This window comes from Choloepus didactylus, chromosome 17 (genome assembly GCF_015220235.1).
Source record: "Choloepus didactylus isolate mChoDid1 chromosome 17, mChoDid1.pri, whole genome shotgun sequence".
NCBI lineage: Eukaryota > Metazoa > Chordata > Mammalia > Pilosa > Megalonychidae > Choloepus > Choloepus didactylus.
In genome coordinates, this window is record NC_051323.1 from 60,898,871 (window position 1) to 61,040,924 (window position 142,054).

Genomic DNA, 142,054 nt, shown 5'->3' on the forward strand with positions numbered 1-142,054 from the left:
TGACAGTTGTAAACCAACCCAACAAAATGTTAAATCAAAATGTTCTATGCTCCTCACTTGACAAAGGCAACTTCTTAACCACCTTGAGGGCCAGGTTTAATTTAGAATTTTCAGACTCTTCAAAGAACCATCTCCCCACCCCTGGGCTGTCCACTTTCACTCTCTCCAGCCCTTTACTTCCCAGCCCCTGCCCTATCCCATCTGAGAAGGACCTCTCTCAAGCACAGGAGAAGATCACTTAGACTTCAGGGCCAAGCTCTGTCCACTCCCCCCAACAGTCACCCCAGGAGGCCTATGGACGCACACCTGGGATCCAAGGAGTGGTCATGTGTGCCAGGAGCACAGTTTTCCCTTGGAGGACAGACCAAGGGCAATGGCCAGGCCAGGCCTTGGAAATGACCTTGGGGCTGTCAAGCAGAGTCCCTGGTACATGGGGCATGCTATAAAAGGGAGTGACATGGGCTCTGGGTGGGCACTTTCTTTGGCCCAACAGACTTCTCACCCAGCGGGAGGGCATTGGGCATAACCAAAAGGAGGTGAGGGCATGGCCTTCCAAAGAGCAGGCCCAAGGCAAAGCCACCTCTTGCTGGGGCCTCAGGGTGGGGCTGTGATAAGCCACCTTCTATCCTTGGTGGTTCTTACTTTCTGGGTTATGTGGCTTAGTTTACGGGAGCACCAGACGTCACCAGTGGGAAGACGTCTTGTCACCTCCACCTTCTAATGGGTTTCCTGCAGTTGAGTCCACTATACCTTTAGGTGACAAGAATGTCAGGCTGACAACATATTTTGTAATGTCACAAAAATATTATGAAAATTTTAGAGGCTTACAAAAGAGAGATTACTCAAGGATACTCTTCTATATGAGGAAATACTGGTCCAAACAGTTTACGTGAAAGTGACAAGCATAACACAGATCAGAACACTTCCATGATCAATATTATGCTGTTTTCACACTCCAGCTACACTAATGCTGGATATGACTTGCACAGAGATGGGTGAGGCTCAGAGGGTCTGAATGAAAAGGGCCACCGTGCATGTGGGCAGACTGCCACTGGAAAAAAGGATGCCAAAAAAAAAAAAATGCCCTAGTACTATCCAACTCCATTATATCCTGGAATGTCAGAGCTGGAAGGATCCTGGAAGTTTCACAAATGGAAAGGGGCTTACTGAAGGTGACAGAAAGAAGATTAGATCCTTTCGCTGACACTGGAGTCTCTTGTTTACTAGACCGAGACTCTTTCCGTGACTTCATCTCAACCCAATGCTTGGCTGCCAAAATTTTCTAGGCCAGTTTAACAGGGCTTCTGTTAACAAACATATGGGGAGGTTGGCAAGCTTTGGCCTAGGAGGAAAGTATCCTCTTTTTTCTTTTCTTTTTTTTAACCACTTGCGAGCTCCGCTCACAGACGTACCATTGAAACACCCCCATTTAGCCTCCGGGCAAGGTGCTTTATGAATTTCCCTGGGGCTGCTGCTTCCTTGACCCCCCAGATGTGGCTCTTGGGGCTGTGTGACTCATTGACAAGTAGCCAGCACCCAGATTCTTGACTTCCCAGTTCCTGCTTCTCCATGGAATTCTCAGAATAATGGTGATAATAAGATAGAGATGATGACTAGGGGAGTTTAATATAATGAAAATACTGATGGTGATCAAGACTAGAAGATTATAGTTGCCAGGTCACTAAAGACTAGTAACTCTTCTGGCTGGTTACTCCACTGGAGACAGAAGACAGAAGGAAGCAAGGCATAGGCCACCTGACTAAGGCCATGAAGGGTCCCTGCGGTGACCATGGCTGCCCCTCTCCACTCACCATCCTGGGGGCCCACTCTACTCCTACTACTTCCTCCTGTCTTCCGTTACCTTCTCCCCTACTTATGTCCTGTGTCTACCAAGGCCTCTGGTCAGAGAGCACCCACAACTCTTATGTATGGAGGCAAAGCCTTTCCCTTCCAGGCTCGCTTTCCCTCCATGTGCTGGGAAGCATCCAAATCACCAAAGGGCACCACCACTTCCCAGAGGCCTCCTGGTCCTCCTGAGGGAAGAGGGACCAGATCCAACCATCGGTCGGAGTGTACGAGAGAGCTCTTGCCCTTGCCCTGCACATCCTGGGCCTGGGGTCCTGGGGGATCGGCGGAAGTGGTTGGCAGTTTCCCTCCATCTGCTTGTCCTGGCAGAGTGAGGCTGGGACCTGGTACCCTCGTCTAGGCCCCCGAGGAGCCAAGTTGTCAGATGGGGGGCAGCCAAGATTGCATTGACTTTACACCATCTGGTTCTTCTCTTTCCCTGTGATGTTTTTACACCCTACGTTTTAATTTGGATTCACGGAATTTCCCAAGATTCCTGCAGCCAGCAATCTCCAGGATGCTAGATTTCTGTTCACTGGGTGATTTGCATCCCCATAGCACTTTATTATGACTGGAAGGGTAAAAGTAGAGACAAAACTCTATCCGTGTGTTTTTTAAGAAGGCAGACTTGAAGGATTCAGAGCCTGTTTCTGCCATTCTATGTGCCAGTCTTCTGGCTGTTTTCATCCTCTGCTCCTTCACTCTGATTCTCTCAAGGCCAAAGTTCTTCACTGCTGCTGCCTCTTCAGTGTGGGTGAGGCCTCTGGCAGTAGAGTGTCTCTCCTCTGCCCCCACCTCCTGGAACAGGTAAAAGGACCATTCTGGTGGCATCTAGCTAGGAAAGCCTAGCCTCTGCTTTTGACTGCTGTCAGAAGATTCTAGAACTGGAGGGACTTGGTTTCCAATCCTGGCTCTGCCCCTTATCAGCCTTGAACTTGTGTGAGTTATTTAACCATTCTGAGCCTGTCTACATAATAAGAAATTCTGTCTATCTCAAAGTGATTTTGTGGCTGGTAAGTGAGAGCCCTGTAGAAGAGCTGGCCTGGGATCTGGCATGTATCAGCAGCTTGTAAAGCTCTGTCCTCTTCAAAATGTCTCCTCTGTGACTGTGACTGTGATTTAGCCTTGACCAGTGGACTTGTCTTGGGACTGGATGCTTCCTGTTAGAGCATTTATAGCAAGAACTATATACTCACCTGAAAGAGCTTAAAGCCACTTCCTAGATCAGTAAGGAGATACGAATGTCTCCATTTCACCAGCCCTCCATAAAATTAAGGCAACAATATAAGCAACCCCCTTGAAGTCCTCAATGAGAATTGCTCGGTGAACAAAGGGACCTGAGATGCAGACACGGGGTGTCAACTGACCTCACTCCCGAGCTAAGTGACTTATTGTTACATGCAGCATCTTTGCTCACAAGATTCAAACCCAGGCTTCAGAAAAATGATGAATATTGTATCATGAATCTTTGGAGTTACTCATGAAGAGCCAACACCTCAGTATTAACCCACACATTGCCAAGGATCACCTGGCCTCCAAGGTTCTGGAAAGAAGGGCACAGACTTCCTTCAAAAGTATGACAAAGGTTGGAAAGGAAGGTCCCATCAGCAGGGGACGGCACCAGCCAGGCATGGATCAGAGCACCAGTGGATTGGCTCGTGGTAGAGAAGACGCCACCGCAGAGGTTGCCTCCAGTTTCCTTTTCCTCTCCTGGAGTGTTGGAAAAACTGAACGAACGTGCTTTAGAGAACAGCTCTGAAGTAGGCAGCTTCTTCCCTTCCCCTGATTGCTTTAGGGACCACGATCCCTCTTGGGCTGTTTGTCTGGGCCTGCACAGTGGTTTAACAGACCTGTTTTTGCAGGAGAAGGGGTTCCTTTCTTTTTAAAGGAAAAACAAAGCAAATAACAACATCAGCAACGTTGAGTGGAGAGCCAGGCTGTGCTCCCCTTGCCTTTAACTAAAACCGGGTTTCTCTCATTGCTGACATTCTCTCTCATTTACTCATTCTTCAACGAATATCTCTTGTATAAATATTATGTCTCTTATTTCCAGGCAGTGTTCTATGTCTTGGGGGATATAGCATTGAAAACAGCAGATAAAAATCTCTGCTTTTGTGGTACTTATTGCATTAGTCAATGTAACACCAGATGCTGTGACTGACGAACTGAGAACCTCAGTAAGCGAATACAATAGAAGTGTATTTCTTGTTGCGGTAAAGCAAATTAGGTGACTTGGATGGAGGAGGGGCTGCTTGGCTCATTGTGTCCGTTCGAGACCTGGTCTGAGTGGGACCTTCCACGGTCACCCTGGGCATTGACATCCAGCTGTCAGACCGTGGAAGAGAGTGAGTGCTGTAAGTTGTATACAACCAGAACTTAATGTTATATGGCTTCCCTGCACAAAAGGGTGCTGGGAAATGAAGCTCCTGGCTGGGAAGTGGCTTCTCAGCAGAAAACTGTACATTAGAGAAGGAGAGCATGAATATTTGGTGGGCAGATAGACATCTCTATCTCTGCTGCATTTACATTCTGCTAGGTGCAGGGAGACAGACAATAAACATACAAATAGGTACATTATATAGTATTTCAGATAATAAGAAAAATAAATCAGTGGAGGAGAATAGGGAGTACAGACAATTGTATAGTAATTTTCGTGAACGATTACTCATGGGGCAGTATTGTCTCCAGAGCATGAGTCAATCCTTTGAGTGAGTGAAGAAGTAAGTCTCTTTCTTTAATTGTGCTGGAGCAGCTTGGTTTGGAAAGTGGAACTCTGTTTCGTGTCTGGCAAGCCAACAGGCCCAGATGGTCAACATAGCAAATGATCCTGGGGGTTTGGAGTTTATTGAGTGCAAAAGACATTATTGAAAAAGATGAGCATGATACGGACAGATCAAAGTGGATTTAAATACATTTCTAGGTCTTTTCTATTCCTTTAGCTTTTGTGTGCCTGCAGTACAGATCCAGGCTGAAGTTCACGTGCTTCTAGATTTGACCCTGTCTCCATGTTCTAAATCTGCTTTTGGATGATCCTAGCTTCCTGATTTTAAGAGGATCTACTTCCCAGATGTATGTTAGAAATAAAGGCTTGGTTTCCTCAATGGTAAAAGCGTAATGCAGCCTTTATACTGAGGAACAACAGTGGGGTACCTGATATTGATGATAGAAGGCTAACTGGAAAGGAGCTAGGGAGGGAAGACAAACGGTGCTAAGAATATATGGAACAATGGGAGAAATTTCCACCTTTGGCAAAAGGCAGAGGCATAGATATTCTTGAAAACTCAACTCCTTTCTTGCATTGTGGGCTCAACTGAACAAGTGTTGACCATTCCTTACAGACCTGGGGCCAGGCTGATCTCTGGCGACATAGCAACAAACATGGGTCTCCTCCTGAGCTCAGGAGCTGCCCTCTAGCTGTGAGAGAGGATGCTTCTCCCACCAGAAGGCTGGATTTCAGCCAGACTGAGATGCTCCACTAACAATTCTGGGTTTTATGTCCTGTAGCTAGTGAAGAATCATCGAAAAGATAATTTCTCTTCTGGGGAGTGGGTGACAGATTTAGAAACTGGCGCTCACCAGCTGTGTGACAGTTGGCACGTTAACCTCTCCAACCCTCATTTTCTTTGTCTGGAAAGGGAGGATAATAATAACTTCCCTGCCCACCTCTAGGGCTGTTAGCAGGATCAGATGAAATCATGTTATGAGAAAGAAAAGCTCTTCAGTTGTCAAGAACTATTATTAGGGCTGGTTAGTAATATAGATGTCTGGGTGAACAGGGGAGGACTTGGGTGCTGGGCAGGGAGACTCTGATAATACAGCAAATATTTTCATCCAGAGTAGAGTGTCGTGGCATTTATAGGAGGGAAACCAGTCTTTGTCGAAAAGTAGACTGAACAATGGAATATTTTGGAAGAAAAGTGATTTTTTTTTCTTTTCAAGTACAGTTTGCTGTAAGTCAAGCAAATGAACTGGGGATGCCTTTAGGTTTCAGACCAGAGAGCACCTATGAGTGCAGGGGTGGGGGTGGGGAGCAGACCTGAGTGGCTCCTGCAGAGGCTGGCCTGGGGCTGCCGAGAGGTTCTGGGAGGGAGCCGGGGACACAGCCCTGGGTGGAGGAGCTCAAAAGCAATCAAAGCTCCACAGCAGCTGCCCACCCTGATCTGGCCTTCAAGTGAAGGCTCCAAAAGCTTTCCCGAATGGGCCCTTGCTCCAGGGAGTGCCTGGCCCTCAGGAAGCTTCCTCTTCCAGAAATAAAGAGGTTGCTCTTGGGCATTTTCACTCTTCTTATCTCGTGACTTCCAGAAAGACCTGTTCTAAGAAGGAAGACTTGTTCCCAGTTGGACTCAGAGCTCATCTGCTTTTACGTAGCTTTTGGGACCTCACATGCTAACAGAGGGCATACTATAAACCCAGAAATTAATGCAACGGGATATAAATTAGAGTTGGCCTGATCCCAGTCCCTGAAATATCAATCATTCATCCCAAACTGGAGAATTTGTTGCAATGTAGAAAGCATATAAAGCATATTGAAGTCTTCTGTTTTGGAAAAGTGCCCATTTTAGAGTGTTTTTTCCTTATGTATAATACCTTGAAAAATCACAGGGAAAGAAATGATCCAAATATTTTGCTGAAGAAGTAATCATGCCAAGTCAAAGTTTTTGTCAAATATCAGTATTTGCGGTCCCAACTAGTTATTACAGAAATAGTTTCTGAATGACAACACGGGCCCTTACTGAAAATTTCTATCACTTTCAGTTTTCAAAGCTCCACGGTAACAGGGAGGAATATTCACTTCCAGATAAGAAAAGGGGGCTGAAGACTGGCTGAGCCAGAAGAAGCAAACCAACATGTGTCATATTGGAGCATCTCCTGTGGGCCACGCTGTCACCTATTTCTCGCTGACTGCTCTCAGGGACTGTGTATCTGTGTGCTCACCTGTGAGTGAGTTAGCATGTTCCGGCCAAGCGTTGGTGTTCAGCTCTGTGTTGACCCTGCCTCTGCTTATGTGAACGTGCCTTTTAATTTATTTGGTGCTTTGAAATATTTTTATTATGAGACACTCTGACCACTTGTGGAGGGCATTTTCCTAAGAGAAACCAATAAAAGAAAAACTTCAAAAATGGGTTGCTCTCAGGATTATTTTGGAGATGTTTGTTGAGAATATATTTACAAATAATAACAAATATTTTGGTTCTATGTATTTTAAAAAAATATTTGGTTCTATGTATATAGAAAGCAATTTCCAAACCTATCATTTGTCCCTCAGCCCCATTTACAGGATGAAAAAAGAAATGAGCTCCGAAGGTGAAAAGTAACTTGCTGAGGTCAAACCCCAGGTTTCGAGTCCTTGGGGTCCCATCTCATGACGTCTGCGCTCCACCAGGCTTGAGAGAATGAGTCTGAGTTGTGAGAGTCTGGGCTGCTGTAACCTGAGCGCTAAAATGACGTGTGGACGTAGTGTGACTCAGCGCTGTGGGCAGGGACTCTGGCGAGGGCCCTCCCCTGCCCTGACCGGCAGCGGGTGGGAGGGTGACGCTAGCTGCTGGAGGCAGGGGTGAAGCCCCACAGTCTCCAGGCACTGCCTGGCTGAGATCTGGACGCACTTTCCTCTGCGCTCTTTGACAGAGTTGTGGGGCTTGTGACCTGCTGTGTGTGGTTGTTTGCGTTTTCCTTGGTTATGTAAACTGGTGGCTTTTGCCAAGAACTCTCAGTTCCCGGAAGCTCCAAGCTGGTTTTTCTCCCGTTAGCCGACGTTTCTCCATTTTATTAAGAGGCATAGCTCTCGGGTTACAGAGCAGTGAAAAATGCCAGTGTTTTTTGGGAGTGAGACACCTGAAGTTCAAGGACTTCGACCGATGAAAACGACAGCAGACGAGTTGGTTTTCTTTGTGAATGGCAAGAAGGTAAGCAGGAGCTGGCCTTGGTTTTAGCTCCCCCTCTCCCTGGGTGTTGCTGTGTGTTCTCCGGAAGGTTCTTATTCTCTTTTGTGTTCTCTTTTCCTCATTCTCCTTTCTTTCTCTTTCTCTCTCTTCAAATGTATGCTGCATTTTTTGGTAACATTGGGAAAACTTCTCAGGGTTAGAACACAGGTAGGGTGCTCTAGGGGCAAAGGAGTAAGGGATGAGAAAGCAACAAGACAGGGATCCGTGAGCTCAGAGCCGTTGCTCTGCAAGAGGTGGACACACTGGCACTGGGGCCCGAGCAAGGGAGGCGGGGTTCTAGGTGTTTATTCCTGCCGCTTTTGCTGCTTTCTTGCTAATATCAGGATAGAACACGTACACAGCCTTTGATTCTGATCAAGCCTGTGTGTGTGTGTGTAGCAGCCAGCCTGGATTTACTGTGTGAGGATGTATGCTGACACCTTGTGGCAAACCATACTTTTTTCCCCATAAAGGGCAGTTTTCTTCCTACTTAGTTCTGCATCTAAATATTGCACATTTCTCACCTTGATCAAAGTCACCCACTTGAATTAACTTCACTGATGCACAGGACCCAAGGGTAGGTGGAGGGGGGTGGGGGAATATGTCGTGGGCACCAGTCCTCGGGACACCACAAGGATGAGGATCTTCACAAATTTTAATGCAGGTGTAGGTTTCCAGCCTCCACCACCCTCCCTGCATTACTGGTGAGGTGCTGTTACCTGCTGCAGCAGCCCTTGGGAATGAAAGATCTAGTAAGAACGAAGCCGTAGTTGTGCACGCAAGGAGGGACACGTCCTAACCTTGTAATTGATCGCAGTGTGCCTGGTTGATTACCTGTTTTACTATATTGGCATTTTCTGGAGAATGAGGCAACTTTTGAGGAAATTTTTAAGAACTAAAATTGCTTTGCAGGGCTTCTAGACTTCATTGTCAGGATGTGTTTGAATGGCTAGCAAGGAATTTCCTGCAATGTCAACATCAGTTCTCCAAAGGCTGTTTGGTTCTGTTTGGGTGGTGTCACCAGGGGGAACTGGGAAGTGGGCTTGGCGTTTTCCTCCAAGCTGCTTCTTTTTCAAGCTGACATCTGACCCCAAACTAAGAGACAGGACAGAGCTAAGACTTTTGCTTGCAATATTTCAATTTTTTTATACCCAGCAATTATATTGTAGAGATTCTAGAAATTGTTGCTGAATTGGCTTTCTAGAAGTGTTACTTAAACAAAGTCTACTTCTGTAGAAATTTTATAAGCTGGATAAGATGACTTTCAAGGCCTTGTCCAAATCTAAGGTTTTATAATTTATTAAGCTATGGATTCGTGTGTGACAGTGTAAGTTCCTGCTCTTTTCTAAGAATGACTGGCTGTTCTGCACGGGATCTAGAAAAAGGAATTTTGAGATAAATCTGGGTTGGTGAAATTTTTTTTCCCTTAAGTTTTATTTTTACTACAGGGAAGCATTTTTTAAGTTTTTAGATGGTTTCATCACATCAAATGCTGCCATCCGTGGCAGCTTCCACTACTGTCAGTTTCTGTGATGAATATCCATGTTTGTAATTTATAAAGATGGGCCTCTTGAGAAATTGCTGGAAAGGGAGAGAGGCAATGCAAGGAGTAACGAGGTGAAAGCAGTGCTATGAAAACAAGACCAAGCAAGGAAATTCCTGGTTTAAAAAGGCAGCTATGAGTAACTTTGTTCCCATCTCTATTCCCAAGTGGCTCCAGACCCTTTATTACAAGATATTCTATGAGAAGTTTCCAAAGAAGTTACCTAGAGCTTGGTGACTCATTCCTGACTGGGAGCTTCCAACTCTCCTTGTTTCACACCACTCTCTAGGATACTTTCTCCACTACCTGTGGTCCTGGAGAATGTGTAAGATGCAAAAAAGCAAATACCTATCAGATGTATTTGGTGGCAGTGTTAGGCCTCAGAGACTTTTGTTTTCACAACTTCTTCTGTCCTAGTGCCGGAGTCAAAGGGGAAGGGCTGCTCAGAATTTCATCATCATTGTAACGTTAGTCATTTCAGAGGGCAGGACTCTTGCTTTTTTGAGCACCCACTCTGTTGAGTGGAGATTGTGGCACCCGGAGGAGTCTGGGAAGACTTGGCAGGCAGGTGCAGCCTAAGGGGCCGGGTGGTGATCCCAGGTGTGAGGTACAGAGAGACTCAGAGTGTCTTTCACTCACTCACTCACTCGTGTGAATGGTCAACATCCAGCAAACTCCTTCCGGGGCCTGGGGCAATGGGACATGCAAAGGAGAAATAAGGTATCTAACACCAGGCACTTGCCTTCAGGAGCTTAGGAACCACTGGAAGTGGTGGATTATGATTAAGCAAAGAAATATGTTCCAAAATGTATTTCACAGAAAGCTAGCCCATGAGTTACTCTTCTTGGATATTCTTTAACCACTTGGCACAGTGCTTGGCATGTTGAGGCTCAATTAATGTGGCTGGAATGAATGGATGACTATTAAAAGTCCTGAATTAAAGAAATCTAGTTTTTAAACTTTGTGCTTTAAAATAATTTTAAACTTGTGGAAAAGTTGCAGGATGAATTTACTCACATTTACCAATTGTTCACATTTCACATTTGATTGATCATCCTCTCTCAATACTCACACACACATATACATAAACAAAAATAGATCTATATTTATTTATGTATATAATTAATATAAATACACAAATAAGGTATGAACATTTCTTTCTGAACTATTTGAGAGTAAATTGAAGACATCATGTCCTTTTAACCCTCAATACTTCAGTTTGTATTTCCTAAGAAAAAGGATATTCACTTACAGAACCACAGTCCATTTATAAAAATTAGGAAATTTAACATTAGTCCAAAATTGTCATCTAGTCTATAGACCTTACACAAATGTTTTCAAATTTCCCAATAATGTCAATTATAACCTTTCCCCCCGATCCCAGGACCTAGATCATACGTTGAATTTCATTGTCATGTCTCTTTTCTCTTTCAATCTGGAATAGCTCCTCAGCTTTTCTTTGTGTTTTGTGACACTGACATTTCTAAAGAGACTAGGCCCAGTTATTTTTCACAATGTCCTCCATTTCAAATTTGTCTCATACTTTCTTAAAGTAGTTTCAGATCGAGTCTGCATTCCAGGCAGGCATATTAGGAAGTGCTGGCTCTTTCTTGCTGTGTTGTATCGGGAGGCACAGGCTGCCAGCTTTTCCCAACATTATTGATGCGAACTGGGGTCACTTGGTTAAAGTGGTGTCTGCCAGGTTTCTTCACAAATTACTCTTTTTTCACTTGTAATTAATAAATAATCTGTGAGAAGATACTTTGAGATCATACAAACGTCTTGTTCTTCATGAAACTTACACCCACTAGTCTCATCATCCACTGATGATTCTTGACTTGGTCAATTATTGTTTTGATTATAAGATGGCCAAGTATATTTAAAGTATATTTTTCTGTAAGGAAGAACTCTCCCTCCTCCCCTATTTGTTTGTTAATTTATTATCAGTTTGGACTAATAGGTTTTTATCATATTTAATGCGTTATACATCCATTACTCCATTATTTGTTTTGATGCTCAAGTTTTCCCAGAAGAAATCTGTTTAGCCCAATATTTCCTAAGCCCACTTCACCTCTAAGCGGTTTTCCCTTGGCATGCCCATTGGCATCCTGCTTAGGGAGTGCTACATGGATTACACCATGGGAAGCCCTGCAGCCAAGCTGTGAGAGAGGCGTGGGAGTTCTCTGCAGGAATTCAAGGATAGAAAAAGACTTGTAACTGGGATGATCTGGGAAGGCTTTGCAAGGGAAGTGTTTGGGTCTTTTGATAAATCAAGGTGCAGGTGGAAGGGGAGTGGAGTGGCCAAAAGCTCCTTCTGCCATCTAAAAGAAAAGTGCTAAAGATCTTTATTTTGGGCATGTCTGGTTTCTTCTCTGGGAGAAAGGACATGTCTCTCTGTGTGATCTTTGTAATTAGGGTATTGATTACAACCACCTGGACTCATGGAGTGTAATCATTAAAGAAAATGGATTTTATTCTCACTGTCCCTTTAAACGTTATTCAAGGAGCACATTTTAGCAGTTTCGTGACTTTTTTGATTACTTTTGGTCAATAAAAAATCCTATGGGCATTTTCAGTTGCCAAACAGTCTCAATTCAGGAGGGAGAGGTGAGGGTAGCAATCAAGTTCTTATTGAATGGCCACTGTTGGAAGATGGCTTCCTGCTTTCTGGGCCCATCAGGGGTTTGGAGTTGACTCTTCCTCTTCTGATTTCCTTCAAGGGTTCATCAGCGACCACCATGGGAACATCCTATCGCATGTTTCATGCACGAGTGATGCATTGTCCTCAGGCTGGCTGCTCTCCCCCAGCCTCCAGGTTTGGGGGTCCACTTCACCTAGACTCTGTCAGAGGTTCCACTGCCCCCTCTATGAATTAAAAACCCACAGTCCAGCACTCTCTCTCTCCCTCTCTTTCCCTCTCTCATGCATGGACTGGGCTAGGTGCTTGGTAAATGCTTTCACGTCCATTGCTCTACAAACTCTAGGAGTGCACAGTAATCCCAGCTCTGTCACCACTTCTTCCCCTCCTCTATCTAGTCTTTCTCTAGCCGTTTAGAAATGACAGACCACCATGTACCCCATGCTGCAAGGTGGCGTGCCAGCTTTATATGTAGAGCTGTGGAAGGCCCCTCACCAGGTTTGCAGAGAGGGGCAGATACCTCTTCCCCTCCCCCTTCAGAAGATGAGAGGCTCATAGTACAATTCTCACTAAAGAAACCCTTATCACAGAGTCTCTCCCCTTAATTAACCTGACAACTCAAACCCTTGTACCCTTGATAATGCTTGAGGGCTCTAAGAGTAGCTAAACAGGTTTTCATAGATTTCCTTTGACAATTTACATCTGGGACTGGCACCTCACTTTGTAGACAACCTTTTTCTACCTTTATTAAGCCTTTGGTTTGAGTTTTCTCCTCCATTTCTGATGGTTAACATCGTTGACTGTGATACCCCATCACATACAACACTTCGTTGTGAGTTCAAGCTAGCAGACTGACTTTTTGCAGCCCCATAGTCGGTCAGCGCACAAATGCTCAAGGAGGGAAGCCAGGGTGCTGCATGCGAGGCTGCCAGCAGTCCCTGGCACTCCCACATGTGCTCCCATGGCTGGAAAGGGGAGGACACATTTGATATGAAGGTGGCTTTGGCTTGGTCAGCCCAGCATGGCGGATGCAACTCCTGAGTGTTCTGTGGTAGACCCCGGCCTGGCACTATTGCAAAATTTTAGAGTTTAAGGCTCTGAGCCTGTGCATAGACTGACTTGTGTTTAACTTGCTCATTTTATGGAATTGTCAAAAGCTCTTAGTTTTCATGATATATGCAGAATGTCCCTATTATCTCTACTAATTCTTGGGTGAGACATAGAAGGGAGAAATAAATTACAGAAGGATGGCTAAGTGCGCCTATGATATATTTTTCTTTCATTTCTTTTCTTGCAGGTGGTAGATAAAAATGTTGATCCAGAAACAACACTCTTGGCCTACCTGAGAAGAAAATGTATCCTGACTTTGAGGTGGGAGTGAGGGAGATGGGCTGACACGAAGTCATCCTCTGGGCCTTACATCATTTTCTAGCAACCAGCTGGGAGGCAGTGAGGTGCAGAGGAGAGAGCACCGGATCAAGGTCTGAGTGTGGGTGTTTTAGCTGTGGTTCGGTCTCTCAGTAGCTGTGTGACCCTGGGCAGTCATATGAGCTCTCTGGTTCTTAAATTTTCAGCTATCAAATGAGGGGATTGTTCTTGATGTTCTTTAAGTTCTCTTCCAGTAAAGACTCTCGTGGTGCCAAAGTTTAAATTCTGGATCTGTAAAAATAAAATATTCTGAAAGGCCCTCATAAGGCCTAGAGAGCTTCGGGATCATTCCCCCTTGGGAGGAGAGGGTTCCTTCCTTAGGTGACCTTTGCTTAATAAATAAATGGGCTCCTTGGCAAGCAATTCCAGCTCTGCTTGAGTGGAGGGAAAGATGAGGGGAAGGGGGTCTATTGGGAAAGTGATACCCAAGATGGGAATTTGTGCAGAAGCGTGACTCATTGTGGGAACGGTAGATCCTGGAGGCACCAGGAGCGGGTGACCTGTAGAGCGGCTTTGGATGAGGCTCATCCCTCAGCGTGGAGAGGGGTTCTGTAAGATCCCCTGTACGTTTTGTTCTTTCCAAGCATGAAAGTATTCTGAGACCTTGGAATAAAAACAAAACCAAAAATTGGTCATTGGAGTTACCATGTAGTGAGCCCTTCCTGTATACAGGCAGAGCTCTGAATGCATTGCCTGGGTCATTTCACATAATCCCCCCGCAATCCTGCGGAAGGATGACGCTCCCTTCCCGCAGATGAGGCCGTGCATTCTGGGCAACCAGTTGCAGAGCCTGGGCCGAAACCTAGAGCCGCGGTCTCCACCTCTCACCTGTGCTGGAGACTCTCCGGGACTGTGCTCCGCCTGCCCTCTGTGAAGGGGCCCCTCGCCCCCCAGAGGGATGTGAGGCAGGGGGCCCAGGAGACCCATTCCAGTGACACATCCGGGGACAACAAAGGATTGCTTTGACACGCACAGAAGCGAGCCAGAATCCATGGCCTTTGCTGTGGTTCCCCACCCCCTATCAGGCAGTCAATGACGATGATGCATTTTTCCAGGAATTTCGAGCTGGCGTGGGCAGCTCCAATCTAGTCAGGACTGTTAGCTTTTTGGTAGTGGAGGAATCCCTTGGTAGGATCTGGAGGCTGTGGGGAACGCCAGGTAGCCTGTCTACCTGGGACGTCTGGGAACAGACTCTCATTCTTAGAGATTGTGGATATCATTTTAATTTTTTTAAGTATATTTTTGAAGACCTGAGAGCTTCAGAAATGCCTTATCATAACAATTCACTGGTTAAAGGTCAATCTGAAGATGTGAAAGGAAATCCAAAACTGAAAGTTAGCATGCAAACATGAAGTCCCCGCAGCTTGCTGCTGTTTGTGCAATTCCTGGGAGTCCTGGGCAAGAGAGAAGGACTTCTTTCTTCCAGAAAGACCCCAGGCTAGAGGAAGACCTTGCTGGGCTTTGGGCTGTCATGCCTGTCCTCACATGCCCCTAGAGTTTGTGCAGTTGTACATACATCCTGATTAGTGAAAAGAATAACTTAAGACAGCTAACCCTTCCCCCAACATGATTCGAAAGAGGCTGCGTGAAAGCCATTATTGCTTTTCTTTAGAACAGCCTTTTAGGCATTTTGAACTGTAAAGTGTCAGTTACCTATTTCCTCAAGTACATGTAAGAGATGGTTCCAATTTTGATCTATGACCTTAAAAGTCTCCTTCATTTTAATTTTTATTCATATATCGTTTGGGCTGGATATTCAAAAGCACCTGTGCAGCCCTAATTTTTGGGATTTCATCAGCCCAGAAGGTTCTGGGTGAAACGCTGGGATTGAGCACGTCCCAGAACAGGTGGGACCGAGTGTTTTCACTGCGTGCCCAGCTGGCGTGATGGCTGCCCACCCACTCAGTGTTTGGGTCACGTGATTTACCTGCCTGGTGAGCCATGGGGTTGAGGGCATATGGGACCATGCCTGGAAGATCCCAGCCCCGAGGGAAGTCTCCAGGACCCTAGAACTCAAGACCTGGGGATGATCCCTGGGTGTGTCCGATGGGACCCTGACACCTTTCCTCTTCTGTGCAGTGGAACTACCCCATTCCCGGGGCCCCTCTGAATGAGGAGGGGGTGGGCCTGGTGCCTCCCCAGGTCGAGGGGCCTGAGCCCGTGTAGCTGTGGGTGACCACATGTGCAGCATTGCTCAGGCGAAGACCCCAACCCCCTTCCCTTGAGCCTGTGTTCCTTAACCTGACCACACAGTGGGGCTGTGCGGGACCAAGCTTGGCTGTGGAGAAGGGGGCTGCGGAGCTTGCACCGTGATGCTTTCCAAATACGATCGACTCCAGAACAAGATAGTGTATCTTTTGCTTGTGGTTGATTTCCCATGAGTTGACTCTGGTGCAGGGATTAGCTCATGAGTGGGTGTGTGAGTTGTGTTGAGCATGAGTGTGTGTGTGTGTCTGAGTGCATGTGTGTGCATGCATGAGTGGGAGCGTGTGTGCATACACGAGACCCTCATGGCTCTGGGCAGGACCTGATCCTGGCAGGGGAGCTGTGGAATTGTGCCTTAGGAAACACCTTCCTGGCTCGTGCCCATCGGTAAGACCAAACTGCTGCTCTTCAAAATCCAGATCCATATCACTCCTCATAAAGCCCTTCAAGAGCTCTCCCTTGCCCCCAGGATAAAGTCCAAGCTCTTTGCTTAGCAGGCGAGGCCCTTCATGATATGCCCCAGTTTTCCTCTCTAGTTTTGCCCAACACTCTGTTCATGCTGAGACAATTGTGAACTACCAAAGCACCCAAGTTTGGAATGTTCTTTCTTCGAGGTCTCTGGTCTCCACCTGGCTAACTCTTACTAGCTCATTAGGACTGGGCCAACATATCGCCTCCTCCAGGAAGCCTTCCTTGACCTCTCAAGCCTGGGTTAGGTGCCCTTTGTCGGCACTGTTTCCATAGTGCCCTGTGTGCATCCCTCCAGAAGCACTTACCATAACTCATTTAAATTGCCTCTCACACTCGCTTCTGTCTTGCCAGCCTGAGTGCAAGCTATTGAAGGACATGGATTTTGTCATATTTACCTTTATATCCTCAGTCCTCAGCAGAGCCTGCCGTATGCTTGGTACTCAACAAATGGTGATGATGGTATAAATGAATGAGTGATAAACAAAGGAGCAAATGAAAGAATGCTCCATCTAAGGAGCTGGTGTCTTACGTTGCCCAGGAAATTTCCCTCCCCTTCAATCCACAGAGGAATGGGAGAGATAGAGAAATAGAGGTAGGTGAAAGCAGGGATGCAAAAGTGACTGGAGGTTTTGAAACAGAGGATGCTAAGGAGGGGCTCTGCAGAGAAAGGGGTGCACTTCTGTGCTGGGGTCTGCCAGGACCTCCTCTCGAGTGGCCTCCAGATGAGGGCTGAGTGGGAAGGGGCTGCCAGTGACCCTGCCTCCCTCACCCCAGCTCAGCCTGGGGTGCACTTGGTGGTGTCTGACCCCACAGGACTTTGCGGGGCTTAAGGCCCCGAGTCTTGGGTGCATAAGAAACCCGAGCATAATGTAGCATGAAGAGAAGTCGCGTGAAGCTTCACGAAGCCTCCCAGGTCCTGCACTGGGACCTGCTCTGATGACCTGACTGGGGAATGGAGTGGCCTTAATCTGGACTTCCAGACACTTTTCTGTCAATGCCTGCCTGGCCCCCGTCTGCTCCTTGCACCACGTTGCCGTGACGACTGTGGAAGGAATAGGAAGCACCAAGACGAGGCTGCATCCTGTGCAGGTAACCAGACGAAAGGGAGTGGTGCTCTTGAGGTGCGGCCATTCTGCAGAGCCTCACGCCAAGGCCTCAGGTTCGCGCCCGGGATCCCTCCCCACCTCCCCCGGTGCTAGGCGGCGCCTGAGCCTGACGCTCCCTTGGGTGGCCCGGGGGAGTGGAGCCTTGTATGACCGGGAGAGGACCGAGAGGTCCAGTGACTCTGGCGGCCAGGGAGGTCCAGCTGCTCCGGGACTGGAAGGAGGAGGGCAGAGGAGACTTTGCTCACCTTGTGCCAGCTGTGTGCTTAGGAAACCCCTGCCTTCCTAGATGCCAGATTCCAAATTCTCGGGGCACTCCCTGCTCTCTGGAATGGCATCCCAGTTGCACCCCATCCCCTCACACCCACAGATGACACAAATGTGGACTGCAGGCCACCACCCTCCTTAAAATGGAGGTTAGCACGTGCTAACTCAGGTACTGAAGCCCTACGAGGGTCTGGCCGAGGCTTTCTCCTTGGTGCTATCAGGCTCCCTGGGAAGAGATTGGAATCAGGAGCTCTCTGGGGAAGAGTGGGCAGTAACCTGAGAGGTCTTGTGAGGAGAAGCAGGAGGCTCTTAGGCAAAGTGGAAACCCAAAGGGTGAAGGGGTAGCTGAGCACCGTGGGCAGGGACACCACTGCTCCTAGTGCTTTCTGTTTGGGGAAACTGAGGCAGTGGCTCTTTGGTATACTACAGTCACAGAAGATACCAGAGCCATGTGCAGGTCTGAAGACCCCTTGTCCATTTGAGGAGATGTCATTCAAATCAGACCTTCTTTGAGCACCTACGTGACATCCTAGAGCCAGGGCCTTCCGGTTGAGCAAGCTGGCTCGATTCCTCAGGAGAGTGTTGGGTCAGTTGTGCGAGTCGAGGCAGGGTGGAGATGGCATTGCCTCACCTCCTTAGCTTCATTTCTTAGGCAGGGGAGGGAGAAATCATTAAACTTTAACCTGCAGGGGATGCAACAGGGTTAACTTGTAAATTTCTTTGCAAAAAGTAGATGAATGAAGGAATCAATAGTTGAAATATAGGGATTGTATCCATATATTCTGGCTAAAACTCTCCCTTTCCAATGGTACAGATCCTGATGCTCTATTTTGGCTGCAAATTAGCTATAGAGCATCTCCTTGTTTGTTTATTTTGTTTTTCTCTTAGTTTCTGACATTATGCTTTCCTGATTTTCCTCCTATCTCCAGCTGAGCATTTTGTGCTGGCACTTCCTCTGTTCAACCCCTACTAGTTGGAGTGCCACACCCCTTCTTTGTCTTTACCCTCTCCCTGGGTGAGTTTCTTACCAGCTACCTGCCAATAGCATTCACATTTATATCTGCAGCTTTGACCTTTCCTCAGAAATTAGACTTATATTTCCAACTGCCTATTTGACATCACTGGATGGATGTTTGATCTCAAACTTAACAACTCTTTATTTTTGCCTCGAACTCCTTCCTTCCCCACTCTTCCTCCATCTGAGTCAATGGTAAAGCCATTTACACAGTTGCTCAAAACAAAAATGCAGGTGTCACCTTAGATTCTTCACTTTCCCTCCTACCCCACACCCGCTGCCTCAACAGGTGCTGCCCCTCTACCTCCAAGACACACAACAAAACTGTCATTTGCTTTCCGTTTCCTGTTACTCTGTCTAAGCCACAAGCACCCTTGCCTGGAGCTCTGCTTCCACTCTTGTGCTCTACAACCACTTCTCTGTGCAGTAGCTGGAGTGATTCTCTAAAAACATGCATCCTGTCACACCACTTCCTGCTTAAAATCCTGCCATGGCTTCCCAGTGCACCTGGGATAAAAGGCCAAGCGCCTGCCCTGGCTTACGAAGGGCTGTGTGACCCGGCGCCCATGGCCCGGCCCCTGCCTGCACCTGACCTCTCCAGCCATGCAGGCCCCTCAGCTCCTCTAGCTCACAGGGCTCGTCCCATACCCAGGGCATTTGCACGTGCTGCTCCTGCTCCCCAGACCAAATCATGCTATTAAATTCCTCTGAAAGGTCCTTTTTCCTGACCACTGAGTGGCCATTAGTTACTCTGTCATCCTGTACATTCTCTGCATAGCAGAGGTTCCCACCTGGACTTTCCTTCTTTGTTTGCTTTGTCAGTACTTCTCCTACTAGGGTGTGAGCTTCATGAGATCAGGGACTTTGTCTCTCTTCTTTGCCACTGTCCCCAGTACCTCTACCATCCCTGCCACGTAAAAGGTTCTCAGTAAATCTAAAGTGAACAAATCTGTATTTTAGGCCCTGAGGGCACACTAGCAATTTACCTGATAGAAATACCTAGAAGGGCCCCCAAGAGACAAAAACAAACAAACACTGTGAATGAGTGACTTGCGTACTAAAACTATTCCAGGTTTAAATGAAAAGTCTGTGACATTCAAAGCATAAAGTAAATTCTCAATTCTTTTGTCCCCAATGGGCCTCAAGGGTTGCCTTCACTTAAGAACACAGCAGGGTTCTAGTTTGGAATAAAATGTATTCAGTTCATTCTTAATGAAGATCGGTTGAGTTGGATCGCAGAACAAAACCAGGCTCTTCTGTTCACCAGCCGTGTGATTTTGTATTAATCTCTAAAATTCTCTGGGCTGGCTTCCTCTTCTATAAAATAAAGGGAATGGAGGGCAGGAAGACCCCTTCCAGATCCAAGAGTTGTTATTCTTTGAAGGGCCCATTCTGCTAATGACTAGCATTGATTGGCACCCGCTGTATGCCAGGTATAATTCTGAGAATTTTATGTGCAGCATCTCATTTAATCCTTACCACAGCTCTAGAGGCAGGTACTAGAATTGTCCTCATTTTATGGATGAGGAGCCCATGGCTCAGGGAGGCATAATAATCTTAATAATCTGGCCAAGCTCACAGTGGCTAGGTGGGGCCCTGGGACTTGGCTTCGGGCAGTGACTGCTACCCCAACAGCCTCCCACCGAGTGTTGATTCAGCTGAGTCGCACAGGGAGCCTGGGAGGGGTTCTGCCAACACTGACGGCTTTGTCATCTGCCCCTTTTAGGAGAGAATCGCCAAAAGCCACGGCTCCCAATGTGGGTTCTGCACCCCCGGCATCGTCATGAGCATGTACACACTGCTCCGGAACCAGCCTGAGCCCACCATCGAGGAGATCGAGGATGCCTTCCAAGGTACAGGTCTCCAGGGACAGCCTAGGAGATGATGGGATGGAGACTGGGGCCCTGCAGGGGCCAGGGCAGGGCCTGTGAGACAGCCAGCTTGTGAGACGGGCTTGGAGGCACTGCCCTTTGGAGGACAGATGCAGCCCACCCCAGTGTGGCAGCTAAGATCTGCTAGGAAGTTAGCCCTTTCTTAGTTTGGAAAACACTTGGGTGGTTTGGAGGCTTCCTGGGGTCTCCTGCTTGTGTACTCAGCTCCCTGAGGTGTCTTCCTGCCCTCCCCCAGGGCTGGGATGGGGTTGCAATGGGAGGCCACCAGGGGCCATTTGGGGAGCTCCACAGGGACTAGCAATCTGACTTCCTTTCCTCTCAGCTTCCCCTAGAACAGGATTCTGCAGGGCAAAGCTCGCATGTGATGAAGGGGGCTACGAATCTGAGCCATGGGAAGGCATGGGCTTTCCTTTGTGCCTCCTGCCAATGTACCATGTGTCTGTTCCTGTAAAAGGTTCCCCATTCACTTGCCATTTCAATGTTTCACCTATTTCAACCAGTTTCATTCAGTCCTGTCACATCCAGGCGCTGTACAAGGTACAAAGACACAGGTGTGAAAGACACAGTTGCCTCTCTCTCCAGGAGTTTGCACTTGGATGGGGAAAAGAGTTTCTAATATAGTCTGGTAAACTCACTGATAGTTATGACGAGGCACTGTGAGGGCATTGAGAAGGGGCACCTGACTCCGTCTGAGCGTTCTAGGAAGGCTTCCCGAAGGAAGTGATGATAGGTATTTTGAAATCAGAGCTACAAGGAGGAGCAGGCAGTGGAAATAGAATATGCAAGGGCAGGCTGGTAAAAGAGAGCATCACACTGAGCCCTGAGCCAAGCCACAGACTCCTAACCCACCCCGGGGGCCTGCACTAACATCCCAGCTCTTTTCTTGACCCCACAGGGAACCTGTGCCGCTGTACAGGCTACAGACCCATCCTGCAGGGCTTCCGGACCTTTGCTAGGGTAAGTGGGGCCCCAGAGCAGACCCACTCAAGGATCTCAGTTGGGAGGGATGCCAAAAACCTCTGGACTACACGAGAATTAAGAGATAAAATGGACAGTTGGTGGTCCTGGAACTGGACACCTGTAGCATTGGGAGAGTCCTCTGCCAGTCTTACTCAGGGAGGGTAATTACTGATAGTGCAGGAAGCTGGTTCCTGGAGGAGGCTCGCTGCCCAAGCGCTAACTTCCTCCAGGGCCTTCAGGCCTGGCAGCTTCCCCTGGGCACTCAGCCCATGGAGCAGGTACTGAAAGTGGCATTTAATAACAACACAGCCTGGCTCAGCACTTGCCTCCTGCCCGCCTCTTGGCTGCGTCCTGCAGTTGGCACACTGCCGGGCTCATGAAGCTGATAATTAGCTCTCCAGGCAGTTTGCGAACCCCTGCGGTTTTCATGTGACTCAGTAAACCACAGCCAGGGCAGGCAGGTGATACACAAACCCAGACCCACACCTGCCGTCTTGCAGGGAGGGCACAGGGCTGGCCTCTCCTCTCATGGCTTCATCTCCCAAACTTTGTCCTGACCCCCTGGCTGGGTCAAGTTGATCCTGAGTCCAATCAAAACAATTTATCTCGAGTTGATTCTGGGTGGAGGCGAGAGTTACAAGCATTTTCTGCCGTTCCTCAGGGTTAGCAGATCATGAGAGGGTGCCCTGTATCCATATCACCCCAAAATGGGGGGAGCTGGAGCTGGGGCTCCGTAAAGACGGAAAGCACCACATCCCGGTGAGTGCTGTTGATGGTGAAGCACAAGGAGGTGCGGATTTAAACTAAGATGATGGCGAGCACAGATGTGAGGTCTGCACCCCTGGGCTCCAGTCCCATTGCAGCGCGTAATAGATGCACGACCTTGAGCAAGTTTTCTGGTTGCTCAAATGGGGATTATAACAATACCTACTTTTAGTGTTTGTAAAAATTAAGTACTTCTTGTAAAGCCCATAGAACAAGGCCTAGAACACCTTAAGCGGTCAGTAAATGGCAACTATAAATGATGATGTGGATACATTTCTTCCATTAATCACTATTTGATCTTCAAAAATCACTCAGGCTTCCCTGACAATCAGGGGTGGTTAATCTTTCCCCTCTACTTACTTCATAAGAGGCGCCCCAAAGAGCTACAATCCAGCCAGCCCTCCTACTTTCTCAAAAGAGAGGGGCTTTTGAGTGTAGCAGACAATTAATCTCCTTCCCCTCTCTGACTTTTATCACCACTGAAATAGTTCCTGATCTCACTGCACCCAGCTGCCAGGCTGCCTGGAGCAGAGCTGAGCGGCCTGAAAGCCTGGCACAGACCGTGCTCAGAAGCTCGTGCCTGCTACTCATTGGAGGCCCCTCGGCCCTCATTTGGAGCCTTTTCACTCTTATTTTAGACACAGTTCTAACAAACTTGGTTCCCTGGTTTCCCTGTCCATGGCTCCCTAGAAAAGGGTGAGAAGGGTCTGCTAGAGACAAGCACACTGTTCACAGCCAGAAATGACAGCCTCTTTCCGGCAGCCAGGAAGGAAACCCTAGGGACAGGCATGAGCCCAGTGGTCTCAGCCGAGTGAGCAAAGTGGGAATTTTTCTGGGGGAAAAATCTGCCTTCTCCAACTGCGGTAGCCTTTGAGGGCAGTGATGTGATACTGTCCTGAGCATTAATCCATGCCAGAAGCACTTCAGTGACTTATGAAGAAAAAAGATTAAGTGATAATGCACTGGCACATTCATTATCAGGAAAATAACGTGCTTCCTTGAAATATGTCCTTCCCCACGAGGGCCAGCTGAGAGAGCCTGGTACTTCCTCGGCATCACTCCTTCTCTAAGAAAAAAGGGGATTTTCATGCTGTTGAGACAAGGCGCTTACGACCCTCTCTGTCTTTCTTCCTTTCTAAACATAAAGAGGGAGGGCAAGGGGACAGGGGCAGATCTGAAACAGAGAGAGCAGCCCTGGCAGAGCGTGGAGACGAGGGAGGGCTTCTGTCTCGATGCCATCGCCCGACAGTGACCACACGTTCCCAAAGGCTGCAGCTCTGGCCTCCGTGACCCTCCCAGAGCTTTCTTGGGGATGCTGGTGGGTTGTGACACATCCTTTGGGAAATGCCAGCCTGGCATGGTGTCTCCCGTGGCTCCGTGCTGAAGGGCTGCCCCCAGCCTGCTCCTCCAGGAAGCCGCTGTCCTGGAAACGTGCCTGTGAGCTCTCCCCACGCTTGCCCTGCAGCACAGCTCCATGATTCAGAAGCGTCTCCTGAGCTGTGCCTCCTGCCTTCTTGGGGGCAGATGGGTCAGACCTGGCCAGGTGAACATGTCCCTTCCCCTCCCTGCAATGCCTCGCGTCTGGGATTGAGTCCCTGCTCTGCAGCTGGCGTCCTGAGAGGGCCTAGGCAAGCCCCTCTCCCGTAGGTGACGGTGATCAGATGGTACCCCAGCTCCAGGAGGAGTGAGGGGTGTTTAGCTTTCTAGGAACAAGCACCTGCATTGCCTGCACACAGCTGGGCCCCAGCATGGGTCTTGAAACATCCTTGGCAAGAGCCTTGCAGAAAGCCCAGCCCAGGAGGTACCCGGCCAGGCCCAGAGAACTTGTCCGATGTAGAAGTAGAGGCCCCTGAGGCCTGGTGGGAATTTCTGTCATGGAGGCTTCCCAAGAAAGCAGCACAGAAGAAAGAAAATGTGAATTAACATAGGTTTTGATAAAGTAGGACCTACTCTTCATGGGGAAATTTTCTTGAAATTGCTTCTGGAGGAGGTCCTACTTGTTTATCCGGGAGTTATTTAATTCACGTCAGCCAAGCAAGGGAGAATGTGGCAGAGGCCTCAGCGCCCTTCAGGGAGGCGAGTCGAATGGAACAGGGGTCTTGGCTTCCCTGATGGCTGTCGGGAGGTATCAGAGCTGCATTTCACCGGATATTCATCACCCTGGATCTTTAGCGTCTGTGCAAACTCTTTGTGTGAATGTTGTTATCTCTCTAGGATGGTGGATGCTGTGGAGGGAAAGGGGAAAATCCAAACTGCTGCATGAACCAGAAGGAAGACCACACAGTAAGTAAGCCGCTCTCTCCCCGGCAGCTGGGAACGAGCCCCGGATTGGAGATTGGGGGGAGGAGCCTGTTATGCCCAGATTACAGGCGTGGGGAGCACACCTGAGCCCTGGATCATCTGGCCAGACCTTCCTTCCCTGGTTGCAGCCGGGGCCTCTAGCTGCCCAAGGGGAACTGGGGACAAGCTCACGTGGGGAAAGGGCTGATCGGGCCTCCTGGACATCTGAAAAGGGGAAGTTCTCTAACACCCTGCCTTGTCTTTCCCAGCATCTCACTCTCTCTCCAGCGCTATTCAACCCAGAGGGGTTCATGCCCCTGGACGCCACCCAGGAGCCCATCTTCCCCCCGGAGCTACTGGTAGGTTCAGCGCCCAGGAGAGGTTCAGCCAGGTTCTGCGAGCCCCTGCAGACCTGCTCTGTTTCCATACCTGGTGGGAACTGGGTGTATTTGTCCCATAGGTTTCAGCCTAAATTTCCCTTCCTTTTTCCAGCACCCCTGCTAGGCAAGCCCCTCCGTACTACACTCCCACAGCGCCCTGTGCTTCTCTCCTTCCACTGATGCCATGCTTCTAGTGATGGATTTGATGTGTTCTTTGCTAGATTATAAGCACCGTGAGGACAGGGCCTGGTTCTCTCTGGCACACTGTCTAGCAATAGCAGGGGCCCTAGAAGTGTTTGTTGACCTCCGGCTGAATCTAATGTGTAAACCCCTCCAGGCAGCCTGTTCTCTCTGGAAGCAGTCCATTTCTTTTTCTAAAAAGCCATGCTGAGACTTGCTACTCTGTTTTGAGGACACCCTTAAACCCACTGCCCCACTTTGGTTGATTTCTCTCCTCCACCCTGACATGAATGGGAGGGAGCAATCAAGCCACTCCCAGCTGGCTTCTCACGAGCAGATTTCTCAGGGGTGTTGAGCAGATGAAAACTGCCTGGGGCAGTTCAACAATCCAGAAAGAATGGCTTTGGGGCAGGCAGCCAAGAACATCTTCTCCCGATTTGCAAAACCCTGGAAAAACCACCAGTGTGACTTAGGGGCTTTCATTCCCAGCCCAGAGTTACCCCTCGAGCGCTCGAGTCAGCTGGCCTGAGCTTTCCACTCTGGTTCCCCATCCTTGGCCCCCTTCACCCCCTCACCCTGAACACTGAGCCTCTCGGGGGCAGCGGGGGGCCCTGCAAGGAACCTGGGCTTTCCGCCAGGGCGGCCCACAGCTGGGTGGACCTTGGCAGGCCCCACAACCCCCCTGGGCCCTGGGTTCCTCCTTTGCCTATAAAACAGGAACTTGCAGGCTTCCTTCACTGGGGGTCATGTGGAGACTGAATGTGACAGCGTGCAGACAGCTGCCCCAGAGAAGGTTCTGTCTCAGCATGATTAGTTCCTTCCTTCCCCCTTGACCTGTGTTTTCTTTCTTTTTTTTTTAATTTAAAATCACTTTATCAAACAAAAAAAATTTCCAAACAAAACAGAGCAAAGCAATGGGTTACGCACCCATACTCTGGTGCAGATGGTCCGAATTCATATCCCAGCTCTACCACTTACCCATTGTGTGGCCTGGGGTGATTTCTTTCTTTTTTTTTTTAATTTAAAATTACTTTATTTATCAAATAAAAAAAATTTCCAAACAAACAAAGCAAAGCAATGGGAAAAACAAATATCCTGAAATAACTTCATTCCTTCCAACATACTCCTTCCAGACCAAAAGAAAATTAATGAACCATAGTCTCACCTAAGCATAATATTTACATTCTTAACTCCATATTAAACCAGCCAGTGGAAGAGTTGATCCCATTGCAGACTTAAAACCATTTGTCCGGGGAATGGCAGTAAGAAGGAGACAGTGCAGTAAAGAAAACTGCATGTTTCCCAGAGGCTGAAAGACACTCCTCAGAAGCAGCTGCGTTTTGAAGGGGAGCGTGTGACGTGGATCCAGGCCGCCACCCTGAAGGAGCTGCTGGACCTCAAGGCCCAGCACCCCAACGTCAAGCTGGTGGTGGGGAACACGGAGATCGGTGAGGCCTGGGAGGGTTCTGGGTCCCCACCCCACCAGCCTGCCCTGGAGACCCACCGAGGAGCCCTGGGCCCGTGGGTTCCTGGCTGTAGGGTCACACAGGCTGGTTCTACCCCTTGCTGGCTGAGAATCCTCAGAAAAGTTCTTTCTCCTTCTTTACCTTTGTTTTCCCATTTCTTATGTGGGGACAATAACACCTCCTGCAGAGTTGTTTTATGTAGTAAATGAGGTCCTTTCCCACTTGTTTGCTTTCCTCCATAAACATTCATGCAGTGCTAACTCTGAGCCTGGTACTCTGGGGAGCAGGGGGCTGGGGATGTGGAGATGAATTGGGCCTTGTCCTGTCACTAAGGCTCTCCCAGTGCTAGGCAGGAGGAGTAAATATAGCTGAGGCGTCAAGGCTAGCACCTGGCAGGTGCTAGGAGTTCCATAAATGTCACTCTCATGACTCCCCCATTTCCTGGGGTATGCTGCGGAGAGGATATGCCCGAGTGTGACCTGTGTGTGCTCCCACCCAGGGCGTGGGTGCCACAGCATGCAAACAGGCTGGCCTAGTTCAGAGAGACTAGGACAGACAGCTCTCTGCCCTGGGGCTTAGAAGAGACTGGGAGACATGGTGGAGGCACCCAGTCCCTGCTAGTCTCCATCCCTTTCACCTGCCTTGGTCCGTTTCCCCTTTGCTGGGTCCCGAGCCCAGCGAGGATCATGGCCCAGCTGAGGCTGGCTCTGAGGACCTCTGGTTTTAGGGGCATGGCAGGCCTTTAACGGAAGCAGCCAAATCTACCTTGTGGGAGACTTCTGGCTCTGGTTCTGGAAGGATCTGCAGACCTCTGTGTTCTGGTTGGATTCTCAGACACAAGGAGAAGGGTCTGGCTTGGCTGAGAGCCGAGGAGCACAAAGTTGGCCCGCTGCTGAGCACAGGCCCCGTCGCGGGTTCCCAGCCGTGCTGCCCCACATTGGGGCGACAGCTGGGCTGTGTGGTGGGCTGCAAGTGAGGCGGCCCCAGGGGCAACAGACACTAGGGTGGAGAGTGACGGGTGGAAGACTCTTAGGGGAGCTTTTGATGCATGACATGTTCCTTGCCATGAACCCCACAGTGTTCTGGACCCAGAGAGTCTCCAAGGAAAAGGATTCCTGAAGACTTTATAAGTGCCACAGTTAGAAATAAGTTCTGGACATCAGCATGTCGGGGGATGTGGGGAAGAGAGAGCCTCAGTCTGCGTCATTGGTCCTGACAGCTGGTATTCAAACAAACTGAACTCTGCACAGCCGGGGCCACCCTTCGGAAATCCGAAACAGCACATGGGGGTGCGAGGGGAGGGGGTGCACAGACCTTACTTTCTTAACCTGTCCCGTTGGCAGGGGGAGAAGTGCTGTGCTAAGTGAGTCTGAGGGACAGAGGTGTGTCAGTTTATGAGAAGTTTCCACCTTGATTAGCCGGGAAGGACAGACAACAGAGACGCATGGCCTCGCAAAGACCCTAGGGACTGGGAGGCAGGTGGGAAGTTTCCTTTCTGAGTCAATTTTCTTTATAGTTTAAGGTTAGCCTTTCTTATTATTATTTCTATAATACCCCAACAGCTAACAGCTAAAGTACTGAAATTTACCTATTTTTAGGTGTAAACTGGGCAGGAAACTTAACCTCTCTGTGCCTCAGTTTCTTCATCTGTAAACAGGGATAATCACAGCACCTACTTCATAGCATGGTTCTGAGGATTAAATGAGTTAAAATATGGAAAGTGCCAAGAAGAATTCCTGAACTACGTTAACACCCTGTGTTTTCTAATATTGTTATGCATACACATATCAGATACACACACATACACATTAGCGTGAATTCAAGTCCATCCCACTTGAATTCTGAGAGGTTTTCTTTTTAAAAAACTTTAAAAATTCTTTTATAAGACTTTTTTATTGAAATATAATTCAAAAGCCCTGCAATTTGCCCATTTCCTGTGTATAATTCAGTGGTTTTTAGTATATTCTCGGATGTGTAAAACTATCACCACAGGCAATTTTAGATTATTTTCATTGCCTCAAAAAGAAACCCTGTACCTTTAGCTCCCACCACTCTATCCCCTCCACCCCCAGCCCCAAGCAACCATGAATCTACTTACTTTCTCTATAGATTTCCCTGTTCTGGAGTTTTTCTATGAATGGTATCCTACAATATGTGGACTTCAGTGTTTGGCTTCTTTCACTTAGCATAATGGTTTCGAGGTTCATCCAAATTGTAGCATGCATTAGTCCTTCACTCTTTTTATGGCTGAATTACATTCCATCCACCACAATATTTTATCCATTCCTCCCTACTGGTTTTCCTGAGAGGGAGAGAAAGACAGTTTTAGGGCTGACAGTTTTAGGGGTAACTGCACCTAAAGCCAGGACATCCCTGGAGCTTGTTATATTTGTGACGATATCAAACATCCCGCCATAATGTTAGAAAACACTGTGTGTCATGATATGGGCCTGTAACTTGAGGCTTCTCATTTCCCTCAAGGCATTGAGATGAAGTTCAAGAACAAGCTGTTTCCTGTGATTGTCTGCCCAGCCTGGATCCCTGAGCTGAACGCAGTGGAACACAGACAGGAGGGTAAGGGAGGGCTTGCACAAGGGGCTGTGGTGCTGGGCTGTGTCACGGGTGGAGGGCAGCCGTTCCCATGGCTCTTGCTGCCACCTGCTTCTTGCTGCCCACCCTGTGGGGGAGAAGGCGGGATGCAGGGGGCAGGAGGCACCCTTCTCTACCTTTCCTATTCCTAGCATCCGTGGTGGGCTGCCACCAGGCAAGAGACTGCAAGCCCTTTAATAACTCAGTCTGGTTGCACGATAGGATCATTCACAGGTGTGAAGAGAGAGGCGGAGTGCTTGGGAGTCTTTTTTTAAATTGCCAGGTTTGGAGAAAAGAGCACTGATTGTACGACCAAGAGAACTGAGGTTGTGTCCTGGCACTTAATAGCTGTGTGGCATTGGGCAAGTCACTTAACCTCTCTGGGCCTTGGTTTCCTCATTCCTATAAAGATGTGACTCGCCGGGTTGCTGGGGGCTGCATATGAAGGTAAAGGGGACTGCTGTTACTCTGTGCACCTGTTCCCAGGCATCTGCTTTGGCGCCGCCTGCCCCCTGATTTCTGTGGAAAAGACCCTGGCCGAGGCAGTCGATAAGCTTCCGACCCACAAAACAGAGGTGTTCCGAGGTGTCCTGGAGCAGCTGCGCTGGTTTGCCGGGAAGCAGGTCAAGTCTGTGGCGGTGAGTCTCTGTCCAGTGGCCCATGCCAGCCAGGGGATGGGGCCCCTCATCTGCAGGCAGGGCCTGTGCCACCCAGGGGATGGGGCCCCTCATCCACAGCCAGGGGGCCTGTGCCACCCAGGGGACAGGGCCCCTCGTCCACAGCCGGAGGCCTGTGCCACCCAGGGGATGGGGCCCCTCGTCCACAGCCAGGGGCCTGTGCCACCCAGGGGACGGGGCCCCTCGTGCACAGCCAGGGGGCCGGTCTAGCCTCTGCTTGCTTTAGCCCAGGGGACCCAAACTTCAGTGTGCTTAGCATTGCGGGAATGCGAGTTAAAAGGCAGTTTCCTGGGCCCCGCCCCAGAGATTCTGACTCAGTAGGTCTGAGATGGAGCCCAGGAATCAGAGGTGTAGCTGGTGGTCTGTGGGCCCAAGAAACGCTCGCTCTGTGACTCAGTCTTCACTGCTCGGTTACCCCCAGCCTGAGCTCGGCCGAGGCTGTCACTAGGTGAAAGAGAGCAAGGTTAGGGGGAAACCAAATGGCAGGGGGTGGGGGGTGGTTTCCTGCAGATTTGGGGGTGGGAGAACCAGTTGTGGTAGCTGTTCACTGTCTGTCTTCAAGTTAGCCCCAGACTTCCCAGTTTGCAGTGTTCACACACCTTGTGCCATGTGAGGGTTGCAAAAACCTGTGGCTTTGGGAAGAAAGTGATTCCTTCCATTCTGTTCTTCAATTTTTTGTTTGTTTGTTTAGTTTTTGGGAAAACAAACACCCTCTCTCATTCCCCTCCCCTCCACCTAAGCACCTGTCACTTCTGAATATAGATGAGGAAACATAAACCCAGAAAGTTATACTGAGTTCCCTAGTTCTGCTAGAATCTACTTCCAGGAAAGCTTTTATTTTCATTTGAAACCAGATTTCTTCCTCTTTTCTAACAATGAGAACCTTGTACTTGTTTCTCCCACCTTTGCCAAGTTGCCAGGAAGCTCAGATCCAAACAGAACAAATTGTTCATCCTTGGGCTTCCTTTTCCTTGATCTTTATCTTCCGTTTCTATTTTACTAGCTCTCTATGACTTCTCCAATAAACTGCCTCAATTTTTTCAGTAAAAGATGGGATGAAATCCAACAAAAACTGGTAAACTTAGGAGCCCGAATCAGACCCAAGTGCTCTGATTTCAAGTTTTGCTTATTTTTCCAAATGCCCAAGTACTTACTGTGCCTGTCCCGTATCTCTGGGGGTGCAGGTCCCCAGGGCTCTCCCTCAGCAGGTGGCACCCACCTGCCCTGTGCTCAGGGGGAGCTGTGGGAGGAAACCCCGGAGTGGCCTCTCACTTCCCGCTCTGTGCTTGTCCTAGTCCCTTGGAGGAAACATCATCACTGCCAGTCCCATCTCTGACCTCAACCCTGTGTTCATGGCCTGTGGGGCCAAAATGACCCTCGTGTCCCAAGGTGAGTTGCCTGATGCAGAGGTTGGGACAGAGGGACTTAGAGGAGAAAAGTCTCAGAAGATCAGTCACTTTCTGCAGAAACAGAGTCCCAAGTTCAGGGACCCAGCCATCCCAAGGTTTGGACTCATGAAAGCAGCAAGAGGGGAGGGGTGGTGCACCCAGGCTGTGGGCCAGGAGAGCTGCTCCACCTCCGTATGAAGCGTTCTCAGTGGCACCTGCTGCTGCCTAGTGGTGTGTGGGATTGGTTTGCCTCGGCTCATTATAGCCAATTGTTGGATTTTCAGGAATTCTACAAATTGGTTGTTAAACATTTAATTAAAAATTAATTTATATAAACACAATGAAATAAGTTGTATTAAAAACAAAGATAATAAGTATTCTACAGTGATCACCTCCCAATTACCTTACTGCACTTTACTAATATCTATGCTTTTGAGGCTATTTACATATGTTGCTTTGGAATGGTGGAAATACTATACAGTGGTGTGTTACTGCACAGCTCTTCCTGTATTGGAGAGTCCCCAAGACACCCCTGGTTTTGGTGATTTGGGAAGACTCCAAGGACTCAGTATAGAGTCTTACTCCTGGCTAAGATTTACTCTAGTGAAAGGAAGCAAAGCAAAATCAGCAAAGGGAAAAGGCACAGGTGGCAACATCCAGAGGAAACCAGGCACCTGCTTCCAGAATTCTTTCCTGCTGGAGTTGCACGGGGTGTGCTCAATGCCCCCAGAAACTAGTTATGACAAAATGTGTGAGATGTTGTCTACAGGGAAGCCTGTTAGAGACCCAGTGCCCAGGGTTTTCATTAGTTGGGGGTCACGTGGCACATGCTTAAAGTCCAGCCTTCCAGAAAGACAACAGGTGTTCTGCATAAACCGTATTGTTTGTACAAACACAGTAGGCACAGTGAGTCATTCTTATCGAAATGGTGGGAACCCTCCGAAAATCCAATTTCCCAGGTGCGGGCTAAGAATCAGCCTTGCTAGCAGGCCTTCCTAGGGATCGAGATCGGGGCTGCTCAGTTAACTCTTCTTTTAGCTCCACATTCAATGACATCACTTTGATAGCTTGAAATTGGCTATCGTGGGAATATTTACACCAAGAAACTGGCAAATGCTACAAATCGGCGTGTTTTGTTCGTACAAAGAGCCGCTATAAAACATTTACCAGCACCCGTGGCTTCAGGCTTCCAGATGGAGGGCCCTGGTTGCCCCCTCTGACAGCAGGCATCCGAGCCAGGGGGAGGAACCCCGGGAGGGGCGGTCCTAGGCTCCCAGCGTGGTTCCCGCCTGTCCCTCCCATGAAGCCCTCATTTTGCCTCCTCACAGGTACCAAGAGAACCGTTCGGATGGACCACACATTCTTCCCTGCCTACAGAAAGACCCTGCTGAAGCCAGAGGAGATTCTGCTTTCCGTGGAGATCCCCTACAGCAGGGAGGTGAGGTACTGTCAGGGGCTGGCCCGGGGCTGTGTCCGAGTCTACTCCTGCCCCTGCTGGGCTCCAGGCAAGGACACCGGAGCCTGCCTTGGGACCCACTTTGGTGTCTTTGCCCTTGGCCTCTAAAGAACCAAACAGTCCTCTCTGCACAGTGACAAGTCTCCTGGTAGGGTGAAAAAGGGCTTTGGAAACAGACAGATAGATGCACAATCCTAAGCCATTTAACATTTCTGAGCCCCACTTCCCTCACCTGTCACATGGGAGCCACGGCACCTACTGTGCAGATAATTGTGAGGACTGAAAACAAACAGTGCCTGGGAGCCAGCTAGCAACACAACTCCAAGAACGAACTCGGCTGTTGGGGATTCCTGCCTGTGTCACGGGGGACTCGTTTTCATTTGGTGAACATGTGGGGTTCACACGCTGCATGGAGAAGTGCCCCGTGAGTCACAGCCACACATCATGACCTCAGGCTTGACGAGAAGTTTATTCCCTGACCTTGCTTTGATTTGGCTGGGATGGGTTCCTCTCTCCTGGGCAGGTGTCCTGGCCTGTGTGGACAGGTATGGGCACCTCTGGCCACTTTGCTCTTGTTCTTTGGGGCCCGTGGTGGCTTGGCCTGGTGGTTCTCTCCTCTCTCAGCAGCTACCAGCTCAAGACACAGTTCTGTGATGGGCCTTTTCAGAGAAATGATCTGTGAGAGGCTAGGAACCAGCTATAAAACGGGGTTATAGTTGAGTGTTTCTATATTCCACAGCTTGTGCTTTAGCGAGTGTTACAAGTTGTGTTTGCCCTTGCGAATATTGACCTCCTTAATGAGAATGCCATTTAAAATCAGAATAATTTTGTCCCTGAGGTGGTTTCTTAATGATTTTCTAGCTGGTCCTCACATTCCATTTTGAGCAATGGTGCCCCGAGTTTTGGATTTCACACATCAGCGCCGTCCTTGGAGCGGGCCGCTGAGAAACTTTTCTGCAGAACCAAGTCCGGACTCTGGGCTCATTGTCCCAGGGCCACGTGGACACCAGGAATCTGCACTATCTTTATCACTGGGAGGGGTCAGGATGAATTCTTCAAAGAGCCATGGGCCATTCTGAGGCCTCAACAGTGAGCCCCATTGTACTTTCTCCAGTAGAGCTCCTTTCCCTAAGCCTCCTGCCTTTGGTTTTAATCAGAATTTGCAATGTCAGGGTGAGTTCACACCTCAAGAGGAACCCAACAGGGAAGGGGCTTGACGGCTTGATTCAGTGTTTCTTACCTGGAGAGTAACTGACCCCCACCCCTACCCGCTGACAGACCCTGGCTTGGCCCCAGGGGGAAGGTTGCTCAGAGCATCGTTTCCAGAATCAGGACTTCTAAATGCAGCCAACAGACTAGTGGGAAGACACGTCAGGGGAGCTCCTGTGTGTGTTTTCAAACACCCCATCGTCTCTGCTCAAGAGGCAGGCGGGCAGCAGGGGTTTGCCACACCCCACCTTCCCCTCCCCACCCCCGGCCCCAAGTCATCAGTGCAGACTCTGCTGGGCACCAGGCCCCGGGAGGGGAAGACGCGGGCGTTCCCAGGAGGAGCCTTTGTCGAGGCGCCTTTCCTCCCCACTGCTTGTGGGGCGGAGGTCTTCCAGCTCCACTTTCAGCTTTCCTGACCAATAGGGAGCAATTCGGAGCCTCTCTCAGCTTCTGAGAATGTTATCTGGAACTTCTGAAAATGCGATAGTCGGGTACACCTCCATCTCTGATTCCTAACTCTCGCTCCTCCGCTGATTTGCAATGGTGTCCTCACCTCTCCCTCCCTCCTACCCTGTGATCAGCTTTGCCGACTGCGGCCCTTGCAAAACCAGGTGGAAAGCACAGGCCCCTTTCTGTCCTTTGACAGGGCGAGTACTTCTCAGCCTTCAAGCAGGCCTCCCGGAGGGAAGATGACATCGCCAAGGTCACCTGCGGCATGAGAGTCCTGTTCAAGTCAGGGAGCACGGAGGTGGAGGAGCTGGCCGTCTGCTTCGGTGGCATGGCCGACCGCACCGTCTCAGCCCTCGGGACCACGCAGAGGCAGCTGTCCAAGTGAGAGCCCACGGGAAAGAAAAGCTGCTGCGAAAGCTGGCGACACTACTGCCACCATTGCTACCACTACTAGTATTACTGCTGCCTCTACTACTACTGTCATCACTGCTCCTACTGCTGCTCTACTACTCCCGGTACCGCTGCTGCTGCTGCTGTTACTACTGCTACCACTCCGACTGCTATTACTACTACTACTGCTACTACTATTCCTACTGCTATTCCTAATGCTACTACTCCTACTGCTATCACTGCTGCTTCTACTACTCCTGGTACCGCTGCTGCTGCTGCTGTTACTACTGCTACCACTCCGACTGCTAGTACTACTACTACTGCTACTACTATTCCTACTGCTATTCCTACTGCTACCACTCCTACTGCTATCACTGCTGCTTCTACTACTCCTGGTACCACTGCTACTGCTTCTGTTACTACTGCTACCACTCCGACTGCTATTACTACTACTACTGCTACTACTATTCCTACTGCTATTACTACTGCTACCACACCTACTGCTATCACTGCTGCTTCTACTACTCCCGGTACCGCTGCTGCTGCTGCTGTTACTACTGCTACCACTCCGACTGCTATTACTACTACTACTGCTACTACTATTCCTACTGCTATTACTACTGCTACCACACCTACTGCTATCACTGCTGCTTCTACTACTCCCGGTACCGCTGCTGCTGCTGCTGTTACTACTGCTACCACTCCGACTGCTATTACTACTACTACTGCTACTACTATTCCTACTGCTATTACTACTGCTACCACTCCTACTGCTATCACTGCTGCTTCTACTACTCCCGGTACCGCTGCTGCTGCTGCTGTTACTACTGCTACCACTCCGACTGCTATTACTACTACTACTGCTACTACTATTCCTACTGCTATTACTACTGCTACTACTCCTACTGCTATCACTGCTGCTTCTACTACTCCTGGTACCACTGCTACTGCTTCTGTTACTACTGCTACCACTCTACTACTGTTACTACTACTGCTACTATTATTACAACTGCTTCCACTCCTACTACTGTTACTACTGCTACCACTCCTACTTCTATTACTACTACTGCTAGTATTATTACTACTGCTACCACTCCTACTGCTATCACTGCCGCTTCTGCTACTCCTAATACCACTGCTACTACTACTACTGCTACCACTCCTACTGCTATTAGTACTACTACTGCTGCTGCTGCTACTACTATTACTACTGCTACTACTCCTAGTACCACTGCTACTGCTACTGTTACTACTGCAACCACCCCTATTGCTATTACTACTGTGTTTTAGTTTGCTAATGCTGCTGGAATGCAAAACACCAGAGATGGATTGGCTTTTATGAAAGGGGGTTTATTTGGTTACACGGTTGCAGTCTTAAGGCCATAAGGTGCCCAAGGTAACACATCAGCAGTCGGGTACCTTCACTGGAGGATGGCCAATGGTGTCTGGAAAACCTCTGTTAGCTGGGAAGGCATGTGGCTGGCATCTGCTCCAAAGTTCTGGTTTCAAAATGGCTTTCTCCCAGGATGTTCCTCTCTAGGCTGCAGTTCCTCAAAAATGTCACTCTTAGTTGCACTTGGGGTATCTGTCCTCTCTCAGCTTCTCCAGAGCACGAGTCTGCTTTCAATGGCCATCTTCAAACTGTCTCTCATCTGCAGCTCCTGTGCTTTCTTCAAAGTATCCCTCTTGGCTACTGGTCCTCTTCAAAACATCACTCACAGCTGCACTGAGTTCCCTCTTTCCCTCAGCTCTTTTATATGGCTCCACTGATCAAGGCCCACCCTGAATGGGTGGGGCCACACCTCCATGGAAATTATCTCATCAGAGTTATCACCTACAGTTGGGTGGGGCACATCTCCATGGAAACAATCAAAGAATCACAATCTAATCAAAACTGATACATCCGCCCACACAAGATTACATCAAAGATAATGGTGTTTGGGGAGACATACTACATTCAAACTGGCACATTCCACCCCCTGGACCCCAAAATGACATTATCTTTCCATATACAAAATACATTCACAACAATATCACAGAAACTTAAATCATTTCAATAACAATAGTTGAGTACAAAATCCTGTCAAAATAATTATAGGCATGGTCAGTCCTAAGGCATACTGCTACTACTCCTACTGCTGCTTCTACTACTCCTAGTACCACTGCTACTGCTACTATTACTACTGCTTCCGCTCCTACTGCTATTACTACTGCTACTGCTCCTACTGCTATCACTGCTGCTTCTACTACTCCTAGTACCACTGCTACTGCTGCTATTACTACTGCTACTACTCCTACTGCTATTACTGCTGCTGCTACTACTACTACTCTTACTACCACTGTTACGACTGTTACTGCTATGATTACTATGGTTACTCTATGCTAGGTACTGTATCAAACACTTCACTGGCTTATCCTATGTAATTCTTACAATAACCATTGTTTTAGTTTACTAAAGTTGATGAAATGCAATATGCCAGAACTGGGTTGGCTTTTACAATAGGGATTTATTAACTTACAGGCTTATGGTTCTGAGGCATCATCAGATGGTGTCTGGACTCCTCTGTCAGCTGGCAAGGCACATCCTGTCTGCTGGTCTCTCCCTTCTCCTCCAGGGCTCGTTGCTTCCAGCTTCTGGCTTCAGTGGCTTCCTCTCTGTTTTTCTGTGGCTTTCTCTCTCAGCTTGTGTGTGTCCTTCTCCCTCAGCTTCTGTATCTTTTCCTCTGTCAGCTTCTGGCTTTATCTTTCTGTGTCTCTCCCCTTATAAAGGATTTTAGTAAGAGGATTAAGACCCACCTGGGTCATGCCTCAACTGAAATAACCTAATCAAAAGGCCCCATCCACAATAGGTCCACACCCACAGGAATGGATTAGCTTTAAGAACATGACCTTTTTTGGGGTACCTACAGCTTCAAACTGTCAGCACCATATAGGATAGATAAAGCATAGCTTTGGAATTTGTCTCCTTGGGTCTAATTCCTGGCTCCCACACTTATCAGAGGGTAACATAAGTCAACTTTGGTAAGCTCCCCATGCCTCAGTTTACCTATGGGTAAAATGGACATAAGAATAGTGTTTACTATGATAATGTAAGTGAAGATTCATATGAAGCACTCAGGACATAGCTTAGTGCATTGTAAGGATGCGACAGATTTAACTATTATTGTTTTTGTGGTCTTCTTTACTGCATCTATTTTTAAGGGTGAGTGAACTGAGGCTTGAGAAGGTTAAGTAACTTGCTTAAAGCCACATAGCTATGAGTATCTAAGCCAAATTTTGAGCTGAGGTTTGTAGGCCTTCGAGGCCCTGTGCACCACTGCTCCACTCAGCATGGATGCTTTGGGCTGGGGGGTGCACCCTCCCACGGCCTGCTCTCTGCAGGGTGTGGAATGAGGAGCTGCTGCAGGACGTGTCTGCAAGCCTGGCGAAGGAGATGTGCCTGGCCCCAGACGCCCCTGGCGGCATGGTGGAGTTCCGGCGCACCCTCACCCTCAGCTTCTTCTTCAAATTCTACCTGACGGTGCTTCAGAAGCTGGGCAAAGCGGACCTAGAGGACGTGAGTGTGGGACCTGGGAGAGGCTCAGGTTCTCCCCAGCACGACTGCTGGGGGATTTAGGGAGCTAGTCTGGGCCAGAGAGCACTGTGGATTGAGCCGATCAACCTGCTCTTCTCCCTAGGAAGTCCAAAGGTAGGAGGGCAGGGACCAGGGACAAGCCCAGGGAGCCACGTGGAGATGGGAGCCACCTGGCCAGTTGAAGGGCAGGGCCCCGGGCTGGGAGGCAGGGACACGGGTTCTTGTGCTGGCTGTCATTACTCCATCAGCTCTAAGGTCACGGCTCTAAGTCTCAGCTGTAAAATTTGCAAAAGAGGGTGGGGGGTGGGCAGGCCAGATGAATGCTTGTATCCCTTCTAGAAATACGGTTCATTTGACTGTGGTTAGAATGGGAATGGAGAGTGCGATGGGGAGGCAGGGGCTGCTACAGCCGGGAGGCAATGTGGTCCCCGTGAGAACGTGCCTCCAGGACAGGATGCTGGCAGAGGTGCAGCCCAGCTCCTGGGATTTGATGAGCATGGCTCACCAGTCTGCATTTGCTTTGCACCTATTATATGCGCTCAGTGATGGCGAGGCATGCTGGTGCCAGGAGAGGCCATGCAAAGGCCCCCAGAGGGCCAGGGCCGGGAGGGGATCCTGGAGGCAGTTCTGCCTGGGGCCGTGGGGTCAGAGAAGGGTTCACAGATGCCGGGACAGGAGAACTAAGTCTGTCTTTTAAAAACATTAATAATATCTATTTTTTTTCCTGATTATAAATGTAATATGGGCTTACTGTGGAAAACTTTAAAAATCAAGTCATAATAGAGCAAAAATAAATAAATACACTTAGATCCCAGAGAAAGAGACTGCTAATGTTTTGGTTTATTCCTCTGATCTTTTTTTCTACATTTATCTGTGTTGTTCTGTTTGTTTGTCTGCTGTGTAGATAGATAAGATAGATCAATCAATAGAATTTTGTCCTTCCGTCCTTCTAGCAATACCTCTATCTTCCTATCTATTGATCTGATATATGAATTTTTAAACTGATGTGGGATCATGTTGCATAGTTTTGTACCCCCCTTGCTTCAGTCGGGATGATATTGTGAACATTTCCATATCATTAAGTATTTCCTGCAGAATTGAGGAGGCCAGGGAAGGCTTTTCCAGGAGGACTGGGGGAAAAGGGTGTTCCCCAGGGAAAGAGCAGGATACATAAATGCAGTAAGGAGAGAAGCAGCTTGGTATGTTGGAGAAAGTACAAACCATCCATCCATTATGTGGGGTGAAGGGGCGGTGGGGGGAGATGCTGAACATATTATTAACCACCTGACTCCAGAGCTCAGTTCTGGATGTTGAGGCAGGGGTATCAGATGAAGAGATGAGGGAAATAGTCATCACTTTTATCACTTGGGGACAACCAAGGAAGGGATCAAAGATGGAAATAAAGTCGTGGTCTCCTCTGCTATCTTGCCTCCACAGAAATGTGCTAAACTGGACCCCACCTACGCCAGTGCCACCTTACTCTTCCACAAAGACCCTCCGGCCAACGTCCAGTTCTTCCAAGTGAGTGGCAGGTGGTGGGTGGCTGCTGTCAGGGGCCTCGACGGGCCACATTTTCCTGACTGTCAGGTGACGCTGACCATCGGTGATGGACCCACTTGTGGGTACATAAAGCCCCTTCGTGTTAGGCTTAAATACTCAGTGAAGAAAATGGGAATGACACAGCTGTCAGTATAGCTGTCCCCTGCTCTGGACACCTAAATTTCTTTTTTGGGATTAGACTCACATCTTCACCTGTTCCTTAAGGAAAATTTTTTTAACCTTTTTTTTTCCTGGCCCCACTTTGGGGCTAATGTGCAAAGCCAGAAGTTCTCTGAGCACTTGAAATACATCTTTCTATCAACAGCAACTTTTGGAGAGACAACAGAATGACAGGTCAGCGAAGTTTTCCTGTAAAAGACCAGTTGGTAAGCATTTTAGGTTTCTTGGGCCATACAGTCTCTGCTATAATTATACAACTGTGCTATTGTCATGCAAAAGCAGTCAGAGACAATATGTAAACAAATGAGTGTGGCTTGTTCCAATAAAACTTTATTTACAGAAAGTAGCCGTGGGCCATAATTTGCCAACACCTGCTCTGGGGTGCAGTGGTTAAAAGCTTGAACTCTCTGCCCTGTCTTTGGAGCCTTGAACAATTACTTACCGTCTCTGTGCCTCTTGGGCAAGTTAATTATCTCACCTGCAAACGGGGATAATGAGAGTACCTGTCTCATGGGATGGTTTTAAGGATTAAGTGAATTACTGAAAGTAAATTGCTCAGAATAGTTCCTGGCACACAGTAAACACTCAAACAATATTAGCTATTTTTATTATCACTTTGAAAAACAAAACAGAATTTTGTTATAAAATTAGTATGTTTAGAATTTTTTTGGAAAAAAGCAAAAAATAAGAATCACTCAAAATTCCACTTCCAAGGAAAAATCATTATTATATTTTTGTTTACTTCTTTCCACTTCTTCCTGTGCATATATGGACATGTATACACTATATAATATATTTTCTTTATTTTGCAGAATTAGAGTCATTAACATACACCTACGATGTTTTATGTATTGTGTTTACACTTGAAATGGGATTCTTTTTCTCTAGTTAAAATTCTTTAGACATAGGCTTTAATTGTTGCCTACGAGTCCATCATATGAGTAGCATAATTTATTTATCCAATCCCTGACCCATGGATGTTAGTTTCCTCTCCTTTCTTTTCTTTTGGACAATGATACTACGACCGCCCTTGTCAGCTGCTCCTTCCACGCCCGCTGTTTCCCTCCACCCTGGACCCTCCTGCCCGCCCCATTCTCCCTGCTCAGCTTTGCCATCGCCTGATGCTCTCCAGGCTCCCCCCGGGCCTCTAACTGGTGGCCATGTTGTTTCAGGAGGTGCCCAGCGGTCAGTCCGAGGAGGACATGGTGGGCCGGCCCCTAGTCCACCTATCGGCGACCATGCAGGCCTCCGGGGAGGCCGTGTACTGTGATGACATGCCTCGCCACGAGAACGAGCTGTCTCTCCGGCTGGTCACCAGCACCAAGGCTCACGCCAGGATCAAGTGAGTGCGGCTGCCACGGAGGGTCCCGTGGCCCTCGGGGAGGAGGGTGCTGGGAGCACTATCAGGGCTTCACACACCTGCCGGGCGCTGGAGATGCAAGGAAAGGAGGAAGGCTGCTCCAGGACCCCCATTCTAGGGAGGAAGGAAGACAGGGCAATCATCTTAAACCACAGTCTGGAAAGGAGCAGGAGCGTCAGGGCCTCGGTGGCGCCTGGGGAAGGCCCGCTCCGGGGAGAATGAGGGGCATGAGCTGCAGAGGTAGGTGGGGGCCAGAGGAGGAAAGCCTGGGGGCGCTGAACCCAGAGATCACCCTTGGCCCAGAAAGCAGTAGAAGAGCTACAGAAAGACTTCTAGCAGAACAAGGTTAGATTTGCATTTTGGATATTGGGCTAAACTTAAATGCAAAATATCAGGAGACCTGAGTCAGCGCTAAAGGAAAGAAATGGCCTTAGAGCCTCACAGAACTGGGAATGGAATCCCGGCTCCAGCGCTTCGTAGCTGTGCCTTGACCCATGTATTTCGGCTCTCCGTTTCCCCATCTGCAATAGGGCTGCGGGGAGGATTAGCGACTGTGTGTGCAGAGCTCACAGGAGAGTCCCTCGTTCATATTTGTGGAACTTTGAGAGCCTGAGTGGCAACAATTGCCATCTCTACAATTGTAAAATCTAACACTCCTGTGGCACTAACATTTGCTACACCCTGGCGTAAAGCATTTTCCATATATTGGCTCATTTATTCCTCATGACAACCCTATAGGTGGGTCCTATTAATATTGCCAGGTTCTGGGTGAGGAACTGAACCACAAGCAGGCTAACTCACTTGCCCAGGTCACCTAGCTGGTGTTTGAACATGGGTAGTTTCAGTAATGGTGCTACCTCCAGATGTTCAAGCCGGGGGGATGCGAGCGTGGTTTCCTGGTGGGCATTCAACACACCCCACTGAGTAAAGCAGCTAGGAAAAGCCCTGCACGGATTAGGGATCAGGGCTCCTTTTTGGTCCTTTCTCTGCCTGTTGCCCCTGGCCTGGACACGGGCTCCATGAATGGCGAACCAGACACAGGTAAAACCTAGCAGATAAGTAAACTCCTCCAGGTCCCCAAAAGGACAAAGATGCTTGTTTAAGTTGCCATGGTTGCCAGCTATGCAGTAAATTCATTTGGCTCTGTGCTGGCCTTGAGCCCACGTTCACAGCATCACAACCCTCTGTCTACACTCAATCAATGCCTGCACTGATGCAGGAGATTGGGGTGGGGAGGTGGGGGTTGCAGCAATTGCAGCCATGTGGGCTGGCACGGGCTGCGTGTGCTTGGAGGGGAGTGTGGTAGAGCAGAAATGGCACTGACTTTGCCACTCCTTGTAACTTAAGCTGAGCTCCAATCCCAGCTGTGCTCCCTCCTGGCTGAGTGACTTGGGACGAGCTACTTAACTTCCCCTCCCACCCCCGCTTGATTTTCCTCAATGTAAAGTGGGGATAACGATAACTAATTTTTTGGGTTCTTGTGAGGACTAGCTGTTGGAAGATGGTTGGTACTTCATAGCAGTTCCCACACCTTTCTCCAGGGTGCCTTTACCCCATTTCCCTGTGGGGCACGGGTCAGAGTAATCAGGGCATAGTTTAGACTGTTAGACTTGAGAAAGTCTACAAGCATCCTCCCCTTGAGGTCGGGACTGCCTAATTATGCCATTAATGTGGGAAGGGAAATTTGGCTGTATGAGATGTTCAGGGCCATTGGATCTGTGGTACAGCAAGGCCCCCGTATGCTGATTCTGGATGGGTGTTAGCTAGCTGGGTGGGTTTCAGCCAGAGCTTTGCAGAGTAAATGTGATGAGTTGGTTCCCTTGTACCTGGAAACCAGTACAAGGCAGAGTATAAACTCCCTGGGGGCACATCTTATTCATTGAATATCCCAGCAGCATTGGGCCAAGTCTCCTGCAGAATCTTCATTTGCAGAATCAAATCAACTGGAACAGAATGGAACAGAACAGAACAGAATACAGTAGAAGGTGGAGAAAGGAGGAATTAGGGTGAAGGAAACTCATCAAGAAGAGCACAGTGTGATTCAATCAGGCGATGGGGCTTCTGCTTCATTCTCTTGCCTGGCCTCTTCACAGTGCTCATTCTTGCAGGTCCATAGATACTTCAGAAGCTCAGAGGGTCCCAGGGTTTGTTTGCTTTGTCTCGGCTGATGATATTCCTGGGAGTAACGTAACTGGAATTTTTAACGATGAAACGGTCTTTGCAAAGGATGAGGTATGTCTTGCATTTGATTTTCTCCATGTATTGTAGTGACATGAGTACTTAAGTTTTAATTTTTGCTTATTCCTCCAAATCTCCAATCTTAAATATCAGGCATTTTCATATATTGCAGCAATCATCCAATTGGCCAGTATTCAGGACAATCAGTAAAGGGATAAACTATGCCTGGCAGCATTTTCATTTTAACTGAATGTTTTCTTGTTTAATTGAGGGCCCCTGTTTGTACACAGTAGGATGACTCCACACCAAAGTGGCATTTTAAAAAGGTTGGCAATGATACCTGAATTTAAAATTGGGTTTTGAAGGCTACAATAGGAAGCTCCTTTATATATACAGAGTCAGAATACATTAAACAAACTAACCAGAAAAGAAATCACAATACCACCACCATGTGTGTTGAATTGATAATTCACATATTTGAAAGTTCATATGTTGATCTCAACTATGTGGGATTCTGCAAAAAAAAAAAAAAGTTCTCAATTATTCAAGACAGCTGCTACAAAAATCCATATGCTTGACCCTTAGGATAATCCTAGACTACCTTCTCTAGAGGAAGCCTTTCAAATGAAAGGTGTTGCGTATGGGTAAATTCTCCTCCTCATGGATGGAAAAGTAAAGGAGAGTCTGAAAAACTATAAACACAGCACCTAAGAGCTCCGAAAGGAGAGCATCTAATGGAAGAACAAAGACAGCCCTGGAGCCTCACTAGCATGATGTGAGTCAGCCGGGGTCAAGAACCACTGCACTTACCAGGAGTAAATCCATGAGCTCCCCAAGAGGCATTTGCCATGTGGTCTCTCCATACAATGGAATATTTTTCAGCCATCAAAAGGAATGAAGTCCTGATGCAAGCGACAACATGGATGAACCTTGAAGACACATGTTGAGTGAAATAAGCAAGACACAGAAGGACAACTATTGTATATGATCTCACTGATAAGAAATAATTAGAATAAGCAAATTCCCAAAGTTAGAATCTAGAATATAAGTTGCCAGGAGATGGGGTGGGGGTAGGGAATGGGGAGTTAATACTTAAATTGTACATTTTCTGTTTGGGTTGATCATAAAGTTTTGGTAATTGATGGTGGTGATGGTAGCACAACATTGTGAACATAATTAACAGCACTGAATTATATACATGAATGTGGTTAAAAGGGGAAATTTTAGGTTGTATATATGTTACTAGAATAAAAATTTAAAGAACACAGGATTTTGCAATGCAAACAGTGAATCTTATTCTAAATAATGGACTATAGTTAGTGGTGCAATTATAAAGATATCCTTGCATGAATTGTAACAAAGGTACCACACTAATGCAAGTTATTAATATTGGGGTGGTATACTGGGACTGTATTTTTTTTTTTAATTAAATTCAGTTTTATTGAAATATATTCACACACCATACAATCATCCATGGTATACAATCCACTGTCCACAGTATGATAACATAGTTATGCGTTCATCACTACAATCTCTCTCTGAACATTTTCCTTACATCAGAAAGAACCAGAACAAGAATAAAAAATAAAAGTGAAAAAAGAACACCCAAATCATCCCCCCATCCCACCCCATTTGTCCTTTAGTTTTTTTGTTTGTTTGTTTGTTTGTTTTTTTAATCATCATTTTATTGAGATATATTCACATACCACGCAGTGGGACTGTATTTTATGCGTAATTTTTCTGTAAACCTACAACTTCTCTACCAGGAAAAAAGGACATTTATCAGAGACTTGCATGCAAAGTACTGGTTCCTTGTGTCAAACACCTCATATTCCAAAGTGATGAGTTGGACAATATTTTTGTTTGTTTTTGGGGGGATGTTGGAAGAAAATTATTCCTGAAGAAGATCCATGAAGCTTTTATGGAACCAAATGGTTAAAAGGAAAGACAACAACAATTATTATTCTATAAATCTAGCAAAAATGAAAAATTGTTTATGGAACATCAAGTCTGAGAACGAGCATTTGAAAGCTACTGCTTTGGGGCATCTAGATGAAGTATAAGATATGATTGCTGCCATTGAGACACTTTTGGTATAAATCTAGGAAATAGAAATAAAAGAGTTGCACAGTGGAAAGAAAATGAAAACTGGGAATCGGGTCCTAATATCTAGACGTGATCCGAGAACAAGAACTAGCCAATTGTGACCTTGCTGTTTGTCTCCACGTCTTCATAAGAAGAGCAAGAGGGTTGGAGTCGATACAAATTGCCAAATACACTTCATGGTGTTATAGCTCCCATTCTGCTCATGGCAGACATTGCTAATCAATCACCGCACTCAGCCCCTCAACACTCAGTGCTAAATAATCAGAATGGGCTCTTGAGATGAAATCAATTTGCTAACCTGATACTAGTGATCTCCAAGCCCTATTCCTGTTCTATTGATTCGACACACTTATGAAGATGCACTTAACTCCAATTAGTAGGATAAGGAACCAAAAGGTCTCAGGGCATTCCCAATAGGCGATTGTGGGGTCAGGGGCTTTTGTTTCCTTTTTGAACAATCCAAGGTTATTTGCCTCACGAGGAGCTGAGGTATGTTCCTTACCAGTCTAGCTCTGCTCCTAGGTGACATGTATTGGGCACATCATTGGCGCGGTGGTCACCGACACTCCGGAACATGCACAGAGAGCAGCTCAAGCAGTAAAAATCACCTATGAGGAACTTCCAGCCATAATCACGATCGAGGTAACTGAGAATGGGCTGCCGGTGTAGGGGAGTGAGCTCCCTGTCTCTGGAAGCACATTTACTAGGATACTCTAGAAGAGATTTGAGCAACAGGTAGAGATTTGACTAGATGGATTTTAAAATTCCTTCCTGCAGTAGGATTTTGTGGTCCTATGAAAACTTCCTCAAGGGCCAGGTTGAGTTTCTCCTTCCCCAGATTTTCATCTCTCATTGGTTCCCTCAGGTCTTCCTCAGGATCTAGGGTTGTTTAGCTATATCTGAGGAAATGGGGGAGTATGGTCCTCTGGGCTACAATAGAGCTTACTTTCAGTCTGCATATGGAGCTTATAGAGATTTGTAGATGAGAAGAGACAATTCAGAGAGCCTGTCTTCCTCCAGGCAGACACTGTCTCCCTTCCCTGAAAGCCAAGTTACTGAGACTTCTTTTTGATCCTCAGGATGCTATAAAGAACCAGTCATTTCATGGGTCTGAGCTGAAGATTGAGAAAGGAAACCTCAAGGAGGGTTTTGCCGAGGCTGATAATATCATTTCAGGTACAGCTGCACCCCTCCGCCATGAGGATAGGGGCAGCCCTGGTTAGGGCATTTGAAATCCAAGACGTATACACTGAGCTCTAGAGAAGGGAGGTGATTTCCTAACATAGAAGAGAAAAACTCCCTCTGCCATATGCAACAAAATGGTGGACAGTAGGCTGGTAAGATCTTCAGTTGTCTGATCTCCATTCTCTTCTCTCTAGTCTAGATAACTCTTACAGTGTATTCCAATAGTGGTGTACTCTGATCTAGAAGACTGGGGAAGGTAACAGCCCTGGGTCGGCCAGACATCTAACTCCAGACTCTTCCCCCTCACTGTGGGCTTGCTTGCAGTCCTCCCCCACCTCAGCTAGTGCTCTCTTCCCCTCCTCTCTTCCTCCCCTCCCCTCTCCCTTCTTCTCCTCCCTCATTCTCTCTCTCTGACTCTATGACACCAGGTCCTTAGCTCTCAACCCGGCACAAGGCTGCTGACTAGTCCCCCTTTGAAACTCTTTTCTAGGTTGGCTGTTGTAGGATTGCTAAGTCAACTGTAAGACAACTTTCTAACAGGCCCGATAGCTTCAGTTCTTGAAATTGCCCTTATTCTCAGCCTTTTAAATCATATCTGTGAATTCCTTCTTCACCTTTTTCAAATTTTCACATTAGTAGTTTTAAAATGCTTGCTTCCTGCTGGCTGCAGTGAGAAAAGAGCTCAGCACCAGATGCATTTTGTTTCTTTGGGGGAAGTCTCAGCTTCCAGGTGGCCAAGTTTCTTTTCCACCCCAGCCAGGGAGCTGTTGGTTCCGGCCCGAGGCCCTTGGCAGTGTGCACTCTCTCCTTCAGCAGACTTGCCCCCTTCTGTGGTGGTGGGTTCACTGCGGGGTGTCTCGTTGCTTTCCCAGGTGAGGTGTACATCGGCGGCCAAGACCACTTCTACCTGGAGACGCACTGCACCATTGCCATCCCGAAAGGCGAGGCAGGGGAGATGGAGCTCTTTGTGTCCACCCAAAACACCATGAAGACCCAGGTGGGTGTTCTGCGGGTAGTGCAAGGTGCTGAAAAGGGCACCAGGGAGCTCCTGGCAGACAGGAGAGGCAGTATGGGAAAACGGGAAGAGGGGGATCTGGGCCGGTGCCAGCCAGGGATTTCATCCTCCAGTGATGAGGGAGGAGCCCTGCAGCCAGACCCTGTCACCAGCAAACTGGCGCCACTGAGCTTGTTAGCGAACCTTTCCTGGTCTCACTTTCCTCATCGGTTAAATGGGGCCTAGCAGGGTTGTGGTAGGGGTTGGACGGGATATGATAGTTGGACTAGAGCCTGGTAAGTGCTCACTATTATCATTCCAGGGCCACATGACCTTGGTCAAGTCATACCCTGCTTTGGTTTCCTCATCTGTAAAAAGAAGGGATTGGGCTAAGTGATGGCCACAGGGACCATCAGATTATCTGCAATAGCTCAAATTTTCCCCATCTCCCTACTGTATGTAGTAGGATAGCGGTTGCCAGCATTTCTGGGTCTACCCTCATGACCCTCCAGTCCCTGGTCAAATGGAACGAGTTTTAGGTCTGAAAATGTGCTAGCCCCTCTGGTTAAAAACAAGGGACTGATTTCAGTCTGCAGTGATCGATGCATATCGGACCCCAGCACCACTAACCCAAAGGCTACCCCATGGTATGGTGGGAGAGGGAGGGATCGAGGAATTTCAGAATTCCCAGGAGTAAGTAGGCCCCTGCTCATACGGCAGGGTTGGGCCTGAAATAAATCCAGTGGATGCATTCAATGGGAGTCCTGTTTCTTTTGCCCACAGAGCTTCGTTGCAAAAATGCTGGGGGTTCCAGAAAACCGGATTTTGGTCCGAGTGAAGAGAATGGGAGGCGGCTTTGGCGGGAAGGAGACCCGAAGTACCCTGTTGTCCACAGCAGTGGCCTTAGCGGCACACAAGTGAGTTCCAAGGCCTACTTCTTCCAGAAGGCCCAGAACAAGGCTGCCTGGGCTGGGAAGTCCACCTGGATTTCCCCCTTTGGGAAGTGGTTTCCCCTGCTTTGAATTCTCACAGCGCTCTACTTTCAGAACTCTTGGGCACTGGGGTGAGGTACCATCTTTGTGTTCCGACACTGTGTCCACGTCTTGTCTCCCCTACCTGGCTGTGAGGGTGAGGACATGCCTCTTTTCCTTACTCATCTGCTGGGTGTAGCACCGTGCCTTGACACAGAAGCTGCCCTAAACTCGTCTGTTCACTGTGAGAGGTGGGAGAAGAAGGCTTCCTTGCTGTTTCCTTTTCTGACTTATGGGGCTGGGCTTTCGTGGAACATCCCAAGGTTTCTAACCCCTCTGAACCCTCTCAGGACTGGCCGCCCTGTTCGCTGCATGCTGGATCGTGACGAGGACATGTTGATAACTGGTGGCAGGCATCCCTTCTTGGCCCGATACAAGGTTCTGGATGGTGGGGGCTCTGCCAGGGTGGGCAGTGCCATCTGAAGGACCTGGGGATGAAGATCCAGGGATCCTGGGCTATACTCTTTTTTTTTTTTCATAACTACCTGCTGAAGTTCAAAGAAGAAATAGCAATGAGAGAAATTCAAATTTCTATTTGAATGTTACTGGGGGAGGCTAGGGTAGGGGGTAGTTTCCAAGAAATATTACAGGGTGGCATTCGCGACTTCTCGTGAATTTGCCATGGTACAAATTTGGTCTTTTGCCTACAGGCTCAGAAACATGATTTGAAGCAGACCTGGAGTAAATCCCTCATTCTGGGTGGGCTAGTTTACATGTTCACAGTCTGATGTAAAAATCAGAATCACTCGGTTGATTTACAATGACAAATAACACTTCCCAGGGGCCTAGATAAGCACAGGTTGTTACCCACCCTACTCTTAGACCATTCAGGCTGGGAACTGCCCAAGGTCCCTCTGGGACAATCCCTTTTCCAGGCTTCTGTGGATGGCCAGTACCTGTTCTGACCAGTCCATCCTTTCCCCCGACACTTTAACTTAGACTTACAGGCCATGGTCTAGCTCTACCAACCAGGGAGATCTCACTCTCCATTAGCTGGCTTTGGACATCTCCCCTTGACTTACTGAGTTTGTTTCATGATTTAACTCCCAGAAGAGGATTATATTTCTCTTATTCTCAAATTCTTATAGGCTCACGGAGAAAACTTGACCTTTTGGGGTCCCGGTCTCCTCATTGGTGACCCTTATGAAAAGTTTTGATGGTTACATAAGGGCATGGATGTGAAAGCACGTTTATATGTGTGTGAAGTATAACTTTACATACTGGAGACTCCAGTATCTTTCCTAGCTTCTCTTTTCAACCCATTCCCATATCTCCTTCCCATATTCTCCTTTCTACCTCCCCATGCCATCCCCTCCTTTAGAACCAGAAGTTGGTCCTAGGCAAAAGGGAGGAGCAGTGTTGGAGAAGGTGTGTGTAGGGTTGGACAGCCAAGGGTGCATCAACAGGGAGCTGTTAGTTCCTCTCTTCACCTATTAAGTTCTGGTGATTTCTTAAGTTCACCTTTTTTTCTTGATAAATGAAATCCAGGGTGTAATTCCTTGTTCTTTCTCTTTCCCCTAGTTAGCGTAAGTGGGAGGACAGGGGTCAGAAATAGACAGAAGGGGAGAGCTCACTCTGCTTTCCATCAGGTTGGCTTCATGAACACTGGGAAGGTTGTGGCTCTGGAGGTGGATCACTACAGCAATGCAGGGAACTCCCAGGATCTCTCTCAGGCGGTAAGTCGGACCTGCCTCCTGCGTTCCAGGGGAAGTCAGGACCTGCCCAGCCACCTGGTCGCACACACACAGTCTCCACCGCCGCACAGCAAGACCCTCCTCAAGTCTTCCTCTTCCTGTTGTAATAGCCTCCTAACTGGTCCCACCCTCGGATCCTCCATCCTTGGCTACTCTCTAAAGCACAAGATGGCCATATAACTTCTCTGACTAGAAACCCATCCTTCTTGTCCAAGGTATTTTGCCAAGCAAGCAAAGCGAGTCCAAAGGTCTATGTATAGTATGGTGACATTGTGTGTGTGCACACAGACACATAACAACAGCAGCGTTGCCTAAATGTTTTTGTTAGATTTATACCTATTTCATTTCTTTTTAATAATTACATATTGGTGCCCATGTATTTGTTGCATGTATATAGAAATACAATTGACTTTTGTATTTTTTTTTTTATATCCTGTGAATTGCTTAATGAACATATTAGTTTTAGGAGTTTTTTCATTTTTCTTTTTAGATTCCTTGGGATTATCTGTAGACAATCATTCCTTCTGCAAATAAGGACAGTTATTATTTCTTCCTTTCCAAACTGCATAATTTTATTTCCTTTTCTTACCTTACTGAAATGCTAGAACTTCCAGCTCTATATTGAATAATAGTGGTGAAAGCAGTCATCCTTGCCTTATTTCTAATCTTAGGGGGAAAGCATTCATCTTTCACCATTAAATCTAATGTTAATTGTAGTTGTTTTGTAGATGATCTTTATCAAGATGAGGAAGTTCTCCTCTATTCCTATTTTTCTCAGAATTTTGTTACTTGATTTTTATACATCGATTGATATGATCATATGATTTTTCTCCTTTAGCCCATGTTTTAGATTCCTAGCAGCTAAGAAAAACACCATACAATGGATTAGCTTAAAAACAGGGGTCTGTTGGCTCATGGTTTTGAGTTAGAAGAAGTCCAAAACTGAAGCGTCAGCAAGGTGAAGTTTTTCTCCCTGAGGACTGTGGCCTTTTGGAACTGGCTGTCAGTGATCTTGTCTTTGGCTTTTCTGTCACATGGCAACTCCACCTGGAAGTGTCTTCTCCTATCTCCTCTGGGTTCCCTTGACTTCCAGCTTCTGTCTGTTCCCGTGGCTTCTCCTTCCATGCCCAACTTCCTTTGCTTGTAAGGACTTCAGCCACATTGGATTAAGTCCTCCCTCTTTCCATTTGGGCACCTTAACAAATATCATCGTCAAAGGTTCTGTTTATAAATGGGCTCACAACTAGGGGTTGGGACCTGAACATGCCTTTTGTAGGGGTATATTGGTGAATTCTTTATGCTAATACTTGGCTAAAGATTTTGGCATTTTTGTTCATGAGAGATAGTTCTCTGAGTTTTTTTTTTTTATTGTACTATCTATGTCTGGTTTTGGTATCAAGATAAGACTAGCTTCGCAGAATAAATTGGGAAGTGTTTGTTTTCTGGAATGAATTGCGTAGAATCAGTGTTAGTTCTTCTTTAGATGTTTGGTAGAATTTTCCAGGAAAACCACCTGGAACTGAAGATTTCTTTTTCATGAGTTTTTAAATTATGGATTCAGTTTCCTATTAGTTATTGGGCTATTCAAATTATCTATGTCATAATTCGGTGAGTTGTGGTAGTTTGTGTATTTTGAGGCACTGGTCCATTTGGTATAAATATATTGAGAGGGCTTTTTATAGCAATCTCTTATTATCCTTTTTATGTCTTCAGTGTCTGTAGTGATAATCCCTGTTTCATTCCTGATATTGGTAATTTATGCTTTCTCTCTATTGTTCTCTCTCAGTCTTATTAGAGATTTATCAATTTTATTGTTTTTTTCCCAAGAACCAGCTTTTTGTCTCATTGATTTTTTCCTATTGATTTTGTTTTCAATTTCAATGAATTCTGCTCTTGTCTTTATTACTTTCTTTCTTCTGTTTGCTTTAGATTTATTTTTCTCTTCTTTCTCTAGGGTTTCTTGAGGTAGTAGCCTAGATTATTGATTGGAGACTTTTCCGCTTGCTAATGAGTGCTATGAATTTCCCTGTCAGCACTACAGTAATAGTGTACTGTGGTGTTTTGGTATTTTCATTTTCATTCAGTTCCAGGCAATTTTTTATTTCTCTTGAGACTTTTTCTCTGCCCCATGGATTATTTAGAAGTGTGATTTGGTTTCCAAGTGCTTGGAGATATTCCCACTATCATTCTGGTAAGGATTTCTAGTTTGATTCCATTTTAGTAGAAAAACATACTCTGAGTAATTTCAATTGCTTTAAACTTGTTGAGGTTTATTTTATAGCCCAGGATATGGTCTCTCTTGGTACATTCCATGGGTACTTAGACAGAATGTGTATTTTGCTGTTGTTGGGTGATGTATTAGTTTCCTGTAGCTGTCATAACAAATTACCCCCAACTGGGGGGCTTAAAACAACAGAAATTTATTTTATCACAGTTCTCAAGGCCAGAAGTCTGACAACAAGTTGAACACAAGATCAGCAGGACTGTCCTCCCTCACTATCACTTCTAGCAGTTTTTGCTTCATGCATTTTTTCAGTTCTGTTTGGAACATACCCGGTTTGGATTGCCCTGTCTTCCTGGGGTTGACCCTTCTATCATCATGTAATGTCCCTCTTGGTCTTTGGGAGCTCCAGGGAAGAAGACATTTCTTTCCTCCTCCAACCTGGCTGTGACCCATCCCTCCAGGCTCCACCCCTGTCCTCCCGTCACCTCCCTTCTGTGTGTCTGAGCCTCACCTCCCTCTGCGTCTCACAGGGCCATACGTGGTTACATCTGGGGCCCACCTGGATAATCTGGGGTAGGTTCCTTCTCTCAAAGGCTTCAACTTAGTTGCATTTTGCCATAAAAAGGTCACAGTCACAGGTTTTGGGGATGAGGGATTGACTGTACCTCTGGAGGATCATTTTTTTTTCTGCCTGCTGCAGGTGGAGTGTTCTATGAATGTCAATTCTATTCTGTTGGTTGATGGTGGTGTTGAGTTCTTCTATAGCCTTCTGGATTTTCTGGCTGCTTTTTATTCAGTTGTTGAAATTACCTATTCTAAAAAACATAGAAAAAATAGACTGAAGGAAATCAAACAAACCTTATAGGACTAAAAGTAATGCTCTAACATTTGTGTCTGTGGAATCTTGAAAGGAGAGGAAAGAGCAGGGCTAAAAAAGCCATTATTTGGCTGCAAACTCCCCAAATTCGGCAAGACATGTAAACCTAAAGACTCAAGATGTTTAATGATCCCTAAACAGCATAAACCCAAAGAAATCCATTCCACATAATAATTGATTTCTGCAAACTGGAGACAAAGAAAAAAATCTTTAAGCAGTACAACTTTATGAGACTAAAAACTAATTTTAAAATGAAGTGATAAACTTTTTTTTTTAAGAGTCAGGTGATCAGTTCTAATTAGTGAGACTGTACAGGAGCTGGGTAAGGATTTTAATAGGTGCATAAATTGAGGGGGGACTATTTTAGGTGAGAGATTAACATGTAGTCAGAGATGAGGCTAAAAAGATAGGTAGGAGAAAGACCATTAAGTGCCTTGAATTCCATGCTTAAAGATAGATGGATTTTACTCTGGAGATCATAAGTGCCATTTTTAAACAAGTGCTTGACCTGACGTGGCCTTATATTTTAGTGTAAGGCATGGGTTAGAGAGAAAAGAAACTGAAAGCCATGAGTGCAGTGAGGAGGCTGTCGCAACATTCCAAGGAAGAAGTCATTTGCTCCTGCAGAGGCACAGGGGCAGTGGGGTTGGGAAGGGCAGGGGCAGGTACAGCCTTTGAAGCTCCTTTTCGATGGAGACAATTTAATCCGTGCACCGTTCTCTCCCATTTTGGTTTTCTCTGCTTCAGATAATGGAACGAGCTCTATTCCACATGGACAACTGCTACAAAATTCCCAACATCCGGGGCACCGGGCGGCTGTGCAAGACCAACGTGTCTTCCAACACGGCCTTCCGGGGCTTCGGGGGGCCCCAGGGGATGCTCATCGCTGAGTACTGGATGAGTGAGGTTGCTGTGACCTGCGGGCTGCCTGCAGAGGAAGTGAGCTGGGAACCCAACCCGGGGCACCGGGCAGAGCGGGTCAGCCTACTCCGCGGAGAGTGGCTTGTATTAGGGACATCACCCATGGGGTCAGAGGAGGGACAGGCGCTGTGTGGGGCCCGTAGCTTAACTTTAGGTTACGCCCTCTGGTCTCCTGCCACCAGCAAGCCCCCGGGCCTCTCTCCTTGGGAAGGTGCGGAGGCAGAACATGTACGAAGAAGGAGACCTGACGCACTTCAACCAGAAGCTGGAGGGGTTTACCTTGACCCGGTGCTGGGAGGAATGCCTGGCAAGCTCGCAGTATGAAGCTCGGAGGAAGGAGGTCGAGAAGTTCAACAAGTAGGCGCTGGGGAGGGGCGGGGGGCTCTCTTGGGTTCCCTCTTCTACAGCCCTTTTGCTGAAACCCCAAATAGGAAGCTAATCTTTTAATGGAGAAATTATTAGGTGTGGAGTTTTCCAACATATTCATTGCCACGTCTTGAAGATGCTGTAATGATTTTCCGCCCGGGGGCAAATATGCTCCCGGCCTAGATGCAGACTCATAGCCCACGGGTTGTGGTTTACCTTACAGATCTGTGCGCCTTCTGGGCACACTGTATTGTAAGGAGCCCTAGCCAGGACTAAGAGCAGCACAGCTCTGTGCGTGGCCTGCCACGAATCTATAAATGGGAACTTGGCAGCCGCCCCTTCTCCCTGGGCCTCAGTTTCATCCTCTGTAAAATGGGGGAGGTATGCCGGCTCTGCCTTCCTCACAGAGTTACTCTGATAAGGAAACATACGTAAAGCACAGAGAAGGCATCACCATCATCAGCAAGCCACGGCCCCTCCCTGGGATGCTGACAGCTGGAGGATGGCCAGGGCGCTCTAGCTCAGTCCGAATTCTCCTGGGAAGAGGAAGTACTGATCTTTAACATCATCGCTCTCAGAGTGGACCCTGCCTGGCTGCCCTGGAGGACCGGAACCCAAATTCCCGCTTTTTCCAGTTTTGCCTACAAAACTGGGGCACAACTCTGTTGTGACAGTGACTGTAGGGAGATGGCTCTATGGATTCCCCCATTCTGATTTGATACAAAGATGTTGACGTAAAATACATCCAATCTGACTTGAATGTGGTGGAGAAGATTCTATGAGAATGTTCCTTTTTTTTCCAGGGAGAACTGTTGGAAAAAGAGAGGATTGTGCATCATTCCCACCAAGTTTGGAATAAGCTTCACTGTTCCTTTTCTGAATCAGGTAATTGCTTTATATGATTTTGTCCATCTCCACTGGACTGGGGCCCCATTTTCCCCATTTATAGTCTTGGAAGGAAAGTCCTATCAGCACTGGAAATAGGGAGCTCTTTGCTGTTTCAATGAAAGTTGAGCTTGCATGCCTCTATTTCCCCAAATTACCAAGGGCAGTGAAAACAGCAGGAGGCTTGGAGATCTGGGGCCAACCCCTAGTTCTTACCTTCCTGGTTGTGGGCCTAGGGACAGCGACTGCCTTTCTGACCCTGTTTCTACAGAGTAAGAACAAAGATACTTGACTTGCATTCCTCTGAGGATGAGAAATGGAGAGAGAGGGAAAGAGAGCTGTGCAAGCACTTTGCAAAGTACTGAAGGGCCTATAATTAAATCACAAGTGTTCTGCTGCTATAATTCTTGTCTGGGGCTTATATCCAAAACGTTGCTCCTGGTTTCCTATTTCCCAGTTCCAGTAACCTTGGTCCCGAGCTTCATGCTGCGCTGGACTTGCTGACTCTTGGTCTGGCTTCCTCTCCCGCAGGCAGGAGCCCTGGTGCACGTGTACACGGATGGCTCTGTGCTCCTGACCCACGGAGGCACCGAGATGGGCCAGGGCCTCCACACAAAGATGATCCAGGTGAGCGTCCTGAGCTCCCAAGGGGGCCAGGGGCTGCGGGGGGCCTCTTGGGCACTGGGGCCTTTACCGTAAGGGAAGATGCTGCGAGAAACTGAGCTGTGGGGTATTCAGAAGCAGAAACAGGCCTGGCCTCTGGGCTCGCTCCTCCCCATCTTGGCCTTGGGCTCCTTATCTGTACAAAGAGGTGGACCAGGAGTTCTCTGAGGTCACATCCACTAACAGCATTCTAAGCCTCTGTGGCTCTGTGAGGGTGAGTACGTCCCAGATGTAAAGGAAGCCAGTTCACCACCCACTAAGAGGCTGCACAGCCGAGCTGGGGTGATGGACCAGGAGGAGCTAGTGCAACTCTCTGGCCCCATGGGGACCGGCCAAATGGATTTTAAATAAAGGCTAGGGTGAGCTTACAAATCATCACTAGGTTTATGAATTTTTTATCCAACCAATCCACTGCATAAAGTGCTGCTTCAATTCAGCCAGATGTGAGAACTTCCCAGTCTCAATAGAATTCCAGCTTACCAAATTGTTTCCTTGCCTGTAACAGTAAATGTAAATCCGTCCTGGGGGAGAAGGCAGCCAGGCCGGCCAACAACACATTCCCCAGAGGACCGTGTCTCCCCTTTTGCAGGTGGCCAGCAGAGCACTGAACATCTCCACCTCTAAGATTCACATCAGTGAGACCAGCACCAACACCGTGCCCAACACCTCCCCGACGGCTGCCTCCGTCAGCACTGACATCAACGGGCAGGCTGTCTACGTAAGGAGCCCGTGGGAGCCGGCCCGGGGCTCTGAGCCTACAGGACCCCCTGGCGGCAGCTGGGAGGGTGCTGACAGGCTCCTTGGCCACGGCCATCCCTTTGGCTCTCGTATCCAGAAGACGCTGTTCCTGCAAACTCCAAGTGGAAAGAGAGGCCCCAAGAACCATAAACCCTTCTGTTAAAGCCAGGAAGGATGAGTGCAGGAGGGTGGAGGAGAAAGCTGGAGTGTTAGAGGGAAAGTGGGAAGGTTTCTGGGAAGACAGACTCCCTGGGCTTAGAACTGGCCACAAGAAAGTGCACAGAAATTGGTATTTGATTGTGGTATCTGCCAGGGCAAAAGGGATTTTGATGGGAGGAGGCACCTCCCTGGGGGCCCCGCAAATATTTTGCCCTTTGTCAGCCAAAGAATGGGGTCAGGATGCCCTCTCCAAGCAGGGGCCAGTGGTGGGTACTTTGACAGGGCCCTATGGCTTCCACCCTAAACTGTGGTCAGTCGGGGGAGGGTGCCAAGAGTGTTTGCGTAGCACCCTAGGCACAGCACTCCTGGGATGCAGAGGATTGATTGGGGGTGGGGGGGGTGTTTTTTAGGAGGCTTGCCAGACCATCCTGAAAAGGCTGGAGCCCTTCAAGAAGAAGAAGCCGAGTGGCTCCTGGGAAGACTGGGTAAGTCTGAGCTTAGCCAAGTCACCTTTGAAAAATAGAGGGAAATTTAAAGCAGAGCCTCTGTCCTGCAGCGATTGGACAGTTGATGAGTAAACGTGCAACCTTGCAGGGCTTTCTTCTCTATGGGTTCATAGCTGAGGGAAGTCACTGGAGGAAAAGTTTTGATCTGGGATCCGACAATCCCACAGAGATTGTAGTTTGGGCTGCGCTGAGCCTGGGAGAATGGGGGTGATGGCTGAGAGTGCCTCATTGTAAAATGTTGGCTCCCTCAGGCCTGGTCCCAGGCCCCACAGTCTGGCAGCCTCCATGGACCTGGTTTCCTTCAAGCCTCCATCTCTCTGGGGGCTGCCCCCTGCAGCCTCTCTCCTTCCCTGGCTCTCGAGTCTGGGTCCACTGAGACTGCTTCTGTGAGGGAGCAGGAAAAGACATTAGCCGGGAGCTTGTGTCACTCCAGTGATTTTAGGAGTGACAGCACACACACTCTTCATAAGAAACAGCCCAGTTCTCTGATCTGAGGCTGCACGTCAGAAACCCTCGGAGGAAAGCTGCAAGGAATTCTGTCTGAGCTGGAGGCTTCAGCTCCTCTAGCAAGCAGAAATCTCAGTGGCGGCCCTGCTCCTCCATCCCCAGCTGCTGGAATGGGGGAACTGGGTCCAGTTGTGATGCACAAAAGATGTCAGAACATGAGCCAGCTCAGACAGCACAAGTCTCCCTCAAAAGAGCCAAGGAAAATAAACTGTTTCTCTGAGACCTACTCATCCCGACACGCCTCGCGTGACCTCGACTTCACTCCCCACACTCCTGAATACGACAACCAAATACCACAAGTGGTGTGGGTTTTAGCATGGAATTGTCAGGCAATGTTAATATTTCAACAACAGCCTTTACAATCCTCTACTGGAGGCTGCTCTGATGGCCTGAGCTTTGTCGTCAACTACCTGCCGTGCAGTCCAGTGTTCCTTGTAAGCAGGTGATGCAGCAAAGGCTGTTATCCTAACGGTGTGACCAGGAGACTAGAGGCATCCACCGACACACACACACAGATATAGATAAGTATGGATATTATTTATATGTAAAGAGAGATTATTTTTGTAAGCCTTAATTTATCTCTGAAATGGGGATAATAATCGTACCAATCTTATAAGGTTGTAGTGATAATGTATGTGAGGTGCTCAGTACATCTGGTGCATCGCCAATGTATTTGACATTGCTAATGATGTGAATTATCTCAATCACAGATTAAATCTTAGCATTGAGCTAGTTCTGGGCATGCCAGAAATGCCTAAAGAAAGAATGGATGGATGGATGGATGGATGGATGGCTTTATTAATAGGAAAATATAAATAAAAACACAAGGTTAATGTGTTAAGTATCAAGGAAACAATTTAGAGAGTTGCTTTTATAATGACCAGGGTTTGGAGTAATCACCACGGAGAGGCAACTGGGGAGGCAAGCTTGAGCTGGTCTTTGAGGAAGAAAAGGATTTGGACAGATGAGAGGGAATGGGCCCATTCCAGTCAGGTGGAATCACACAGATGAAGGTGCAGAGGTGCAGGGGTCTGGATGGGGTGGGAGAGAATGAACGCCCTGGTTTGGCTGGCAGGCGGTGGTGTGCTAGAAAAAGCCAGAGAGAAGACGGGGATCCTTACCATCAGGCATTTGCTCTATAGGCAGTGGGAGTCATCGAACACTCTAGAGTAGGGGGTGACGTGGGCTCTGTGGTGTGTTGATGATCTCTCTGGCTGCAGGGTGGGTTATAAGGCGGGGTGGAGGACTACTTGAAGCAGGAAGGCCAGGTAAGAGGGTCCTGTCTGACTCCAGGCTTCAGATGATGAGGGTCTGGTGCCAGGTGCAGCAGTGAGAGTGGGAGGCAAAGTGTAGAAGTGAGAGTCATTAGTAAAAACCTGGATGGGCTTCCAGATGAGGCGGATGAGCTCATCTTGGAGTGGTGGGTCAAGGTTTCTGGAAGCCCTGCTCTCTGTGACCTCAGCACCTTCCTGATAGTGTTTCCTCTCCTCAGGTCACAGATGCCTACCTGGGTGCAGTGAGCTTGTCTGCCACTGGATTTTACAGGTAAGTGCATTGCCGTGCTCACAGCTCTCACCCAGAGTCAGGGGACACGTGTGGTCGTGTTAACCTCTGAGGTCCCCTCCAGTTCTCAGGAAGAGCAGTTCTGCCAAAACTCTTTTCTTCAAGGGACTTCCGCTGACTTCAGTTTAACGATGCTCTAAGTTACGGGGGCTTACCAAACTACATGCCAAGGAGGCAGAAGCATGCGATGCCTTATCAGAGGACCAGCGTTCTGGTGTGGTCTTCAAGTGCACTCTCTCACCCGGGGAAAGCAGTGCTTCTCTCTGAACTGGTGTCCTCATTGTGACCTATGGGGGCAGTCACCCTCCCCCCTCAGAGCACCCCTGCGAGAACTGGGGGTCCTGTGTTCTGGGCCAGACATTGCTGTCACCCAAGCATGTTCCTTATGTATTATGCGTTAGGTTTCTTTATGGAGGCTTTCCTTCCAAAGGATGAGGACGATTTAGGGCATGTGGTCTTATTACAAAATGCAGAACTTAGCGAAGCTTTTAAAATTCAGTAGCAGCGGCCACAGGCAGAGATCCTGTGCAGCTGACTTAGCAGTTATAAAAAGATACGATCATATTTAGTCAATATTGATGTTTTAACATTCTCTGCTAAGTTTAACTAGGCACTTTTCTTTCCCAAATCACTAGATTTGGAAAATAGTTCAGTGTTTGCTTTAAAAGATCTTGTGTAAATGCATGAATGTATGTATATATTTTAAGCAAAGAAATGTTTTGCTAGTGCTTCCTGGGCTATGTAGTATTTGACACACGTAAACTAATGCAGAATTTTGCACAAATTCCTCTTACATTTTTGGTGTTAATAAAACTGGGGTTATGCCAAGGTGAGGCCCCAATGCACATCGTGACTTTAGAGGCCAAAGGAAGTGGTGGCCCCTTATGGGAGAAGCCCTTCCCCTCCGCCCCATATTGGTTTTGAATTCATGCAGATTCTGGCCACATCAGCTAATGTTATTTCTGTGTAACACATAGAATAACATAGATACAGTGTACCATGAGCTCTGGGTATGTGAATACACATGTACACACATGTGCAGACCTGCATAGGACTCATGAAAAGTTGGCATTGAAATAGAACAAATACTTGAGAGGATCTGCTTCTATTAATGGCATTTTCCTCAAGTCACCTGTTGAGATTTCAAAGGGGCAGTAGGTGGGGAGCCACGCAGGCAAGTGGCTGCTGAGGATGAGCCAGGCTGGCAGGAGGTGCTGCTCTTGCCAACCTTCCCCCTGAGAAAGCTGAGCGGCCCTGGGCCAGGCGAATTTGTGCGAACAACCCAGGAGCCATAACAAGCAGGACCTCTGGTTCTGAAGACCTGGGATTCGGATTCAGTGGATTCTTTACAGTGTGACTTTCATGTCTTCGGTGAGCTCGGGCTAATCAGTCGCCTCTGTCCTACTCTGTGGGATTGGGACGCTGGTTCTAAACCCTGCTGGGCTGATTCCAAATGCAATGGAATGATTCACATAAGGGCCACTGGCAGAGTAAAGCCGAGACAATGGAGAAATTGCTCTGGATACCGGGGTTTTATTTGCAGATTCAACATATTCAGACACATGGACTTTGCTGGAAAAGCGCTGAATGAAAGAATAAGAACCCCTTTAGGGTTCTAAGACTTCGTAGGGCAGGCTGTGTGTGTGTGTGAGCGGGGTGGGAGATGAGGGACAGTCATCTTCACATCTGCGCAATATTTTCTCTCTTCTACCGCAGAACACCCGATCTTGGCTACAGCTTTAAGACGAACTCAGGGAATCCCTTCCACTACTTCTCTTATGGGGTGGCTTGCTCAGAAGTGGAAATAGACTGTTTAACAGGGGATCATAAGGTAAGATGCTTGCAAAACCTAAGGACTGAGAAGGAAAAGAGCAGGGAAACAACTGAATTGTAATATAAGAATTGAAAGAGGCAAACCTTCTTGTTGGGAAAATAGTGCCTTACATCGGGGACCAGCACACTTTTTCTGTAAAGGGCTAGAGAGCCACTATTTTAGGCTTTGCAGGTCACCCAATCTCTATTTTGACTACTCAACTCGACTGCTGTAGACAGAATGCAAACAAATGAGTGTGACTGGCCCTATAAAATGTTATTTATGGACCCTGAAATTTGAATGTCATATAATTTTATAATTTTTGCATGTAACAATAGTCCTCTCCTTTTTTCCCCAGACATTTAACAATGTAGAAACCACCATAGCTCACAGGCCCTTCACAAACCAGGTGGCAGGCTAGATTTGGCCCAAGGGCAGTTGTTTGCTGACCTCTTCCTTTCGTGATCTACCCAGTCTCAAGCTGGAAGCCCCCTGGCCCCGGGAAAGTGTCATTGCTACGCACACCTGAGTGTGCAGTTACCTGAGTTTACTACGAGAGCACTGCCACTCCCTGTCCCTTTTCTACCTGCAAACAACTAAAGCTTCAATGACAATGTTTGCAGAGACCAACTGGGATGTTGACACTCCTGAGTGTGCCCAGGCCACTCGTGTGAAAGTACTCTTTGGATTGTGCAAAGCACTTATGGAGGTCCTATTCGTGTTTGTGCTCACTATTATTTCAAACATCCCTCTCTTCTCAAACTTTAGAATCTCCGCACGGACATTGTCATGGATGTCGGCTCCAGTCTGAACCCGGCCATCGATATCGGGCAGGTGAGGCTCAGGGGGGCCAGGATGGAGATGCAACTGACCACAGATAAGCCCGGCTCCACCGCCAGGGTCAACAGCCACAGCGTCTTGTCCAAATTAGGTTCTAAGCAGGCTGGAACACGGCACCAAGCCAGGCCCCCACAGGGTGTGGTTTAGATGGGAGCAGCCCAGCTCTCAGAGCAGAAGGCAAATTAATATGGATTGACTTGAAAGGGCACTCACACCAGAGAACAAGATGATGAGTGGGGAAAACATTGGATGCACGTGCATGCAAACACATGCACACACCATTTGAGAGTGAGCACAGTGTGGAATGAAAATTGAGTTTGGGATTGATGCCAAAGCAGTAGAGTCTGAGGTCAGAAGATTCCTCTTGCATCTGGGACAGCTTCTGTACTAACGGAAGAACATGCCAGCAGGGTGGGTGAGGAGGGCACTGGGGGCAAAGGACACAGGCTAGAACAGGCGCAGCAGAGGGATGGCACAAAGAAAATCACTTTGGGCTGATATGAGATTGTTGGGCAGATTCGGTGAAACGGGAGAAGACAGAGAGAGGAATCAAGAGTTGAAGTACTGAGCATTTGGTAGAAAATGTAAATTGTGTTTCTCAAAAGTGGACAATTAACTGAGTACACAGGTATCTAGTCATGAAGTGATCTGCTCATTAATTCATTAAGTGCCCATCTTTGGAGGGCCTATGTGTGCAGGCCTGGGGGAGGCAGAGATGATTAGCATATGGCACCCCCAGGGCATGTCATTCAGCTGCTGAGGTGCCACCTGTCACTCTTCTGAGCAGTAAGCTGGGAGAGCAGACGTGCAGAGCAGGACAGTGTGGCTGGAGCCCTAATAGGGGGCTGTAAGGTACAGGGAGGCCCCTTTTCTCCCAGAGCAAGGCAGGACCGGGACTCCGATTCTACTGTCCGGGAAGTCCCTCCTCTCTTGGGGCCGCCTGAATGTCCGCACTCAGCCTGGACAGAGGAGGGTGTGTTGCCCCTGAGGGACAGTGTCAGCGACCTTAGCCTGTGGACTTGCTTCTCGGGGCAGGAGCAGGTGTGCCCTAGGGGTCCGTGTCTAGCTTCTTTCTGGGCCCCCTGGAGGTGAGGCTTTGAACCGGGTCAGGGGGAAGCAGCAGCTCCCTCAGGGAGTGGGGCCCGGTGGCCACAGCCCTGTCTGCCCCGCAGGTGGAGGGGGCGTTCGTGCAGGGCCTCGGCCTCTTCACCCTGGAGGAGCTGCATTACTCCCCCGAGGGGAGCCTGCACACCCGCGGCCCCAGCACCTACAAGATCCCCGCCTTCGGCAGCATCCCCGTGCAGTTCAGCGTGTCCCTCCTCCGCGACTGTCCCAACAAGAAAGCCATCTATGCCTCCAAGGTACCACCGCTCCCGGGCTGCACGGCTCCCCCTGCGCTGGGGCGGCCAGGGGCAGGGATGACGGGCCCTGCCGCCCACAACACGGGTCTAAGGGGCTTCTCTGGGTGGAGAAGGGGGCTTGGCCCTGGGCTCCCGAGGGTGGTGGAGGGGCGGGCAGTCCCGCCTGGGAACTGGGTGGATTGAGTTGAGGACACCGCCTCGGGGTGGCCTGAAGGTGGGTCCTTCGGATGGACCAGGACCCCTTAATCAAGTCCCATAGGGCAAACCCAACCCTGCATCTCAGCTGTGACTCCTGAAGCTCCCGCAGTGACCCGTCCTCTGGTCTCAGGATGACAGTGATGTCCCTTCACAACCACACCCACTCCCCTGCCCTCAGGGCTGGGACAGAAGGATGTGAATAATCATCCCCTGTCCCTTCCCTGTCCCAAATAAATGGTCACAAATTTATTTAGTGGCTGGATATGGTCCCAGGTCCAAGAAAGAAGATGGGTAACTCCTCGTGAGCAAACACATCTCACGGTTTACTTGCCTATATGGGCTGGGAGGGTCTGGGACACATTATGATTTCTTGCCGGTGGTTCTCACACTTTTGCAGGCATGAAACACTGGGGGTCCTGATAAAAAGTGCAGCTCCATTGATCTCCACCCCACCCCTCCACCCCCAGAAATTTTGATTTAGTAGGTCTGGTGTAGGTCCCGGAACCTGCATTTTTAACCAATATCCCTAGTGATGCTGATACAAGTGGTCTCTGGTCCACATTTTGGGGGAAAATAAAGACCTCTGCTAAAGGTGTCTTAATTCCCGTTGGTCATTCTGCCTGTAATTCCAGCAGGTGCTGTAAATACAACATGCTGCCTGTACATAGCCGTGTCAGAGTTACTAGTGGATTATTTCCTCAGGCTATTGCCCAGGAAAAGGTTAAAACTCAGGGCAGGCACACATTTTTGCCTATATAATATTATTGTTTAATATAACCTTTAGTGTATTATATTTGCATGGTATCGTCAAGGAAAATTACTTAGCAAGAGTTGAAAGAACTCGGTCAGTGAGGTGCACTTACTAGACCGATGGCTCTCAGCCCCAGTTTAATTTTCACCGCCCCTTCCTGCCATTGCGGTGTTACAGGTGTGGCCCCTGCAGTGCTGGGTGGAGCCTCCTGGCATCCCCAGCCACACGGGGCCGGGCTCTCTGCCTCTCCTCCCCGCTCTGCAGCGATGCGGGGATGGTGGCCCCTGTGCCTGAGTCCCCATCTTGCTCTCTGTCCGTCCAGGCTGTCGGCGAGCCGCCCCTCTTCCTGGCTGCCTCCATCTTCTTTGCCATCAAGGACGCCATCCTTGCAGCTCGAGCTCAGCATGGAAAAGATAACACGAGCAAGCTTTTCTGTCTAGACAGCCCAGCCACCCCAGAAAAGATTCGCAATGCCTGCGTGAATGAGTTCACCGTCTCGGTGCGGTGCCTCGCGTGCAGCCCCTGAGTCCGGGGAGGGGGGCGTTGCCGGCCTGTGCGCTGCGGGGAAGGGCTTGGCAGAGACGAGGGTGGGCCTGAGGCCCTCCCACCTGGGTGGCTTTGTGTCAACGGCCACCTTTGCTCTGTGGTGTGAGGCGCCCGCTCCAACTGGCAGGAGGGCAATGAGAACCCTCAGAGCCGGTGGCCAGGTCCCCCTAGAGACAGGAGGAGTATGTGGTGCCTGGTTATCACCCACAGATTTCCTAATACTCCAGAGGAGCGTAATCTTAAAGTCACTTTTCAAGACCCTCCTTTGTTAGAAACACCATGTGAGATTCTTTGTGGGTGGAGGAAACAAGAGGAATTGCTTAATTAGATCAACCACCTTTCTTCTGTGGTTGCCAGGTGCCATGTGCAGCCTGAGGACACATCGGGGCCCTTGAGGACTTTGCAGCCTCTCAGGAAAACGGGATGGGGTTACATTAGATTGGTCCAGTTTACCTTGGGAGTGTACGTCACAAGAGCACAGAGAAATTCCATGGTCATCGGAATCATTTTGAGAAATCTGTGTGTGATACTTTTAGTGGACAATTCTGGGAAAAGACTATGCTAGGACAGCTTCTTTCACTGTTGGGACCTCAGAACCAGCCCAGTCTCTGGGTTGCACTGAAGTGACTGCTGAATACAGCTTTCCAACTGCTTTTGCAACTGCCATCTCTGCTGAGTTGGCAGAACTGGGTTCTTCCTGATCCCCTGGTTGGGTTTCCTCCACTTGAATGTTGGTAAGACTTTTGGGTTTATAGGTGAAGTGGGTGCTCTGGGATCCAAAGCGCTTACAGGGATGGGAGGGTCCAGGAGAGCCCCAGGGGCAGGAAAATCTGCCATCCCAGACCTCAGCATAGATGGAGAGGGAGGCATGTGGGTCACCCCTAAGACCACCCTTCAGGAGCCTGCCCATAGCTTCAGCTTCGGGGTGACAGCCACACTGAGCAGGCACTGAGCTCCAAGGCAGTGAGGATATGCTCAGCTGCTGCAGCAACCTTCCCACAGTCTAGAACCTTCCCACTGTGGCCCCCTATGCTGACAGTTACCTAAACTCCATTTCCCTGAGAGGAGAGGTGCACATGGCCCAAAGATGCTTACACAAGTTGCAGTCATTTAAAGGGCACCTCTGAGGCACCAGACTTACAACAGAGATTCTCATCCAAGCCCCTTTTATGTATTACCACACACTAGTGTCATGTGAATCCCTGCAATGGATTCACCTGAGCAGCTGATTATGTAAACCAACGATGCTTCTTAAGGACTGTGAGCACCGTATAGGAAGGAGGCTCATCACCATTTCCCCCAAAGCCTAGTAGAGAAGCCTAATATAGTGCATGCCTCAAGGAATAAATGAGTAATAAATGAATGACTAGGAAATTGAGGGGCCCTGTCCTGGGGGCGTGCCCAAAGGCTGGGACAGCAGAATGGAGTTTGACCTTGGTGGTTGGCGGTGGCGGGAGGTGGCATGTTTGTGCGAGGGCAGGAGGGGCCCCAGGTCCCATGCTCAGGGAAGACCCCGGCATTGAGTACTCTACCCTTCCTTCCTAGGGTGTACCTGACATGCCAAAAAACTGTAAACCCTGGTGTCTGAGGATCTGAAGAGCAAGTCTCCAGAAGAGTCTTGTGCTACTTTGGACTTCCATGGCGCAGGAAGCATGTATTGCAGAACACATGTCTATAGAAGGGGATCCCAAAGCTGTGGCTCATCAGGATGACATTAAGAATAATACTGAATGCTTTGCAAGATTTTGATCAAAAATATGATTTTTAAATATAATGATTAATGAATTCATAATTCATAATGATAAATGGCTAATGTGCAATCGGGGTCATTTCATGCCCGTTTTAAACATGTATTTGTAATAGGTATAAGAAGTGTCTGTATTGCAGATTTAACCTAACGTCCATCACTCTGACCTGACTCAGTGGACAGCATGAATGACCTCAAGTGCTGATGGTGTCCTTCAGAGAGGATTGCCACAAACCTCAGAAGCCTAGACCAAAGTTGTTGTAAACCTGTGTGCCTTCCTCGGAAAGCCTTTCCTTCAGATCAATGAACCTCATATTATAACCTCAGATCTACACTCAAATTTTGCAATGGGGCAGTGGGGTGAGATAAAAACACCTCACCACCTCTGGGTCATTGAAGAAAATAAAGAATGAAACCATTTCAAGGTGAAGTGGATCCAGTTTTGTTACGCTACGTAAAGTAAGGACATCCTATAACGTATAAATCCAACCAACCCTGCCCCTGAGTACCTGGAATGTGCATAGTTTTCCCTTTTCTCTGCATATTTCAAAAAAGGTAAGGTTAAAAAAAATCTTCGTTTGAAACTAGAGCAGTTTCTACCCAGAAATTAGGTTATCAAAATCAATATTGGCCAAAAGAAAAACTTTCAAAGGAGCCTGGTTCCAACCCCAGCTCTGTCTCTATCTGAGTGACCCTGGAATGTCACTTCCACTTTCTGTGCTTCATTTTACTGCAAAGTGAAAGGGTTGGACTGGATCATCTCCAGCTCCAAGAGTCTATAAATATGTGACCTGAAAAACCCAGTTACACAAGGTATCTTCAGCTATCAGAGACTTGACTCCCTCACTGTCGTGTGGTATGTGGGTATAATAAGCCCTGCTCAGATTCCCTCAAGTTCCTGAGGTTAGTAAAGAGGACAGGGGGAAACCAAACATCCCCTCTAGTTGCTCCAGTGCTGGGTGGACGATGTGACGTTGCCATGCGCCTTCACCGTATAAAATACCCGATCCTTGGCCGAACAGGCCAGAGGTCCGTGGAAGGAGCATAATGGGAAACGATGTCGTTGAGCCGGTGCTTGTTGTCACTAATAAATGAAACTGTCAGCTGGTTGGCATGAGCCATTTTTATTAATCATCACAGTCATGGCAAATGCTAACACCTGGCCTTTATTTCCATAAAATACACACAGCAAACACCCTCATTTTCTCTCTTTCTCACACTTTCTCTCTCACAGAACTGCCCCCCCCCCCCTTTTTAAAACAATATTCCCTTTTTCAGAGTTTTCTAGACATCCTGGCTGATATAGAGCATGGTTAAGGCTGATGAGCTTTAGAAATTAAAATGGTGTTTACGCTGAGATATACTGAGCTCTGTTTCAGGGGATTCTCCACAATGTCCTGGCCAGAGTCTGAGACGTGTCACTCGGCATTGCTGAGGTCCTCCAGGCTGAGCTATGACTCTTGACTTCCCTTCTCTGCTTAGGATTCAAGGCAAGAACAAAGTGGTCAAGAAAAGCAAACATGCAGATGCTTTTGTGGACTAGGAACCACTGTGTTATTCTGAGGTGGTGTTTTCCTCAGACACCTCGCCGCACCCTGTTGTCTTAATCTGTAAACCACCCCAAGTCTTTAAAGGGTGGTTCCTTGGCCTTTTCGAGGTTGCACAGGGTTGCAGACAATACCGCCTGCAGTGTGGCATTGCAACCTGCAGAGGGCGGTAGAAGTTTGAACATGAGGCAATATTCTCCAGCCGGCCCAGCAGCATGGCATCTGTGGCTGGTTAATTAGGATCTCAGAGGACACAGGTGTCCTCAAAGTTCTCTCCAAGAGCTGGATTTGAAGCTGATTTAGGGTTTCAGACTGACAACAGTCTCCTCAAGGGAGCTCTCTGAATGCACGGGTCAGTGGTGGGAGTCTGAGCTCCAGATGAAAGGCAGTTCTTATTTTTGGAGCGTCTACAGCTCGCCAGGTGCCAAATTTAGTGCTTTACAGACGGGGTCTCATTTAACCTTCCCAGTGGCCTTAGGAGGAAGGTTCGTTAGTGCCGGTCACTCTGTGAAGGGGAGCCTACCCAGAGCCAGGCACAGGGGCCTCACTGGGGGCCTTGTGCCCCGGAGACGCCACCACCAGCCCGCAGGCTGGGCAACCTGGTGGACATCGGGGTAGACCTGCCTCTCCAAGTGGACAGATGCCGTCCAGGCCCGCGGAGACTGATGGAGACGTCAGGTGCCCGTCTGTTCGCCTGGAGGCAAGGGGAGAATTCCCACATTGGCGTGGCTGTGCTGCTGACCTGTTGGCAGAAGGCAGCTGGTGAACCTTGTCGTACACCGAGAGCCAGGCTGGCTGGAAGGCCGGGACACGCAGGCCAGGACGGAGGCTGTGGGAGGAACCTGGGCAAGGCACGTGGACGGAAATAGTCCTAGACCATTGATTTATGACTGGAAGCCATTCCATTTGCTGCCTATTTTGGATCCTGCGACAGGGCTGTTCAGAACATACAGCTTCCTTGAGATCACTCTGGTGCCCCCGGGCCCGGGGCATGCCCTTTTGTTTTGTCTTTTTTCCCCTGAACTGGGGGAGTAGAGGTCCCTGAGGCAGGAGATGGATCCGGTGACCGTCTTATCACCTGGAACAAAGCAGTCCACTGATGGGAACGGAAATGCCAGGCACTGCCCGAAGGGGCCCTGCGTCACCTCTGCCCTTGAGCTGCCCTGGTCCGGTCCTAACTCAGCATCCCAGAGCCAGAAGGGCCTTGGGGACCATCGAGCTCGATCTCCTTGTTTTAGAGATGAAAATGATAAGCGCAGAGGATGACTGACTTGTCCTTGGTCCCACAGGCCTTGATGGGAGAGCCAGGCTTAGGGCAAGGCTGCCTGACTCCCGGTCCAGGCTTCTTAGACCAAGCCACACATCCACTGCCCAGACGAGTCTCTCCTAGCAACCTCTTGCAGGGAGCTGGGGGTAGGAGAGACATCTAGTTACATGGTGGGAAGAAAATATAGAGAGCTTGGAGCCCAAGACAAACATCTCGGGTAAAAGGAGCAGATGTCCTACTCCTGCCTATGCTCCTATTACAGGACGCTAAAATGGGATTCTTCCTTAAGCCCCAAAGGTTAACAAAACAATAAGGGCAGAAACACCCCTTCTTTCCAAAGTGCAGCACCAAATCATCTATGCAACACTTGCAAAGGGAGTGGCTGGGAACTGACTTTGCTAACCGTAGCCCATCACCCACCTCAAGGAAATAAAGGATTGAAGTATAGGGTCGTAGAAATTGGAGAGAGATTTCGTTGGAGTTAGCATGTGTCTTAGTTTCCTAAGGGCTAAAACGAATACCATTCTGTGAGTGGGCTTCACAACAGGGATTTATTGGCTAGAAGGCTTGCTTCCTCCTGGGGTCAGTATCTTCTGGCTGGCCGGCGATCTTTGGGGGTTCCTCAGCTTTTCCGTCACATGGCAATGCGCATGGTGGTATCTTCTCCGTTCTCTTCTGTGTTCTTTTGATTTCTGGCTTCTGGCTGCTCCCCATGGTGTCTCTTCTGTGTCCAATTTCCTTTGCTTATAAGGACTTCAGCCATATAGGATTAAGGCCCACCCTCATTCAGTCTGGGCACCTTAGCTAATAGCATCTTCCAAGCTCCTGTTCACAAATGGGTTCACACCCACAGGACCAGGGGTTGGGAGCTGAACATGAGTGAATCCCCAACAGCATGCGGCACATCCTCCCTGCCAAAGAACAGTGTGTTTGGGGGGAAAAATGGGGGTGTTCTCCACTAGGCCAAGGGAGGGAGAGCTTCAAATGGGCCACTCGTAGACTCAGACCATACGATCTGCTAGAGAAGATGTGGTTGAATCAGCCTGAGGCAGCAGGCAGGAAAGGGAGAGGAAAGAATGACCTGTACTTTCTCCAGTGGCAGGGCAAGTATACACCAGTGTGACCACACTGGAGAGAACCCAGGAGGACTGCCTGGAAGGGGTCTGTAACCCCAGTGGAGACAGGGACCGGCTGATGCTCAGGGATCAAAACAGCTCCAGGTGAGCTCTCTCCAGCGTGGCAGCACACGGCTATAAGAACGTTCACACATCCTTGCCCTGCCTCCTCTGCTCCAGCCGGACACACCCCCCATATAAACTTTTTAGTAGGGAGGTGGGTAGCAGAGCTCTATCCTGTGAGTACTCAATAGTGACACTGAGGCCCCTTTCCTGGGGTTGACCCTGATATTTGGGGTGAGGGGGTGGGCTGAGAATGTAGGTGTGGCAGGCCCCTCCCATGGTACTGATGTGGCTCCTGCCTTAGCCCTGGGGGCACAGAGCACGTGTCTGGGAGCCTCCTCCTGCTTCCCCATCTCCAGCACATCCTCACTGGGGTGCAGACCAGGTGTCTTCCGCAGTCCAGCCAAGGGTCCTAACCCATGAGCTTTCAGCAGCTGTTGAAGTGGCCCACACATGGGCCTGTGCGCCTCCTCCCGCTAAGTGGGCCATTTCCAGGGTTCCTCCAGGCTCTGCCATCCTGGAAGGGCACTTCCTTTCCATGCTTCTCACCCAGTCGGGACCGAGAACCTGAACCGGGACAGGGCCATGTACTGAGCTTCAACCCACTCTTGGTTATTTAGGAACTGAGACTGACTCCTGGGGGCTGGACAATCCCCCCTGCTTCCCCTCTTCTTCCTTCTCTCTTGAGCAGGCCACTTAACTCTTCTGGACCTCAATTTTTTTCATCTGTAAAATGGGCATGGCTAATCCTACCTACCTCACTAAGGATTGAAAGAATGTGGGGGCTTAAAAATTGTGTTGTGGGTGTGGTGTTCTTGTTCCCAGGCCTTTGGCCATGTCCTGAAGGGGGAAGATGGCCAGGAGGTCATGAGTGAGTGTCTGAAACATGCAAAGAAGAGCCAATGCAGGAATGAACCAAACTCTCGCCCATAATGAGGTGTGGGGTGATGGGGAGCTGGCAGGACAAGGAGAGCCTCCATCTTAAACCAGGTAAAATCAGCTCACATTATTACATTTTGGCACAAATGATAAAAATGATTGATTCACCTGCCTGAGCTTCTCACACAAATGTGATTTCCCAGCAGACTGGGCAAGGGGAGGCGAGTCGGCTCTTAGCTCCCCAGGGCTGCTGAAGCGGCACAGGGGACAGTGGGGGAGCCCCAGCCTCACCCAGCTGTTTTAGCAGACCCTTAGCAATGGTTAGAAGCAGCAGCTTGCCCTCTTTCATCACCCACAGTTTGATTTTCTCCGAAAATGACAGCCACCTGCGTTTTTATACAATTGACTAGGCCCTTTCCCATGCATTGTTTCATTTACCTCCTATAGTACACCCACCAGGCTGGTTTTGAAGCCGTCCCCATGGCACCTAGGAGGGAGCGGGCACCCCTGGGGAGAAGGCGGTGGTGTCATCAGCAGCACTAGCTCTGAAATCAGCTGACGTCTTCCAGTCTCGGGTCTCTGACTTGGCTGCTAGGTGATCACGGGCACATTGCTTCATTCTTTGTGTGTCCATTTCCTCGCCTGCGAGATGGGGATGATGAGGCCCTTCTGTGGGGTGGTGGGAGGATGGCATCCCGCATGCATGCAAAGCACAAAACTCACTGCCTCGCACAGAAGCTTCTACTCGTACTCGGTAAATGCTTCAGCCATGACTCAAACTCAAGTCTCCAGCTACCAGTTTGAGCTCTCTCCACGGGTGGTGCTGGTTCTTAAGTTTTTACTTGAAACACTTCAGTCAGCACCTAGCTCTGAAACACATGCACATCTCTCCCCCTTCCTATTCCCTCCATCAGAATCCAAGGAAAGGCCGGGAGGGCTGGGGACCCGGGCCCACTGCTGGAAGGAAAGCACCTGGGCAGGAGGCAGGGACCTTGACTGACCCCTGCAGACCCAGAGCAGCCACTTGCAAGCCGAGGCCTGTCCTGACGGGGGGGGAGGGGAAAGCCCTGCTGACAATGGCCCTCGGGCCACTTCTTCCACGTCCCCTCGTTACCACTCGATGAGAAGCCTCCCCCCGGGAGGGAGGCAGCCCTGTTAGGTTGGACTGGGAGCCGGATGCAGGCACAACACGTGCACCGGGCCTGCCTCCTGGGAGCCATCTCAGAACAAGCAAGGGCAGCGCTCCTCGCCAGGACCCTAGGCATGTCACAGGCCCCAGGGGTCCCACGGTGGCTGTGGCTCTGCCGTCAGGAGTGGGCCAGGGCTCCCGGGAGCTGCTGTAAACTACCATAGCCTCCCTGCCCATGCTCTCAGCCCCCAGGGGCCCAGAGCACCCCTCTCTGGGTGATGTGGCTGTGGCGAGTTGCTGGTAAGTTGGCACCTCGGCGAACAAGCAGCACAGAGCTCATTGGATGAGTCCCACACCCGGGCTGCTCCTTCCTCACCCGCAGCTCCTTAAGGGCCAGGCACCCCGGGCTCAGCTGAGGATCCCAGTGGAAAGAGCCTGGCTGCAAACAGTGACCTGCCTTCAAATCTCAGCACCAGCACTTATGAGCTCTCTTCCCTCGAGTAAGTTACTCAGCCCTCTGAGCCTCAGTTTCCTCATTTAGAAAAGAATTATGGTAAGATCTACTGTCACTGTTGTGAGGTTAGAGGAGATGGCCTGTGAAAACCCACCAGCATGGCATCTGGTACCTGTGAGGTGCTTGACAAATGTCAGTGCCTTGCTGTTCCAAGATTTGTCCAGCCTCTGTAGAAAATCCGTGTAAGCTTAGTGGCCGAGTGTATTGATACTGTGTTCTTGTAGTGGACACCCCCTTTTACTGGGGAGTGAGATACCCGCTGCTCTAAGTGTTGGCTGCTAACGGCTCACAGCTGTCTGTTATCTGGGGAACTGCCCTCAGCTGAAAAGGAGCTGCCTGGCCTGGGAGGTTACACGCACTATGCACCCCTCACCCCCCCAGGGGCAGCCTGCAGCTGGTAACTGACCATCACAGGGCACAGAGGGCTGGACCCCAGCCTCTACTGGTTGTGCAATTCCTGCTCCGAAGAGCCCAAGGCACCAGGCGGAAGCTAGACTACAGCTGAGCTCACTTCCTTGCTTAGCATCTTCCCCACCCTACCCTGCTTCCCTCATTCTCTATCCTGAGATCTGTAGCCCAGTAAACCCTAGCACCCAAATCCCTCCTCAGTCTTTCCTTCTGGGGAAGATCCGCATATCTAGACAGTGGTACCCCCAAGACAAGAAGTACATATGCAGTTTTCTACTTGTGCTGGGGATCTCTATTGCAATGACTTGTGTGGCTGGGCATTCCCAGTCTCCTGGGAGCTGAGACTCAGTCTAATGAGGTCAAGTGTGTTTGCCTGTTTGATCTTGACAATGCCTTAAGTCTCAACCATTGACCATGGCCACTTGCCCCATCCTCACGGCAAACTATCCCCTGGTCTGAGCCTCATGAGTCTCCCCTGCTGCCCTCGAAAGTTCCTCCTTTCCTAGGCAGCAGTTGAGTGCCCAGCAGAACCCAAGCAAACGTGATGGTCTTGTCTATTTGCCTTTCTACTGTGGCTTCTCATAATTCAAGGCTTACCTGGGCTCTGAGAAAATTACATGCATAGTTCAGATGGTGTAACTGAAGCATGACATTTTAGAGCTGGAAGGGATGGCCCCAAGGGGCGTAGCCCAGCAGTCCTCAACTGGCAATGGTTTTGTCCTCTGGAAGACATTTGCAACTTCTGGAGACCTTTTTGACTGTCACAACTACAAGCACAGGACAACCTCCCATGACAAAGAATTATTCAGCTCAAAATGTCAATAACACCAAGATTGAGAACTGTGGTTTGGCCTACCACATTGACATCAGGGGGAGGTGACTGGGGACCCAGGAAGACCCACATGTCTAGATGGTGGCAGAATTAAAACCCAAGTTTCCTAACTTACTCTTTCTACTGATCTTGCTGTCTCATGATGTAATATTAGTATCATCAGTCCTACAGGGCAAGTATGTGATAATCTCTATCTAGTATAGAAATCTTCCAGTGCAAGAACATATCAAGAAATTCTTATTGCTAAATGAACACCCACGAGGTATCCACTTCAGCACGGTAAATTACTTTACCTCCCAAAAATTATCCATGGTAATACTCAATTTTCATATTTGCTTTTAGTCCTTTATCAGGCCCACATAACTCCCACGGTAGTTATGTTCTATCAAGTCACCGTGAACACTGAATTAGTGATTCCTGAACCACTGCTCCCAGGGGAAACCCAGGGTTGGGTTCCCTGAGCTTCACGACATTTTTGACAACGATCAATACGTGACCTTGTTTTATGTGTGTTTCTGTTTAAAGGCACCTTGTTTTATGTGTGTTTCTGTTTAAAGGCACCTTATTTAGCATGTCTTGTTGACGTCTGTGACACTGAACTCATGGCCAGCAGCACTGTGACTCATGCCTGAACCAAGCTTCCAGCACGTGTATTCCTCCCTGAGGCACATCACAACTTTCATGTGCTTGGAAACACTAAACACCACTTACACACTTGGGGGCCATTTAAAATAGTGAAATCACCAACAAAAAGCAGAAACGTAAAAACCATGGCACCAAATACACCGTGCAAAGGACCGTCGTTCACAGCATGAGTGAAACAAATAGGCAGAGCGTCGCCTTGTTCAACCTCAGCCGGGGATGTGCGCATCGGTGACTTCGTTTCTTCACCACTCTGCCCATGGCCATGAATGACTACAAAAGCATTGGGAGTACTGATTTGGGGTTACAAATAAATTTTACCAAATTTAAAAATTCACAAATTTGCAAATATGGAATCCACAAATAATAAGTGACAGTATTTTGTATGATACTTCCTTACAATATTTCTGTGTATGGGAACAATTAGACGTGGAATGTCTAGTCTGATAGTCATGCGTTCAATGTTGTGTTTATAACCAGATACACTGTGATTTTGCCTGCTTCCCGGTGGAGGGTCTATTTTTTTTCCTTTTAAAAATTTTTTCTTAAATAAAAAAATTATAGAATGTATTAAACGTAAGTAACATGGAGAAAAATAAAAGACACATGTACTTCCTATTCAGTTCTAAAAGTGTGTGTTTACTCATTTTTAAAAATTAATGTTGTAAGTCCAGTTGAAGCCTCCCATTTAATCCTCATATGTCTGGATTTCCCTCTCTGCCTTGAAGTTTTCACTATTGTTAGGTTGGCGTATATCCTCCCTGTCCATGATTTTATATTTTTACTTCCTGTATGTATCTATAATCATATGGAGTACTTATGTATACGTGTGGTTTAAAATTCATATCCATCAACCACCAGAATGGCTAAAATTAAAAAGACTAAAAATATCAGATGTGAATAAGATGTGATGTAACTGGAACTCATACCCTGTGATGGAAATAAATTGGTGCAATCACTTTTTGGAGTTATCTACTAATGTGGACAGTCTACATAACCCTGGCCCAGAAATTTCCGGGCATATACCTAAGAGAAATGCATGACTTTGTGCCCAAAAGAAAAGTGCAAGATTGATTACGGAAGCAGTACTTGTAATAGCCCAAAGCTGGAAAAATCCAAATATAAATCACCAAAGTGCATAAATTAATTAATGGAATACTAGTGTGACAAAGAGAATGGACAAATATTGCTACCCTACAACATGGATGCAGATGGAAAATATAATATTGAATTAAAGAAGCCAGAAACAGGAAGAGTACATACTGTACAGTCGCATATGTAGAGAGAGATTTTTAAAAAAACAGGTAAAACCAATGGTTAGGATTGGAAGTTACGATAGTGGTTCCCTTTGGAAGGGTGTGGTGACCTGGGGAAGCATGGGGTGTGCTTCTGGGGTGTTGTTGATGTTTGTTTCTTGATCTAGGTGAATAGTACAAGGGTATGCTACTTTGTGAAGATTCATTTAACTGTCATCATGATTTGTGCCCTTCTATGGATGTGTATCATCGTTCAATAAAAAGTTTCCTTTCAAAAGAATTCCTTTGTGAGATGCTTCCTTCTGCAACTTGTTTCTCCAGTCAACGTTATGCTTTCAATATTTATCCATCTTGGCTCATTTGCTCGAGTTCATTTATCTGTTATATAGTGATTTATTATATATGTGAAAAATTTTTCCCGTCTCTGTACTAATGGGATGTTTCTGTTGTTTCCAATCTTTCATTATTACAAACAACTCTGTAGCAAATATCCTTGAACATGCCTCTTTCTTCAGCGTGTGAGGCTTTCCCTCTAAGGTATATAATCAAGACTGGAATTTCTGGGTATATCTAGTCTGTTCCTTTGATTTCAATTGTTCATGTCATGTTTTAGTTAGGTCTCCTATAAATATCATCAAGGGAATCTTTCTCTTTTAACTGGCAAAATAATGTCTTTAAATTAATTATGAGAATAATATCTTCTGACTTATTTCTATCATCTCGTTTTGCATTTTTCCATTGACCTTTATTTATTTCTCTTTTTCTCATTGTCTTTCATTGACTTAATCAAGCTTTTCTTTTATTTCCTCCCTGTTCCCCTTACTACTTTGGCAGGTATACATTCTATTTCTATTCTTTTAGAGGTAATCCTTACATTTTTTAGCATGCACATTTGATTTAGCAAAGTCTACTTTTAATTAATCTCTTTATGCTGTCATCAAACAGTAGAAGAATCTTAGAATGTGTTAACTCTGATCACCCCCTCCTTCTTGCATGTCATTGTCAAAGTATTTTGCTTTTCCCTTGTTTTGATGCTCCCATTAGTCACTGTTGTTGATACTCTTGTACGTTGAACATTTGGTTTTACTCAGATGATGATGTAGCTGAATATTGAACTCTAGGTTGGCAGCTATTTTCCCCTAGCCCTTAGAATATATTTTTCTGATGTTAGTTTCATTGCCTTTTTTTACAGGTAATACATCTTTTCTCCTTGGCTGCTTTTCTTCTGCTAAGGTGTTCTGGTTTAAGGAATCCATTGTCTAGGTATGGATTGACTTCTCGTTTAGCATGGTTGGGATTTACTCTGCTTCTTCAATCTCAGGACTTATCGTCAGTTCTGGAAAATTCTAAACCCTTACTTCTTTCAATATCATCTCTTCTTCACTCTATCTGTTCTTTCTGAAATTTCTAATTAGATTTATATTGGACTTTCTCCTTCTATCCTCCTTATTTCTTAACCTCTCTTGCATGTGTCTTCCCTCTTTACCTCTGTGCTGATTTCTGGGTAGTTTCCTAGGTCTACTTTCAATTCATTAACGAACCTGTCAACTCTATGCACCTATTTACATAAATTGAGTTTTTATTCTCAGTGACTGTACTTTTATCCATGCATTCTTTTTTATTCTCTTCCAATTCATGCAAATTAAGGATAGACTAGGTTAGGCTACAGAAACAAATAATCCCAAATCTCCATAGCTTAATACAACAGTACTTTATTTCTCACTCCCAGGAATCCAGTGTATGATGGGGGTCTATCCTAGGCAGTCACTCAAGGACCAAGGATGACAGGATACATCATCTAGTAGTTGCACCAGCTGTAACAGGGGGTCTTTTGGGGGCTGCAATAGGGAAAAGGTCAGCCATTGTGTGCCCCAGCCTGGAATTAATGCACATCACTTTCTCACAGCCCACTGGCCAGAACTAGTCATACGCTCTGCCAACTACTGCAAGGAAGTGGGACACTTCGATAGTACCTGGTATGTTTGGTGAGCAAGACTATGTTTCCCCATTGATCCCATTCTTTTATAGTGTTCTATTCCTTCTTTTATCTCTTTAGTCCAAGTAAAGTGCTTAGAATAATGTCAGACATATAGTAAGAACTTAAAAAATGGCTATCCACCATCACAATTTTTATTTTATACCTAAATGCTTTATAAATTTTACAGATGATTACAGGTTTTCATAGGGCTAATTCTTTCCTTCAAAGCAGATTATTTCCTTGCACATTTACAATTTTTTATTATAATCTCATCCCAATGGTCATTATATTTTGTGGAGGAAACTTGTGCTCCCTGGGTTGGGAAACTATCCCTGTAGAGTAGACATTTATTCTCCTCTGCAGGAGCCCTAAGGTTTTTACTCCCCTTTCATCAGTTTATAGATTGGTTCCTACCAAGTGTGTTGTGAAATTATAGATCACACACCTGCCCATAGATTATCCCTGGAGTTTCAATTTTCCATATAAATATTTTTTCCCTTCCCACTCAGGAACTCCAAATAGATTAAATGCTTCTTTCCCTCTTCCATGGGCCAATGGATAAAGTTTTTGTTCTTCCCTAATTTTATGTCGAGGTCTGTGTTCTAGTTTTCTACTCAGGGACATCTCATTTCCACCTGTGGGTGTTACACCCCAAACCCCAAGCCCTGAGGACCTGTGTCCTGCTCCAGGACCCCTCGGCTGCTGCAACGACAGCTTCAACTCTTGCTCTCAACAGGCTGACCCTGAGTTCCTTCTTCTTTACTGGCTCTGGGGTTTCCTTTTCCATCGTTTCAGCTCAGCAGGGTGTTCAAATATTATGTTACATTTTATCCAACATTTCTACCCATTAGAAGCAGAAAACGAGCATTTGTTTGCTTAAAACTTCATGTTGCCGCAAGTTGAATCTTTTAAGAGGTTATAGTCTAAAACATTTTTGTTCCCAACTTGCAATCCTGTTTATTTGGGGTATTAATTTATATCTCAAGGCCAACCCCATGAGCCCTGTCAGATTCCAAGCATCAAAACATCAGTATAACCTATTTTTGCACCTTCTGGTTTCTCTAATGCTAACCACTTAGGCTGCCAGTTTCCATCAGCAATCAGCTATTCCTTTCTGTACTGGCAAATATTTCTAGGATCTGTCTTGATTTCTAATTGCCACAGATACCCATTTCATTAAAAAATAACCATCCATCCAAGTATTTAGCCATCCTTCAAAATAAAATTAGCTCTGATCACATATGGGGCAATGTGCTATGCCCTGAAGGGGAAGTAAATGTGATCCAACCTCAGACACTGCCTGGAGTAGCCCACAGTCGAGAAGGAGAAATAGAACACAAATATACACAAATAACCCTAAAGTCAGGTTTATCCTGTAATAGTTGAAGAGACTGAGGGGCAGAGTGCTTTGGGAATTTGGAGGAAGGAACCCTGAGATGGAGGAATCAGAGAAGGTTTCACGGAAGTGTCACTTGTACTGATGCTGAAGGACAGTGTCTTAGCTTTCTATTACTGCCATATCAAATTACCATGAATTCAGGGATTAAACTACACCCACTTGCTACCTCACAGCTCTGTATGTCAGAAGTGTGGCCACAACGCGGCTGGGTCCTCTGCTAAGAGTTTCACAAGGTCAGCATCGAGGGGTCACCCGGAATGGGGGATGAACCTGCCTCCAGGCTCACTCACGTTGTTGGCTGGATCGAGCTCCTCGTGGTTGTTGGACTGAGGTCCTTGTTTTCACGCTGGCTGTCAGCTGGGGGCTGGTGTTTGCTCCCAGAGGCTGCCCTCGTTCCTTCTCGTGCTTTCCATGCCAGCCCCTCCAGCCACGGGGGGTCAGTTCCTTCCAGGCTTTCATCTCTCTGACTTCTCCTTCGACATCGCTCTGACTCCAGCCAGAGAAAGTTCTCTGCTTTTGAGGGTGACATGATTATATCAGGCCCATTTGGATTATCCGGGATAATCTCCTTATTTTAATGTCTGTAATCATAATTGCACCTGCGAAGTCCCTTTTGCCATGTAAGGCAGCATATTTACAGGCCCCAGGGATTAGGCTGTGGGCATCTTTGGGGGCTATGATGCTGCTACCACAGAGGGTGAGCCATTCCAGAAGGCTCTTTGGGCAGAGGGAATGGAAATGGCAAAGCCATGGAGGCAGGAAGCGATGTCTGACCTGCCTTCTCGCCAGTGTCACTCCAAACTGTGAGACGGGGTGAAAGCACGTGAGCAGAGTGAGACCCCCTAACAAGGCCACAGTAGCCGTGACTCCTGACTTGAGGGACGTGGAGGTGCAGTACCGCTCACCTTGGTTCTGCAAGCCAAAGTGCCGTCATAGCGTTCCTATACTTCCTGTGTATGTTTTCTTCTCCAAGACTTAATGGTGTAAAGCTGGGAAACATCAATAAATAGTTTGTATTTAATATTACGTGCTCACTGCACACAGTACTAGCAGGTCAGAAAAAGAATGTAATGGTCATCCATCGTCCCAACACCCAGAGAGAACATCATCAACAACTCGGTGTTTCGTGAGATGCCTTTAAAACTTGGCAATATATCCGCCTGGCTTTCCATGTCTATTAATATTCTTCCTCAGTGTTATTTTGAATGGATGCACAGTATTCTATTGTATGGATGGCACCAGAGTTTATTTAATGAATCCCCCAATGTTGACATTTGGCTCGTTCCCAAGTTGTTTTATGAACAACACGGAGATGAACATAACAAGGCTTGTTTTTTCTCACATGTCAAACAGGATGTCATCAGACTCTCAGCAGGAAGGCAGATGGGGGTCTGGGTGTAGTCACGGCTGTTAGGGCCAATGGCCCCTTTCCCAGTTGGCTGTATCAGGGTGCTAACATGCTTCGCTGCACCCAAGGGCTCCAGTTGGGTCCCTTTAGTGTACAAAGAAAGAGGAATATGCTGCAGCAATTGGGGAGGGCTGCTTGGAGGAGGTGGCTTTCAGCAGTGGGGCTGTTGGGTACAGTGGGAGCTCAGCTGAGTATAAGCCCGAGGGTGTTGTATGCGGGGGCATGGGTGCTGGGCAGGCCCCGGAGTCTTGAGATGTGGGCCTTCCTGGACCCCCTCTTGGCAATAGTCTCCCTCAGAAGGAAAGAAAAGAAGGCAGGAAAAAACATGGTGCTTCAAGAGGATGAAGAGAGAATGAATAAACTATTGCACCATCTACAGGGACAGTGACACTATTTATACTTTTTTCCCTTTACCCAACTCCAGCTTCTCTGTTTTTTGACTCTGTGCTCCTTCCCCTGCTTCCAAGTGACTGAACAAACTGGAATGTCTTCAACATAAATGTATTCCTCAGTGGTTCCCTCTGGAGGCAGGGGAGTGACTGGAAAGAGCACAGGGGATTTTTCTGGGGTGATGGAAACACTCTGTAATTTGATTGGAGTGTGGGTTAGCCATTTCACAAAACTCACTGAATGGTGTTCCTAAGATCTGTGCATTTCACTACACGTAATTGGTCCCCAATATTTCTTGTAAATAAATGCATTCTAGATTTGCAGACCAGCAAATGTTGTGCGAGTTAACATAAGTGGGATAAGGCAGAGTAGAGGGAACAAAAGGTGAAAGGAAGGGCTGTCCAGGTGCTGACCTCCCAGCAAGGGCCGTGAAGGAGGGGTCCCTGGCACAGCCCCAGGTCAGCCTGGAACAGCCACCGCATCTCTCAGATCCACAGCCCTGCCACATGATGAGATGATAAGACACATCATCAGCCCCACCTTGCAGGCTTGGGCTGTGGTGAGGGGTTAAGACCCTGTATGTAAAATCCCAGTGTGGCACCTGATGATGAGCAGGGAGTCAACCTCAGACCTACCAGAACTTTTCCGGGGAGATCTGCCAATGGCTTTGTGCAGCTGCGACCCACTGTGGCTTCCCCTGGGGGTGGGGTGGCAAAGCATTGAGTGGCCCCCAGAAAGAGGGGGAAGAATTTAGGGGCTGGGAATGCTACAAACTGCATCTTTCCAAGGGCAGGAGAAACCTCCATCCAGAGCTGCTGAGCTGTGCCTTTGCCGGGAGCTGGGGGCAGGGGATGTGGAGAAAAACGCTCCAAGGCAGCAAGGCAGGTGCCTGAGGTGTTGGCACTTGCAGCTAAAGCAGGTAGTCCTAGGATGCACAGGGAGGAAGAATTTTTCTCTTCCTGAGTCAATAAAAGGGAAGCATGACAATAGCTATGCCCAGAGCCCAGAGCAGGGCTGGTCAAATATTCTGCCTGCAGCCCATCCACCAACCCTTTACACCTTCACGTGGAAAGCGAACTTGGTTACAACAAAATACCAACCTAAAGCAAATTTTGGAGGGATCATATATACATATATGTATATCCATGTATATACACTCATCTGCTTTATCTTTAAGGTTATTCATATTTGAACAGCATGCCATGTGTCTTAAAGTCTAGTTATTGGAAATGTGGAGGCCAAAACTTGTGTTGATGTCACGCTGCATCCCTGCATGCTATAGGGTAAGCATGCAACCCTTTACAAACTAAATTGGTGATAACAAACCAACCACAAGTTATCATTAAAAACCAAGCAGAAAAGGAATTTAAAACCACGACCAGCTTGAGACAACACTGCTAGCCCTCTGATTATGGTGAGCCCTTCTAAACATGTGTGAGGGCTTCCCACCACTTCCGTGGGCACACGCCCAGTGGAGCCTGCAGGGTGGCCGGGCGTGGCTTGGCTGCCTTCCATCTCGGTGCAGCAGCGAGTTGGGGTCCGCAGTAAACCTGAGTAACTTCCTGAGGTCAGCTTAGGAGTTCCAAATTATAGCAAAATGCTTAATACCCTTTAGGTAGGTGTTTGTTGTAAAAATTAAAGTTTATAAAATTAAAGGGAGGATCAGTGAGTGACTTATCTGGAGAACCCGCTCAGCATTCCATAGGACTCGATTTTATATCCTGAGAACGTTTGACCCAGAGCATCAGAATTGCCTGGGCTGGTTATTGAAAATGCAGGTTCCTGGGCCCATTTCACAGAGATTCTGATTAAATGGGTCCAGAGTGGGGCCTGGGAATCTGCATTTTAAACACGCTCTGGAGGGTGCTGATGGAGGTGGCCCACAGAGAGGAGCTGATCAGGAACGCCGTGGAAGAAGGGGTGCCGCTCCACGCCAGGCGCTGGGAGTGTCTCCAGGGTGGAGGTCGCCTCCGGGAGATCAGGCTGGTTAATGCACCAGAGGCAAGGACAGGGAAGAGGCCCAGGCAAGGTGGGCTCCCCGCCGCATTGGAGAAATGTTTTGTTTGCTCCTTGAGTTGCGGCAGCTGAGAGGAAACTGACGACCTTTCAGAGGGGGCAGGGGGCTGAGGGATGAGGCACTTAGGGGCGAGGGCAGGGGTGCAGTGTGACGGGGAAGGGCCATGAAGAGGGCTGGCGGGACTCAAGAAGGTTGATAAGGGAAAGTAACACCTGCCGCCAACTAAGTGCCAAGGGCTTTACAGACGCCATCTCCTTTACCTCTCACAGCGACACCCTGGACGGGCAACCGCTTCCCTCTCTACAAGGAGACGGAGGCTCTGCAAGGTCAGCCAGCCTGGCCCACAGTCACCAGGCTGAAAGAGGTATGGAAGTCAGGATTTCCTTCCAGGATCATAGGCTTCCAAACCTCTTGTTCTTTCCCTTGTGCTTCTTAAGGTGAGTAATTGATGGGAAGCCACAATTTACATCTCTTCATTATTTCATCATTCACTCAACATTTATTGACCTGCTTCTAAGTGCCACGTGCAGAGCAGTAAACAAACAAACAGAAAGACTCTGTCCGCCTCCATATAACCTACAGTTCAATAGAAAACACAGATACTGAATAATCACACACATACTTAGAATTTTGCAAACAGTTGTAAGAACTAAAAGGAAAAATTTTAGGCTCTCTGAGAGAGAAAGCCAAGCGTCTTAGTTTAGACTGGGAGCTTCAGAAAAGGCCTCTGTGTGGGTGAGATGTTTAAGCTGAGACTCAAAGGATGCACAGGAGTTAGCCTAGACATGAGTGTGGGGGAGAAGGCTCTAGAATGGTGCTTTCCCAAACAAGTTTCTGTGATAACAGAAATACTCTGTGTTCTCAATGTGGTAATCTCTAGCCACATTTGACTACTGAGCACTGGAAATAGGACTGGTATGACTGAGGAACTGAATTTTAATTTTAATTTACTTTCAATTAAATGTATATTTAAAGAGCTAGTTGGGCTAGTGGCCACCATATGGGATGGCACAGATGTAGGACAAAGGGAATGTTTGTGCAAAGGCCTGAGCTGGACGAGGGCTTGAAGGCCTCCAGGAACCTAAAGTGTGGTTGGTGCAGGGGGAGGCCTGGGAGCAGGGCGAGGCCGGCAGGGGGCAGAGGTCAGAGTTCACAGGCATTGCAGCTTCATGGAGAGTTTTCACATTTTTCTGCAATGGGGAAATTGATGAGTTTGAGAAAAGGAATAACTTGGTCAATTTTGTGTTACGATGACTCTGCAGAAGGGAAGCCAAGGAGGAGGCCATTATTGTTTTCTTGGCAAGAGATCCTTGAGGCTCGGTTTAGGGTGGCAACTGGAAATGAAGAGAAGTGGATGGATTTGTGATATAATTTTCAGATCGAATCAACAGAACATCCAGTTTTAAAGAGACAGAATCCAGTTATCTAGAGCTGCATCATCTAATTTGGTAGCCACTAGACACTTATAGCTACTGAAATTTCAATTTTAATTAATTAAAATGGAATAGGAAATCTTGTTGCTCTGTTGCACTGGCCACATTTCAAGCACTGAATGGCCACATATGGCGACTAGCAACCACTACCGGACGGCGTAGCTTTGGTGAACATTTCCATCGTCATAGAAACTTCTACTGGATATTTATGGAGAGACTTAGAAAAGTATTTGAAAATAGATCTAGAAGAGATGAAAGAGGTCTTCCAGTCCGACACCCTCACTATAGAGATGGCGTGCCCGAGGACTTGCAGCTGATGTCACTAGAGCAGTCCCTGTGCCAAGTTCTCAGATGGCAGCCTTCTCCTCTCCACACACGTGCTAAATAGGAGACATGGAAGCACCAGCCTCCTGAAGGGCTTTGCTTCTTCGGGGAAAGGTCCTGCTTCAAAAGCGAACAGCAGAGCAGTTCTTGCTCCTCCCAAGCTCTTATCCAAGGGGCAGGGGAGTAGAAACAGGGGTGAAGGACACGCGGATGGTGTGATGATTCCAATTTGACAGAAGGGCTAGACTAAGGAGTAGGGAAAGGCTCCCAGAAGTCTCCAATCATTTAATATTTCCACAGCAGCCTGAAGAAGGAAGGGTGAGATAGGACAACAAAACACAATCACCATTACTGCTTCCAGCTGACAAGGCCCATCTCTGAACTCTCAGAGAACATGTCTTCAGTTTCCTTCTGCAGAAAACAAGCCATCACTTTCTGAAAACTACACGTCACACTATAAGCCTCATTTCATCATTCAGTTCTGACTCCGCTTAGCCTTTCCAATGAAAACCCCCCAAAAAAGGTTCCAAAGAAATGCCACCAGCTCACGCTTTACACACAAGGCTAGACCCAGGCAACCCTTGTCTCCAGAGAAGCAAAAAAGGAAAAAAAGAAAAAAAATCTGCCTTAGCAAAGTCTCCTGGTGACCTTGTAAATCTGGGAACAATGAAACAAGGTCACAGGAAGTAGATGAAGACAGAGAGAAGCCTTGTTTTCGTCACCTCTGGGTTTCTGGTTAAGGGCAGGCCTTAGCTTCAGTTGAGTCAAGTGGAAGAGGGTGGAGGAGGAAACTTCCAGAGGAGCAGGCTTGGGAAGGGGAGGAGTGCACAGTGGGGGGCCACAAAGCGTGCACGGGTACATGCCCTCCCACAGACAAATGTCACCGTGGGATGTGGATTTATCCACACATCCCCTTGCCCACTGAGGCCTCTCCACACTGTAGGGCTCAAGGTCCCAGGCCCACAAGAGAGCATCAGGCTCCGTCTCAGTGGTGGAAGTTCTCCAGAATTTCCCGTTGCCCCGTGTCTACTCGGAGAGTAGGCTGCTGGCCCAGGACCATGGCATATCCGTAAGTCATATCTCTCTGTCACTATTTGATTCCCATCCTGCTTATTAATAATGAATTAACATTTTAATGCAATAATAAGAACAGGTACTATTGGTTGAGCACTGCTGTGCCAGGCCCTGTGCTGCCTGCTTCGTGTGCGTTATCTCAATTACACCTCACGGTGGCCCGGGAGAATTATTGTTTGCCCACTTTGCCAGTGAAGAGAAGGAGGCTCAGAAGAGTTCCAGTACCTGCCCAGGGTCCAGGCACAAGTGAGCAGTGGAGCTGGAAACCAAACACAGCTGCCATACTCTTGACCTTCACGCCATCCCGCCTCACTGTAGTCTTTCAAACCTCATGAATACTTTTGTTTTTACTTCAGAGATTTAACTCACAATGAGCCGGTGGTGTGGCCATGGACCCTATTTTGCAGATAAGGAAATAGGCTCAGGTTGATGAGCTAGCTCACTCAAGTCACATATCGGGTGGGTGAGGAGCTGAGTCAGAAGTTGACTCCAGGTCAACTGACTCCTGTCTCTGTGCTCTTATCAGATGACATGCCAACCCACTGATCCAGAAACAACTCTGACCTACAAGCACAGACAGAGAGTGGTGTTTGAGCTGAGCATCTTCACCTGTCAGGTCCTGCAGGATTTCTGCCAGAAGTCATTCATTCTACCAGTTCCTTGTGGTGGCTGGAGCCCACAAGACTTGGAGCAGACTTCACCAAGGCAAGATACCTGAGAACCAGCTCTGTCATTGGTCCAGACCCAGAATGAGGGAGTGTGTGACGAATGGGGACAGTGAGGGCAAAGGTGGCAGCTGGGCTAGGGTGCCAGCACCCCACTTCCCACCAGAGAAGGCTCAGCTCTTCTTCCCAGCTGGTGTAATGGCGTTCTGGGCTGCCACATGGGAGGCTTGCAACGGCAATGGAGAAGACACCGGGAACATTCGGAAACTCCCTTCTCTGTACGTCCCTTCTTCAAGGGCAAGTTTGGCAATGCCATACTTTCCCTTTTAAGCTGAGACCTTTCCTAAATTAAATTCCCACCACATCTTGACCTCCCATTTCTGCGGCTCTCTCTTCCCTTTGCTTCTAGGCCATGCTTCTCTCCCACTTCTCCCCTGGACAAGGAGGAGAGGGGTGGTGCTGCTGGTGTCTGTCAGTCAGCTTGGTACCTGTCTTTCCTGGCTAAGAGCTACACTCTGTTCTAAGAGGCCCACCTGGGAGGTAGTGAGAGTTGAGCACACAACACGCCCTGTGTGCTGAGCACACAGCCACCTTGCTACACAACTTCAGGTGATAACTGCTGGGGCTGCCAATGTGGCATCAGGCAGGTTGTGTGCCCTCAAGAGTGCCCAGCCGAGGCAGTGAGTGATGAGGGGAGTGGACACAGAGACACCCAGCTGAGCTCTATTCACCAGGCAAAGGCTGTAACCACCCAGAGGTGTAATCGCACAGAGAGGCCCTGGGGGCTTGGGACAGCCAGGAGGGTAGAGGTAGCTTAAAGAGCAAGCATGATTGCTGTTCATAGTCAGCATTGTGGTTGATAATTTTATGTATTCCTAGAATACCACTTGGGACAGTATGGAAAGAGGCTGAGCTCTGGACTCAAGGCTTTGGGTTCAATCTAACTTCTCCCCTTACATGAGGTAGGACTTTTTGTTAAGTCCTTTGGCCTCACTTTATGGACCCCCAAATGCTTCCAAATACATTTTCTCATTGACCCTCCCAAAAATCCCTGAAAGGAAGGCAAAGCACGGCTTAGCATTCCCATTCAGCAGAGGAAAGGTTAAGTGGGCCACCAGGTCAGTGAGTGGTGGGAGAGGCGAGAACTCAGGCCTCCCCTTTCCATTCCAGCCCCTCCCGGACTGCGTGCACACACAGGGCTCAGGCCTGCACACAGCATTGCGATTTTTCAAAGCACATCCCCATTCCTTATCTTATGTGTCTCAAAACGAACCAGCTGGGCGAGACAGTGACTGTACTTATGGTGGGTTTTCTCTGGCACTTTGCTAATCCCTGAGGAGGGACACACCTAGAGAGGTGTGTGGCCAGAATCAGTCACTAATAGTGAACACAAGTCATTGACCATCTGCCTAATAATAAGCTCATAGTTTTGCCTAGTTCTTTGCAGTTTAAAATTCACAGCCAAATGTAACATCCCATTGGTGTTCTCCACACCCACCCGAGGGAGGGGTTGGTTCACGGGAGGGAGGGACTGCCCAGGGGAGAGTGTGAGTGGCCTGAGACCCCCAGCTGGCAGGCCCACTCGCAGCCCGGATGTGGGCATGCTGAGGCGGGGCCAGCACCAGCCCGACACCCCCTGCCCGGGTGTTTCATCTCCTGAGGGCTCCAGGAGGTGACCTCGGGCTTCTGAGAGAGGGGTGGGCGCATGGGAGTTGAGGGGACATTAACAGACTCCTGCCCTTGCTCTGATGAGGGCGGCTCCATTTCTCCATTTTAATCTGCTCTAATAATAATATTATTATTTTAAATTTTGGGTAGGTAAGGCATGCACAGTGAGCAAACTTCAAAATGGTGTATTTATTTTAGTATTTATTTTAACCAGTGCTTGTGTGGTGCTTACCTGGTGCCAGCTTTGCCGGCTGGGTTCCTGGGAAGCAGTAGCAGATAGAGAGGAGTGGACAGGGCCAGGGGATCACTCGGGAGTGCTCTGGAGATCAGGTCTGTGGGAGGGAGGGAGGGAGGAGGAAGCAGGAAACGAGACTGCGCTGGGGGGACAGTTGGGCCGCAATGCAGCCGGCTCCGTGGGGAGCTCAGACACTGGGATGGACCTTCCTTGAGCTTGTGAGTTGGGGCAAGAGCTCCGGGCTCCGGGCTCTTCTCCCCCCACGTCATTGGGATGCAGTCGCCCTGGGAAGCGAGTGTGACTTTGGGCGAGGCTGCTCTCTCCTAGGGAGGCCACCATGAAGAGGGCTGGCAGCTGGCAGCCCCCAGAGCCCCCGAGGGAACACACTCTTCAGTCCCGAAGGGGGCTCTGGGAGTTCACCTCAGCGTCCACCTCTTGGGCCATTCAGATCCACTTATAAGCTCAGGAATTGGCAGCTCCAGAATTCCGGTGGGTCTTTTTTCCTGGGGAAAATTTGTAAGAGGAAGTGAGAAAATCTCCGTCTCTCCTGCTGCACCTGGTCCCAGGGCCAGCTCTGATCGCCTGGTCTCCCTCCTCCACCCTCCATCCCAGGGCCCCCTCAGCCCCCGCCAGCACCTCCCCGGGTCTCAGTGCTCAGCAGACCCAGACAGGCCTCCGTCCCGCGGTGCCTGAGCCCTGACGCTGCTCACCTCAGGCCGTGACTGCTAAATCGGGCCAAGGGCACCAAGAGACACCCAACTCAGTTGCCCGGGTTGTCCTCGCTGCCCCCAGTGAGTACCAGCAGCTCCCCCCACTCCTGCTGACCGGGGTGGGGGGTCCTCTTCCTGCCTGCTGGCCCCTTGGCACAAGGAACCTGATGCACCCAGGGGCAGCTGTAGCTGAGTTCAGTGGGACTCTCGCTGTGATTTCTGGCAGAAGTTTCTCTTTAGGAAATTAGGATCTCTAAACCCACAGGGCCCAGAGATGCAGGGATGGGAAGCAAAAATCCCCACAGGGGAAACTGAGAGTGATGGGAAGTGGGGCTTCTACCCCTTGTTTCCCAGACCTGTGTGTTCCACCCACTGGGGACACAGTGGCTTAAAGGGGGGCCTGGGATGCCCACAACTCAAGAGCGTTCACAGAGCAAGGAGCACCAGTCGCTTGACCTAATGCCATTCTCCACTCACCTCAAATATTTCGGGAAAGCCCCCTCTGGGAGCAGAGTGGACAGTCCCTAAGTAGGACTCCAAGGTCATTTTGCATTCAGGGAGGATGCAGGGTGTCCTCCCTGCTCAGGGGACATTCAGCTGAAACCTTCTCCATGGCTGACACAGCCACCTACCTCTGCTTCCATAGCCGCCAACCTCTGTGTCTCCCCACCTCCCTCCCTTTCTTTGTCTCATTCTCTCTCTCTCTCTCTCTCTCTCTTTCACAGACACACACACACACTCATACACACACACACTCATGCACACACACACCAGCAGAAACCTTCCTTTGTGCCTTAGCCCTCTCCAGGAGTGGCTCTCTCCTAGGCACCGCCAGGCCATTCCTGGGAGTAACGAAGATGCAAGGGCCTGACAGTGAGAGTCGAGAAAAAGCCACCAGAGAAGAAAATGCAACAAGCCCCAGTGGATGAAAACAACACACTTTTCTCCATTTCTATTTTATTAGACTTTTTGGCTACAAGGAAAAACACAAGAGGTCTTAGCTGGGTTTCTTTCTAGGAAGAACCAGCAGGCCTCCTGCATGATTTTTTCTCAGAACTTCCAGGTTCCAGAGACACCTCTGCTGCCAGCTGTCCTCAGCACAGCCTCGTGGAGCAGGCCGTCCCGGGCTCCCGCTGGAGATGCCTCAGCCTCAGCTTTGCCCTCCGAGGGGCTGCTCCGGCCTGTCTCAGAACCAGCGGCCCCACCCACAGGGTCTGGGGAGTAAGGTGCCCTGTCACGGGGTCCAGGTATTTTTGACCACTGAGTGTTGATGGGACCTAAAATGGGGCAGGGGCAGCGGGGACTCTGTGGTTATTTTTTCTCTTCCTGGACAGTCATCTGGCCAGGAATTCCAGGCTGTGTGTATTTACAGAAGGCCACAGGGGGTCCCGAGAGAGGAATGTGACACACTGACCTCCTTTCTGGCAAGGCCCGGGAGCCCGGGGGCCTCTCCTTCCACTCCTCCCAGTCTGTTGCCCCTGACACTGCCCAGGGCGGGTCACCCGGCTATGCAAGGGAAGTCGGGGGGCTTGGCAGCAGGGCCTCTCACAAGCCCTGGCTTCTAACCTGGGTGTCACCCACACCTGTGCCCCTTCCCAACTGGCACATATTTCTAGAATGTCTCCTGTGGCATGGCTATACTCTCCCCAAGCTGGAGAAACTCCAAAACTCTGGGCCCCATTAGGAGGGAACTGAGAAGCAGACGCCAGCGCGGTCCCTGGCACAGAAGCATCCAATGAACAGTTATACATGAACGAATATCCCGGGCTGATAGGGGTAGCCGGTTGCCAACTGAGCCTCTTTTCATTCAAGCCCCACCCGTAGCCCCATGACTTCCCATCCTGAGCTTCCCCAGGCCACATGGCAGCCCCCAAAGTAAGGAAATGTGAAGGGGTCTTGGAAACAGACCTGCACCTGATGGACCTGCACCTCCCTCCCCACCAGCCCCAGGCCTGCTGGATATTTTTGTAGGGTGCCCACCGTGGTTTTCCCTTACCCAGTGATCCAGGTGTGAAAAGGATAGAAAGCAGCCGTCGGGAACCGCTGGTTTAATTACAGCTCTTCAGAGCAGCCATGTCTGGAAAGCTCCTAATGGCAGGTCGGTTTGTGGAATAAGAGCAGATATCGTGAGCTCAAATAGGCAGGTGCCAGGCCAGTGGGCCAGCCAGCCAGGGCCGACCCCTGAAGCTTGGGGGACTTTCCTCCAAGGCGGGGGCTTGTATTCAGCCCCCACGGGTTATCAAATACCGTTCCTTGCTGGGGACACAGCAGTGGGGCAGTAAACACTCCGTCTTCATGGAACTTTTGTTCTCCATTGCCCTTCAGCTGGTGCCCATGCCACTGGAGCAGGGGAGGGCTCTATGGCCGTGGCATCTCCTCCAGTGGTGGCCTCTGATGACTCCTAAGAAGGAGCGTGGTCCCGTTAGCATTCCTGAAGGCAGATCTTGGCAGCCCCTATATGGCCTCTGGGGTAGCTGGCTGGGTGGCTTCTAGGTCCAGCCCTGGATGATCATTTCCGAGACCATGTGTTAGTGGGGTTTATCTGTAAGGACAGGCTGTTATTTCAGATATGCTCAGGAGTATGGGAGGAAAGTAATGGACAATCGGGACCATTTCCCAGGAATTTGCGTGAGAATGAACCGACCGTTGTATCTGCCTGTGCATCTGTGTATGAGCTGCTCCGTGACCACGGACACTGGTATGTGACCTGTTCCGTGACCATGCATCAAGACCAAGGTGTCGGTCACAGCTCACGTTGCTAGCCATGCTCCAGCCTGTCTAGCTCTTCTTGCCCCACCGTCCACCATGGGCCTGCGTGAAGCAGCCACCTCCTCAACACGGCCTGTTGTGGGCACCCTGACTTCCTTCACCCCACTGGCATTGCTTTCCCCTCCTAATACCCTTCCTCCTAAACCCACGGGTCTGGTGTGGCTGAGCAGGGAAGAACTATGTAATGAGAACATGTTTAGCAGCGAAAAGTTTCAGACTGGACACTTAAGCACCGAATGACCAGGCTACTGAGAGCTTTCCTCTTTGAGTACCATCTCAGTTTACCATCCTGCTTTCCTCCTTTGCCTGTTTTTATTTAAAGCAGATATTGAGGGTTGACTCTGGGTCAGGGACCATGCTTAAATGACATTTCATTTAATCCTCAAAACAGTCTTGTGAAGAAGCATTATTAGGCCTTATTTTACAGATGAGGGAATTCACACTTAGCCAGGAAGGGAGATTGCACAGCATCCCTCAGCTGCTTACAGGATTTGGCTCCCAGGGTCTGACCCTCAAAGACGCTGCTCCTAACCGCTGTGCTGTACGGACCCTCCACGCCAGGCTGATACTGCATCATGTTGTTCTCAATGAGTCTCGGCTGAGGGTCTTCCTTGAACCTGTCATTCAAATTAATCCAGGAGAGTGACCGATTTCCTCTTGTCTCTTGCTTACAAGACCTGGGTCCTGGCTTCTCCATGCCTGAGGGTGAAATCCGCCCCGTCCTGTAGCCCAGCAATCCCATGGGGGTTGCTTGCCACTCTTCGGTCCACCCTCCTAGATGCCCCCAGAGGGGACCACAGATGAGGGGGAGTGCAGTGCCCACAAACACCCATGCAGTCGTGCTCCACTGTGCTCTCTCTGTGTGGCCTTGGGCAAACCACTAACTCTTTAAGCCTCAGGTGCCCTAGTCTGTGAAATAGAGGTAAAACAGGAGCCTACTTCGCAGTGTTGATGGGGGATTGCATGAGAGACCTCAGGAGGCATTTAGCAGAATGTCGACACATTAGAAGCACTCAACAGTTACTATCTATCCCAGATCCACACTCTTTTATCTGCAATTCTGGAATCCAAAAAGCTCTTAAAACTGTACAGTGGCTGTCAAAACTCATGTGGCAGCGAAACCCATCCTGACATAAAACCCAACATAGTTTTGATTTTTCTCAGTTCATGTGAATATGGTGCCGTTCACTACAGGATATTTCCCAGGTGCCTCTCTGGCCCCGCTGGGGTGTCACATGACACATCGCACAGGGACCACACCACCCTTAAAAAGTCTGAAAACTCCTGAATTCCAAAACACACCTAGTTCCCAGTGTTTAGGATACGGGGTTGTGAGCCTGCATTACTCTTAGGAGCAGAGTTTACTACGACCCCTGGTTGAGTTACAGTAGCAGCGACAGTCAACTCAGGAACACTAAGAACCAAAACCCTGGAAGAAATGGAAGAAGTGAGCTGGTGGGCACCACTGAGGCCCGGAATAAGAACCCCAAAGCTGGGGCTGTTAACCTAAGGCCAGCTGGTCCCTGGAGAAAAGGGCCTTCAAGGATGGGGAAGCTTAAATCAGGAGAGGAAAAGCGGGGCCGAGGATGGAGTGGAGGACTTTGGGATTCAGTTCAAATTTCACATTTACTGGTTATGATTAACTAGCTTGGGCGATTGGCCAAACTCTCCTGAGCCTTTGTTTCCTCATCTCTAACATGGACGTAGCTCTCTCTCTCTCTAGCAAGAGTTGTTATAAATATAAAATAAAATAGTACATGTAAAGTGCTAGCAGAACCTCCTTTCTTCTTTTGGTAGCTTAAGTCCTTCCAGTTTGGCTCTCAGAATATTCAAGAAGCCTGTTGACTACAGACTGGGTATCTTAAATCAGGAGGGAAAACAACAATGATGACCATTCAACCAACCAATGCTCCAAACAGGTAACTCCTACCCCATTGCAACATTTGAGGACTCGCTCCCGTCCAGCTCCTTCCATGCCTCTAGTGAAGCCACACCCTCCAGCCAGCAGTGGGCTGGGGAAGCCAGACTGACAGCCCAGGAGACCTTTGCCCTCAAGTCAGAGATGTTTGTTCCCTGGAGCCCTCATTTTATCTTCTTAGGACCTCTTGTCCTGTTGTAACACACAGCCCCACCCCATGGGGAGTTTCCCTATGAGTGGCGATTGTCCATTGTTCAGATCCTTCTCAGGTCAATTGGGTCATACAAATACCCAAAACCATATAAATCCTACATATCAACTAGGGGACAGGTTAAGGGGAAATGAAAAACAAAAGGGAGTAGAGGTTATCACCCATAGAAATGCAGGGCAAGAGAAGGCTGCGCCATGTTGAATGCAGGAGAAAAAGTGGAAGAAATTCATGGGAGCGGAGTTCACATCAGAGTCTACTCTACAAGGCGGGGCTCAGGAAAACTGTCCTAATTCTGAAGGAAAGCACTCCTCACCCCAATATGGAACATCTGGTATACCATCTGGCACATACAAAGGTTGTGAGACATAGAAGGTATTATTGGTGGTAGCATTCTCGTCATCACTGTCGTCGTCGTCGTCATCATCATCGCCTGCCTTAATAGTGCTGTCGGGTTCAGGAAGATCATCTCTCTGAGAAACTGGGATTGGAAAGAGCACACAGACTCCAGTGGCAGCAGGGAGAACAGCCTGGCTGAGGCAGAGAGAAGATTCAGAGACTGGAAGGTTTTAAACATCAAATTGAGCCTTTATCTACAGTCACTGGGCTGCTGTTGGGCATTGTTGAGAGAGCAAACACGATTTTAAATAGTCTGAAAGGAGCCTGGCAGGAATAAGAAGGAAGAGATGGATCTTGACATTTTGAGGTTGACTTTGAAGATGTGGCCAAGTCCAAGACTTAAATATCTGAAAGATATTTAAGAGGTTAGTTTCTGAATTTCAATTATTGGTGACCCATGACACGGGCATCAGTGGGCAGAAGAGGCTAAAGATCAGATTGCCCCATCTTGGGGGAGCAGTTCCAATTCATCTCAAATGGCTTGTAATGGGGAGCACCTAGTGGAAAACATCCTATGTTTGGAGTCAGAAGACTGATGTTTAAGCGGCGGCTCTGCAGTGGCTGGGTAGTCTCTGAAAATCAGTGTCCTCATCTCTCAAGAGATGGGATGACTATTGGTGGGATGATCTTCTTCATAGAGCTGTTAAAAGGCCAAAGGAGCTGTTATAGGTGGAGCCGCTTCTCAAGCTGCCAAGGATCCCACTTCTGTGCTATGACTTAAATTCCCTTGTTAGAAGACCTATGAGGTGATGTCTCTCACTCACTATCAGTTGACTTTTTTTGTGTGTTAGTTCAGTGTTTTACTTGCAAGCATTAGAAAATGGAGATCTCTCAGAAGGCTACTGGGTAGCCCACAGAATTGGAGGAGAGATGAATTATCAGGCTCAAAAGAGCTCTTTGAACTGTTTCTCCAGAAGCAAACTGGCTGGCACTGCTGAGCCAAGGGCTCTGGAGCTACTCTAGAAGCAGAGCACAAGTTGGGGTGACCACTGATTTGGGGTGAAGGTTGGGCCTGGCACCTGCACCCCTACAAGGTGCCATCTTCATACACCAAGCGTGATGCATGAGGTCCAACTGCCCAGGCCTGAGAGGTTTAGACCAAATCGCATCTAGCCAGTAAAAATATCCAGGCTCCAGGGAACCCACAGAGAAAGCGTTTCCAAAGCCAGCCAAGGACTTCAGTGTACGGAGGAAATTATTAATCACACCCTGTGATTCTTCCTGGTATGAGCTGTCTTTACACTTTAAAAATAAATGGGAACAGAGGCCCCCCAGGCCCTCCTTTCTTTAATGATCCATCTTGGAAGTAGTTGGTAACTCTGCTCCCTGTGCCCCTCAGCGTAGGCTGCCCTGCACCCTAGAAAAACAGGAATTTCTTATCAAATCAACAGGAAATCCTATTTTTACTTGATGTTAGAACTGAAAATACCACAGGGAGAGAGGCACTCCCATATCCAAGCCATGTCCTAAATTTATCCCCAAGTGAAGCTCTTGTCTCCCAAACTGTTCCTCCCTCTGAGACCAGTGCCAGATGCCAGGGTGAGACAAAGAGCTTTGACACCCAAAGAATTTGTATGTTTTTCAAACGCCGGTTAGCAGGGCTGTCACAAGCATAACTCATGGCAAGTCCTGGCTGGGCCTAGGAAGTTGATTAGAGTCATTCCCCAGAAGCTGAAACAGCTAAAAGTAGCAGCACACTAAAGCTCCCCAAGCAGCCATTGCCAGGTTTTAAATTGGAAGTGAGGATGAGGTGGGGGTGGGGATGGGCTTATTCAAGAGCCACCTGGAGAATGGCATGGATTTTCCGTGAGACATCAGCCTCAGGGACATCAGGGAAGGGAAGCCAAGGTTTATTGGGCGTGGACTGTGTGCCAAGCACTTCCTAGCAGGGGTCAGACCATTTGACCTCCCAGCAGCTGTCGCGGTAGAATCTATCATCAGCATCATCAGCGTCACCCCCATTTTCCAGGGGAGAGAGCAGAGGCTCAGGGAGGTTGCTGCAATTGAGGCCCAGGGCAACTTGCTTCCAGAGCTCATGCTCCTTCCTCTTTACCACATCAGACTGCAGGTCACTGGCAGAGCTAATGGATCCAGTGGCAGCATCCAGGACTTGTTCCTTCTGGAAAGAGCATCTGCCTGTTTAGCAGGGCAGCCGCCTGTGCTCAGCTTTAACAGTAGCACAAATAATTGCCTCGGAGAGCGATCACGAATCCCTCAGTGCCCAGCTTGCTTGAACTTTCAAGTTGCATGACTCCTGTCGACTCTGCTGATAGACCCTTAGCCTATTGTCTACTGATTAGTGTCAACTGATACTTTATTTTCTTGCTGAATGTTGTTTTCCAGTGGTAGAGGCCTGGAGGCCAGGACACCTGGGCTTTTTAGCCTGAGCTCTGAAGCTGGGGTCTTTATGTAATTCATGTCTCAGGGCCTCAGTTTCCTCATCTGTACAAATAACATGTTTGGACTAGATCTGCGCTGTCCGGTACTGAAGTCACTGGCCATGGGGGGTCTCTTGAGCACTTGAAATGTGGCTAGTCTGTGTGAGATGTGCTCTATGTGTAAAATACATGCTGGGTTTCCAAGTCTTCAATGGAAAAAAGAACATGAACTATCTTATTAACAACTTTTATGTTGATTACATGTTGAAAATGATCCTAGTTTGGATATATTAGGTTAAATAAAATATATCATTAAAATTATTTCACCTGCCTGTATCTTTTTACTTCTTTTAATGTGGCTGCTAGAATATTTAAAAAGACATTTGTGGTTCATATCATATTTCTACTGGTCAGGCTGCACTAGATGTCCCGGGTTCCTTTCCGTTTGTGGTCTGGTCCTTTAACTTGCCTGGTGAGGTGGGGGCTTCGGGGAGGCTCTGGGTGGATTCAGGGGGCTCTCGCCCTGGCTCCTCCTCACTCATGTGCTCTGATGCCTTTCTCAGAGCTGGCCCGACGATCACGGGGAAGCCCACACCTGCCAGCGTCCTTGTGAGTGTGCACCTGCGGGAAAGGGGCTGCCTTAGGTCCTAGCTGCCGTCAGTGAATGCCTCAGACCCCTGTCCCCTCTGCCCCCAGATATGAGGAAGGGGCCACCCATACCCTCTGATCCTTCTCACCGTGGGGTTTACCACCCTCATAGGGGAGCCAGGCATTTGGCTAATGGCTGAGGGCCTGCCTCAACTTTCAGCACTCGATCTCAGGGTGAGAGATGGTCTGCCATGATTTAAAGCCATGATAAGTTTCTTAAGTTCTTAAGAACTGGCTCTTTTCATGCAGACACAGTCTAAAGAAAGATCGAAAGACAAAGAAAACAAATTAGAGTGTGTCCTAGACAGAAAGCTGGTGAGTCTGGTTAAAAGGCTGGCAGCTGTGAGAATACGCAAGAATTGGGGTGTGATAACAAACAAACAAGCTCATGCTTCTCGTTGTATGGTGCACACTTTGTCGCCAAAGACAGGGTACTTGTGAGGTCAGTTAAGGGCTTTGAATGTTAATCAAGTCGGCAATGGTTCAGGGCACAGCCAGGGTGGATGAAAGTCAAGCATGAGCTCAGACATCTGTGTGCAGTAGAATGAGGAACCCAGAGGAGGGAAGGATGGGTGACGAGTGGGTCAGGGCACTCTACCCAGCCTTGACTGGGCCCAGAGGAGGCAGCTTTGGTTGTCCCACAGGGAAGATGGACACACCAGTGAGACTGACAGTTGATCATGAAGCTTGTCTTGAGTGCCTACTCAAGGATCCTACAGAAGAACGTCATGGGAGATGCACTGGACTGGACGGTAGGAAGACGTGGCTCTAGACTTGAGCCAGCTCCGAACCATGCAACCTTGGGCAAGTCATTTCACCTCTTCTAACCTCAGTTTCCTCACCTGTAAAGCAGGGGATGGGGCTACATGGTCTCTTAGGATGCATATTGTATTATTTGGGATAAGCTGGATTTTGCAGGGATAACAAACAACCCCCAAATCTCAGTGGCTTAAGAAGCAAAAGCTTATTTCTTTCTCACAGTATAAACATATGTCAGGTTTGCAGGGACAGAGACTGATGGAGGCTCCACCTTGACACATGTTTCATGGGATGAAAATGTGGCAAATCATACACTGGCTTTTCAAACTTCTGATCATAAATGACTCTCATCAGTTCCACTTACATTTAACTGGCCAAAGCAAGTCTCGGAAGCAGAGGAGGCTGGGAAATTCACCACAGGAACAGTACAGAGCGCTGCGGCGGGTCAGGGGAGGGTGGGAACGTGTGGCTGAGCAGACTTCACGAGAAGACTTTCTGGAGGAGAAACAGTCCCCGAGGCAGCAGCTGCGTGTGGAAAGGGTGGCAGGAACAGAAGCAGGAGGGCAGCAAAGAACCAGGACTGCTAACATGATGGGGAGCTGCTTAGTCTGGCTCGAGTGTAGTTGCACATGGCGGGGGGTGGGGGATGGTGGTACATAAGAGGCCAGTTGACACGGGGCCTTGAATGCCAGGAGGAGGGGTGTCTGCCTTATTTGCTTGGCACAGACATTTCCAAGCAGGTTGTGACCTTGTTAGGCAGTGTGTGGACTGCACTGGCTGCTCCAGAGAAGGGGTGATGAGAAGAGAATAGGGTGGGAGAGGCCGTGGCTATCTTTTGGGCTGGAGGTAATGAGGCCTTGAGATCCTGAGGCTTTACTCCAGGATGGGAGCAGCAGGGGAACGAGGACAAGTGAGGAAGGTTACCTGGGAAAGAGGCCAGCGCAGGTGTGGGCACCTTAGACAAATGGCTTAAATCTGGTGGCAGGTTGATGGTGTTGGAGGAGGAAGAGGGAGGGGTCATAAGTAGGCATTCCGATGACTGGAAAAAAGGGGTGCCGTCTGCAGAAAGAAGGAAGCCAGGAGGAGGGCTTGCTTGGAGTGCGGGAGTGAGGCAGGTGAGCTCTGTTCTAGGGAGAGCGAGTGAGTCTGGTTCTTTCCTCTGGGCTGCGGGTGCTGAGGGTGCTGAGGGTGCTGAGGTTGAAGCAGTCCTTTTGGGGGTGAAATTTCAAGCCAATGTCCCCAGAGCCCCCAAAGAGGCCATGAGAGGGCCCTTGGGTTGTCCCGCAGTGCTCTGAGCAGGTGCATTCGGTGGCTTCGGTGTCCCTAAGGGGCAGCGGGGATGTGTTGAGGGCTTGCCTGGCATGGCCCCAAGAGGTCTGTGCTCCTCAGGGCACCTGGGGCCCTCTTGGGTGGGGACAGGTGTGGCTCTGCCACTCTCGTGGCCTGAGGGCCTGTGAGGGCTCCTCCTGAACCCCCAGGTGAGAGGCAGTACCCGTGAAGCAAAGACCCACCTGCCTGTTTCTGGAGTCACAGTCAAAGGCGTGGGCAAAGCGTTCAGTGTCAAACAAAGGGGAGACACCCACCCCCACGCCCCATCAGCGCTCAGTCTCTCTATTAGGATTGTTTGCCACCCTCCTGCTCTCCATTCTGACTGACACTTTGCTCCTCAGAGACAGGGAGGAGAAGCAACATTAACAACTTATCAACTCTAACTCTGAGGCCCTCCCTTGTGTGGCTTTAAAGAAATCTATCTCCACTGGGAAAAGATGGAAATCCCCCCATTCCCAGGCTCTCAGAGCTTGCAGAATGGCCCTCTGACGTCTCAACTTTCTTTCTGGAGAAGGCTCGATTGCCGACTCATTCTGTGCATTTTGACCAGATCTCAACGTGCATTTCATAAGCTTCTACAACCCTCCTGAATTAATCTAGAAAAATATGTTGACACGCCACCTTAGCCCCTGCTGCTTACAATCCTCCTTCAGACCCCAAATATGGTTATTTAAAGTAATAATGAAAAGCAAAACAGGAAAGTCTTATCCATTTTGGCAGGAAATGTTGAGCTGCGTGGAAAGTGCAGCTTGGGGGGTCGCTCCCTCCAGGAACTGTTTGGAAATGATTTATGGTCCAAGATGGGGCCAGGCCTTCCTCAAGTCTAGGGTTGGAAGAGGGAGGGAGAGGCTGGGCCCTAGGAAGCAGGATCTGCATTATCTTGGAATGTACATTTCTATTGATAACATAGTCATTGTCTCCACTAATAAGTAATGGTCCTGTTTTTGTCTTTCCCTGGAATAGAAAGTACCAAATTTAGTGGAATAAAAGATGTTCCATTTCAGATTTGAGAAGTTTAATTCTTTAGCAGGTATTATTTTACATGAGGTTCTAGGTGATGGAACTTAGGGGGAAAGACTCACATTTATGGAGGCTGTGATAGACCCTTTACATGTGTCGTGCTATCTTCCCTAATTGTAAGCACTGTTTTCTCCAACTGACAGATGTGGAAGCTGAGGCTTGCTGTGGTTCAGACATAACTAGCAGCGTAACTTTTTTCTTTTTTTTTTTTTTTGCAAGAAGGGACGATCCCATCATGCCTCTGTGGGAACCAGCGTGGGGCCTTCTCTTTGCTGATGCTGTGTTGGCCCCAGTGAAACCTGCCCTGCATTTCTTGTCTGCAGAATCCTGGCCCGCCCAGCCCCACGGGGAGGTCCAGGCTGCCGATACCAATGCTTGGGTCATATTTGATCCCCAGATCAATATGCTCCTGGGTCCACAGAACCAGCATTTCCAGGATGTGAGGAGCTATTTTTTCTAAAATTGTATTCCTGTACCTCTAGCTCTTTCTCCGAGGTCTGTGCCTTGACCCCACAGACTGTGCAGCAGATGACAATCCTTTCAGTTCTCCTAATGCCAAAGAATCTGACGGTGCCTCTAGTTGGAGAACACGGGGCTCTGGCTGTGAGCTGCTCTGACACCACGGCTGCCGCGGTCAGTCTGTCTGCACTCAAACCCACGCAGACTCCAGGCAGGGCTTGCGGATGTGAAGTTCCTGCATGGGGTTCTCCTTTTCACCCCGATCCTGCGCTGTGAGCTTCAATAAAGCTCTCTTTATTGAAAGAATATTTATTGAATATTGTCTGTTGAAATAATGTTTACAGTAGGCTCTGAGTTACATGAGGGCTGAGGCACTGTCATCTCAGCACTTACCACTGAATGTTGGAGCTGCCTGATAAATGTTTCTTGAATGAGAGAAAGAAGGTGCATGTATTAGGAAGGGATTTTTTATCATCTGAGGTTTGCTGCACCATCATGTGACAAGGCCTCTTTCTTCGGGTCCCCATGAGGCCTTCTGATTATTTCTAGTATACCCTTGCCAAAGATAACAGACCTGGATAAAATACTGAGATTGTTGGTTGTTACCAAGGGCTAATCTCAGTCCCTCTTTCTCTCTTTGTTTCTCCTTGGGCTTTATGTCTTCATGTTGGGTCCCTGGCTGTCACCCCTGCATTTCTTACTGCACATTTACCTTGGAATCTGAATCAGGACAAGGCTAGTGCTGAACGTGGTCTGAAGTGCATCTCGAGCTGAGGATTCATGGGTGGAAGATCCATCCCAAGCCTGCACTGGGCACCCACTCCCCGTTCTCCCATCACCTTGAAACGCATGATTGGGAATCAAAAGATCTCATGCCCATTTTACAGATGAGGTTAAATTACCTACCCAGAATCCCAAGGCTAACAGCAGAGTCAGCTGCAATTCTTTGGGTCCCAGGGCTCTTTCCAAAATGTTCTGTTTGCTTCTCACTCATGACAGGAATGAAGGGGAGATGCTCATAAGCTTTGGAGCTTTCCTAAAGTCTAGGAAAAGATACACTAAAAAGGAACCATGTAACTAAACGCTCCTGTGAAATCACTGTTACAAGAAGCAGCAAGCCCGGGATGTGAGAGCAGAGGTAGAGGGTGAGTGAGGTGGGCACTGGGTAAGATGAAGAGTCAAGGAAGGATTTGAAAGTTCAGGTTCCACAGGGTAGCCAGACTCAAGGTGAGAAGACTGGGGGACACTCGAGGAGGCCAGGCCTGTGCACACACTGCAGACCTGAGGCCTTCCTCCCCAGGGGCCCGGGACCCCTTCTGAGAGCTTGGGGTTTTCAGAAAATGGCTATCCAGGGAATTGGTAGCTAACCACAAACTGATGATAACTGGATATATTAGCACCTGCCATGAAGGGAGAGAAATGAAACAGAAGAGGGTGCTTGGGGATTCTAGGAGGAGAGGCAAGTTCTGAGGATTTCTGAGGACAGAGTTTAAGAGACTTTGCAGTTTTTGGAGAATGTTTTGATCTGAAGCAGAGGGCCTGGCCTGGGGCCTGGGCCTTTCAGGAACTTTATTTGTCAGGGGCTGAGAACTAACAGGTGATAGCTCTGACCTTGAGCAGGAGGGCAGCGGCTGGAAGGGCAGTGACCAGAAAGCTCCAGATTGCTGGCGTGAGCTGACCAAGAGCAGGAAAAGGACCAAGACTTCAGCCCTGTGCCAAGCTAACTGAGCCATTGAGAACGCATTTCTGTAATTTATTAATCCATATGCCATATGTGTGCCAAGATACCACTCAATGGAGTAAAAATTTGTGTATAGAAAATATCTATCCTCCTTTCCCAAGCTAACCTTTCTACTTCCTCTAAGATCCCATAATTATCTCGCTCCATCCACCCGTTCCATTTGCATATTTTAGGATGATCAGAATCCCAGTTTGCCTGGTACTCTGCCAGTTTTAGCAGGAAGGTCCAGCATCCCAGGAAACCTCTCGGTTATGGGCAAACTAGGGTGTCAGTCACCCTAAAGGTACTTTCCTCTATGTGCTCCTTCTTGATTTGCAAATATGCCATGTCCCTCCTTCTTAAACAATTCTACTCGAGCTCCTATTTCATTCTTTTTCATCCATGACTTGGTAAACTTCCTCCAAATGTAGTCCATGCTATCACTGTCTGTGTCACTTCACCTTCCAGAGGATTCCTGAACCTTCCCCCATCAAACCTCACAAAACCCTCATTCTTGACAACTTTTCCATAGCATTTGGCACCAGTGGATGCTGGGATCACATTTCCTCCTCCTGGCTCTGAAGCAACTGTTTCTCTGTCTCACGTTTAAGGAGTGAGAACACCCTCTGCTCTCCGTCCATCAGGGACACCCCTCAACACCCACGTCCTGATCCTGTGCTCTCACTAACCTGCCCACACACCTGCAAGTGTCAGGTGGGTGATGCCATCCAGCAGGAAGACTGAATAGGGGCGGAGTGAGCTAGAGAGAATGTGCTCAGTCCAAGGAGGTTTTAACTTTAGCAGCTTTTCAAGAGTTGGTCACCTTGGTTTGAGTGCACAACTTTTGGGGTTCAGCTCCTATATGAAATAAATTTACAGGAGGCCACGCGCTCCAGCCTAGGAATGGAGCATTTCCACTTGAAGCCACAGAGGTAAATCTGGATATACCTTCAGCAAGAATTAACCTCTTAAAACTTTTGGGGATATCCTATCCTTGCTTTTGGAGAAGAGTTCTTGGTCTTAGACTGGTAAAAAAAAAAAATCTCATTGTCTCCTCATATGATTTTGCTTCTATCCCCAGTAGGTTATCAACAAGTTTTGAGCCATGAGGCTCTTACAGGGCAGTCATGACCTTGATAAGAACAGGTGAGGACCACAAGCATTATTAATGTGGTAAAATATCCTCCTTGCCAATAAAAGTCTTTTCACTCATCACAGGCTCATTCATTTTTCCATTGCAGTTAAGAGGCAGAGAGTGACAATATTGCACACATGAGGGTCAGCAACTGCTGAGCAGATAAATCACAAGTAATTTCAGACATGCAACAAGGCCAATGGCTTGAATATTTAACTATTTTTAGACTTTTACAGTGTCACAAATGTAGACACTATAAATTCTGTAAAGAATAATTTGTCTATTCTTCTGGTCTATAGTAGGACTATACTCAAACAAGTCAGGTTTTCTGTATTCTAATTCTTATTATTTCCCTATAGAGTTTGTACCCTTTGTTCCTTTTCTTTTAATTTCTTCATTCCTTTATCAAGAGTTTTCTGTGTTTTTAGAGTTTATACAGTTGGATATAAAAGAAGTAGAAGACATTTCTCTATCCTTGCAAAGTCTCCATTAGGGAAGGTAAGACAAGATATATGCAAGAACAACAACTGTTGAAGACTTTCTACTGCTAATTCTAGGTCTCCCGTTTATTGGCTGGCAACTTTGGGTGAGCTGCTTTATCTCCCAAGTCTCATCTAAGCCTAACTCTTTAAGTTTCTCATCTGTAAAATAGAGGTCATGGTAATAGAGCTTACCTTAGAGGGTCTAAGTGAAATGCATGTACGGTTCTTAACCTGGTATAACTAAGTACTTAGTGAACAAAAGCAATCAATAACTTTAATCCTCAAAATTTCTGGTGATATAAGCATGATTACCTTTATTTTACAGGTGAAGGAAACTGGTAACTAGTCACTCAAGGTTAATGATTACCTTTATTTTACAGGTGAAGGAAACTGTTAACTAGTCATTTAAGGTTAATGCAGGGAAGAGTTGGGCTTCCAGCTTCAGCCTGCTGACTCCCCAGTCCAAGCCTTTTCTATGGGTGCCTCCACTTCTGCCACGCAGGGTAATACTGTCCCAACACCACCAAGCAAAATAGAAGGCGTTGGCAATCGGGGAAGTTAATTTCACAGCTGGGCCTAAGAGTAAATGATGGTTTCAGAAGCTGAGGCTGTGTGAGGACTCTGGGCATCTCGTGGGTTCAGGGGAGCCCCAAAAGATGGGGAATGGGGCTTGAAGATGAGGTGCTGACATCAGGCACACTGTTTCCTTGCCAGGTTTGTCCTTGTCACCATTTGCCTGCCTGAACTTCAAAGACCTGAAGAGATGGAAACTTTGGGTGTGAGAAGGTTGTGGAACTCTCTAATTGCCCATCTGAACCGCAGGCTCACGGTGCTGGGGTGTGCCCTGCACAGCCCTTGAAGGCTGGAAGTGTCTCTGACCACTGCCTCGAGGCACTCCATCCACCAGGCCTGTGCCCGTTTGTCCAGCACCAAATTCCAGCAGATGACCTACGGTTAGTCTAGGCAGTTTGGGAAGAAACAACAGGATTAGGAAATGCCAGCCTGTCCTCTTGTAGCGTACAGTCCGATTGGGAGACACAATAAATAACCATGAAACCCTAAATCAGCAGCATAGTTGTAAGTTACTAGGTGCTGACTGGGTGAGTGCTGTGCAGTCTAGACAGAGAGAGGTCAGCGTAGACTTGTGGCCAGGGCTTAAAAAGGGGGAGGTGGCGGCAACCAGAGTGGGGCTCGTTCCCTGTCTGCCTTCTGAGGGAGGCTGCTGAAAGGCATGACTGGGAGGAAAGCGCACAGAGCCAGGCCTCTGTCCAGGCCAACAGAGGGGTGAGGGAGAAGGGGTCGTCATGCATCAGCCTCCTCTTCTGTGCTGGGTCCATCACAGACATCGTCTCCTTGTGTTCTCATGGGAACCCTGAGTCAGTGGGTTTCATTATCTGCATTTTACAGATGTCATTCAAAGAAGAGTTCAATAACCTGCCCAGCTGATATGCTGCAAAGGCACTGGGAAATATGTAAAATATGTAAACCTCATTCTGAATGTTCAAATTGCTCATTTGAAGAAATTGTTGTGTTTTTCTTTTTTTTCCTTGCAAAAGCTTTATTGTTTACAATTGGTTCAGGGCTTGTTAGAGGGTGGGCAAGGTGGCTGGTTACAAAGAGGCCTGTCAGCTGGAGAGGCAGAAGCCTGGATCCAGGGGAAGGCAGAGAGGCCCCCCAAAGTCCTCTGGGCCCCAGAGGCTCCTAGTTGTGCTTGAGGGTGAGCCTTTTAAAGAGATATATGCCCAGCCCGGCCTTTTCCATGTTCCCGATCCAAAGCTAGGAATCTCTTAATAAAAACAGGATAGGTTGGTTCTGGTAAGGTGTTATTCAAAGTTGTGCTTGGGTGTTCTCCAAAACTGTTGCACCGCTAGAGAAATAGAACAAAACCAGTTATCAATACGCAGACACAGCACCCACACAAATACACATTGGCTCTCTCTCACACACACACATTTGTGAATGCTGAAGTCTTATAGGGACCACGGTGCTCCTGGTGCTTTGTCAAAAAGAGTTGGATTAGGACCAGAAACTACAATAATTAAAATAACTTTCTATGAAATCTTTGCAGGCAGTGGAAAGAGCCAGGGGAAGGGCTTAATTAGTGCTCACAAAGAAGGGGGTGAACTGAAACCAATCATTCTTCCTTTATTACAAAAATTGCCTATTTTTATCTAAAAAAAAAAAATGACTATGTTTTGGGACACATGAATGATACATTTCATTTTCAGGCACTGGGTTGACCCCAGAGCTCCTGCTGACCAGCATTTCTTTTCTTTTCCTGCTGTGGACAGATCTCGAGGTCCACTTGTATGGAGAGAGGCTGGATTTCTCTACAGACACAATTTTCTGTGTGTTTATAAGTTAAAGTAGTGGAATAACTAGAGAGCCATGGCTGGTAGATATCACATCCAGAAGAAATTGGTCAGGACATGTGGGTGGTCGGGGCAGTTACATGGAGACAGAACTCCATTGCTGGGTGTCTGAGGCTGAGTGGGTGTGATGATTTCCAAAATCCCATCCAGCCACAGGACACTGACCCCCTCAGGGATAGACGTTGGGAAGGCATATCCTCTACGGGCAGCTGCTCACCGACACCACCCACAGTGGCCACCAGCATCCCCACCACAATGGTCTATGGAGATCCACTGTGTCTGGGTTTCTGTTTGTTTAAAGAATCTGAAGATGATTCTTTTACTTAGGACTTTTCAAAGATGGTAAAATGACTGAGAACATGGAATAAGATCTGTATAGGTTTACTAAATGATTAACTCTATGTATAGCATGTAGTCATTTATACAATAAATTACAAGTACTAAACAATATGGCTCTAGTATTAAACTTGATCCCTCTTAACTAAGGAATTGGTGAAACTTTAGTCTTGGATGAATGTGCCACAATTCCCCAGGCCTGTACCAGGAGAGACTTTGCTAACCGAGCACAGAACCCACCTTGGGCCTCAGGTGCCTTCTCCCGTCACTGTTCCCGTCAACTGCTACCAATCTCAATCCATCAGAGATGCCACTCAGGCTTTGAAACCAACTATGGGTACCCTGAGTCCCATCATAGCTTCTTTTGTTGCCCCAGTTCTTTGTCATGCATTGATCTTTGATATCCCCCAGATCTACAATTTGGAAAATCTCCTCCTTATCACTGGGGCTTTTATATCAATTGTAAGAGTCTGTCTCTTTCCTATAGTTGTTTCAGCTCTCTGCCTAAACCCAGCAGCTTCATCAGTTTCATTCCTAAGAAAGTATCCTTCCTTTGAAGGCTTGCTTTTTGAAAAACTGTGGCTGGAGGTGCATCCAGGAAAGGATGCTCACTTCCTCATTTCTCTACCTCTGTCTCTCTCTGAGCTGTGCCATGTTCCAGAATGGGAGGGATTTGCTTTTGGTAAGACAAGAATAAATTCCAGATTGAAAGTGATCTGAAAAGTGGTCTCATTCTGCACAGGCTGTGAGTTCTGTGGTCCTCTCATCATTCACTCTGATTGGAGCTACCAGAGGTGTAACTCTGGAACCATTTTTGCCTTCTCCTACATGTTCCATTGCTGCAGATTTGCCTACTAACTCAAATAGGGTCTGGTGCCATGTGGCACTTACTTTCTGGCAAGGCCACACCTCTTCTTTGCATGGTCAACTAACTAGTCCCCATGAGGCTACCTTTTGACTGGATTTATCACTGAGCAATTAATTGACTGTTCAATTATGCCAACAAGTAATTATTGAGCATCTCCTATTCTCTATGTAGCAAGTCAAATTCTCTGGGCAGCAAACACTGAGATGGAGTTTAGCATGCAGAAAATTTATTAAGGAATGCTCTTGGGTTTAACACTTGTCAAAGGGAATGGAAGGAAGCAGGATTGGGGAGAGGGAGCAGTCAAACTGTAATGCAATCCCAATATGGACTCAGCTGAACCCTGGGGCGTTCTGAAGTTGGGATGGCCCTTCAGACCTGTCCCAAGTTGGGGCAGGGAGGCCAGGCTGCCATATGCCCTTTTTGACCATTCATTGGAGGCAGGCTGCCCCAGGGAAGAGCGTGTGGCATCAGGAGCAGCAGATCTCTGCAGCCAAGGGTGATTTGTGGAGACAGCTTGAGGTTGAGGGCTGGCATCTGGCAGCACCACCAGCAGCCCAGGAAGTAAGTCCTTCAGTCCTGAAGGGAGACCTGGGGGCACAGCAAGTCATACACTGTCCAGTGGTCTGCACCTACTGCCCCCCTTGAGAAGCTTATTGTCTGGATGAGTGGTGGGACTAAAGAGGCATGCAAATGTCAATCTATAAGGAAGTGACAGGCAGGGGGAGATCCCAAAGCCCTAGGGAACCCCAAAGTCCTATGGGTTTTGAAGATGATGGAGATGGTGGTAGGAATGGGTTTCACATTTACTTGGAGGCAGTCTCTGAATTTGGGACTTGAAAACTCCTGGCTTGAGGATTTGGTCATTAGGCAGCAAGGTAGCCTTGGTGTGTAAGATGAGGCTGCATTTACACAGATCATTAGACCAGGATTATGAGCCAGTCATTAAGCAAATCCCTGAGGTCAGGAGTGACATCCAGCCAAGTGCTGCAGCTCTGTGTCACTTCACTTGTCTTCATCTCAAGAAGTTCCAGGAAATGTCTCCAGAGAGTTCAGAGCTGTCTTATCTCTGGCCACAGTTCCTGTGGCTCTCTGGACACAAGAGGGTATCAAGAGGACAAGCAGCAGCTGCTCAGTGGCTGGGAAAGTCACTCTGCTTGGGGCAGGAAGTACCAGCTGACTTCCCTGCAGTGGTTTCTATCTTTTGATGCAGTTGCCTGTTCCTGGAGAGGAGGGTTCTCTGGAATGAGGGGAATTGCCCTGGACCGCCAAGAAAGCTAGAAGGCATTTAGGAAGCAGAGAAGACCCAGGGGGCATCCTGCCTCTAAGCAGAGGCCTGCATGGTGGTGTGTCCAAACACCTGCCTGGCTCTGAACCTCTTGCCTTCTTTTCTGCCAGATGACCTGGAACTTCTCCCACAGTGCCCATTCCTGTGCATTGAGGCCCGTTAGCCTCAGGCCTGAACCAGAGCCAGGGGAGCAGCCTCTGACCCCAAGGTCATGCCCTCAGCCTCTCGGTCCCACGGATCGGCCAGTGGCCCCATAGCAAGACTCAGCCACATGGCATGGAGCAGGCTCTGGTGTTGGCAGTGGGGTGTGGCCGAGAGGGGACAGGACGGCCAGTCAGGGGAGGGGTGATCCACTGGCCTCCCGGGACAGAGGTGGGCAGGAGAGCAGGAGGAAGAGGGAAGGCAGAAGCAGTGGCCTGTAAGAAAGGAAACCTGGACTGAAGGCGGATTTCACCAGTGTCATCCTTACGCCAGTGAGAACGAGAGATTCTCTCAAAGGTGAACCAAACGCCAGTCCCATCCGCGATGGCCATGAGAGATACTGAGGCTCGGCTCCTCTCCACACCCTCCTGTATTTGCTGCAGCCTTAGCTTCTTGTCTGCATCAACACTTAAGATATGCTACGAAAAAACCCTGCCTGGCCAAGAAGGGGACTCCACCTTAGACAAGAATGTGATTCTGACCTCTGTAATGAAGATAAACCTGTGCCATTTGGTTCAGGCATTTGATGTACAGGAGGAGCTGCTGTTTCAAGAGGGAGGTTATCTATGAAGTTCTGGGTGGTCTGCGTTGGGACCAGCCCATGCTGCTACCCCCTCCAGTCCCACCCTACTGAGTGCACCTGAGCAGCCTCAGACAAGAAGGCCGGGAGGACGCAGGGCTGTGAAGTCAGCCAGGTGGCCCTGCCCACAGGTGCCCTCCCAGGCACTCAGGCCCCAAACGCTGAGCTCCCCCCAGATCCTCTACACCTCCTCTCTTCCTGCCTTTTATAGGGCCTGGTGGCTTTCCCTCCTTCCCGGTGACAGGACTCTCACCTCTACCCTGAATGGTGCCTCTTCCAGCCTATGCCAACAAGACTCGCCCGTGAAGAGAGTTGATGTGATTGGTGAATTTTCCCACCTATTGTCTCTTTGTGTCTTCACAACATCTCCAAAAGGTTGACATGATGGCCACTGGGAGGAAGAATAATCGGAGGCATGGAGAGGCCACACGGCTTGTCCTGAGCTGGGGACTCGGCCGGCTGAGTGCCCAGGGCCTGTCCTCGCCAGTCTCCTCTTGGTCTAACCGTGTCTGCACCTGCTGACTTTCAACCCATCGTGAAACTCCAAGGCAAGGAGCAGGAACTGCTGTTGTTAACATTTCCTTGTCCAGAGCAGGCCTTCACGGGATTTCAGAGTGACCTGGGGAGGGGCTGGGGAGGGCCTCCTCGGGGCCAGGACCGGAGAACCAGAATATTGGGCCCAGCACAAATCCCTCCAGCGGGAGGCTGAGGGGAGAGCCCTGCTCCCGTTTCCCTCACCTCGGGGCTGGGATAACTTACATTTCCTTAGTACCATTTTTCCTTTCCTCCAGGCCCCAGCAATTTCAACTTCAAAATTTTCACTTGAAACAGGCCAATGAAAAACCAGCACAGTCCCTAGAGGCAAAATTCTCATCATGCCTTTCCTCAAATACATCCGTGGTTCTCAGTCTGTCAGGATGTGATGGGCTGGGAATGCTCCGTGTTTATCTTGAGTAAGAATCCGGCCTTCCTTGGTTTAGGGAGGGGGGGAAACAGGCCGGAGAGGCAGACCGAGGCCCCGTCATCTCCCCATCACAGCCGCATCCGACTTAACCCACACCTCCCAGGGGCCGGTGGGGGGGTGTCCTCCTGCCATCTTCGTTTGTGCTGTAAGCTCGGTGAGAGCAGGAGCGCCATTCGATCCATCTAGAATCATCCCTACCACACCAGTGCCTTTTATTATGGATTTGAATGACTCAAGGAACACATCTCTGTGTCCCTCACAGGGCCTTTTCTGTAGAAGGTGCTCAGTGTTTTTTGAAAAAGAAAGAATGGGCGGATGGAGGGAGGAAGGGAGGAAAAAGGAAAGACTAAGATTGACTATGTATTAAGGGCAGTTAGCATCTCACAGGAAAATAAACACTGCTTTCTCCTCCCTGGGCTAGCACTCTCGGAGCAGAGGGGACCCCTCAGGACAACCCCTCCCCACCCTGCACCCTGTGTCCACCCCAGCTGTGGCCGCCATGTCATCTTCGCGAGTCCGGGCCACACGTTGGCCCTGACGTGGCTCTCCGGTGCCGGGGACAAGCGTTGCTGGGCTGCTGTTCTCATCTATTTCTGTGGTGCAGGCTGAGTGGTCCGGGGGACGGGACCACAGGACAGAGGGAGCTCTGCCTTCCAGATGGAATGTCCCCAGGTTGAGACACGTGCTCTCCCCGGGCCCCCCAAGCCTGGGAAGGGTCAGTAGCCAGGGCAGCGGGAGCCAGCAGGCACTGGCCGGAGACAGTGTCCCTCACCTGTCCCTTCACCCAGGTGGCGCCCCAAGCACCGTTTCCTTCCAGGGAGATGGGGACCGAGCAAACACGGCATGTGCACCCCACAGGTCTCTCCTGGGTGGAGCTGAGGGGGGAAGGAGGGAAGAGCCTTAGGGAAAAGTCGAAGGGGGGAGGGTGGGCCTGGTAGGGGTGGGGGACTAATAGACACCCCCTTTCTCTTAAAAATAAAAAGAAACCCACCCCCTCCACTGCTCCCTCCCATATCTCCTCAGTTCAGAGGGAGATGCAGTGAGGGGCATGGCCTCTCTGCTGGGCAGGGCACTCTGGGCTTGCCCCCAGAGGGGAGCTCTCCCTGGTCTTGGGCTGACTTTGCCCCTCATTTGATGTGAAAGAGAAGTGTGTGGCCGCAGACGGAGGTCCAGCTGGTGACTGTCACCACCCCAGAGTGGCAGGGAGCAGCCTGCAGGAGCAGGAGCCCTGCCACCACCAGCCCAGTGGGGAGCTGGGTGTGGACGCTGGCCCTTGGGGAGCCCCAGGTGAGCCACGCTCTGCCAAAGGTGCCACCCGGATCCCCAAGTGAGAACCCAGCCCCTCCCCCTCTGCCGCCCATGGAATGACGGTCTGGGGTCAAAGGTGCCAAAGGATAAATGTGCTGTATTAGCATGAAGACTGATGACAAACACACTGTGGCAGGAAGCACATCATAGGTACATATAATATAATTTCTATAGTCTGGACATAGATATAAAATAAGTTATACTTGTTTTCGTTTTCCTTCACAGTTGGAGCATAGCATAGTAAGGGGACAGGGGGTGTCGGGCATTGAGTACGGATTTGCCAGGGACACAGCAGTCATGGGGGCCACAGGGAACAAGACCTCAGATCTCTCCCGATGTGGCCACGTTAGCCCAGTGGCTGCCTCTGCACTGGGACGATTTCAGCCACCGGGTGGGAGGCAGGGCAGGGACAGGCACGAACAGCACCCAGCAGGCCACCCCCCCCTCCTGCTGGCACTGTTGGACTTCTGTGATTTTGGGAAACATGGGCCCCAGGGCCAGAAGGCACGATTCACTTCTGTGATGTGACAGATGGCCAGGCCGATGGCTCATCACATGCTGGCTGGCCCTCCTCCCCTGCCAGGCTGCTCTGGGAGGCTGCGAGGGGGCTGCGTGCTCGGCTTGTTCTCCATGATCTGTCACTGGGTGGCAATGCTGGGATCTGGCACACATCACAGTAGAGTGGAGGGTCCGAGGCCCTGGCTCCACATCCTCTCTCCTTCTTGTGGGACCTCAGGGACTTTGCATGGGCCACCTGGACTCCTCTGTCTCAAGTTTCCCATCTGCAAAATGGGGGGGGACAAATGCATACTTCCCTGGGCGGTAGTGAGGGGTTCATGGGATGACATATATGCAGTGGGGCCCTAGCCCTGGGCACAGAGCAATACAAAGCATCCAAACATCACAGCCCGGGAGAAACCAAGTGGACCTCACAAAACCTATGGACCATAACCACCTCGACTGTCTTTAACTAGAGGACACAGGGCAGCTTCCTTGCTTTCTTTCCTGCCGATTTTCTGTTTTCTCTGTCCCCTCCTGGATTCTTTGAAATGAAATGCCAGTCGAGTTGAAAGCCAGGTTTGCAAGGAAGGCAGAGTCTGAGCTTAGGAAACAACTGAGCCCATGGCTAATGACTCCTCGAGTCAGGGACATGGTGCCCTGGAGAACACGTCCTTCCTCACCTCTCCTCCCTGCAGCAGCCCCTTCCCTCACATCTCCTAGCCCCTGAACAGATTTCACAGTAGGACACCAAAGAGGGAAAAACAAATGCACAGAAAAAAAAGTGAATTGCCTATTACAAGAAAATCTTTTGCCATCTGCTTGGAGTCCGGGTTTGGAGCCACTGGGGAGTCTGAGGTGGGTGGGCCATCTGTGGGCGAGTGGGCCGCTTCTGTGGAAGAAGGCAGGCCCCTGGGTAGTGGAAGATGGGAGAGAAAGAGGGATGGAGACTGAGGCTGGAAACCTGGGACCACTGGAATGCATCTGTGCTCCTACCAATCCTGAGAACTTGAAGAAGAGTCCAAACTGGGATCAGCCTGGAAAGCTGGGGAGCCATGTCCCCTCTCACCTACACTGCAATAATACTCAAGATCGGGCATGTGTGTGAGGATCTCATCGCCTCTCCCATCCCCTCCTGCACCTGCCTGATCCCGTCACTCGGCAACTTTCCTCTTGGAAGGCGGCAGCAGGTGGGTGGGCAGCTCGCTGGGCAGCTCGTGCCCCTCCAGCTTGACCTTGATGAGGTGGTTGGCCAGGGCGAACTCCTCGTCGTCCAACATGCCGTCCTTGTCGATGTCGGCCAGCTTCCAGATCTTGCCCAGCACACTGTTGGGCAGCTTGGAGCGCACCATCTCCTTCTTGGCGTTGGCGCCCGTGATCTTGCCGTCCACCGGGGACAGGGTGTAGAAGATCTCGTCGTACATGGGCTTGTCTCTGGCCACCACCCACTCGGCATCATCGATGCCCTCCCCAGCCCCCTCTCCGTAGCCGTGCCCGAAGGGGCTGTGCAGGGTGCCCTCGAACGCTCCCCCCTTGACCATCTGCATGGGCCGCTGGGTCTCCTCCTGGCGCACCAGCACCATGAGCTGGGCGATGTCGTGGGCCAGCATGTCGTCCACCACCTCCAGCAGCTTGCCCTTCAGAGGCTGGAATTTGTTGAAGTCCTGGGCCTGCAGCTGGTCCTGCGAAGAGGGAGAGAAAAGAAGGTGAGGCTAGAACAGGAGGGAGGGGATCCTTCCTTCTGCTGGCAAGCTGCCTCCCTCCAAAGCCAGAAGTTCCCAATCTGGTTCTCTTTCCTCAGTGAAAGTTTGCCCTGGAGGCTAAGCTGATCTGCATCATAAAGTGAGGAGGAGGAGGACAAAAAAGGCCCACTGGGCTCATGGAGTTTTTTTTCAAGAGGGTTGAGCAGTTGAGAGTAGGAGGGAAGTGGGCTGGAGAAGACAGGGAATTTTAATAACCATCGGTTGATCTATTTTTGTGAATTCCCTCTAATAATTCATTCCTCTTTAGGTTCCTTTGGCTATTAAATAGTGACTCTTGAATGCCATACCCCTGAGGCTGCGTAACGTAGGTTCCCACTTTAATACAGGTTTTACTTTTAAAATACTGAAGGTGCTTTCACAGCATTACCTCATTCACTTCCCTGTGCCCCTCGCAGGAAGGGAAGTCACATTCTGTCCCCAATCAGTGAAGGAAACAGTGTGATGGAAGCAACTACAAAACCCAATCCCAGTAGAAGCCAGATGTCACCCCCAAACCAGCGGCTCTTCATGTGGACACTCATGGAAACTGCCTGCAGCGAGTTGTCAAATCCCGGCCTCTCTCCTGGGAGTGCTGATGCAGAAGAAATAGGCAAGCACACATTTCATCAAGCTTCCCCTCCTTGCCTTCACATCACTACCCACACCACGTCCTCAGAAGAAGTGTGCTCCGTTTTGCACGTTTTTGCGATCTAAAACATCCAGCTTCTCCTTGGCCTCTGGAGAGGGACGAGGTGAGAACTTTCTGCCGCAGCACAGGATGCTGAGAAGAGGCCCGAGCATGGGCAAGGTCACAAAAATGCAGAAAGCTCCCCAGAGCTACATTTCAAGATCAAGTGCTAGCTGGACATTTCTCACCTCCCTGCCAGGGCAGGGCTGACGGGAGGCAGTGGGGGCGGGAGGGTGTGTGGAGGGCAGGAGCCCACACCTGTTCTCCTGCCCTGGGGACACAGCCTCCCAAGGTCTCTCCCAGCTCTAATTCCCAAGTGTCTGCCAGCTTTTTCACATCTAGGTGTGTGCGGTGGGCTCCCAGGAGGGGTCCCAATATCTTCCTGGGGGGCAAAGGAGATGCTCCCATCCCCCCACATACACCCCCATGCTGGGGAAGTCAGGACACGTCCAGGGGCCTCTCCTGGCCTCTCCTACCCCACTTCCTTTTCTTGGTGTGAAGATGTTTCAATACATTGAGATGTTAGGTCTAATGGAGCAGGCTGACCATACCTTAAACCCGGCCTGACAGTCCTTTATACCCGGAAACAGGAACGAGAAGCCCCAGCTGCTTATCAGGGAAAGAACTCTCGGAGGTAGGGCCCCCCACCCCTGGGGTGTATAAATACCCCGGCCGTAGACCTCCAGCAGAACAGACTTATCTCTCCTCTCCCAGGCAAAGTGCGTCATGGGGAGCCGCCATCGACCACCCTGGCCTGAGCAGTTGGCGTCTCCAGGACTGGCCGCGACGGGGTCTCTCCCCTGCTCTTGGGGCCCTCTGTGCGCATCAGTCACGCAGTGGCCACGTGCCTGAGCCTGGGTTCCTGCAAGGCACCATTGTCACCGCACTCACCAGCCCATGGCTCGGCCTTTACGTGACTGATTCAGGGCACCTAACAGTGGAACATGGCATCGGACTGGCAAACGATCAGAAGTCAAGTCGTTTATGCTGTGAAAGGGATCCCCACATCAAAAAGGATCTGCATGGGCTCTACACAATGTCATCTCCCTAATGGTGGCTTTCAGATCATCACATGCTTAACAGAAGGAGAAACCCAAAGCTGAAATATTCCGAGCCATGGCCGATTAGCAGACACCAAGACCCCAGGGAGGTGGGAGCGAGATCTTTCCTCTTTACTGAGCTTCTCTAGCTCGGCAGGTGTCATCGCTGGGCCTCAGAAGAAACACTGAGCCCTGGAGCTCCCAGCGAGGCAGGTGCGTTCGATGATGCCTCTGGTGTCCTACACCTCCAGTCACAGCCCCCACAGGCCTAAAATCCCCACCAGCTCTTGCTGACAGGGACGAACCACCTGACAACGGTTCTCCAGGCCCTCACGTGCTCACGACCGAGAATTTACCTCAGCACTCCCACTCAGGAGATGCGGCCAAGGGAATACAAGCCACGGGGAGGCCCGTGTCCACGGGGGAGCTCGCCACCTCTTGGGCACATGCGTCACACATGGTTTCTCGTGGCACTCCCCGAGGCAGTCCTCCGAGAGAGGCAGCCTTGCCCTTCTTTCGCAGATGCAGAAACTGAGGTTTATAAGGGTAATTAATTTTCCAGGGGCTCAGTGTTTTCTGAGTGTGGTGTTCACAAAGGCTGCATGAAGAAAAGCCAGGAGCTATCTCCGAGGTCCAAGTGGGAAACTACCACACCATACTTACTAGTTCCTCTCTGAGCCTCTGTCTCCTCTTCTGTCAACTGAGATGACAAAAGTACCTACTGTACAAGGTGGCTGTGGGCATCAATGTTTGCCAGGCACTTAGCATGGAGCCTGGGACAGACAACGCTCTTAACATGAGGTAGCAATAGTTATGTGAGATGTCACCGCTGGAGGAAGCTGGGTGAGGGGCACAAGCGACCTTACTGTGCAATTTTTGCAGCTTGTGATTCTATAATTATTTTGAAATAATTTTTTTTTAATTAGAGAAGGAGAAAACACCCTACCACCATCAAAAAAAAAAAAAAAAAAGTAGCTGCAGAAGTAGTAGTAATAGATATTATTGCCCTAGCTAAACTTATTGTTATTTTATCGTCTCCTGACCTATAAACTTTATAGTCTCACTACACTGTGACACCCTGTGAGATCCATGCTGGGTGGGATTTTAGCTGTGGATCTGTAGGTTGGGAAGCAGGCTTCTGAGAATATCACTATAGCCATGAATAGTCAGGTATTTTTAATCTCCTGTCTGGTAAAATACAAATTAAAAATAGACATTCAATACATGCATTTGTTCACGTATCCTTCCACTCACACAACCGCCTACTATCTAAGGGAAGCCCAGGGCTGCCTCTCCGTCCCAGGCTTCTCAGGAAGCTGGCGACACCGTCCCAGTGCCCAGTCCCTGCCTCCCCCCTGGTTACCTGCATCCTCTTCAGGTTGGGGAAGTCCCCGGGTGAGATCTGGTGCTCCCGCTCGATTCGGCTGTAAATCTCAGCCAGGTTGTTCACCAGCTCCTTCTTCTTGTTGTCCTTCCCGAACACCGAGGGCATCTCCTTCTTCAGGGAGCTGATGATGTAGGCGTGCACCTGAAGGGCCGGGGTGGAGAGAGCCCTTTGCATCCAGACCCTCGCCCAACCCTTCCGTTGAGGGTCGATCAGACCCCATCTCCTCCCGTACCTCCCTCACACCCCCTCCTGCTCCTGCTTCTAAAATAACTTCTGTCTGCACCTTCTTGCTCCCATGCTCCTGCAAACGCTGGGCTGCTTTTCTCTATCACATGGGGAAAGGGAGACTGTCAGGAGTTTAAGGTCAAGGCAGTAACCAGGATGGTTAACTAGTCCTTCAACAATCCTTCCACTTTACAGATGTGGAGACAGGCAGGGAGAGGCAAAGGGCCTTGCTGGGGGCTGGGGACCACACAGTTGGTAAATGGTGGAGTCGGGCTCCCTTCCAACCATGTGACACCGAGGCTGCCATCATAACCGGTGCACTCTCCTGCCCCCATGGGTGTCAGAGACGGCATGGCTGGCGTCTGTGATATGGTAGCTACAGGACACTCCCACGTGGGTGGGCAGCAGCCCTCGACTCTCAGAGTGGACCCCCAAACCCTAACCCCTGTCTGTGCTGCCCGTCTCCCCGGGGGCGGCCTCACCTTGGCCAGCCTGGCTCTCTTGATGAGGTCGTTGAGCTTGCGCAGGGCGGCGTTTCGAGGAAGACTCTGGATGTCTCTGAACAGGTCCTGCTCCTCGGCCTCGAAGAGCTTGCGGTTGTCGGGGATGAGGAGCGGTTGGGACCAGAAGGAGCCGATGTAGACCCGGATCACCTCGGGGGTGTTCACGATCTTCCCCAGGGACCACATGAGGGCCCCGTAGACCCGCATCAGCTGCTGCGTCTCGATCTGGTCGGCCTTGTTCAGCACCACCCGCATCTTGTCCTCGTGGTTCTTGAGGGCCTTGATGACGTCCGAGAACTCGTCCGAGATGTCCAGCTTGTGGGCATCGAAGAGCAGGATGATGCGGTCGACACGCTCGGCGAACCACTCGAGGACGGCCGCAAAGTCATACCCTGCCGGCAGAGGGACCCGTCAGGGGGAGGGGTCTGCGGCGGGTGCAGGGCAGGGACTCAGGGTGCAGTGGGAAGAGCATGGGTTAGGGAGACAGACAGATCTGGGTCCAAATCTGGGCTCTTTCACAGTGTACCTACTTGGCTTTGGGCCAGTTATTCAATATCTCTGAGTATAAATGGATATAAAAATAGTATCTAATTAATAGAATTGTGAAGATTAAACACACCCAGATCCCAGCACATACAAGTTCAGTAAATGCTAGTTATTACTGTTGATATTATTATTCCCATAAAGCACAGCCACTATCTAGCGCCCCTAGACTTGCTTCTTGTATTTATCAGCCAGGATTCTGGCTGGAAAACAAACTCTGCACATATAACTTGGACAAAGACCCAGAAATTCTTTCCAAGGTCAGAAAGCAACAAAACAGTGAAATGTAAGACGCTGATGATGTTTTGGATCACGCCCATCGCTGGTCTGGGAGAATCTGAAGATCTTGTCATGAAAACACAAGACTTGTTCTCACTTTTGTTCATGAGCTCACTTCTTTCCTTACTCATCAGCCATGTCCCTGAATTCCCAACTCTGAAAATTGCCAGGGATTTCTTCTTTAGGATGTGACTGGGCCTCTCGCTGCCCTGCCTTGATTACCTGGCACTAGTGCTGCTTCAGGTCAGGCTGGTTCCAGAAGCCCCAGGGCACTCACTCTGCTTAACCCCAAGTGGCTGTGGATCTGGGAGGGCTGGAGGGGAAGGTGGTGCCAACAGTCTGTACGTTCATTCTTAGATACACCAACATTTGGTATGGAAAAGCCCTTTTTTCTCTGTGCCTCAGTCTCCTCCTCCATAAAATAAGAGGACAGTAGATGAGGAAGGGTGGCCCAGAGAGGTGAGGTGACCTGCTCAAGGCGCCCAGCCCATGAGCAGTGGCACTGGGAAGAGAGCAGAGGGGCAGGCTTTCCCACTCTGAGCTGGGGTCTCAGGCCTCTCCCGGCCACTCCCTCATGGCACCCCTCCAGCACCCCTCCCTGCAGGTGGGAGCCCTTCCTTGGGCACGGGCACAATCAACAACCCTGGGTCTCAGTAGCAACCAGGGTTGCAAGAGGACACACCCTGGTGATCCCAAGCTCGTTGCCACCATTGGGTGGGAAACCATGCCATCAGGAAAATGCCAGCAGTTCCTTCCCTGCCTCTGAGAGGGAAGCCGGAGACCAGGACAAATCATTAGGCAGCTGCCTCATGGCTGGGTCAGAGATTTAAGGAGAGCTGATGGTCTGTAACCATGGGTCCTCCAATTTGAGTGTGCACGAGAATCACCTGGAAGGCTTGTTAAAACCCAGATTGCTGGGCCCACCCAGAGCTCCTGAGTCTGCAGGTCTGGGGTGGGGTCTTGCTAACCAGTTCTCAGGAGCTGCTGCTGTGGATCCAGGGGCCACAGTCTCAGAACCACTGGGCTAGTGATGCCGCGTAACACTCATGCAGCTTTCACTGGGTGTCCAGCACTGTTCTAAGTGATTTCTAATCATTAACTCCTTTCATTCTCACCATGACCCTATGAGGTGCTGATATGAGCCCCATTTTTCAGATGAGAAGACAGAGCCAGAGAGAGGTCAAGTCGCTTGGCCAAGGTCACTCAGCTGGTAAGTGGAGGGGCTGGGATACAAGTCCAGGAAGGTGGCTCCGGGGTCAGCACCCGGGAGCACTACACTGGACTGGTTTTCAAACGATGTCCTTTCGGACAAAGCCACAGTCTCAGATGGGGTGGTGGCGGAGAGAGGGGTTGGTTTTAGAAGCTATCCCCACCCCACCCCAGTGGTCTCTTCAGAACATGCAGAGACACCCCAGTGGTCTCTGCACAGGAGTCCTAGGACCCTAAAGCTTCCCAGAGGACCCCCTTCATGCTTTCACAGTGACTCTAAGAGAATTCTAACATGTCAAATAAAGTAAAAACCCTCCTTCAGATGCTTCACTCGGTCTTAAACCCCTCTGTCCCTGGTAAATGAAGTTCTTCCGGGTACTACTATGCCTGGAGAATTTTCTCCAAGATCTGTCAGCTGCTCAGTCAGGACACAGCATATGAGTTCCTCCTTACTCCATGAGGCTAGGAGGACCTTACAGTTTAAGTCACAGAGTTTAAGGTCCAACTTCCTGATTTGCAAATGGGGAAACTGAGGCTCAGTGAGGGGAAGAGATGGCCAAGGGTCACCAAAGTACCACCCTCGAGGTAAAGGTCCCTGCTTGGTGTGTATTTCACACTTTGTGCATTCATGGTGTGAACTAGATTTAGCTTCTTCATTTAAGGAAAGGTGCTTTCTTACTTTAGGGGTAAGGTCCAGGAAAGTGCTTTGGGGCCCGAGGCTCAGCCCTGTTGTGAGGTAGGGGCATTACAGAGCCTCAGTGGCTCACCCGAGACCACCCTGCACATAGGAAGCACGAGCCGAGTTCTGTGTTTGTTCTAGCTGGCAAGTCTTTCTCCTCACTACCTCATTCCACCCTCTCAGCACTCAATGAGGCAGGCAGGGTGTGGAGTGTCATTTCTACTTTATGAAGAGGAAACTGAGGTTCTGAGAGGTGAGGCAAGTGGTGGGGCCAGGAGTAGACTGGCCCCACGGGCCCTGGGCTGGCTGCATGGTGGTATCCTGCCTCGTGCCCCCTCCCCTCCCTGGGAAGCACTTCATTTACCAGGCACAGAGGGGTTTGAGACAGAGTGGCCCAACTGGCTCCGCCACAGAGCCCCGGAGGCCCCATGCATTCCCTCTCCAGATAGGGCCTGCAGTTTGCAGCTTGGAGAGCCCCCCCTTCTCCCCCAGGGATGGCTCCAGCCTATTTTTAATCTTCCCTTCAGCACAGCCCGTGGCAGGGCTGCTCTCACCTCCCAAAGGCAGTCCCTTGGAGATGTGGGGGCTGCAGGGGGCCGCAGGGGGGCCGAGGCCTCAGAAAATCAGGGCAGCCACAACTCATTGCTCTGGTGCCTGGGAGGCAACCAGCATGCTTGGCCCTCCATAGCAGGTGGTGAGGGCAGCCGGGCCCCTGGCCTCACGCTGACACAAGCCCCAAATCCAACCTGATGTGGGCTCCAGCTATGGCGGTACAGACCATGGGGAGGGGCAGCTGGGGTGCTGCTGGGCCCTTCCATCTGCTCAGCCAATCCCAGCCCTCAGTGCTCACGCACATACCAGCTCACGCCAGCCGCTCACAACCCCTGACAAGGAAACGGAGGCTTCGAGGGGTTAAGACACGTGACCGAGGCCACGCAGGACGGTTGGAGCCAAGACCAGAACTCAGGCCTCCCGACTGCACATCCAGGCCCCTCGCCACCCCTCCACATGGCAGGAAAGCCAAGGGGTCAGAGAAGCTGCAGAGAAGGATCCCAACCTCCAACCTGTCCAATCCCTGAGACACCGATGATGCAGGGGTGGGGTGGAGGATCATCTGCAAAGGCTGGGGGTGTAGGGGCAAATCCCTGCCCCTCAACTGGCCCCCAGTGCCCACGTCAGTGCTGCCAGGACAGGACAGGATGGCCCCACCTGGGTCAAGAGCTCCTGGGCATTCTCGACGCACCTGTGCACACGGCTGTTCTGCTGCTCACCCCTGAGACCAGTAGGTGTGGCTGTGCCCCCCCCGCACTGGGCCCTCACCCCTCCTGGAGCAGAGGAGGTGCTCTGTCAGGGTTTGCTGAAGACGGCTCAAGCACGGACCCTGCTCTGTGTTTTACTTCTGGGAGATGGTGAACAAGTTATCTCTGGGCCTCACTTTCCTGGTGTGTAAACCGGAACCCACCAGTGACTCGGCCACAGGGTCACTGTGAGGCTCAAAGCAAATAAGACGCTGCAGGGGACACTGCTGCACTGTGACCCTGGTTGGTCTCTGCTCTACCCCCTTCATCAGAACCCTGCCCACGTGCCAGTTTCCAGGAGATGCGTCACCTGAGGATTGCAGCCTGGGCAAGCCCAGCTCCAGCTCCCGCTCAGCCATCAGCTTGCTGTGTGTGCTTGGGCAGGCAGCCTCCCCTCCCTGGACAGATGGAGATTAGACACAAGGAAGACCCTAAAGGCACAGTCAGAAAAGAAGGGCAGTGGCGGCTGTTTTAAAGATTTGGGGATGCCTTCGTGAGGTCCTCTCCTGCCTGAGGACAGGCAGGGGGCTTCGGGAAACCCTTTCTATGATTTTCATAAGCACAGAGACCTATTCATCCTCCTACTTTGGCAAATTCTGCCTGCACCGGCAAGCTGCAACCACATTACCAAGTCAGCAAGACGGGGAGCCTTCTCCCCACCTGTGGCTGTGGAGACCTGCAGCTCAAATGGAATCTCCCAGAAGCTCAACCTCCATGTTGCTGGCTAATTCGGGGCCCCCTTAACCTCCAGGAGGGTTATCTAATTGTGCCAGAGGTCTGGACTCAACTCACCTGCCTGTCCGGGAGGTAGGGTCCCGACTTCTCCAGGTGGGGGCCTCTGCAAGGCCCTGAGTGTGCCCCTCAAGGACGAGGGCAGGGGGTTAGTGCTGCTATTTATTTGCTGTGTGGCCTTAGGCAGGTCTCAACCTCAGTTTTCTCAGCTGTAAAGTGGGGATGATAACGGCTGACTGGATGTGGGGATCAGCGGCAGAGCCGAGCCAGTGCCAAGGGCGGACAGTGGTGGGAGGACATGGACTCCAGGTGTGGGCCCTGTCCTAACGCCTGGGGTGACGGCCACCTTCCCTCCCTGGTCCCGGGCATGGCTCCGAGATCTACAACAGGAGCTTGAGTGCCCGCAGCAGCCCGAGCTCATGAAATATGGACAAACAGGCCGGGGGGAGATGCGAGCACCGAAACTTAAGGGGAGAAGCTGCCCTTCCTGGAATGACTTCCTGGCAAATCCGCTGGCTCCAAGCGATCTGGTCTGCAGACACCCAGCCTGGAGCCTGGGCAGCCTGCAGAGATCTGTGGTTCTCTCCTCCCCCCGAGTGGCTCCAGTGGCCTAAGAAAGCATTTCTAAGTCATGCCAGGCTAGAGGAAAACAATGCAGCCAACACTATAAGCAAGGCACCTCCTTAGTCACCCGCCCGCCCCCTCCACCACCCGAGATGCAGTCCAAGGGGACGTGACGAGGCGGCACAGGCCTGTGCATTTCCAGCCACTCTATCTCGTGTCATCCTCGTGACCCTCCCTCTGCTGGAAGTAACCAAGGTGTGCATTGCTGTGTTTACCCACCCTATGGGTAAGGAAGGGGCTGTGGAGGCACAGAGAGATTAAGGGGCTTGCCCAAGTCACACAGGAAGGTGGTGGCAAACTCCAGACTAGAGACCCAAGTCTTTGACTCCTACTCCAGGTTCTCTTCTCAGCTCCCAGACACGTGTGAGGTTGGAGCCCAGAGGACTGAGCCCTCAAACCAGGCACTTACTTGTGGGGAGAACCCACAAAGCTCCCATTCCCAAAATTATCTTTCAAGATTTAAAGACATTGAAGCAAAAGAGAAATACAAAGGCATAAATTTCCAAAACGTGGGAAGAGTTCAGATGATAACAGGGAAACAATGCCGCACTAGATGCCTCCCAGAAGTAAGCTCGGAAGCGGCCAGAGGAGGCTTGTCCAAGGTGTGTGAGCACACATGGGCACCTGCACGTGGTCCGGGCAGCCCCATAGGCCCCTTGGCGCAGGCCCTGCTCCAGAGAGGGTGCCAGCGGCAGGTGAGGGGTGTGAGGCTGCAAGACCAGGCCAGCCCCTACAAGGTCTGAGCCCTAAAACCTACAGAGGCAAGGTTTGCCCTGATCCCTAACCCCTGTGGTTTTCCTGATGATAATGTGCCCAAAGCCACCGAACTGGGAGTCAGGACACCTGAGTGCCCATCTGGTTCTGTGATCTGGGGCAAGTTCTTAATTGGCTCCGATCCTGCTGAGCTCACCTGTACAGGAAAGAGTCCACAGGCTCTAGTCTGTGATGTGAGCACAAATCCCAAGGGGCTGCTGCTTCTCTAGGGTGGGACCTGCGGGGATTTCCAGCTGAGAAGCAGCCAGGAAATGTGGTTCCCAAGTGTGTGGGCACTCAGCCTTCTGGAGCCCTCCCCCTTCTGCCTCATCCTTGTTTACTCCCAGTAATGAGCCCTGGCCTGGGCCCATCCTGCCCCTTCCAGGAAATGCCCCTTTGCCTGCCTCTTCTGCCCACCCCAGTCCATTCATCTTCACCCAGAGACAAGGGCCAGCCTGGGACCTCCGGGGCTCAGTTCCCAGAGGCCGCCCCCCACCGCCCACCCCAGGCCTGAGCAGGGACCACACTCTGCTGGCTCTAGCCAGGGCCTGAGCGCTCTGTCCTAGGCATCCCAAGGCCCTGGGAGCCCTTGGGGGTGGCTCACCTTCCAGAATGTGGCACATGGGGCCCACCGGCCCATAGATGCCCCCTTTTCTGGTGAGACAGCCCTGTGCCAGGCGAGAGGCCTGGTGAGCAGAATATGGGCTGAATTTCAGGCCCCCACATCTCTCAGCCACATGCGCTTGTGCAGGGCACTGGTTGCAGGACGATCCGTGGGGACCCTCTCTGACCTGGGCTGGAGGAGGGAAGGAGCACCAAGTCTGCTCTGGCCAAATCCAGAGCCCCGAGAGCCTCGGGCAAGAAGCCCGTGGTGGAGTGTGTTTGGTTCTATGGGCACACTTGTGTGCCTGCGTGCCAGGGCATGGGGGAGAGGTGCACGTGTGTGTGTGCAGGGTGTCTGTGTGGGAGGTACAGATGTGTGTGTGTCTGGTTTCATGTACGTTTGTGTGTGTTGTGGAGGCTGGGGGTACAGGCTGGGGGTTGTCTGGGGGAGAGGGAGGAGGTGAGGCATCTACAGGAATAAACGGGAAGTACCAGGTTCTACAGCAGATCGTGAGGGAGGATGGGGAAGGACTCCCTCTGATGACTGTCCCCCAACTCTCCTGGTGCCCTCAGGGTGCTGCACAAGGAGTCTGTGCAGTGGGTGTCAGGGTCCCCATCCTACACACGGGGACACTGGGACTTGGAGAGAAAGTCTGTTGAAACCCACACAGGTTCTAGAAGCCAGGACCCTGAACTCCCAGTGCCCTTGGAAACCCCAGAGACAGGAGTTCCCTTTGGACCCACTGCCAGGCACACACGCCACCCCTCCACCACCCCCAGGTGGCTCGGCTTGAGGAAGACTCTCACCAGCCTTCCTCGAGGAGACAGGGCTGCCCACGGGAACAGGAAAACCCCTTTCAGTCTAAACTCAGGACAGCCCAGACGAACCACCCTGGGGGTTGGAGGGGGGTCTGGCCAGGAGGGAGCAAGCATTTAGGGAAGCAAATGGAAGTCGTGGCATGGGGGCCGCAGCGTCTGCCCTCCCTGGGGTCGGGCTCTACAGCTCAGACCAGCTTCCCTCCTCACGCTGTCCTCCCCATACAGCCCAGTTAGGGAGCCCGGGGCTCCCAGGCCACCCAAGGCGTGAACTGTTAACACGCCCACACCCGCCTCAGTTGCTTCCTCCGCCCCTCTTCTTCCCACGTTTCAGCCCCTGCCTGTCATGCTGCAGACACACAGAGGTGAGAAAGGGAGCTCGGAGGGGCAGGGAGCCGGGCTTTTCCAGCCCTTCTGCAAAGAGCCCCTGCCGTGTCCCTCCTCCCACTGCTCCAAAATGAGGGAGCTGGAAGGGAGCAGGTTGTGTCCTGGGACAAATGGGGTAACCCGGCCCAGGGCAGGCTGCAGGCCCGGAGGCTGCCTCCTGTCTCCCCTCCCTCCCCCAGCCAAGGCTGGCTTTGCCCCTCACCCACAGCCCAGTGTACCCCCGGTGCCGAGCCTGGGCCTGCCCCCCAATGTCTCCCCTTGTGGACAGCAGTGCTGGAAGAGAGCTGCTGCCTGGAGAGGAAGCCAGGGGGGCTCACGGGAGTGCGGGACAGAGCCCAGGTCTCCTTCCAGGCACCCAGCCCCAGAGCCGCCAGGCAGGCCGTGCCCTCGGTGGACAGGGTCTCTGGATACCCTCCCTGGTGGGGTGCAAGGGGTGCAGGGCGCCGGGGCTGAGCACATGCCCACGAGCAGACAGCCCCCCAAGTCGATTCAGGCAAGAGTTCCGGCCACTTCATAGAGAACCCCGTGCCGTTCAGAAGCCTTCCCTTCCGGGGGGCTAATTTCCGAGAGCCAATTTGGCTCAGGCCTCAGCTCACAGTTCCAGTGTTGGGGTGGGTGAGGTTTCTTCTCATCTGATTTTCTTTTCAGAGATAGAAGACAAGGCACAGAAAGGGTTGGGGGCCACCTGGGGTCACACGGCAGGCTGTGGCGGGAGGGGCTGGGGGCGGGAACCCAGGCACAGGATTTTTAGCTTTTTACAGTGTCACTCTCAGCAATTTAGAGCTAGGAGAAAGCAACAACAACGATGAAGATGATGATAATGACGATCTGTAACACCTAATGTTTACTGGGCACTTGCCACGTACCCAGCAGAAGGCTTTCATATATATTAGTTCTTTTAATCCTCAAACAACTCTACAAGGCAGATATTATTCTCCCCCATTTTACAGATGAAGACTCTGAAATGAAGAAAACCTGCCCACGTTCATGCCGTTAGGAAGTAGCAGAGCCAGGCTTGGAAGTCTGGCCATCTGGCTCCAGACTTATGTCCCCTAACCACCACGCCGCACTGCCTCCCTCGAGGAGCACGTTCCCCATATTTGAACCAATGGGCAGGTGTCAAAGTGCTTTCACATGCCCAGCTCCCTTCCGGGAGGACCTGGAGCTCCGCGTCATCCTTCCCCCAGGCTCTCAGCCCAAGGCGCTGAGGCTCGCCTCCCTGCAGGCTGCAAGCTCCCAGGGTGGGGTGGCAGGAATGGCAGAGCAGCCCCGGGTCTGCCAGAGAGCCCCGCTCACCTCGGCTGATCCTCTGCTTCTCCCCAGAGAGGATCCCCGGCGTGTCGATGACACTGATGCTCTCCAGCACGGGGTTGGGCAGCTGGGCACACACGAACCTGCCCGGGCAGAGAGGGAAACCACCATGAACCCTTGTCCTCTCGATGTCTCTCACGCGCCCTCGGCTCAGCCGCCAGCCAACCTTCCCTGGCTCACTCCACCCAACCCCAGTCACCTGCCCCTCTCTCCCCATTGAGCTGGGGCTCTGCTCCGTCCCTTGGTGGGGTTTATAGCAGACCCAGAGGCTGGGCCCCAGTGCCCTTGCATCTCCCCACATCCCATCCCAGAGGGCCCTGAGCCCAGGTGTGCTTGGTAACCTGCTGGCTGTGACCTTGACCGTGGTCTGATTCTAGTGACCCCAAGTCCTCAGCGGGTCCTTGGCCATCACCTCCTTGTCTTGAGTGACTGCAGCTACCTCCACCCCCTCTCTGAGCCTCAGCCTCTTGAGATACTCCTAGAGGAGAAGACTCCCTGCCTCCTCTTCCTAGTGGGCCCCTGGGGGTGGGGAGTGGGAGGAACTTCGAGGGTCCACCCCCAGACCACCACTGCAGGCAATGTCAGGATGCAGGGTCAGGCCTCACTGGCTGGTGGCCTTGGGCAAAGCCACTGTGCTTCTCTGTGGGTATCCTCATTTGTCAGTCAAAGAGTCATTCAACAAACAGCCGCCCAAATCCCACTTGGTCAACTCAGCATGCTGGGTGATAGAGAAGTTCTGGTAAGGGATGGTGGTGATGGCAGCACCACATTGTAGACGTAATTAACAGCCCTCAGTTATATATTTGAATGTGGTTAAAAGGGGAAATTTGAGGTTGTATATATGTTATTAAAACAAAAGTTTCATAAAAACAACTATAGGACTGTACAACACACACAGTTAACCCTAATGTAAACCATGGACTACAGTTAAGGGTATAATTACAATAATATTCTTTCATCAATTGTAGCAAATATACCATACAAAGGCAAGGCACTAATAATAGAGGGGCATATGGGAACTATGAATTTTTCTGTAAACCAACAACTTCTCTAATAAAAATATACTTATAATAGTAATTAAAAACAATAAGACAGCATGCTGGGAACCACAGGCAGAGGTTCTCATTCCTGGCTGGCTTGAAATGCAGACTTCCAGGCCCTAGGCCAGGAATGGGCCCCAGGAATCTGTATTTTGAGGAGGCTCCCTGGGAGATCCTATGCCTGCAAACCCAGGGATGTGGCGATGTCTAGATCTCGACTCCTGGCCTGAGGAGCACAGTCCAGTGGAGGAGAGAGGGCACGTACACAGGGCCAGCACCAGGAGGGAGGTCAGCCGAAGGGCTCGGGGCGGGGGGGCGGTCCGAGGTGGAGAGATGTTTTCAGGGGGGCTTCCTGGAGGAGGAGGCACTCACAGGAGCCAGCAAGGAAGGAACGTTTATTTGGGCACCCAAAGGGTTATCTAAGTGCCACACATGGCTGTTAGGATAGCAGTCGAGCCACATTCAAGGAATCCTGTTATTATACCCCAAAGTCTCAGAATAACAAACTGGTAAACTTTAGATTGCTCTCACTTACAGCCTTCCCTCCTACATGCCTTTTTTGGTGGAAATTAAAAGGGCACCTCACCATCCCAGGTACGTTACGAGGTCCTGTAAAAACAGGCAGGGAAAGGAAGCTCTGCTGCCCGCAGATGGCTGCCAAGAGGGAGTTCAGATCCGGGAGGAAAGGGAGGCACAGGGAGGAGCCGGGGAAGGCTTCAGTGAGGAGGCAGAACCTGAACCGAGACTTCGGAAGGTGAAACAGCATTTCCCACGTGGACAGGGCTGAGGGTGGGGAGCCAGCATGCGTGGATGGGTGGTGGAGGGCATACAGCATTCCAGACTGAGAGAAGGGGTAACGGTGAAAGAGCAGGTACAAACGTGGCCCGGAAGTGAGAGAGAGAGAGGACACGCCATTCCAGGGGTACACGCCACTGAGGCCAGGATCAGAAGACTGCGAGGCCGCGGAGGCAAGGGCCAGATCACAGGGTCCTTGAAAGCTACATTAAAAAATGTGAATTTTACCCACTGGGACATTTTCAGCAAGAGAGAGACACAATCAGATACGACTGATAGAAAAGTAACTCTGTTGGCAGTGTGTCCAGTTCCACAAATATTTATGGAGTGCCTGCTGGGTGCCTGGTACTGTGCCGGATGTTGGAGGGAGAACGACAGATGACACAGTCCTTGTCCCATCCACACTGTGGTCTCCGTTATGCCCGAAGCCCAGGCGCATCCCGGCCCTTGGAGTCTGGGACACGCCCGGGTATCCTAAAGGGAATTCCTACCACACAGTAAGCCAGGAGGCTGCGTGCACGCGGCCGGCGTTTGAAGCCCTGGCTGGGGCTGATTCATCCTCCAGGTAGTGCGTTCCGACGGAGGAGGGGTGAAAGCTGCACTGCCACAGGGTGGGGGCAGGACGAAGGGAGGGGGTGACGCCAAGGAACTTGGCTGTGAAAGGAAAACACAGACGGCGAGAGAAGGGCCTGCAGTCGCATTTATAAGAAGAGACACATTTCCACGTGGCAGGGAAGGAGTCGAGGGAGGTTGAAGTTGTCAGAAAGCGAGTGCGTAATTGATGGAGCAGATCTCTGAGAAGATGGTCCCAAAGCACAGTACGGGGGAAGGGATGAGTTTAGCCTTGGGGAAGAAAAAGATAAGCCACAGTTCTGCTCCCAGACTTCACGGAAAGAAGTGAGGACGATGCAAATGACCGCATTTACAGATAGATTAAAACACACACACATTTGGCGGAATACTTGGACACTGGCTTCCATTTTCTCTAAGTAGGAAGCCAGGTCGTCTGCTGGGGGAGAAGGAAGGCTGGGTGGACTGGGGAGGTCTTGGAATAACTGCAGAGGAGAAGGGGAGGGGCATGAAATGGGACAGCTCAGCAGCCCTGAGATGGGAAACAGTAAATCATGGCTGCAGGGAAGCCAGTGGCTTCCCCTTGCTCGCTGTCGTCCTTCTAAGGGACATGCTTACATCTACCACTCAGCTGTCAAGCGCTCCTGGAGAAAATCACAAAACCCTACCATGCCTTCCATATTCTGGTCACATAGCTCCCACATTAAGCCACATTCTTTCATTCCTTCCTGTTTGTATTTTTTTTCAGTCTTCTCTGTCTGGAATGTCCCCTTTTTACCCTTCCAGTGTAATTTCACTCATCATTTATCACCCAGGTCAAATACCACCTTGTCCACAAAGGCCTCATCAGCAGGTGGCCTCTGCCATCACTCTCAGCTTGGTTATCATGGCTCTCTCGGACCTGCACCTGCTGGACCAGCTTCACCTTATGCTCCCCAGAGAGCTGAGCCCAAGGCTGGAGGGGCTTAGTGTCCACTGAAATAAACAGAGTTCTATCCCTGAGCAGGGTGCCTGGGAAGGAGACAAGGCCACCGTCAGCCATGGCCACCTTTATTTTCTTATTGGGGTCCCCTATCTAGATCAGGTTCCGACAGGTTGTCCTGGAGATGCAGAATCTCACCTGAGTCAGCACCAGCAGGTTGCACATTTTATTCACCAAAATCACAGATTTAAAGAGAGATTCCAGCCTCTTAACCGTCTCACTTTACATGTGTTTGTTATCCTTTTCATAACACTTTCACCTATATTTTCTTTATAAATTAATTTTTTTGTAATTAGAAATATATGCATGAGATAAAAAAAAGTTCAACAGTTCAGTAAGGCACTGAAGGAGATATAATAGTCTCCTTCCAGCTTTCTTCCCCTTCAATTCTACTCCAAGATATAACCTCTGTAAACATTGTAAGTAACTACTGTATACATGCTTCTTTCTCTTGAATTTTCTTTATGCAACTCTGGCAGGAAGAGATTAGGACACAGAGGTTTCAGTTTGCATTTTATCATTTTATAGATGAAGATAATAAGGTTCAAAGAGTTTAAGTGTCTTTAAAGACTATAAACTGCTCTGCTCCCCTCCACCACCCACCTTACACACTGCTCAGTTTCAGTACATTTAAAAATGGAGATGGCAAGATATGCTGGGTTTGATTAATGACATAAGGGTATGAGCTCTCAGGAATGCACCCAACATATGATGGCAATTACATAAGTGCTGTTACTATGGGCTATATGCTACTATATACAATACTATATACTACTTATCATTATAAGCACTATTATTTCAAAATGGGGTTAACTGCTATAGCCCAGACTCATCTCTTCCAATGATCCCAATAATCTCTTTTATACCCCAAGCTTTCCTCTCCTCCACTTTCAGATAGGATCATGCTCGTCTGCTGACATACAGTCATTGCAAATTCAAGGTGTCCAAAATCAAATTCATCACATCCGGCCTTCGTACATTCCCCCAGATGTCCACCCCGGCTGACTCATTCTCTGGATCACTCTCTATCCTGCCCCCACCCACTTCTGCAGTTTAGCACCTTGGCCCCATGGCTCCCCCTCCACCTGGCCTGGACCTCCTCACTCAGCAGCAGGTATCACGGACACTCCCAGACAGCAGGACCACCTTTCTCCATGCACCTGAACACTATTCCCACGGAATCATTTTACACTAATGTCTTAGCTCCGTTCCCTAGAAAAACCAGATCTCACCCTTGAAGGCCTCCCTACCTGCCAGCCCAATTTCCCAGGATTTCCCAACAGGACCCTTTCCCTGCCGCACTGCTTTGGGAGCCCACCCTGCCCACTTGCAATCCCACACTTTATTTATGCCATCCCTTCCCCGTCCCCGTATCAGAGTATTGTTGATTCAAGGCCATCACAGGAAAGTCACAGAAAAGTTCATAGTTTTAGAAAGAAAATATCGCCCAGGATAAGAGATGTGAACAATACTTTGGGCAATGAGCCTCAACTGGCACATCTGAAAAAATGGGAAGCGTAAATAATGTGGGAAATCAAATGAAACAAGACCTGGTAATACTAGTACTACTCTCCAATATTTCCCATCTTCTTTTTTGGTTACTATGTGCTAGGCATTAAGTGTTACCTGTTCGTTATTGTGCTCATTTTCCTTAAACTCCTTGGAAGAAGTATTCCTATTATCCTATTTTACAGAAGGGAAAACTGAGGTAGAGACATTAGGTAACTTGTCCATGATCCACAGGGCTAGCAGCAAGATTTGAACACAAGTCTGTCTGAAGCCAAAGCCTGTACTCTCGACCATTACCCTAAATACCTCCCACCAGAAAAAGTCATTTAAAAAATCGTCAGGTGCAATGCACATGTAAAATTGTGGTGTGGATCTGCAAGTAGAATCAGTGGGACTAGGGGATCAGCCTGAGGATTAGGTGAAAAATAATAACATTAAAGCCCAGATCAGCTTGCCAAGCACTGCTGCGGGTCTGCAGGCTTGAACTTGTCCCAAGGTCCACAAAACCCAGGGCTTCCACCTTAAGTCCACCAAGTTAAAAAAAATAAGAAAAAAAAAAGTCCAAGAACAGGAAAGAATCTTCCTCCACCTCCTTCCAGCAGATGCAAACCCTGAACATGGCATAGGCAAATGCTAGAAACTACATAGAGCTGCCCTGCCTACTTTTATCTGGTGAGGTGCAGATGATGGGACACGATCTCACCCTCTGCTGCACCATTCCCTGTGCCTTGATGCAGAGGAAGCAGCCTAGCGTATGCAGCCCCCACGCACGTCCTTAAGCAATGGTGATGGACACAGCTAAGTTCCCCGCAAGAAAGGGACAATCAAAGAGACTCTAGAAAGGTACCGAGTCTCCCAAGCTCCTGCCCCATCCTGCCACACTTTCACATCCCATACTCCAAGAAGAGGAAAAGAGAACATCCCAAGGTGTCCCCCTCGGCACTCACCTGTTCAAGAAGGCGTTGCCAAAAGCATTGAGTTTCCGGAAGGGCTTCTTGGGATCCACCACCAGGGCGTTCCCGGGGATGATCCCCTCCACCTCCCCCTGCATCACCGCGATGAAGGAGTCGGTGGTTGGCTCAGGCCCGATCCGCATGCCTGGGAAGTCCTGCTCCAGCAGGTACCTGGCAGAAGAGAGCACAGTCAAACGCAGGGCCTCTGCTTGCAGAGCAGCACGCACGTCCCCCGTAAGGAGGACAGAGGGGACGGGCAGATCCAGAGCACTGAGGTTTCACGCTGGGGAAGAGCTGCGAGGGAATCCAAAGAAATGTGCAGAGGAGGCGGAATTTCAGCTGAACTTGAAATACTAACTCTGTTCCTGGTCTTTTCTCCCTTCCTGAATCAGTTAAAAAAACAGTAACAACAACAAAAACAAGGTTTGGGCTCAGAAATAAAGCAAATGGGGCGAAAGTAACTCTACAGTTCTACTGCAGGTGTCATAACTGAAGGTAACCTGCTGAAGTCCCTGCATGAAGACATAGTTAGAAATTACACCATCCACAGACTCTGCTGACATATCATAGGTCATTATTATCCGCTTCATTATTTAATATAAAAATGGACTGTACATGATACAAAACACAAAGAGTGTATTCACCCCTCCACTGCACCCTCATTTCCAACACCCCAGAGAAGGCAGGAGGAACGGCGTGTTGACAGCTCATCTGAACTCTGGGCTCCTGGCCCGAGGCAGCAGTGCTGCTCTTTGCTCTTCTCCACGCCTGGGCAATGAGAAGCCGCCGCCACCTGTCCCCCTCCGGGAGTGAAGTCCACAGGCGCCTTTAGCAGCCCAGAGCAGTGGGCCAGGGTCTGAAGAGGACAGTTTCTAAGGACAGCCAAGCCCTTTAGGAGCTCAGCACAGCCTTAAGTCAGAACTGTCTTGGGTTGGCCGGAGGAGGGTCCCAGGGTGGCCCTCCAAGACCGCAGTGCACCAGGGGAAGGGGATGTCATCCAACAAACACAGGCCCCTGAGGCAAGCCCCTACTGAGTGCTGAGAACCTCCCTCCATTAAAGCCTGAGGACCCATATTTATGCTCGGGGGGGCCAGGGGTGGGGGGTGTCAAGGAGCCCTCAGGAGAACAGATGCCAATTCAGAGACCAAGTTGGGAAGGAACCTGGAGTTCTCCCAGATCAGGGGTCTGGAGCCCCAGCTACACATACAAGCCACCTGCAGAGCTTTAGCACATGGCGCCTGGGCTCAAATCCCAGAGGTCTGCAGTGGGGTCTGGGCAGCTAGTACTTTGTGGAAGTTTCCCAGTTGACTCTACTGTGAGGCCAGGGTGGAGAACACTGTTCTAGACCAACCCTTTTACTTTACTGAAAATAACCCTGATATTCAGTAGCATTTCTACATCCCAGACCCTATACTAGACACTTCACAGTAGCCCTATGGCTGCAGAAACCACGGCTTAGAAGGGTTAAGTGACTTTGTCCAAGTGAAACGGCCAGAAGCTGAGCCAGAACCCAAACTCATATCTAACAGCCAGTCCTTGGCTTTGGAACTGTCTTCTGTGGGGAGGAAATCACCACCAGGAGGGCTAGTCAAGGCCCTGCAGACGTCGGGGCAGAGGCCTTGGCTCCCAGGCCCACTGGAACTCTCTGTCCACCCACACCTCCCCAGAGTGGGCCTGGAGTGATGTCCTGCTCTGCAAAACAGGATGGTGGCCAGGGAGGCTCATCCACCTCCCACATGCGCCTTCCGGAAGTGCTCTGAGCTGCTAATTTACTCCACATTCAAGGGCAGATAAAGTAGGGTTGCTATGGGCTCCATCCCCAAGGAGCCCGCAGAGGAGCTGCTCCCGGGAGGATGCGGCTGCACCCCACAGCGCGAGGCAGAGGCCGCTGTCAGGAGCTGGGCCACCATGCCAGAAGGCCTTGGGTTTAGTTTCCTGGGGGAAGCCCCTCATTGCCTCCAGGATCCCAGCCCTGGGACCGGGGTGTGCGCTCAGGATTTCCTCTGGTCAGATTATCCTTTGGAAAGCCAGCACTGGGTCATGAAGATAAGAAGTCACAACCACTGCCCACTTGGAAGGCCCTTCTTGCTCTCTCAAAGGGCCCTCTCCTCCGAGGCAGGGAGTCTCAGTGGCCTTGGGACCAGCGGACCTGGCTTGGATCCTGGTTTCTCTGCCCACCAGGGCTGTGCCTCCGTGAACCTCGCCACCTTCCTCTCTAACCTGGGGGCCCGTGATGGTTCAGCTCTGCTGAGCACGTGCAGCGTGCCAGGCACTGTCACACACTCTCCGTGGATTATCACGTTTCATTTTCACAACGTCTCGATAGGAGTACTAGGATCCTCCCCATAAAAAGAGCATAATAAGGAAACCTACCCCCTAGGGTGCTGGGAGGGTCAAATTAGTCACAGTCATTAAGTCCTTGAAACAGTACTGGCATCTAGATTATCACCCCATTTTACAGGGGAGGAAAAAAAGGTTAAACGATTTGCTCCAGGCTGTATAATCAGAACACAGCAGAGCTAAGATGCCACACTTGGGTTTGGGAATTCATGATCCCAACCCACTGCCCCTTAGTTCTCCCCCTGGCCAGGACATGCAGCCGCCTCTGGGGACAGGCCAAAAGGGGGACTGTATCAAAGAGTGGGAGAAGAAGACCACAAAAGGAATACAGTTTGGCAAAAGGCTGGCCAAGAGCTGGACCTTGGGGGAAAGGTTGGTTTTGGGGACCCACAAACCCAGGGCATCAGCCCTTGGTTCACAGCTGGGCCTCAGTGATGGGGTGTAGCATGCAAAAGCCACTGCTGTAAGGTGACTAGAGCAGGCTCCAGGTCCGTCCCTAAAAAGGGCATTCTTGGGACTTATACACAATAGGGCCAGAGCCCCAAGGAGTCAAGTTCCATGAGACGTGGCCCCATCTGTTCTTGCCTCTGCACAGGAGCACTAACCTGGTGTCCTTGAATGAGACGCTCTAAGCAGCCCTGCAGAGGGTGGGACAAGTGTGGATTCTTGGCAGGAGGGGACATCACCAAAGGCTCCAGGGATAGCTAAATAAAGAGGGGTGGGAAGACACCATTCTGAGGCAGCCCCGAGAACGCCCGGCTGACTAGGGCCACACATGCTGGAGCACGTTCCTCACACAGGCTCTCAGATGCCACCCAGAAGAGACACAGTGTCCTCAGCAGAACAAAGGGTGCCTCTGCCCTGCCCAACAGAGGCAGCTTCCTGGGGAGTCCCGGAGCCGCAGCCTGAGGCGGCCAAGAGAGGGCCTCGAGGCTGCGCTGCACCTGCCCTCTCAGCCAAGCCCGCCCGGCCCGAGCCTTGCTGCCCACGCAGGGCCTGAAGAAACAGAGTCCAACCACAGTCCCCAGCGAGCCCCAGGGGCAGGCTGGGCCAAGCAGAGAACCGCGGCAGGGTAAATTCTCAGGGACATGTGGGTATGTCTGGCAGCACTGGGTGCCACCGTAACAAAGCCCCCAGTGTGTACAAAAAGGGAAACCTATTGAGGAATCACGTGCAGGGTTTCTTAATGGGACTTGATACAGATAGCCCCTGTGGCCGGGCAAAAGCATTCCCAAGGCAGTGTGGAAAAGGAGACGCTAATTCAACCCTGGGTGGGGACAGCATAAGAAAGAGAAGGGGAGGTGGGCTGGGCAGCCCCTGGGGCGGTGCTGTCCTGGGACCCTGACCACTTAATTGATCCTACGTGCTCTGCGGGATGGTGCCTCATTCGGTTTTGCAGTTGAGGAACCCAAGCTGCAGACTGCCCAAGCTCAGGGCCAGATTAAAATGTCTAATGCTCCTAAGGGCTGACAAGGCTGGGGTGCACCCCTCTTCCTGCCACACAGTGCAGAATAAGTAACACTAGACCATAAAATAGGCATATGTCCAACACAATTCTGATTTTTCCCATGAAGACTATTCTTCATATTTTCCTCCGTAAGGTATTTCCTAATGTTTTCCTTATTCTGGTGCATGTGCCCTGCTTTACTGGTGATGTAAGCACACAGGGTAAGGCCTGGAGCCAGGAATCCTAGTCTGCCTCCAAACTGCCCCCACCCATCCCACGGCCGCGGACCCCAGATCTCTGGTCGCTGCCGGGGGACGAGCCGACGGGCGATCGAAGGGGCTGGGCCCACGGACACCCCACAGGGGGCTTCGGGCCGGGCTTGGTGCCTCTGCTCAGCCGGAAACATGCCTTCATGGGTGCCTGCCTGGTCACCAATATGACCTTGGACAAGTTCCCCAACAGCCCACTGCCTCAGTTTCCCTGGTTTATAAAATGGGGATAATACTGGGTTTCTAACTACTCCAGAGGGATAGGATGAAGGGCTACATCAGACATCTGCCCACGTTGGCACAGACAATAATCAGAAAAAACGAACACCTCATGATTGCCTGTAAGTGCCTGGCACATTTCTACCCCATCCAAAATCCAGTTCAAATACCTCCTCCAGGAAGCCTTACCCAATTCAGTCCTGTCTCCACCCCAAACCAGATGTACTCACCCTCCCCGCAAGTCTCTTAGCACTTAACCTTTTAGGAACACTCTAGAGCACATATCACTTTCTGCCTTTTATTTATAGTTATTCATATTTTATGTCTGTATCTCTGGGTAAGTCGGTCTCTCTAAGCCTCTGTACTTCAGCTTTAAACTGAATTAAGATAACAAGACTTCCTCTGCCGGTCTCACAGGGTTTTGAGGATACCGCAAAGCACCCCACAGTGACAAAGTGGGGGCGTAGACAGGAGATACCCGGTGGGGGCGGCCAAGTTGAGGCACGCAGCAGCTCTGTGCTCCCAAGAACAGCCACCAACATCCCCAGCCCAGGGTAGTCCCGGCTGTGGTTTAGGAAGTTCAAGGATGAACTGATTCTGGCCCAAAGGAGCATCCGGTAGCCAGAGTCACAGGCTCCCGATGGCCTCCCCTGCCTGGGCCCACCCCATGACAGGGCAGCCGCCCAGCCCACTCCCCAGCACTGTCCCCAGAGGCCAGCGTCCTGCTCCTCCCCAGCCCTCTGGCTATCAAAGGGCAAGCTCTGCGCCCTCCACACCATAAGCCACCCCCCTGCCCTTCATCCCTGCCAGGGTGGGCACGGGACCCCAAGGGTCAGCCTCTAAGCCTTTTGACAGAGCTGGAAAGCACAGTACCTGGAACATAACTGGGGGCTAAATATTAGCTCTCTCCCACTCCTTATCCTGATTCTGACCCTGTGACAGAGTTACTGCTAGTCACACATTACAGGTAAGGAAACTGAGGCTCGGAAAGCTTAGGTGACGTGAACCCTCAGGTTAGGCCATGTAAACTTGGCTAGGCCTCACTAACCAGGGCTCTCAGGTTAGGCCATGTGGCCTTAGCTAGGCCTCACTAACCAGGGCTCTCAGGTTAGACCATGCGGCCTTAGCTAGGCCTCACTAACCAGGGCTCTCAGGTTAGACCATGTGGCCTTAACTAAACCTCACTAACCAGGGCTCTTGGTTAGGACGTGGTGGAGCCTGGTTCCTGCTGACCCAGCCCGTGTCCTCCCTGGACTTTGTCCCCCTGGGGTGGACGCCCTTTCTCAGGGCCCACCAGGAGCTTTACCCGATGACCTCCAGACACCTGACTCTCGAGGCAGATGTGACCAGACCTGAGTGAGGCCCTGTGGGAGGGGGTGCATTTTCCCCCAGCCCCTCTCGGAGGTCCAGCAGAGCAGGGCCTGACGGGAAATGGAGGGTGGACAGGGACCAAGGTGCTGCAGAGATCGTGACTGGAGGGACGGGCTTTACAGAGGCCAGTGAGTCTAGCTGGAATGGCGGCCCTCTCTCTCTAGCCCTTCAGCTTTCCAGAGAAACATCTTTCACACATGCTGTAATACCTGGGTGAGGCCTGGGCAGTGGAGAACAGGGTGGCGGTGAGAGACCAGCCACAGGGAAATGCTGAGTCACCTCTGGGGGAGGAAACAAAGAGACCCCAGAGGAAGTGGGGAGAGCTGGTGGGCAGATCTGCCCTCACTCCGTCCATCAGCCCCCAGGTGCAGCCCTCGCAGTGGAGACAGAGACAGGGCAGCTTGGCCCTGGCTGCCCTCGGCCCCACCCTCGACTCCCCGGCCTCTGCCTCAGCTCTGCCGCCACCCAGCTCTCAGCTCTGCTACCCTCAGAATAGAGGAGCCACAGAAAGTGGGCAGCAAGGAGGGACCAGGGGGCCAAAAGGGGATTCAAGGCTGCCTGCCAGAGAGAGAAATGGTGAAGGGAGAGGAGCACAAGCAGGAGGAGCGACTGCCAGGCCAGACGGACACAGAGCTACTGTGCTCCAAAGAGGCAGCCTGTGTTGGAGAGAGCAGCCGCCAGGCCAGTTTGTTGTTTATTTTATTATTCTGGGTTGCTGGGCCCTGGGCCAGGGAAGTTATTTCAGGCAGAGATCACAGCACATTAATTAGTTATTAGAAGAATGTCCTCTACTGTGTTTTCTTCCTGAGACAAGAAATGGACCCCATGGCAAGCCCATATAACTCAAAGGGGATGGACACTCAAGAGGCAAAAAGCCAAGGATGGGGGAAAGGAGAGGCAAGACTTTGTTTCTGAGAGCAGGGCCCTTTACAGGTTCAGGACAGAGACAGAGCTAAGAATCAGGGAGCTCAACCCAAGAAGCAGGGACAGAGAGGGGGAAGAGGAGAAGGCATCTGAGACTGTGGCTACCCCAGCCGAGTCCTGGCTACCCCACGGAAGGGGCTTTATACTGACCTACCCTTTTGGAAACAGGGGAAATTTCCCTTATTTGACTCAACACAAAACAACAACAACAACTAAAATTCTACACAACCTTTGGCCTGGTAATTCTACTTCTGGGACTCTCTGAGAAGAGTCCAATATGTGAAAAAACATTATGCACAGAGATACTGAGTGATTCTACAATAGCAAAAACTCCGAAACAACTTAAAACATCCAAAAGAAGTAGACTGGTTAAACGAATAATCACACAGACATCAGTGAAATATTACACAGATGTTAAAAAGCAGGCTTACGAAGATTTTTTAATTACAGGGGAAAACTCATGCTACAAGTAAAAAAAAAATCTGAGTACAAAATTACATATCTGGCATGACCTCAATTGTATTATAAAATAGCTAAAATGTTGGATAGATATATACAAATATTTAAATGGTTTCCTTTAAGTCATAGAATTATGGATGATCTTTTTCTTCTTTGCATTTATTCTTTTCTGTATTTTTCAATTAAAAAATAAAATTACTGTTCATTGGACTTAATCAGAAGGAATAAATTACGTCATTTGGATATGGAGGGTGTCTCTGTGCCACAGCCCCTCTTAGCCTTCTGGGTCACTCTCCCTCCAGGGGAAGCAGCTTCTGATGCTTGCACCAAATTCAGTTACTCACACAAGTGGGGAAGGAGTCATCTCATACTTGGATGATAAAAAAGAGGAGGGCTCCGCCTTCCTATCTCCCTCAGATAAGGAATAATCTGTGGCAACCTGAATCTGCCACTTCCTTAGACACAGTTAACAGCCAAAGATGACTCAGGCAAACCACGCGAGACTGTCTCAGACCTGCCTGCAGCTCTGGGATCCTGCCTCCAGAGACCCTGCCTGTCCCCATCCTCCCTCCCATTCTGCAGTCACCTGCTAGGAATTCCAGAAGGTGAGACCCTGGGCTAGGCCCCAGAGGTGGTAAGGCACAACTGCTGCTTTGCAAGGCATGGCTGCTCCTTAGAGTGCTCCATGGAGGACAAGCTCCAAATCACATGCTAAGTGTTATAATCAAGGCATGACCAGAGAGC

At 49.6% G+C, this 142,054-nt stretch overlaps 2 protein-coding genes and 1 pseudogene across 3 annotated transcripts in view; 1 reads left to right on the forward strand and 2 right to left on the reverse strand.

The window, feature by feature from the left end:
• Nucleotides 1-7,365: 7,365 nt before the first annotated feature.
• XDH (xanthine dehydrogenase) lies at nt 7,366-67,448 on the forward strand. Of its 2 annotated transcripts, XM_037807618.1 has the most exons (36): nt 7,368-7,748; nt 13,245-13,302; nt 15,629-15,725; nt 17,032-17,140; nt 20,163-20,289; nt 21,224-21,285; nt 24,268-24,336; nt 24,603-24,692; nt 26,200-26,341; nt 28,841-28,933; nt 29,435-29,586; nt 30,921-31,014; nt 32,342-32,451; nt 34,325-34,509; nt 37,900-38,074; nt 39,530-39,613; nt 40,984-41,153; nt 43,280-43,403; nt 45,978-46,097; nt 46,535-46,631; nt 47,513-47,637; nt 48,418-48,551; nt 48,956-49,043; nt 50,255-50,341; nt 54,208-54,399; nt 54,593-54,738; nt 55,551-55,632; nt 56,164-56,259; nt 56,885-57,013; nt 57,603-57,677; nt 59,698-59,750; nt 61,485-61,599; nt 62,350-62,415; nt 63,594-63,782; nt 65,054-65,230; nt 66,823-67,448. In XM_037807618.1, the coding sequence occupies exons 1-36, from the start codon at nt 7,650-7,652 to the stop codon at nt 66,871-66,873; spliced, it is 4,062 nt and encodes a 1,353-aa protein (XP_037663546.1). In that variant the 5' UTR covers nt 7,368-7,649; the 3' UTR covers nt 66,874-67,448. The 2 variants fall into 2 exon arrangements, 1 of the variants encoding a protein (XP_037663546.1); XR_005212455.1 differs by lacking the exons at nt 62,350-62,415; nt 63,594-63,782; nt 65,054-65,230; nt 66,823-67,448 and adding an exon at nt 58,559-58,730 and having other exon boundaries at nt 7,366-7,748; nt 61,485-61,571.
• A 23,579-nt stretch (nt 67,449-91,027) lies between these two features.
• LOC119512122 lies at nt 91,028-102,715 on the reverse strand (annotated as a pseudogene).
• A 10,477-nt stretch (nt 102,716-113,192) lies between these two features.
• The window catches only part of EHD3 (EH domain containing 3), a 30,470-nt gene continuing 1,608 nt past the window's right edge, over nt 113,193-142,054 (reverse strand). The window contains exons 2-6 of the mRNA XM_037807011.1: nt 134,276-134,452; nt 128,418-128,515; nt 119,178-119,590; nt 118,447-118,611; nt 113,193-115,295 (exon numbers count right to left, since the gene is read on the reverse strand). Of these exons, the coding sequence (XP_037662939.1) occupies nt 114,768-115,295; nt 118,447-118,611; nt 119,178-119,590; nt 128,418-128,515; nt 134,276-134,452 (1,381 nt within the window). The 3' untranslated portion in view covers nt 113,193-114,767. The remainder of the gene's footprint in view (nt 115,296-118,446; nt 118,612-119,177; nt 119,591-128,417; nt 128,516-134,275; nt 134,453-142,054) is intronic.

Coding starts and splice junctions, on each gene's coding strand:
- XDH (XM_037807618.1), top strand. CDS start 7,650: ATGCCAGTGTTTTTTGGGAGTGAGACACCTGAAGTTCAAGGACTTCGA. Junction 29,587..30,920: donor AGCAGGTCAAGTCTGTGGCG/GTGAGTCTCTGT, acceptor TGCTTGTCCTAG/TCCCTTGGAGGAAACATCAT. Junction 50,342..54,207: donor CCCAGGATCTCTCTCAGGCG/GTAAGTCGGACC, acceptor TCTCTGCTTCAG/ATAATGGAACGAGCTCTATT.